The sequence below is a fragment of the Mytilus edulis genome, chromosome 4 (assembly GCF_963676685.1).
Source record: "Mytilus edulis chromosome 4, xbMytEdul2.2, whole genome shotgun sequence".
Lineage (NCBI taxonomy): Eukaryota > Metazoa > Mollusca > Bivalvia > Mytilida > Mytilidae > Mytilus > Mytilus edulis.
Genome location: NC_092347.1, coordinates 56,098,940 through 56,243,118, shown reverse-complemented (window position 1 = coordinate 56,243,118; position 144,179 = coordinate 56,098,940). Strand labels below are relative to the sequence as shown.

At 30.8% G+C, this 144,179-nt stretch overlaps 1 protein-coding gene across 31 annotated transcripts; it reads left to right on the top strand.

The window, feature by feature from the left end:
- The first annotated feature begins 55,683 nt into the window (after nucleotides 1-55,683).
- Nucleotides 55,684-140,696, top strand: LOC139519999 (leucine-rich repeat-containing protein 49-like). 31 transcript variants are annotated; one of them, XM_071312340.1, is made up of 23 exons: nucleotides 55,693-55,906; nucleotides 58,497-58,592; nucleotides 63,286-63,421; nucleotides 64,303-64,323; nucleotides 74,043-74,219; nucleotides 82,402-82,507; nucleotides 83,591-83,794; nucleotides 85,480-85,546; nucleotides 86,415-86,558; nucleotides 91,516-91,577; nucleotides 99,556-99,703; nucleotides 106,356-106,439; nucleotides 110,677-110,867; nucleotides 112,851-112,898; nucleotides 115,275-115,319; nucleotides 116,824-116,865; nucleotides 118,364-118,519; nucleotides 120,184-120,400; nucleotides 123,385-123,570; nucleotides 124,655-124,764; nucleotides 137,464-137,602; nucleotides 138,286-138,309; nucleotides 139,950-140,292. In XM_071312340.1, exons 1-23 carry the CDS (start codon nucleotides 55,865-55,867, stop codon nucleotides 140,148-140,150), a joined length of 2,646 nt encoding a protein of 881 aa, XP_071168441.1. In that variant the 5' UTR covers nucleotides 55,693-55,864; the 3' UTR covers nucleotides 140,151-140,292. The 31 variants fall into 31 exon arrangements, with proteins under 31 accessions (XP_071168452.1, XP_071168446.1, XP_071168462.1 ...); XM_071312335.1 differs by lacking the exon at nucleotides 112,851-112,898 and adding an exon at nucleotides 112,475-112,579; XM_071312341.1 differs by lacking the exons at nucleotides 58,497-58,592; nucleotides 112,851-112,898 and adding an exon at nucleotides 112,475-112,579 and having other exon boundaries at nucleotides 55,689-55,906.
- The last annotated feature ends 3,483 nt before the right edge of the window (nucleotides 140,697-144,179 follow it).

The following is a 144,179-nucleotide window of genomic DNA, read 5'->3' as shown; positions in this document are numbered from 1 at the left end:
AACACTGCAAAAAATTCTACATTAACAGTTAACTGAAGTACTTTCATTTTACTATTCAGAAATGAATTTGAATATGTATCATGACCGTTTACTTTTTTTGCTATTTTTAAAAACCTAAGGCCACTAGTACTTTTAGGTATTTTATGGTGCAGTGAATACAAAATTTAAAAAAATTCTCAAAAATTCATTTTCATCTGTATGTAAAATTATTTCATATTTTTCTACACCTGATTCATCCCTCAGTTTGGGAAATTATGTTCAGTTGATACTGTATTTTTTGTCCAATCACACTGTTTAGATACATTTACCTAAGTAGGGTACACAAAAGAGCAACCTAAATTCTGGTATGCAAATACTACCGTGCCACCTTAACCAAGACATAACAAACTTGAAACCAGTCATGACACCTATGATTCATAGACTTCTTACTTTGGAACATATTACAATAAAGAATACTAGTCTGCACTCATTTCTTACCAAAAAAAATGAAACATTACATCCCTACCCCATCTGGCAGATTTTCACTTTTTTTTCATTTTACCATTTTTACTTAAGGAGTGAACAAAACCCAAATATATTATGTTTCAAATCAACACAGAAGTCAAACATGGTGATTCAGGAGGAATTATTGGATTTCCAACTATGTTTATGGTTAATCTGACTAAAAGAAACAGTTTAAGCACCAAATCATGAAAACTGATATTAAAGTCCATTCCACATTTTACAGCATGCCTTATATTACTTTAAACATTTCCAGATTATGAGGGCAATACAACAAGAGTCTTTAGATTGCAGTTAACTATTATTCCAAAATCTGTTTGACAATACATGTACTAGAATACATCTCTAAGTTGACTGTTTGTTTATTTCTCATGTATGCATTAAGTTAAATTATGTCCCCTTACATAATCAATTTGCTTTTATTGTGCTTTTCACTGTCTGAAAATATTAACAACTAATGGTATTTGCATGGAAAATGAATAAACCATTTAATCTTACTGATATAGCATCATAAATACATTCTTTGTCAAAAATAATGTCTAGTTAATGTACAGAAACCCCTATTTCTATCTCTTTTTCAGACCAATATGAGAGATAAATGACTAAGTAAGAACCCCTTAACCACTTACTGGTTCCCCAAAAGCTCCTTCTGGTGTCATTTTACATTAGAACTACAAATTAAACCTCAAGAAAACTAGTATAGCTGTACTTGTGTTGAAAAAAATAAGAATTTATGCAATTTATTTATTTCGGTGAAAATAATAGGATGTACATGCAACCGAAGAATGTCGCGTCTCAAATTTCAGTGGTTGCACATGTGTCAGACACTGCGAAACGTTAAAGCGAGCATTTATAATTAAAAATATTTTGCAAGTTACATAAAAATAATGAAGTTCTACTTTCTAGGTAAATTTTTACATTATTACCTACACATCAGCCAAAATTTGCTGAATCAGCAATTTTTACTCTCAGGGGTGGAATTTAAGGCTTGTTTTTATCATAGTTGACCTTAATCAACTTTTTATTGATAAACTTACAAATTGCATGGGTAAAAAAAGTTCCTTCATTGATTTAGTGTAAAAATATATATCCCCCTTAACCAAGACATAACAAACTTGAAACCAGTCATGACACCTATGATTCATAGACTTCTTACTTTGGAACATATTACAATAAAGAATACTAGTCTGCACTCATTTCTTACCAAAAAAAATGAAACATTACATCCCTACCCCATCTGGCAGATTTTCACTTTTTTTTCATTTTACCATTTTTACTTAAGGAGTGAACAAAACCCAAATATATTATGTTTCAAATCAACACAGAAGTCAAACATGGTGATTCAGGAGGAATTATTGGATTTCCAACTATGTTTATGGTTAATCTGACTAAAAGAAACAGTTTAAGCACCAAATCATGAAAACTGATATTAAAGTCCATTCCACATTTTACAGCATGCCTTATATTACTTTAAACATTTCCAGATTATGAGGGCAATACAACAAGAGTCTTTAGATTGCAGTTAACTATTATTCCAAAATCTGTTTGACAATACATGTACTAGAATACATCTCTAAGTTGACTGTTTGTTTATTTCTCATGTATGCATTAAGTTAAATTATGTCCCCTTACATAATCAATTTGCTTTTATTGTGCTTTTCACTGTCTGAAAATATTAACAACTAATGGTATTTGCATGGAAAATGAATAAACCATTTAATCTTACTGATATAGCATCATAAATACATTCTTTGTCAAAAATAATGTCTAGTTAATGTACAGAAACCCCTATTTCTATCTCTTTTTCAGACCAATATGAGAGATAAATGACTAAGTAAGAACCCCTTAACCACTTACTGGTTCCCCAAAAGCTCCTTCTGGTGTCATTTTACATTAGAACTACAAATTAAACCTCAAGAAAACTAGTATAGCTGTACTTGTGTTGAAAAAAATAAGAATTTATGCAATTTATTTATTTCGGTGAAAATAATAGGATGTACATGCAACCGAAGAATGTCGCGTCTCAAATTTCAGTGGTTGCACATGTGTCAGACACTGCGAAACGTTAAAGCGAGCATTTATAATTAAAAATATTTTGCAAGTTACATAAAAATAATGAAGTTCTACTTTCTAGGTAAATTTTTACATTATTACCTACACATCAGCCAAAATTTGCTGAATCAGCAATTTTTACTCTCAGGGGTGGAATTTAAGGCTTGTTTTTATCATAGTTGACCTTAATCAACTTTTTATTGATAAACTTACAAATTGCATGGGTAAAAAAAGTTCCTTCATTGATTTAGTGTAAAAATATATATCCCCCTTAACCAAGACATAACAAACTTGAAACCAGTCATGACACCTATGATTCATAGACTTCTTACTTTGGAACATATTACAATAAAGAATACTAGTCTGCACTCATTTCTTACCAAAAAAAATGAAACATTACATCCCTACCCCATCTGGCAGATTTTCACTTTTTTTTCATTTTACCATTTTTACTTAAGGAGTGAACAAAACCCAAATATATTATGTTTCAAATCAACACAGAAGTCAAACATGGTGATTCAGGAGGAATTATTGGATTTCCAACTATGTTTATGGTTAATCTGACTAAAAGAAACAGTTTAAGCACCAAATCATGAAAACTGATATTAAAGTCCATTCCACATTTTACAGCATGCCTTATATTACTTTAAACATTTCCAGATTATGAGGGCAATACAACAAGAGTCTTTAGATTGCAGTTAACTATTATTCCAAAATCTGTTTGACAATACATGTACTAGAATACATCTCTAAGTTGACTGTTTGTTTATTTCTCATGTATGCATTAAGTTAAATTATGTCCCCTTACATAATCAATTTGCTTTTATTGTGCTTTTCACTGTCTGAAAATATTAACAACTAATGGTATTTGCATGGAAAATGAATAAACCATTTAATCTTACTGATATAGCATCATAAATACATTCTTTGTCAAAAATAATGTCTAGTTAATGTACAGAAACCCCTATTTCTATCTCTTTTTCAGACCAATATGAGAGATAAATGACTAAGTAAGAACCCCTTAACCACTTACTGGTTCCCCAAAAGCTCCTTCTGGTGTCATTTTACATTAGAACTACAAATTAAACCTCAAGAAAACTAGTATAGCTGTACTTGTGTTGAAAAAAATAAGAATTTATGCAATTTATTTATTTCGGTGAAAATAATAGGATGTACATGCAACCGAAGAATGTCGCGTCTCAAATTTCAGTGGTTGCACATGTGTCAGACACTGCGAAACGTTAAAGCGAGCATTTATAATTAAAAATATTTTGCAAGTTACATAAAAATAATGAAGTTCTACTTTCTAGGTAAATTTTTACATTATTACCTACACATCAGCCAAAATTTGCTGAATCAGCAATTTTTACTCTCAGGGGTGGAATTTAAGGCTTGTTTTTATCATAGTTGACCTTAATCAACTTTTTATTGATAAACTTACAAATTGCATGGGTAAAAAAAGTTCCTTCATTGATTTAGTGTAAAAATATATATCCCCCTTAAGGTGGCACGGTAGTATTTCCTGGCCCATAAGGGATAATGATAGCCTTTTTAGAATTTTCACCACTTTCTAACACTGCAAAAAATTCTACATTAACAGTTAACTGAAGTACTTTCATTTTACTATTCAGAAATGAATTTGAATATGTATCATGACCGTTTACTTTTTTTGCTATTTTTAAAAACCTAAGGCCACTAGTACTTTTAGGTATTTTATGGTGCAGTGAATACAAAATTTAAAAAAATTCTCAAAAATTCATTTTCATCTGTATGTAAAATTATTTCATATTTTTCTACACCTGATTCATCCCTCAGTTTGGGAAATTATGTTCAGTTGATACTGTATTTTTTGTCCAATCACACTGTTTAGATACATTTACCTAAGTAGGGTACACAAAAGAGCAACCTAAATTCTGGTATGCAAATACTACCGTGCCACCTTAACCAAGACATAACAAACTTGAAACCAGTCATGACACCTATGATTCATAGACTTCTTACTTTGGAACATATTACAATAAAGAATACTAGTCTGCACTCATTTCTTACCAAAAAAAATGAAACATTACATCCCTACCCCATCTGGCAGATTTTCACTTTTTTTTCATTTTACCATTTTTACTTAAGGAGTGAACAAAACCCAAATATATTATGTTTCAAATCAACACAGAAGTCAAACATGGTGATTCAGGAGGAATTATTGGATTTCCAACTATGTTTATGGTTAATCTGACTAAAAGAAACAGTTTAAGCACCAAATCATGAAAACTGATATTAAAGTCCATTCCACATTTTACAGCATGCCTTATATTACTTTAAACATTTCCAGATTATGAGGGCAATACAACAAGAGTCTTTAGATTGCAGTTAACTATTATTCCAAAATCTGTTTGACAATACATGTACTAGAATACATCTCTAAGTTGACTGTTTGTTTATTTCTCATGTATGCATTAAGTTAAATTATGTCCCCTTACATAATCAATTTGCTTTTATTGTGCTTTTCACTGTCTGAAAATATTAACAACTAATGGTATTTGCATGGAAAATGAATAAACCATTTAATCTTACTGATATAGCATCATAAATACATTCTTTGTCAAAAATAATGTCTAGTTAATGTACAGAAACCCCTATTTCTATCTCTTTTTCAGACCAATATGAGAGATAAATGACTAAGTAAGAACCCCTTAACCACTTACTGGTTCCCCAAAAGCTCCTTCTGGTGTCATTTTACATTAGAACTACAAATTAAACCTCAAGAAAACTAGTATAGCTGTACTTGTGTTGAAAAAAATAAGAATTTATGCAATTTATTTATTTCGGTGAAAATAATAGGATGTACATGCAACCGAAGAATGTCGCGTCTCAAATTTCAGTGGTTGCACATGTGTCAGACACTGCGAAACGTTAAAGCGAGCATTTATAATTAAAAATATTTTGCAAGTTACATAAAAATAATGAAGTTCTACTTTCTAGGTAAATTTTTACATTATTACCTACACATCAGCCAAAATTTGCTGAATCAGCAATTTTTACTCTCAGGGGTGGAATTTAAGGCTTGTTTTTATCATAGTTGACCTTAATCAACTTTTTATTGATAAACTTACAAATTGCATGGGTAAAAAAAGTTCCTTCATTGATTTAGTGTAAAAATATATATCCCCCTTAACCAAGACATAACAAACTTGAAACCAGTCATGACACCTATGATTCATAGACTTCTTACTTTGGAACATATTACAATAAAGAATACTAGTCTGCACTCATTTCTTACCAAAAAAAATGAAACATTACATCCCTACCCCATCTGGCAGATTTTCACTTTTTTTTCATTTTACCATTTTTACTTAAGGAGTGAACAAAACCCAAATATATTATGTTTCAAATCAACACAGAAGTCAAACATGGTGATTCAGGAGGAATTATTGGATTTCCAACTATGTTTATGGTTAATCTGACTAAAAGAAACAGTTTAAGCACCAAATCATGAAAACTGATATTAAAGTCCATTCCACATTTTACAGCATGCCTTATATTACTTTAAACATTTCCAGATTATGAGGGCAATACAACAAGAGTCTTTAGATTGCAGTTAACTATTATTCCAAAATCTGTTTGACAATACATGTACTAGAATACATCTCTAAGTTGACTGTTTGTTTATTTCTCATGTATGCATTAAGTTAAATTATGTCCCCTTACATAATCAATTTGCTTTTATTGTGCTTTTCACTGTCTGAAAATATTAACAACTAATGGTATTTGCATGGAAAATGAATAAACCATTTAATCTTACTGATATAGCATCATAAATACATTCTTTGTCAAAAATAATGTCTAGTTAATGTACAGAAACCCCTATTTCTATCTCTTTTTCAGACCAATATGAGAGATAAATGACTAAGTAAGAACCCCTTAACCACTTACTGGTTCCCCAAAAGCTCCTTCTGGTGTCATTTTACATTAGAACTACAAATTAAACCTCAAGAAAACTAGTATAGCTGTACTTGTGTTGAAAAAAATAAGAATTTATGCAATTTATTTATTTCGGTGAAAATAATAGGATGTACATGCAACCGAAGAATGTCGCGTCTCAAATTTCAGTGGTTGCACATGTGTCAGACACTGCGAAACGTTAAAGCGAGCATTTATAATTAAAAATATTTTGCAAGTTACATAAAAATAATGAAGTTCTACTTTCTAGGTAAATTTTTACATTATTACCTACACATCAGCCAAAATTTGCTGAATCAGCAATTTTTACTCTCAGGGGTGGAATTTAAGGCTTGTTTTTATCATAGTTGACCTTAATCAACTTTTTATTGATAAACTTACAAATTGCATGGGTAAAAAAAGTTCCTTCATTGATTTAGTGTAAAAATATATATCCCCCTTAACCAAGACATAACAAACTTGAAACCAGTCATGACACCTATGATTCATAGACTTCTTACTTTGGAACATATTACAATAAAGAATACTAGTCTGCACTCATTTCTTACCAAAAAAAATGAAACATTACATCCCTACCCCATCTGGCAGATTTTCACTTTTTTTTCATTTTACCATTTTTACTTAAGGAGTGAACAAAACCCAAATATATTATGTTTCAAATCAACACAGAAGTCAAACATGGTGATTCAGGAGGAATTATTGGATTTCCAACTATGTTTATGGTTAATCTGACTAAAAGAAACAGTTTAAGCACCAAATCATGAAAACTGATATTAAAGTCCATTCCACATTTTACAGCATGCCTTATATTACTTTAAACATTTCCAGATTATGAGGGCAATACAACAAGAGTCTTTAGATTGCAGTTAACTATTATTCCAAAATCTGTTTGACAATACATGTACTAGAATACATCTCTAAGTTGACTGTTTGTTTATTTCTCATGTATGCATTAAGTTAAATTATGTCCCCTTACATAATCAATTTGCTTTTATTGTGCTTTTCACTGTCTGAAAATATTAACAACTAATGGTATTTGCATGGAAAATGAATAAACCATTTAATCTTACTGATATAGCATCATAAATACATTCTTTGTCAAAAATAATGTCTAGTTAATGTACAGAAACCCCTATTTCTATCTCTTTTTCAGACCAATATGAGAGATAAATGACTAAGTAAGAACCCCTTAACCACTTACTGGTTCCCCAAAAGCTCCTTCTGGTGTCATTTTACATTAGAACTACAAATTAAACCTCAAGAAAACTAGTATAGCTGTACTTGTGTTGAAAAAAATAAGAATTTATGCAATTTATTTATTTCGGTGAAAATAATAGGATGTACATGCAACCGAAGAATGTCGCGTCTCAAATTTCAGTGGTTGCACATGTGTCAGACACTGCGAAACGTTAAAGCGAGCATTTATAATTAAAAATATTTTGCAAGTTACATAAAAATAATGAAGTTCTACTTTCTAGGTAAATTTTTACATTATTACCTACACATCAGCCAAAATTTGCTGAATCAGCAATTTTTACTCTCAGGGGTGGAATTTAAGGCTTGTTTTTATCATAGTTGACCTTAATCAACTTTTTATTGATAAACTTACAAATTGCATGGGTAAAAAAAGTTCCTTCATTGATTTAGTGTAAAAATATATATCCCCCTTAACCAAGACATAACAAACTTGAAACCAGTCATGACACCTATGATTCATAGACTTCTTACTTTGGAACATATTACAATAAAGAATACTAGTCTGCACTCATTTCTTACCAAAAAAAATGAAACATTACATCCCTACCCCATCTGGCAGATTTTCACTTTTTTTTCATTTTACCATTTTTACTTAAGGAGTGAACAAAACCCAAATATATTATGTTTCAAATCAACACAGAAGTCAAACATGGTGATTCAGGAGGAATTATTGGATTTCCAACTATGTTTATGGTTAATCTGACTAAAAGAAACAGTTTAAGCACCAAATCATGAAAACTGATATTAAAGTCCATTCCACATTTTACAGCATGCCTTATATTACTTTAAACATTTCCAGATTATGAGGGCAATACAACAAGAGTCTTTAGATTGCAGTTAACTATTATTCCAAAATCTGTTTGACAATACATGTACTAGAATACATCTCTAAGTTGACTGTTTGTTTATTTCTCATGTATGCATTAAGTTAAATTATGTCCCCTTACATAATCAATTTGCTTTTATTGTGCTTTTCACTGTCTGAAAATATTAACAACTAATGGTATTTGCATGGAAAATGAATAAACCATTTAATCTTACTGATATAGCATCATAAATACATTCTTTGTCAAAAATAATGTCTAGTTAATGTACAGAAACCCCTATTTCTATCTCTTTTTCAGACCAATATGAGAGATAAATGACTAAGTAAGAACCCCTTAACCACTTACTGGTTCCCCAAAAGCTCCTTCTGGTGTCATTTTACATTAGAACTACAAATTAAACCTCAAGAAAACTAGTATAGCTGTACTTGTGTTGAAAAAAATAAGAATTTATGCAATTTATTTATTTCGGTGAAAATAATAGGATGTACATGCAACCGAAGAATGTCGCGTCTCAAATTTCAGTGGTTGCACATGTGTCAGACACTGCGAAACGTTAAAGCGAGCATTTATAATTAAAAATATTTTGCAAGTTACATAAAAATAATGAAGTTCTACTTTCTAGGTAAATTTTTACATTATTACCTACACATCAGCCAAAATTTGCTGAATCAGCAATTTTTACTCTCAGGGGTGGAATTTAAGGCTTGTTTTTATCATAGTTGACCTTAATCAACTTTTTATTGATAAACTTACAAATTGCATGGGTAAAAAAAGTTCCTTCATTGATTTAGTGTAAAAATATATATCCCCCTTAACCAAGACATAACAAACTTGAAACCAGTCATGACACCTATGATTCATAGACTTCTTACTTTGGAACATATTACAATAAAGAATACTAGTCTGCACTCATTTCTTACCAAAAAAAATGAAACATTACATCCCTACCCCATCTGGCAGATTTTCACTTTTTTTTCATTTTACCATTTTTACTTAAGGAGTGAACAAAACCCAAATATATTATGTTTCAAATCAACACAGAAGTCAAACATGGTGATTCAGGAGGAATTATTGGATTTCCAACTATGTTTATGGTTAATCTGACTAAAAGAAACAGTTTAAGCACCAAATCATGAAAACTGATATTAAAGTCCATTCCACATTTTACAGCATGCCTTATATTACTTTAAACATTTCCAGATTATGAGGGCAATACAACAAGAGTCTTTAGATTGCAGTTAACTATTATTCCAAAATCTGTTTGACAATACATGTACTAGAATACATCTCTAAGTTGACTGTTTGTTTATTTCTCATGTATGCATTAAGTTAAATTATGTCCCCTTACATAATCAATTTGCTTTTATTGTGCTTTTCACTGTCTGAAAATATTAACAACTAATGGTATTTGCATGGAAAATGAATAAACCATTTAATCTTACTGATATAGCATCATAAATACATTCTTTGTCAAAAATAATGTCTAGTTAATGTACAGAAACCCCTATTTCTATCTCTTTTTCAGACCAATATGAGAGATAAATGACTAAGTAAGAACCCCTTAACCACTTACTGGTTCCCCAAAAGCTCCTTCTGGTGTCATTTTACATTAGAACTACAAATTAAACCTCAAGAAAACTAGTATAGCTGTACTTGTGTTGAAAAAAATAAGAATTTATGCAATTTATTTATTTCGGTGAAAATAATAGGATGTACATGCAACCGAAGAATGTCGCGTCTCAAATTTCAGTGGTTGCACATGTGTCAGACACTGCGAAACGTTAAAGCGAGCATTTATAATTAAAAATATTTTGCAAGTTACATAAAAATAATGAAGTTCTACTTTCTAGGTAAATTTTTACATTATTACCTACACATCAGCCAAAATTTGCTGAATCAGCAATTTTTACTCTCAGGGGTGGAATTTAAGGCTTGTTTTTATCATAGTTGACCTTAATCAACTTTTTATTGATAAACTTACAAATTGCATGGGTAAAAAAAGTTCCTTCATTGATTTAGTGTAAAAATATATATCCCCCTTAAGGTGGCACGGTAGTATTTCCTGGCCCATAAGGGATAATGATAGCCTTTTTAGAATTTTCACCACTTTCTAACACTGCAAAAAATTCTACATTAACAGTTAACTGAAGTACTTTCATTTTACTATTCAGAAATGAATTTGAATATGTATCATGACCGTTTACTTTTTTTGCTATTTTTAAAAACCTAAGGCCACTAGTACTTTTAGGTATTTTATGGTGCAGTGAATACAAAATTTAAAAAAATTCTCAAAAATTCATTTTCATCTGTATGTAAAATTATTTCATATTTTTCTACACCTGATTCATCCCTCAGTTTGGGAAATTATGTTCAGTTGATACTGTATTTTTTGTCCAATCACACTGTTTAGATACATTTACCTAAGTAGGGTACACAAAAGAGCAACCTAAATTCTGGTATGCAAATACTACCGTGCCACCTTAACCAAGACATAACAAACTTGAAACCAGTCATGACACCTATGATTCATAGACTTCTTACTTTGGAACATATTACAATAAAGAATACTAGTCTGCACTCATTTCTTACCAAAAAAAATGAAACATTACATCCCTACCCCATCTGGCAGATTTTCACTTTTTTTTCATTTTACCATTTTTACTTAAGGAGTGAACAAAACCCAAATATATTATGTTTCAAATCAACACAGAAGTCAAACATGGTGATTCAGGAGGAATTATTGGATTTCCAACTATGTTTATGGTTAATCTGACTAAAAGAAACAGTTTAAGCACCAAATCATGAAAACTGATATTAAAGTCCATTCCACATTTTACAGCATGCCTTATATTACTTTAAACATTTCCAGATTATGAGGGCAATACAACAAGAGTCTTTAGATTGCAGTTAACTATTATTCCAAAATCTGTTTGACAATACATGTACTAGAATACATCTCTAAGTTGACTGTTTGTTTATTTCTCATGTATGCATTAAGTTAAATTATGTCCCCTTACATAATCAATTTGCTTTTATTGTGCTTTTCACTGTCTGAAAATATTAACAACTAATGGTATTTGCATGGAAAATGAATAAACCATTTAATCTTACTGATATAGCATCATAAATACATTCTTTGTCAAAAATAATGTCTAGTTAATGTACAGAAACCCCTATTTCTATCTCTTTTTCAGACCAATATGAGAGATAAATGACTAAGTAAGAACCCCTTAACCACTTACTGGTTCCCCAAAAGCTCCTTCTGGTGTCATTTTACATTAGAACTACAAATTAAACCTCAAGAAAACTAGTATAGCTGTACTTGTGTTGAAAAAAATAAGAATTTATGCAATTTATTTATTTCGGTGAAAATAATAGGATGTACATGCAACCGAAGAATGTCGCGTCTCAAATTTCAGTGGTTGCACATGTGTCAGACACTGCGAAACGTTAAAGCGAGCATTTATAATTAAAAATATTTTGCAAGTTACATAAAAATAATGAAGTTCTACTTTCTAGGTAAATTTTTACATTATTACCTACACATCAGCCAAAATTTGCTGAATCAGCAATTTTTACTCTCAGGGGTGGAATTTAAGGCTTGTTTTTATCATAGTTGACCTTAATCAACTTTTTATTGATAAACTTACAAATTGCATGGGTAAAAAAAGTTCCTTCATTGATTTAGTGTAAAAATATATATCCCCCTTAACCAAGACATAACAAACTTGAAACCAGTCATGACACCTATGATTCATAGACTTCTTACTTTGGAACATATTACAATAAAGAATACTAGTCTGCACTCATTTCTTACCAAAAAAAATGAAACATTACATCCCTACCCCATCTGGCAGATTTTCACTTTTTTTTCATTTTACCATTTTTACTTAAGGAGTGAACAAAACCCAAATATATTATGTTTCAAATCAACACAGAAGTCAAACATGGTGATTCAGGAGGAATTATTGGATTTCCAACTATGTTTATGGTTAATCTGACTAAAAGAAACAGTTTAAGCACCAAATCATGAAAACTGATATTAAAGTCCATTCCACATTTTACAGCATGCCTTATATTACTTTAAACATTTCCAGATTATGAGGGCAATACAACAAGAGTCTTTAGATTGCAGTTAACTATTATTCCAAAATCTGTTTGACAATACATGTACTAGAATACATCTCTAAGTTGACTGTTTGTTTATTTCTCATGTATGCATTAAGTTAAATTATGTCCCCTTACATAATCAATTTGCTTTTATTGTGCTTTTCACTGTCTGAAAATATTAACAACTAATGGTATTTGCATGGAAAATGAATAAACCATTTAATCTTACTGATATAGCATCATAAATACATTCTTTGTCAAAAATAATGTCTAGTTAATGTACAGAAACCCCTATTTCTATCTCTTTTTCAGACCAATATGAGAGATAAATGACTAAGTAAGAACCCCTTAACCACTTACTGGTTCCCCAAAAGCTCCTTCTGGTGTCATTTTACATTAGAACTACAAATTAAACCTCAAGAAAACTAGTATAGCTGTACTTGTGTTGAAAAAAATAAGAATTTATGCAATTTATTTATTTCGGTGAAAATAATAGGATGTACATGCAACCGAAGAATGTCGCGTCTCAAATTTCAGTGGTTGCACATGTGTCAGACACTGCGAAACGTTAAAGCGAGCATTTATAATTAAAAATATTTTGCAAGTTACATAAAAATAATGAAGTTCTACTTTCTAGGTAAATTTTTACATTATTACCTACACATCAGCCAAAATTTGCTGAATCAGCAATTTTTACTCTCAGGGGTGGAATTTAAGGCTTGTTTTTATCATAGTTGACCTTAATCAACTTTTTATTGATAAACTTACAAATTGCATGGGTAAAAAAAGTTCCTTCATTGATTTAGTGTAAAAATATATATCCCCCTTAAGGTGGCACGGTAGTATTTCCTGGCCCATAAGGGATAATGATAGCCTTTTTAGAATTTTCACCACTTTCTAACACTGCAAAAAATTCTACATTAACAGTTAACTGAAGTACTTTCATTTTACTATTCAGAAATGAATTTGAATATGTATCATGACCGTTTACTTTTTTTGCTATTTTTAAAAACCTAAGGCCACTAGTACTTTTAGGTATTTTATGGTGCAGTGAATACAAAATTTAAAAAAATTCTCAAAAATTCATTTTCATCTGTATGTAAAATTATTTCATATTTTTCTACACCTGATTCATCCCTCAGTTTGGGAAATTATGTTCAGTTGATACTGTATTTTTTGTCCAATCACACTGTTTAGATACATTTACCTAAGTAGGGTACACAAAAGAGCAACCTAAATTCTGGTATGCAAATACTACCGTGCCACCTTAACCAAGACATAACAAACTTGAAACCAGTCATGACACCTATGATTCATAGACTTCTTACTTTGGAACATATTACAATAAAGAATACTAGTCTGCACTCATTTCTTACCAAAAAAAATGAAACATTACATCCCTACCCCATCTGGCAGATTTTCACTTTTTTTTCATTTTACCATTTTTACTTAAGGAGTGAACAAAACCCAAATATATTATGTTTCAAATCAACACAGAAGTCAAACATGGTGATTCAGGAGGAATTATTGGATTTCCAACTATGTTTATGGTTAATCTGACTAAAAGAAACAGTTTAAGCACCAAATCATGAAAACTGATATTAAAGTCCATTCCACATTTTACAGCATGCCTTATATTACTTTAAACATTTCCAGATTATGAGGGCAATACAACAAGAGTCTTTAGATTGCAGTTAACTATTATTCCAAAATCTGTTTGACAATACATGTACTAGAATACATCTCTAAGTTGACTGTTTGTTTATTTCTCATGTATGCATTAAGTTAAATTATGTCCCCTTACATAATCAATTTGCTTTTATTGTGCTTTTCACTGTCTGAAAATATTAACAACTAATGGTATTTGCATGGAAAATGAATAAACCATTTAATCTTACTGATATAGCATCATAAATACATTCTTTGTCAAAAATAATGTCTAGTTAATGTACAGAAACCCCTATTTCTATCTCTTTTTCAGACCAATATGAGAGATAAATGACTAAGTAAGAACCCCTTAACCACTTACTGGTTCCCCAAAAGCTCCTTCTGGTGTCATTTTACATTAGAACTACAAATTAAACCTCAAGAAAACTAGTATAGCTGTACTTGTGTTGAAAAAAATAAGAATTTATGCAATTTATTTATTTCGGTGAAAATAATAGGATGTACATGCAACCGAAGAATGTCGCGTCTCAAATTTCAGTGGTTGCACATGTGTCAGACACTGCGAAACGTTAAAGCGAGCATTTATAATTAAAAATATTTTGCAAGTTACATAAAAATAATGAAGTTCTACTTTCTAGGTAAATTTTTACATTATTACCTACACATCAGCCAAAATTTGCTGAATCAGCAATTTTTACTCTCAGGGGTGGAATTTAAGGCTTGTTTTTATCATAGTTGACCTTAATCAACTTTTTATTGATAAACTTACAAATTGCATGGGTAAAAAAAGTTCCTTCATTGATTTAGTGTAAAAATATATATCCCCCTTAACCAAGACATAACAAACTTGAAACCAGTCATGACACCTATGATTCATAGACTTCTTACTTTGGAACATATTACAATAAAGAATACTAGTCTGCACTCATTTCTTACCAAAAAAAATGAAACATTACATCCCTACCCCATCTGGCAGATTTTCACTTTTTTTTCATTTTACCATTTTTACTTAAGGAGTGAACAAAACCCAAATATATTATGTTTCAAATCAACACAGAAGTCAAACATGGTGATTCAGGAGGAATTATTGGATTTCCAACTATGTTTATGGTTAATCTGACTAAAAGAAACAGTTTAAGCACCAAATCATGAAAACTGATATTAAAGTCCATTCCACATTTTACAGCATGCCTTATATTACTTTAAACATTTCCAGATTATGAGGGCAATACAACAAGAGTCTTTAGATTGCAGTTAACTATTATTCCAAAATCTGTTTGACAATACATGTACTAGAATACATCTCTAAGTTGACTGTTTGTTTATTTCTCATGTATGCATTAAGTTAAATTATGTCCCCTTACATAATCAATTTGCTTTTATTGTGCTTTTCACTGTCTGAAAATATTAACAACTAATGGTATTTGCATGGAAAATGAATAAACCATTTAATCTTACTGATATAGCATCATAAATACATTCTTTGTCAAAAATAATGTCTAGTTAATGTACAGAAACCCCTATTTCTATCTCTTTTTCAGACCAATATGAGAGATAAATGACTAAGTAAGAACCCCTTAACCACTTACTGGTTCCCCAAAAGCTCCTTCTGGTGTCATTTTACATTAGAACTACAAATTAAACCTCAAGAAAACTAGTATAGCTGTACTTGTGTTGAAAAAAATAAGAATTTATGCAATTTATTTATTTCGGTGAAAATAATAGGATGTACATGCAACCGAAGAATGTCGCGTCTCAAATTTCAGTGGTTGCACATGTGTCAGACACTGCGAAACGTTAAAGCGAGCATTTATAATTAAAAATATTTTGCAAGTTACATAAAAATAATGAAGTTCTACTTTCTAGGTAAATTTTTACATTATTACCTACACATCAGCCAAAATTTGCTGAATCAGCAATTTTTACTCTCAGGGGTGGAATTTAAGGCTTGTTTTTATCATAGTTGACCTTAATCAACTTTTTATTGATAAACTTACAAATTGCATGGGTAAAAAAAGTTCCTTCATTGATTTAGTGTAAAAATATATATCCCCCTTAACCAAGACATAACAAACTTGAAACCAGTCATGACACCTATGATTCATAGACTTCTTACTTTGGAACATATTACAATAAAGAATACTAGTCTGCACTCATTTCTTACCAAAAAAAATGAAACATTACATCCCTACCCCATCTGGCAGATTTTCACTTTTTTTTCATTTTACCATTTTTACTTAAGGAGTGAACAAAACCCAAATATATTATGTTTCAAATCAACACAGAAGTCAAACATGGTGATTCAGGAGGAATTATTGGATTTCCAACTATGTTTATGGTTAATCTGACTAAAAGAAACAGTTTAAGCACCAAATCATGAAAACTGATATTAAAGTCCATTCCACATTTTACAGCATGCCTTATATTACTTTAAACATTTCCAGATTATGAGGGCAATACAACAAGAGTCTTTAGATTGCAGTTAACTATTATTCCAAAATCTGTTTGACAATACATGTACTAGAATACATCTCTAAGTTGACTGTTTGTTTATTTCTCATGTATGCATTAAGTTAAATTATGTCCCCTTACATAATCAATTTGCTTTTATTGTGCTTTTCACTGTCTGAAAATATTAACAACTAATGGTATTTGCATGGAAAATGAATAAACCATTTAATCTTACTGATATAGCATCATAAATACATTCTTTGTCAAAAATAATGTCTAGTTAATGTACAGAAACCCCTATTTCTATCTCTTTTTCAGACCAATATGAGAGATAAATGACTAAGTAAGAACCCCTTAACCACTTACTGGTTCCCCAAAAGCTCCTTCTGGTGTCATTTTACATTAGAACTACAAATTAAACCTCAAGAAAACTAGTATAGCTGTACTTGTGTTGAAAAAAATAAGAATTTATGCAATTTATTTATTTCGGTGAAAATAATAGGATGTACATGCAACCGAAGAATGTCGCGTCTCAAATTTCAGTGGTTGCACATGTGTCAGACACTGCGAAACGTTAAAGCGAGCATTTATAATTAAAAATATTTTGCAAGTTACATAAAAATAATGAAGTTCTACTTTCTAGGTAAATTTTTACATTATTACCTACACATCAGCCAAAATTTGCTGAATCAGCAATTTTTACTCTCAGGGGTGGAATTTAAGGCTTGTTTTTATCATAGTTGACCTTAATCAACTTTTTATTGATAAACTTACAAATTGCATGGGTAAAAAAAGTTCCTTCATTGATTTAGTGTAAAAATATATATCCCCCTTAACCAAGACATAACAAACTTGAAACCAGTCATGACACCTATGATTCATAGACTTCTTACTTTGGAACATATTACAATAAAGAATACTAGTCTGCACTCATTTCTTACCAAAAAAAATGAAACATTACATCCCTACCCCATCTGGCAGATTTTCACTTTTTTTTCATTTTACCATTTTTACTTAAGGAGTGAACAAAACCCAAATATATTATGTTTCAAATCAACACAGAAGTCAAACATGGTGATTCAGGAGGAATTATTGGATTTCCAACTATGTTTATGGTTAATCTGACTAAAAGAAACAGTTTAAGCACCAAATCATGAAAACTGATATTAAAGTCCATTCCACATTTTACAGCATGCCTTATATTACTTTAAACATTTCCAGATTATGAGGGCAATACAACAAGAGTCTTTAGATTGCAGTTAACTATTATTCCAAAATCTGTTTGACAATACATGTACTAGAATACATCTCTAAGTTGACTGTTTGTTTATTTCTCATGTATGCATTAAGTTAAATTATGTCCCCTTACATAATCAATTTGCTTTTATTGTGCTTTTCACTGTCTGAAAATATTAACAACTAATGGTATTTGCATGGAAAATGAATAAACCATTTAATCTTACTGATATAGCATCATAAATACATTCTTTGTCAAAAATAATGTCTAGTTAATGTACAGAAACCCCTATTTCTATCTCTTTTTCAGACCAATATGAGAGATAAATGACTAAGTAAGAACCCCTTAACCACTTACTGGTTCCCCAAAAGCTCCTTCTGGTGTCATTTTACATTAGAACTACAAATTAAACCTCAAGAAAACTAGTATAGCTGTACTTGTGTTGAAAAAAATAAGAATTTATGCAATTTATTTATTTCGGTGAAAATAATAGGATGTACATGCAACCGAAGAATGTCGCGTCTCAAATTTCAGTGGTTGCACATGTGTCAGACACTGCGAAACGTTAAAGCGAGCATTTATAATTAAAAATATTTTGCAAGTTACATAAAAATAATGAAGTTCTACTTTCTAGGTAAATTTTTACATTATTACCTACACATCAGCCAAAATTTGCTGAATCAGCAATTTTTACTCTCAGGGGTGGAATTTAAGGCTTGTTTTTATCATAGTTGACCTTAATCAACTTTTTATTGATAAACTTACAAATTGCATGGGTAAAAAAAGTTCCTTCATTGATTTAGTGTAAAAATATATATCCCCCTTAACCAAGACATAACAAACTTGAAACCAGTCATGACACCTATGATTCATAGACTTCTTACTTTGGAACATATTACAATAAAGAATACTAGTCTGCACTCATTTCTTACCAAAAAAAATGAAACATTACATCCCTACCCCATCTGGCAGATTTTCACTTTTTTTTCATTTTACCATTTTTACTTAAGGAGTGAACAAAACCCAAATATATTATGTTTCAAATCAACACAGAAGTCAAACATGGTGATTCAGGAGGAATTATTGGATTTCCAACTATGTTTATGGTTAATCTGACTAAAAGAAACAGTTTAAGCACCAAATCATGAAAACTGATATTAAAGTCCATTCCACATTTTACAGCATGCCTTATATTACTTTAAACATTTCCAGATTATGAGGGCAATACAACAAGAGTCTTTAGATTGCAGTTAACTATTATTCCAAAATCTGTTTGACAATACATGTACTAGAATACATCTCTAAGTTGACTGTTTGTTTATTTCTCATGTATGCATTAAGTTAAATTATGTCCCCTTACATAATCAATTTGCTTTTATTGTGCTTTTCACTGTCTGAAAATATTAACAACTAATGGTATTTGCATGGAAAATGAATAAACCATTTAATCTTACTGATATAGCATCATAAATACATTCTTTGTCAAAAATAATGTCTAGTTAATGTACAGAAACCCCTATTTCTATCTCTTTTTCAGACCAATATGAGAGATAAATGACTAAGTAAGAACCCCTTAACCACTTACTGGTTCCCCAAAAGCTCCTTCTGGTGTCATTTTACATTAGAACTACAAATTAAACCTCAAGAAAACTAGTATAGCTGTACTTGTGTTGAAAAAAATAAGAATTTATGCAATTTATTTATTTCGGTGAAAATAATAGGATGTACATGCAACCGAAGAATGTCGCGTCTCAAATTTCAGTGGTTGCACATGTGTCAGACACTGCGAAACGTTAAAGCGAGCATTTATAATTAAAAATATTTTGCAAGTTACATAAAAATAATGAAGTTCTACTTTCTAGGTAAATTTTTACATTATTACCTACACATCAGCCAAAATTTGCTGAATCAGCAATTTTTACTCTCAGGGGTGGAATTTAAGGCTTGTTTTTATCATAGTTGACCTTAATCAACTTTTTATTGATAAACTTACAAATTGCATGGGTAAAAAAAGTTCCTTCATTGATTTAGTGTAAAAATATATATCCCCCTTAACCAAGACATAACAAACTTGAAACCAGTCATGACACCTATGATTCATAGACTTCTTACTTTGGAACATATTACAATAAAGAATACTAGTCTGCACTCATTTCTTACCAAAAAAAATGAAACATTACATCCCTACCCCATCTGGCAGATTTTCACTTTTTTTTCATTTTACCATTTTTACTTAAGGAGTGAACAAAACCCAAATATATTATGTTTCAAATCAACACAGAAGTCAAACATGGTGATTCAGGAGGAATTATTGGATTTCCAACTATGTTTATGGTTAATCTGACTAAAAGAAACAGTTTAAGCACCAAATCATGAAAACTGATATTAAAGTCCATTCCACATTTTACAGCATGCCTTATATTACTTTAAACATTTCCAGATTATGAGGGCAATACAACAAGAGTCTTTAGATTGCAGTTAACTATTATTCCAAAATCTGTTTGACAATACATGTACTAGAATACATCTCTAAGTTGACTGTTTGTTTATTTCTCATGTATGCATTAAGTTAAATTATGTCCCCTTACATAATCAATTTGCTTTTATTGTGCTTTTCACTGTCTGAAAATATTAACAACTAATGGTATTTGCATGGAAAATGAATAAACCATTTAATCTTACTGATATAGCATCATAAATACATTCTTTGTCAAAAATAATGTCTAGTTAATGTACAGAAACCCCTATTTCTATCTCTTTTTCAGACCAATATGAGAGATAAATGACTAAGTAAGAACCCCTTAACCACTTACTGGTTCCCCAAAAGCTCCTTCTGGTGTCATTTTACATTAGAACTACAAATTAAACCTCAAGAAAACTAGTATAGCTGTACTTGTGTTGAAAAAAATAAGAATTTATGCAATTTATTTATTTCGGTGAAAATAATAGGATGTACATGCAACCGAAGAATGTCGCGTCTCAAATTTCAGTGGTTGCACATGTGTCAGACACTGCGAAACGTTAAAGCGAGCATTTATAATTAAAAATATTTTGCAAGTTACATAAAAATAATGAAGTTCTACTTTCTAGGTAAATTTTTACATTATTACCTACACATCAGCCAAAATTTGCTGAATCAGCAATTTTTACTCTCAGGGGTGGAATTTAAGGCTTGTTTTTATCATAGTTGACCTTAATCAACTTTTTATTGATAAACTTACAAATTGCATGGGTAAAAAAAGTTCCTTCATTGATTTAGTGTAAAAATATATATCCCCCTTAACCAAGACATAACAAACTTGAAACCAGTCATGACACCTATGATTCATAGACTTCTTACTTTGGAACATATTACAATAAAGAATACTAGTCTGCACTCATTTCTTACCAAAAAAAATGAAACATTACATCCCTACCCCATCTGGCAGATTTTCACTTTTTTTTCATTTTACCATTTTTACTTAAGGAGTGAACAAAACCCAAATATATTATGTTTCAAATCAACACAGAAGTCAAACATGGTGATTCAGGAGGAATTATTGGATTTCCAACTATGTTTATGGTTAATCTGACTAAAAGAAACAGTTTAAGCACCAAATCATGAAAACTGATATTAAAGTCCATTCCACATTTTACAGCATGCCTTATATTACTTTAAACATTTCCAGATTATGAGGGCAATACAACAAGAGTCTTTAGATTGCAGTTAACTATTATTCCAAAATCTGTTTGACAATACATGTACTAGAATACATCTCTAAGTTGACTGTTTGTTTATTTCTCATGTATGCATTAAGTTAAATTATGTCCCCTTACATAATCAATTTGCTTTTATTGTGCTTTTCACTGTCTGAAAATATTAACAACTAATGGTATTTGCATGGAAAATGAATAAACCATTTAATCTTACTGATATAGCATCATAAATACATTCTTTGTCAAAAATAATGTCTAGTTAATGTACAGAAACCCCTATTTCTATCTCTTTTTCAGACCAATATGAGAGATAAATGACTAAGTAAGAACCCCTTAACCACTTACTGGTTCCCCAAAAGCTCCTTCTGGTGTCATTTTACATTAGAACTACAAATTAAACCTCAAGAAAACTAGTATAGCTGTACTTGTGTTGAAAAAAATAAGAATTTATGCAATTTATTTATTTCGGTGAAAATAATAGGATGTACATGCAACCGAAGAATGTCGCGTCTCAAATTTCAGTGGTTGCACATGTGTCAGACACTGCGAAACGTTAAAGCGAGCATTTATAATTAAAAATATTTTGCAAGTTACATAAAAATAATGAAGTTCTACTTTCTAGGTAAATTTTTACATTATTACCTACACATCAGCCAAAATTTGCTGAATCAGCAATTTTTACTCTCAGGGGTGGAATTTAAGGCTTGTTTTTATCATAGTTGACCTTAATCAACTTTTTATTGATAAACTTACAAATTGCATGGGTAAAAAAAGTTCCTTCATTGATTTAGTGTAAAAATATATATCCCCCTTAACCAAGACATAACAAACTTGAAACCAGTCATGACACCTATGATTCATAGACTTCTTACTTTGGAACATATTACAATAAAGAATACTAGTCTGCACTCATTTCTTACCAAAAAAAATGAAACATTACATCCCTACCCCATCTGGCAGATTTTCACTTTTTTTTCATTTTACCATTTTTACTTAAGGAGTGAACAAAACCCAAATATATTATGTTTCAAATCAACACAGAAGTCAAACATGGTGATTCAGGAGGAATTATTGGATTTCCAACTATGTTTATGGTTAATCTGACTAAAAGAAACAGTTTAAGCACCAAATCATGAAAACTGATATTAAAGTCCATTCCACATTTTACAGCATGCCTTATATTACTTTAAACATTTCCAGATTATGAGGGCAATACAACAAGAGTCTTTAGATTGCAGTTAACTATTATTCCAAAATCTGTTTGACAATACATGTACTAGAATACATCTCTAAGTTGACTGTTTGTTTATTTCTCATGTATGCATTAAGTTAAATTATGTCCCCTTACATAATCAATTTGCTTTTATTGTGCTTTTCACTGTCTGAAAATATTAACAACTAATGGTATTTGCATGGAAAATGAATAAACCATTTAATCTTACTGATATAGCATCATAAATACATTCTTTGTCAAAAATAATGTCTAGTTAATGTACAGAAACCCCTATTTCTATCTCTTTTTCAGACCAATATGAGAGATAAATGACTAAGTAAGAACCCCTTAACCACTTACTGGTTCCCCAAAAGCTCCTTCTGGTGTCATTTTACATTAGAACTACAAATTAAACCTCAAGAAAACTAGTATAGCTGTACTTGTGTTGAAAAAAATAAGAATTTATGCAATTTATTTATTTCGGTGAAAATAATAGGATGTACATGCAACCGAAGAATGTCGCGTCTCAAATTTCAGTGGTTGCACATGTGTCAGACACTGCGAAACGTTAAAGCGAGCATTTATAATTAAAAATATTTTGCAAGTTACATAAAAATAATGAAGTTCTACTTTCTAGGTAAATTTTTACATTATTACCTACACATCAGCCAAAATTTGCTGAATCAGCAATTTTTACTCTCAGGGGTGGAATTTAAGGCTTGTTTTTATCATAGTTGACCTTAATCAACTTTTTATTGATAAACTTACAAATTGCATGGGTAAAAAAAGTTCCTTCATTGATTTAGTGTAAAAATATATATCCCCCTTAACCAAGACATAACAAACTTGAAACCAGTCATGACACCTATGATTCATAGACTTCTTACTTTGGAACATATTACAATAAAGAATACTAGTCTGCACTCATTTCTTACCAAAAAAAATGAAACATTACATCCCTACCCCATCTGGCAGATTTTCACTTTTTTTTCATTTTACCATTTTTACTTAAGGAGTGAACAAAACCCAAATATATTATGTTTCAAATCAACACAGAAGTCAAACATGGTGATTCAGGAGGAATTATTGGATTTCCAACTATGTTTATGGTTAATCTGACTAAAAGAAACAGTTTAAGCACCAAATCATGAAAACTGATATTAAAGTCCATTCCACATTTTACAGCATGCCTTATATTACTTTAAACATTTCCAGATTATGAGGGCAATACAACAAGAGTCTTTAGATTGCAGTTAACTATTATTCCAAAATCTGTTTGACAATACATGTACTAGAATACATCTCTAAGTTGACTGTTTGTTTATTTCTCATGTATGCATTAAGTTAAATTATGTCCCCTTACATAATCAATTTGCTTTTATTGTGCTTTTCACTGTCTGAAAATATTAACAACTAATGGTATTTGCATGGAAAATGAATAAACCATTTAATCTTACTGATATAGCATCATAAATACATTCTTTGTCAAAAATAATGTCTAGTTAATGTACAGAAACCCCTATTTCTATCTCTTTTTCAGACCAATATGAGAGATAAATGACTAAGTAAGAACCCCTTAACCACTTACTGGTTCCCCAAAAGCTCCTTCTGGTGTCATTTTACATTAGAACTACAAATTAAACCTCAAGAAAACTAGTATAGCTGTACTTGTGTTGAAAAAAATAAGAATTTATGCAATTTATTTATTTCGGTGAAAATAATAGGATGTACATGCAACCGAAGAATGTCGCGTCTCAAATTTCAGTGGTTGCACATGTGTCAGACACTGCGAAACGTTAAAGCGAGCATTTATAATTAAAAATATTTTGCAAGTTACATAAAAATAATGAAGTTCTACTTTCTAGGTAAATTTTTACATTATTACCTACACATCAGCCAAAATTTGCTGAATCAGCAATTTTTACTCTCAGGGGTGGAATTTAAGGCTTGTTTTTATCATAGTTGACCTTAATCAACTTTTTATTGATAAACTTACAAATTGCATGGGTAAAAAAAGTTCCTTCATTGATTTAGTGTAAAAATATATATCCCCCTTAACCAAGACATAACAAACTTGAAACCAGTCATGACACCTATGATTCATAGACTTCTTACTTTGGAACATATTACAATAAAGAATACTAGTCTGCACTCATTTCTTACCAAAAAAAATGAAACATTACATCCCTACCCCATCTGGCAGATTTTCACTTTTTTTTCATTTTACCATTTTTACTTAAGGAGTGAACAAAACCCAAATATATTATGTTTCAAATCAACACAGAAGTCAAACATGGTGATTCAGGAGGAATTATTGGATTTCCAACTATGTTTATGGTTAATCTGACTAAAAGAAACAGTTTAAGCACCAAATCATGAAAACTGATATTAAAGTCCATTCCACATTTTACAGCATGCCTTATATTACTTTAAACATTTCCAGATTATGAGGGCAATACAACAAGAGTCTTTAGATTGCAGTTAACTATTATTCCAAAATCTGTTTGACAATACATGTACTAGAATACATCTCTAAGTTGACTGTTTGTTTATTTCTCATGTATGCATTAAGTTAAATTATGTCCCCTTACATAATCAATTTGCTTTTATTGTGCTTTTCACTGTCTGAAAATATTAACAACTAATGGTATTTGCATGGAAAATGAATAAACCATTTAATCTTACTGATATAGCATCATAAATACATTCTTTGTCAAAAATAATGTCTAGTTAATGTACAGAAACCCCTATTTCTATCTCTTTTTCAGACCAATATGAGAGATAAATGACTAAGTAAGAACCCCTTAACCACTTACTGGTTCCCCAAAAGCTCCTTCTGGTGTCATTTTACATTAGAACTACAAATTAAACCTCAAGAAAACTAGTATAGCTGTACTTGTGTTGAAAAAAATAAGAATTTATGCAATTTATTTATTTCGGTGAAAATAATAGGATGTACATGCAACCGAAGAATGTCGCGTCTCAAATTTCAGTGGTTGCACATGTGTCAGACACTGCGAAACGTTAAAGCGAGCATTTATAATTAAAAATATTTTGCAAGTTACATAAAAATAATGAAGTTCTACTTTCTAGGTAAATTTTTACATTATTACCTACACATCAGCCAAAATTTGCTGAATCAGCAATTTTTACTCTCAGGGGTGGAATTTAAGGCTTGTTTTTATCATAGTTGACCTTAATCAACTTTTTATTGATAAACTTACAAATTGCATGGGTAAAAAAAGTTCCTTCATTGATTTAGTGTAAAAATATATATCCCCCTTAAGGTGGCACGGTAGTATTTCCTGGCCCATAAGGGATAATGATAGCCTTTTTAGAATTTTCACCACTTTCTAACACTGCAAAAAATTCTACATTAACAGTTAACTGAAGTACTTTCATTTTACTATTCAGAAATGAATTTGAATATGTATCATGACCGTTTACTTTTTTTGCTATTTTTAAAAACCTAAGGCCACTAGTACTTTTAGGTATTTTATGGTGCAGTGAATACAAAATTTAAAAAAATTCTCAAAAATTCATTTTCATCTGTATGTAAAATTATTTCATATTTTTCTACACCTGATTCATCCCTCAGTTTGGGAAATTATGTTCAGTTGATACTGTATTTTTTGTCCAATCACACTGTTTAGATACATTTACCTAAGTAGGGTACACAAAAGAGCAACCTAAATTCTGGTATGCAAATACTACCGTGCCACCTGTACCACTGGCAACGTCTGGAAAATCTTGAAATTTAAGTACTTAACTCAACTACTCATAATCGAAAAAAAAAATTAAGAAGATCCTATCCCAGTTTGATTTCTTTAAGACATTATGTGTTCAGATGATATATTTTATTTGCTAAATGCATGATTTTTACGCAAATATAGGAAGAATCAACTCCTTAGTCAGTCATTTTCCCATTGAAATATACATGTTCCTTTATCTGAACAAAAGTGTTTTCAACTGTATATTATACCCCAACACTGACGAAACCATGTTTTGTTACATTTATTTCAACTTTGCCAAAAATATTCAGGATATTTTAGTGACTTTTTTGTCTCTTTTACCATATACTACATCTTTAAGAAATGACTTCTGGATTTTAGCGCATTTCAAGTTTGCCGCGATTTCGCTGGTACCCTAAAACTTATATTCTTTATTAGTGTACATGTTATAACTATTAATTTGATACTATTCTTCAAAATCTCACTGCACAATTATTGGAAAAAGTCATTATTCCCCTAAAAAGCACAGTTTTCTAAGCCCTTTCTTTTTGAAAATATTCTTCAAAATTCAAAGAAAGATAAATGGTTTCAACAGAAAAGTCATTAGAGTCGACTTGACTCTAAACCGATAATGATAGAAGTTTGATGCACAGTAAATCACATTGCTGGTTATCTGAGGATTAATTTGAGCCCTTAACCACATCTGTACGTCAGCAGATGGCGATGAAACAAGTCTTTGAAATGCCCCCAAAATCTCTTAAAATTTGCTTCACTGGTTAAACAAAACTGTGTACTATAGTTCAGTGATAATGGATATCTCCGAAATAAAAGTTACATTTAATATAGGAGATGATTTTTGCAACCCCGGTAGCGAGATTCGAACACGCAACCTTTCTTCCGTGGGATAGTTCAGCATACCCCTGTACCACTGGCAACGTCTGGAAAATCTTGAAATTTAAGTACTAACGTCTACTACTCATAATCGAAAAAAAAAATTAAGAAGATCCTATCTCAGTTTGATTTCTTTAAGACATTATGTGTTCAGATGATATATTTTATTTGCTAAATGCATGATTTTTACGCAAATATAGGAAGAATCAACTCCTTAGTCTGTCATTTTCCCATTGAAATATACATGTTCCTTTATCTGAACAAAAGAGTTTTCAACTGTATTATACCCCAACACTGACGAAACCATGTTTTGTTACATCTATTTCAACTTTGCCAAAAATATTCAGGATATTTTAGTGACTTTTCACTTTTACCATACTACATCTTTAAGAAATGACTTCGGATTTTTAGCGCATTTCAAGTTTGCGATTGCGCTGGTACACTTAAAATTATATTTTTAACTAGTGTACATGTTATAACTATGAACGGAAATGAAAAAAATAGCAAATTTCGATTTGTAAAGGGGCATAACTCAAGAACGATAAAAGTGACACCATCAAAATTCAAACTTGATCTGTGATTTGTGGATGCATTATGTATAAGTTTCTTATCATTTTGTTGAGGAAAACTAAAGTTAGAGAAAGGAAACCAATTTGTGGACGTTCGGACGTACGTACAGACTGACAAGGGTTTACCAGTTTTTACTAGATTAGTTTATCAGTGCTCTAACTATTGATTAAGTGGTCCAGCAATTGTTAGCATTGGTTTGTGGTCAATGTCAGTTGTTTATCATTTGAATTTTGCCATTTGATTATGGACTTTCCGGTTCTAATTTTCCATAGAAATCAGTGTTTTTGTGATTTTAATTTTCATATTAGTCATAATCATTTACAAAAAAAATTGCAACAGATACATTAAAACTTGGTGGTTAATTGCTTGATGTACAGTCGCACATATATCATGCAAAAGCATTTTTTCCATTTGTAAAGGGGCATAACTCAATAACAGTAAGAGTGACACCACAAATTCAAACTTGATCTGTGTTTTGTGGTTATAAGCATTGTGTATAAGTTTCATAACATTTGGTTGAGGAAAACTAAAATTAGAGAACGGAAACCAATTCGGGGACGTACGGACGTACGTACAGACGGACAAGATTAAAACTTATGCTCCATCTGCCACGGTGGGGGCATAAAAAGTCGAGAAAAAAATCCATTTGAAAGGGAACATAACTCTATAACAGTAAAAGTAAGGTCACCAAAATTCAAACTTCATCTATGTTTCGTGTTAATAAGCATTGCATATAGGTTGAATAACATTTGTTTTATGCAAACTAAAGTTAGAGAAAGGAAACCAAAAAATCAGCATTTTCTATTTATACAGGAGCATAACTCTTACAATGGTAAAAGTCTCGCTGCTCAAATTAAAATTTTATTTCTGTTATGTATTAATAAGCTTTGTGTTTAAGTTTGATGACATTTGGTTTAAGGCAAAATAAAGTTATAGAACGGAAATCAATTTTGGGACATACGGAAGCACGTACGGGTGTACAGACGGCGGATAAGGGTACATTTTAATACCCCCTCCTATTCGACCCGGATCTTTTTTTTTTTATTTCTTTACTCAAATTTTACAATGTTTATTGATAGTAGTACTTTTTAACTCTCAACCAAACATCAGACAAACTACAAAAAATTAATTGAGTAAATTGATTGAAGATTTCAGCTTTATCTTTTTTATACGCCTGTGTTTTAAAACAGAACAAATTATAATATACCGTTGCGTGATCGTCTGTCTGTCATCAACATGACGTACAATAATTGCAACCTGCTGTCACTATTTCACAATGAAATTAAAAAAGAATTCTTCAATTAATGTAGTGACTTATTTTATCAATTAATTTGATGACGTAATACACTGACCCCTGTAATGGAAGGGGTGAACCTGGAATGATTCCAACTTTCCTCTCTCTTACATTTTTTTTGCCAGTGAAGCACACATTATCCCTGCCGCTTAATTCTTGTTTCCTACACTCCGCCTGATTCCCACACCGCCGCTGGTTTCATATCCTCTTCACCTGGTTCCCGCCCCCTGTAGTTGAGGGGATAAACATTGAGTAGTTCCCACATCCACTCCCTTTCTATTTTCATTTGTAAAGCATATCAATTTACTCAAATATTTGTAGTTTGTCTGATGTTTGGTTGAGAGTTAAAAAGTACAACTATCATTAAACAATGATAAATTGGGGTAAAGACATTAAAAAAATAATCCTTTAAATAATTTAGTGACTAATACACTGAACCCTGTAATTGAAGGGGTGAACATGTAAGGATTCCAACTTCTCTCTCTCTCTCTCCCTCTCTCTCTCTTACAATTTTTTTTGTCAGTGATATATAAATCATCCCCTCGCTTGTGTCCTATCCTGTCCACCTGGTTCCCTTACCTGTAATTGAGGGGGTGAACATGGGGTAGTTCCCACTTCCCCCACCCTTTCTTTTTTTTTATACAAAGAACAGAATACTTCTATTAAACTACCCTCGATAGTCACCTGGTTACCGCCCGGCTCCAAATTTCCTCCAACTTAACTCCCACTCATTCTATGTCTTCGATTCAAGAATCCTGTCCACCTCAGGGAAGGTCAGAGGGTTGGACCCCCCTTTTTCTCCTGGGTTGGGAACCCCCTTTAAAAATGGGTGAGTCTGCCCCTCCACCACCTCGAATTTGTAATCATAATTGTTATATGTACAATACACAAGGGTTCTAATTAGGGGGCGAAAAAATAGTTGAATACAGATTTTAGTTATTGAATCAAATAGGAACAACAGCTAAAGGAAATCTTCCGTATCAAAAACATTGTCTTCCGCAGCCAAGCCGTGTTGTCCCACTTTTATCCCCCTTTTTCGCAAAGCACATTATATTGTTTATTTTCATTGTTTTATATATGTAAACTGTATATCATGTATAATGTTTTAATCCATTGGCCCATATGGACGTAGACTGCTTTTCAATAAAGTGAAGTATATTTCTATTTTACTAGCCTCGATGGGCACCTGGTTACCGCCCGACTCCAAATTCCATCTAACCTAACTCCCAGTCATTCTCTGGCTTCGATTCAAGAATCCTTTCCACCTCAGAGAAGGTCAGAGGATTGGACCTCCCTTTTTCTCCTGGGTTGGGGACCCCCTTTAAAATATGGCTGGACCTGCCCCTGCACCCCTCGTATTTGTAATCATAATTGATATATGTGTAATACAATAGGATTATTATTATGAAAACAAATAATTGAATACAAATTTTAATGATTAAATCAAATAGGAACAACAGCTAAAGGAAAATTTCCGTATCAAAAACATTGTCTTCCGCAGCCAAGCCGTATTATCCAACTTGTATCCCCCTTACTGGTTTTTTTTTTCGTGAAGCACATTATATTTCTATTTTACTAGCCTCGATTGGCACCTGGTTACCGCCCGACTCCAAAATCCATCTAACCTAACTCCCCCTCATTTCCAGGCTTCGATTCAAGAATCCTGTCCACCACAGGGAAGGTCAGAGGATTGGACCCCCTTTTTTCTCCTGGATTGGGGACCCCCTTTAAAATATGACTGGACCTGCCCCTGCACCCCTTCGTATTTGTAATCATAATTGATATATGTACATTACAATAGGATTATTATTATGGAAACAAATAATTGAATACAAATTTTAACAATTAAATCAAATAGGAACAACAGCTAAAGGAACATTTCCGTATCAAAAACATTGTCTTCCGCAGCCAAGCCGTATTGTCCAACTTGTATCCCCCTTACTGTTGTTTTTCGTGAAGCACATTATGTTTCTATTTTACTAGCCTCGATTGGCACCTGGTTACCGCCCGACTCCAAAATCCATCTAACCTAACTCCCACTCATTCCCAGGCTTCGATTCAAGAATCCTGTCCACCACAGGGAAGGTCAGAGGGTTGGACTCCCTTTGTATGCCCCTCCTACGATAGTAGAGGGGCATTATGTTTTCTGGTCTGTGGCTCCGTCCGTCCGTCCGTCCGTCCGTCCGTTCGTTCGTCCCGCTTCAGGTTAAAGTTTTTGGTCAAGGTAGTTTTTGATGAAATTGAAGTCCAATTAACTTGAAACTTAGTACACATGTTCCCTATAGTATAATCTTTCTAATTTTAATGCCAAATTAGATATTTACCCAATTTCAAAGTCCATAAAACATGAAAAATGATAGTGCGAGTGGGGCATCCGTGTACTTTGGACACATTCTTGTTTCTCCTGGGTTGGGAACCCCATTGAAAAAATGGCTGGATCTGCTCTTGCACCCCTTCGTATTTGTGATCATAATTGATATATGTACAATACACTAGGGTTCTAATTAGGGGGCGAAAAAATAGTTGAATACAAATTTTAATAATTGAATCAAATAGGAACAACAGCTAAAGGAAAATTTCCGTATCAAAGACATTGTCTTCCGCGGCCAAGCTGTATGATGACCATAATTAATTAACTATTACAGCTAACAGTAACAATTATGTAGACTATTTAACAATAATATAAAGAAAAGAAATATTCGTTTGACCAATTTGTAATACACACTTTGCAACTAACCAGTCCCATTGGTACATGTATTTCATATTTCATCACACAGTGTGACCTCTTACACCTTCGGTCGGAAAGATTGTCGCATAATATGCCAAAAGGATATATTACATGTAATACACACCTTGCATTTTCCCTGTCCCATTGGTACATGCATTTTGTATATGACCTCAAATAAATAAAATTTGTAATGAAAAAACAAATGTTGATTTTTTTGCTGAAGTTTTTGTACCCTCGAGCCTCCTTAAGTGTTTTGATATGTTTTCCAGAAGGAAGTTTTTGTTTGTATACCGTACTACTACGAGTGTCTGGTAAAGGCAGTACTTTGAAAATACAGCTGTTTCTCAAACCAGGCCTCTTATGGGGATATATATGATTTTCATAGATAATTTGATTTGTTGACATACTGGTTCCCAAATATGATATCTATGTTTCATCTCACAGAGACTGTTACCATTATAAAAACATACTATTGTGGTGAAAAATTAATTCTCAAGTAAGAAAAAGGAAAAGACAGGGTAGTACAATATTTTAGTACAAGTTTAAACTCTAACAAGTTCAGGGCATATAAATGTTGAAAATATGCCGCACAGCCATATGTGTTCTGTTTACCTTTGAATAAAATAGTAGTGCATATCAACTTTCTATTCTAGGATATGATTTTTCACAAAACTTCATAGAAAAAATTGTCACAGTTTTATCCGCAAAGTGAGTTCCTATGGGAAAATGTGAAATGCAACCTGTAAAAGAATTAGGAATTAATGAGCATTCAGGTAACCTCACATACAAAGACATATCAAGGATGAGGTTCTGGCAAATTATATGTCCTTCGTGGCTTCAATGAACATGACACTGAACAGCACATCGCAGGCATTACGTTGTTTGTATTGTATACCTAAGCTTCACAAAATTCCGAACACAAAACGGTACATTTTCGGCTCATCTGCATGCAATTTTGATTTTTCAACCCTGTATACCACCATTCCCCATGTGAAATTGAAAAATCGTCTTAAATCCAAAATGCTTTTCAACAAGAAAACAGTAGCATACGCTATACATTTTTTATTTTGTGATACCAAACGGCATATTTTGTTAATAGTGAACATAAAGTAACACGCTATACAAAAGAACAAGTATTCACACAAGTATGCTTGAGTTTCTTATGTTTCATATTTGTTGAATTTGAAGGTCGAAATGTTAAACTACTTAGAAAATGTCTGTACCAAGTTAGCATATAGGACAGTTTTTATCCGTTCGTTTGATGTGTAAAAAGTAAAATCACAAAAATATTGAGCTCCGAGTAAAATTCAAAACGGAAAGTTCCTAATCAAAAGGCCAATCTAATTAAAATATTGATCTCTGATTACGTTATACTTCATATGTAGTATAACGTAAAAAGGCAAAATCATAAGCTCAAACACATCAAACAAATGGACAGCAACTGTCATATTCCTGACTTGATACAAGCATATTCCTATGTAGAAAATGGTGGATTAACCCTAGCTAAACCTCTCACTTGCATGACAGTCGAAAAATTCCTTTATATTGACAACGATGTGTGAATAAAAACCCAACATTATAGGTAAAAATGTCAAAAATAGGGATACAGCAGTCATCTTTGTGTTATTATCTTATTCACTATAAAAAAAAAACAATTAAAAATACGTAAAGACATTTTACCATGGCACAATAACACAATGACGGGATGTATGAGTACAGAGGCAAGTCATTTATAAAAAAAAAAGAAACACAAAATAGCATATTAGCAAAAATTTAAGACAAGAATACAAACATTATCACAGCACAATAACACAATGACGGGATGTATGAGTACAGAGGCAAGTCACTTGTAAAAAAAAAAGAAACACAAAATAGCATATTAGCAAAAATTTAAGAGGCAAGAATACAAACATTATCACAGCACAATAACACAATGACGGGATGTAGAAGTTTAGAGCCACGTCAAATAGATACCACCAAAACAGACTTTTAAAAAGTAAAAGTAATAGTTTAAAGACAAATACAAGAATACTTTAACACGTTATGAAGATGACAAACAACGTCAGTACCCAGAACTATACTTCAAAATCATCGTGTATTATCACGGTGTGAAATTGATACGGAATATTTATCAACAATGTCTTGGTACCTTCCGATAAAATTTTTGAAGATAAAAGACGAGACGAGAACTTTCTGCTCAGACACTGGTGACGTTTTACAAAGTCTGAGTATGCTCTTGAATGAGTATGGAAATGTATATCCCATATGCAGATGAAGTTGGGATAATTTCAAAATTAAAATGGTCTCGTTTGTTATAGATTCTAGCGATGAAATGACAATGTGTCAAATTCGAGGCATAAGTCTAAAATGAGACAGAGCACGCCGTGTCTGTTGTTTTTTTTAATTTCTAGTTCTGGGAGATATATAAACAGAATCCAATCAGAAAAGTTTGGATTGTTAATGGAAAGAACATCATCTGAATGTGAAATAAAATTACTTTGCTTCTTTGATCTTCTAGTTTTTGACAAGTCAGCTGATTCGGCTCTTGTTTTGATATTGAACCTTAGGCTGATAATACATCTGATATGAAAACAATATTATCCATCCTTAGGAGTTCGGCCCTTCTGGTTTAATTTTTTTTTACCTTTAACGACCAAAAAAGAGGGGTTCATGTCCCAATTTGCAAGCACTAAAGTATCTATAACATATCAATAGAAATGATATTACGGTCGACAAATATATTACTCATGTGGTTAGTAACTTTCCTCATCGGTAATTTGCGTGTTTGCGTTGCCTGTTTTTCCTTGATCAGCTTTGGTTTTACATACTGTGAATTTGTCTTTCAATTGATCTCGAAACTGTTTAGACATCGCAATATAAACCCAAATATTCATCATGTATGAAACGTTTAGAGAGATATTACAAAACCATATACCCATTGATGTCTTGATCCATGTTGGCTGTGTTGGCAGGAAACTGTAGTAAAACAACAACACATTCGAAGGTAGCTCACCCAGTACAAATATAAGCATAACCAGAACCAGCATAACGGTTGTTCTGGCTTTGATTTGTCGGTTAGACGATTGACTTGACACCTTCTGTCTTCTGTTGATAGTCAACAAGCAGATAGCCATGGATATAGTTATTAAACATGCTGGTATGAGACCTAAAGTAACAAATCGTACAATAAAAAACATCTTCAAATAATCTTTGAACCAAACTATGTTTTCAAAGCTACAGTACAAAGCTGATTCGTTGTTGGTCGACAACTTAACAAAACTCTGAACGTCTCGGATTAAAACCAAAGGTATACAGAAAGTCATCATTGCTGCAACGGAAACACCAACAAAAATGACTGTCGTCTTAGTGCCACATAACCGTGGGCCTGTAAATGGGAATGCGCAAACAACAGCTCTCTGAATAGCAAGGAAAGTTGTCGAAATAATGGATAAAGCATGAAAGAGTAAGGCTATTACAAATGATATTGTATCTACATAGCAAGCAGCAACATGGGGCCAATTTCCGAAAATGTAAGACGAAATCATTTGCACAAGCCCTGACATCATAGCAAGTGTGTCATAAATAGCTATATTGGAGAGTAAAACTGATATTGGTGTTCTGATGTTTCGGGATAGCCAAATAGTGACAACAAATACGTTTGTGATTAGAATTATACCGAACAATCCTGTCGTGGCAGCGATGCTTTCTAGATTCTGAACATATAATTTGAAATACATGCTACCAGCTTTATGTACGTTGGCTGAAAGAAATAAGATAAAGTTCGGCTGTAAATTCGAACTTACAAATTAAACCATCACAAACAATATTCAAGTTGTTATATTCTAGACCACGATAATGCAAATGTAATTCAGCTAATTGAACAATAAGGTAAACGATGCATAAATACCCCCCAAGAAACACCTCTAAAATAAAAGAAATGCATGGTTAAAACAGGGAATATTGCTATTTATAGTGAGTTGTAGTTTAAAAAATCTTCAGAATTGAATAATCAAATATCAGAATTGCAAATGATGTTTCCCCTAGAACTTGAAAAGGGGCGTATCAGAAATATTCCCGTTGAATAAAGAATATGCTAAATGTGTGACAGTGGCGAAGTAGAAGACGACCTCCACTTCATGAGTAACCGTGAATTGTATAGCGATATCCGTGATGCACTTCTTCAAGAGCTACAAACTTTACATCACAATGACTTCCCGGACCTTTCATCAATTGATAAACTAAAAGAACTTTTCAATAGTAATAAGAGTAAAACAGTGGCAAAATTCTAAAATTCTCAGTGTGTAATTTCAAATTATCAGTGTGTGTTTTCAGTTTATTTATTCTCAGTGTGTCTTTTTGAAATCTCAGTGTGTAATTTTCAATTCTCAGTGTGTAATTTTCAATTCTCAGTGTGCGTTTTTCATTTTTGTAATCTCAGTGCGTCTTTATGAAATCTCAGTGTGTAATTTTTAATTCTCAGTGTGTAATTTTCAATTCTCAGTGTGTAATCCTCAATTCTCAGTGTGCGTTTTGAAGTTTTTAAATCTCAGTGTGCTTTGTTGTAATTCTCAGTGTGTAAATTTTTCGAAAAATGGTTTAAACATAGTTTTGACGAGAACGGCTTGCCATAATAAATTTCCGTATTTCGAATTTTGGAATAACGTTTTACATTGAAATAATGACCATGGTAATCACATGTGAAAGATACATTCTATATGAGGACACACAGTAATTACAATTTACAACTACAACATAGACAAATCTTAAGAGAATTACTGACAAAATCCATCGATTATTAACTGATTACTTGGTGAATTTTGAGAATCGATAACTCGAATTTCGAATTATCGATTACAGTCGATAATTTATTGTAATCGAAACGGGAATCGGTAAGAGTTACATAATATTATTATTTTCAAAACTAAAAAACAATTATTAATAATGACACAAACCACAAAATGAAGTAATTAACTTTGAATTAGCTCTCAAAAAAAAATCAAACTTACCAATGAAAGTTCCGTGTAAAATGTCTTGGGTTTCCTCCGGAATGGTAATGTATTTTCCTGCTGCGATGGCGCATATGTTACGTTATATATACTAGTAACATGATTCTATAGTCGGGAAATAACACTATTGGTTGAGGATTAAAGCCAATGAATATTCCGTCCACGCTTTCTTTAATTGAAAAGCAGGTGATAGTTAGCAAATCTCGTTCCATATTTTGTTCGATTAATTATATTTCTACAAAGGAATGGAAAACTTTCAAAATTCAAAATTGTAGCAACACGAGCAAAGTGTTGAATGTTTTACTTTGTTTATTTTTATCCTTTTTCCTATTCATTACTCATTTATTTCATTAGTTGAGTCATATTAATGGGTATGTGCTCCTAATACAAAAACTCATGCAGGAGGTAGGGTACTGTCACCTTTTTAATCTTGGAATATCCTTGATCAATTATTTAAACAATAGTTGTTGTATCTTCCTTTTAGCAAGTTTACCTTAAAAACTTAAAAAACAAATTTGTACATTAAATTAGACCGTTAGTTTTCTCGTTTGAATTGATTTACATTGTCATATATAAGTCTATTATAGGTGACTGTGTGGTATGGCTTTGTTCATTGTTGAAGGCCGTACGGTGACCTATAGTTGTTAATTTCTGTGTCATTTGGTCACTTGTGGAGAGTTTTCTCAGTGGCAATCATATCACATCTTCTTTTTTTTTTTTTTGTAAGACCTGTATATGAGGTATTATTTTTTTTTCATTTTTCATGCTTTTTATAACAAATGTCCAAAAATGTGTTTTATTAGCGAGATTAGAAGACAATGTCAAATTTTAATTTAAATCTCTTTTTTTTTACAAATCAATCAAATGCTTATAGAAAAATATAAAATATGAATTACAAGGGTAAGGGTAAAAAGTGTGGAAGTTTCTCAGTAAATTAATGGTGAAACGATGTTTTCAAAGGAAAAAGATGTTGTACGTTTCTACATGAATACAAGGCCGTCGGAAAATTGACAAATATTCTTTCAGAGCACAAAATGAAAATATATAGAAGTTTTTAATATTGAAAACCATATTCTTGGCTATGAAAAAAGCTTCACATTTTATCAAAACATTTTCTAAATGCCCAAAATTTATTTGAACATGGTAGCAAGAGAGACCATATAATTATATCAATAATAATACCAAAACATGCCATCTTTAAATATCTGACAACAGTATCGTAACTATGTTCCTTTTTAATAAGTCTGTTTAATTTTTTAGATGAATGAAGACATTTTTGTGTTTTGTATAGAATATTACCATAACGGATTGGATGTGAAATATCTGGACGTTTAATAGTAATACATTATTCTATAACTTTGCCATTAATGGAATCAAGGAGTATATTATAATATGTAGATTTAGTAGGATTACATATGAGACAACTATCATTCAGAGACCAATGGACCAAGACATTATTTAAACAACTATTTTATCAGTCATTGTACAATGTATTATGTCTACAACTACATAGACATACTTTGGTAGGTCACATATAGGAAAATACATCATTTCCATAAAGTTTTAATGTTTAGAAATTTCAGATTTTCAACCATTTCTACTTTCATTACGACTGCTTGTGATTCACAGCACTAACTCAAAAAAGTATATACTTATGCAATGCACTTATTTGATATTTCAATGGTTAACAATTTTCTGATCTAGTTTTTGTCTCATCGATTGAACGAGTCGTCTAAAGATGCATCGTTTCCACACATATTCATCTAATTTTTGTAATATGTTCTATTTTTTAGTATCGACTTTAATTGTGTATCATACAGCGAACAGGATAATCAAGTATGAAACTAAACCGTTCATAGCAAATCTATCATTTTTCTAACGTATGTTTGAAAGAATTGTTTTTCAATTTTCGTCGTATACATCAAGGCATGGTAGTATATCGCTGTTCAAAACTCACAAATCGATGAAGCTAAAACAAATCCTTGTTACAACTATAACCGAGGGTACACATCAATTTTTAGAGGAAAGTAACGGAAGAACAGAAACACTGAACTGAAACAAAAACAAACGCCATTTGATTTCAACGAAAGAAATCTCTGTATTACTAAAAAATATTACACCAGGGTTTTCGATATCACAAACTAGTCAAAACATTTACTAAATTTTATCATCGGTATAAGGACATCGTTCGTAAATATAAATCCACATGCAGACATCTTGTACGTTCAGGTATTTCACATCTAATAGTTTATGGTAATATTCTTTACAAAGCATAAAAAATGTCGGCATTCACCTAAAAAGCTAACGAAACCTTTCAACAGACTTATTCAGGAAGGATATAGTTACTATACTGTTGTCAGGTCATTAAAGATTTCATATTTTGGCTTTAATATTGATTCACTTATAGGGTCTTTGCATCCTGACATAAACACTTGTATTCTAAAACAAGTTGTTGGCATGATACGGGTTATTTTCTTCTAATATATTTTATGATAGTATCATACAAAACCTCTAACGGGAGGGATTGTACTTGATTTTCTTAGAGTGAAGACTTAATCTTTAAACAGTTTAATTGAGATCTGCAGACGCCATGCCATGCAGTAACTGCTGACCAGTAGTCCTTTGTTAATGTATGTATCATTGTAATTTTTCTTCCTAGTAGTCTCTTTTGTTACCTTCTTTTCTGATATCGGAAGTCTTTTAAACTGAGTTTTACTGTGAGTATTGTTATGTGTTTCTTTATTCTACATTGGCTAGAAGTATAGGGGCGATTGAGATTTCACGAAACATGTTTAACCTCGCCGCTTCTGGTCTTTGCTAGTCTTGTATGTTTTTTAATTTTAGTCCATTTTTATGTTTTGAAGTTTAGTGTGACGTCCATTTTCACCGAACTAGTACAAAATTGTATTTAGGATCCACTACCGGGTGCGTGATTTTTTCGCGGCGTTGAAGACCCATTTGTGGCCTTCGGATGTTGTCTGCTCTTTGGCCAGGTTGTTGTCTCCTTGACATATTCCCAATTTCCATTTCCAATTTTATGTTAACATACATAAAAACGGACTTTATGATAACAACTGGCTATCATACCGTTATGTCATGATAGTTAAGTGTTTTTCGTCTACTTACATACGTTCTATGTTCTATCTGTTTGGTAAGTTCCCTGGTCGGGATTGAAAAGGGAGAACGTTTGGGATATGTACAGAAGTTGAACCTCGCAATATATATTATGTAAATGTTTCTGTTGTATTGAAAAATTAGTGTTGGTGACAAATGCCTGGTAGTCTGTGTTTAATCAGATGGTTCATACTATTTGTTCAATCAATTTATAGCTTTTTTTTGTCATATTGCTGTCTCATTTATGTCTAGTTGTATAGCCGAAATTTATTCATTTTATACTCGATATTTGAGATATTGTTAATCATTTAATAATTTTGAAGAAAAAAATATACCAGCTTTTAATGAAATATGATATTGGATAAAATAATTTTTTGACTATGCGATAAGTATTATAATCTGATATTTATATAATACTCATATATAGGTCGTACTATTCTTTCCCCAATAACAACAATGTTAGTTGCAACAAAATATACTAAGCCCATCTGACCCGTGCTATAAAACGTGAATTCGATTTTTCAAATGTTAAAGAACCTTGAAAAACCTATCCAACACATTTGTAGTTTCTAAAGCGTGAGACTGCATTTCTTGTTCTGGGCACCTGTTTTCGGAATAACCTTCATCCGGGAAACATGATAAAAAAAATGTGTAAAACCATAAATATAAAACATTTAAGAACACAAAAAAGACCCAAGTGGAAAATTAAACATAACTTTAAACCATTTTAGGTAAACTTGCTATAAGGGAGCTGCAAAAACTAATTTATTTACTATTTAGGGACATTTCAAGGGTAAAAAAAGGCAAGGATAATTTCTTTGTATTGTAGCATATCCCTGTAACAATGTCAATTTAAAAAATTACTACCAACACTTTACTCGTTTTGTTGCAATTTTTATTGTTCTTTTGATTATAAAAATAGAAAAAAATGAAAGTTATCCATTCATTTTGAAGAATATAATTAAGTGCACAAAAAAAAATCGAATTAGACTTTCTGAATAAAATATGCTTTCTAGTGAAAGAAACAATTGAAGCAATATTAATTGGCTTTATTTTCTTAACCAATAGTTTGTTTCCTGGCTATAGAAGCATATTATATAACTGGAACCATGAGCCATCACAAACGGAAAATATATTTCTATTACAGAAAAAAAGACCTTTCAAAAGGAATTTCCATTGGTAAGTTTGAATTATTTTCAGATTGAATTCAAAGTAAAATATTTCATATTTGATCTTTTCTTGATTAGTAATTGATTTCTCGTTTTGAAAACTTTCAAAGAATATGAAGTTGGCGATGATGTTTTTGTTGCACTTCAATGTATCTGTTGTTCCATTATTTTCTCTTATAGTTGATGTGTTTCCCTCGGTTTAAGCTTGTAACCCGGATTTGTTTTCACTCAAACTTAAATAAAGAAAAGAGTAGTATACCGCTGTTCAAAATTTTGAACAACGGTGTACTACTCTTTTCTTTATTTAAGTTTTCCAAAACAGATAAAATGTCATAGTATAATTTTCTTTTTTAAAAAGAGGAAAAGAAAATATTTAAAAATATATAAGTTAAAGTCTAAAGAGTAGAGCATGCAACGACATACTAGTATCGTATAACTTTTATACTTTAATGGGGTTTTCTGATCTGCCCATATCTTGATCTTTCCCTCAAGACTGTCACAGATTGACGACTTCAGACTAAAATCTATGACAAACAGGATGATTTCAACTTCCCAAAAATCAATATCCCATTGATCAGCAGTAACATACTGTCTGCTCCGTCGTATGGTATTTATTTATCTCAAATGATACGTTATGCTCGTGCATGTCCACACTATACTAACTTAGATACGCGATACTCAGAAACTGCTTCAACAGAGTTATGAGGAGGAAAGATTAAAAAATGAGATTCCGTAAATTTTATGGACACCACCACCAATTGGTTGATCTATACACTGTGTCTGTGTCTAAACTTACGGATGACGTTTTTACCACGTCTAAGATTGTGGTTTAATATCTATGAGGGGGGCAAGGGGTTTAGCTGTTATGCTATTATGGGGCATATCAATTCTTTGTTATCTGTTATTCTGAAAATATATTTGCTGTTAGCTGTTATTGTCTTATTCTTTGTTAGCTGTTATTGGGCTTTTAGTTTTTTTGTTATCTGTTATTGTAATAATGTATTTGCTGTTAACTGTTATTGAAAATTGAAATGTTAGCATTTTTGTTTGTATGAGGATAATGTTCCTTGTTTCCCGTACTGACATATTAAATTAAAAGAATTCTTAATATGACAAAAAGGAAAACATATGGCCAGGAATATCTGACAAGGATCTTAATTAAGGACTAAGTCCTTACAACCAGTTAACCTTTTATATTATATGGTACATAGACTCAGCTCTTTTCAAAGCAGAACCAAATACATTGTACAACGAAACTTCCCACCATGTACTGGGTTCAGAAGCTGCACATAACTCATTACAAACAAAGATTTATTTAGACTTCAAGCCATTGTTCCCCTACTAAACTATGTATTCTACTTACTAGTAGACTTGGTGCAATCAAAAACCTGATTAAAAATTGTTTAAATAAAGCCTTTGAAAATAGTGGAATAAATTACTTTTGGAGTGTCAAAATTGGTTCGAGGTACTTGATAAATTGCATGCTTATAATTGGTGCTTTGGATTTTTCTATCATATATACAACTTTGCCTCATAGTCTTATTCAGAAAAATTCACACACTTCATTAAATGGGCATTTAAAAAGTCAGAATGCGAATGTATATATTCAAACTCTTTTAGGTCATTTTTTAGTAGCAACAAACACAAGAACTATGTCAATTGGACCTACTTTGATGCCACAACTGCCCTTGAATTTGTACCAGATATCATTTTTGTCTCTTTGACATATTCCTCATTTCCATTCTCAATTTTGTACACACTTTTTAAATTACAAGCATGTGTGAATTTCTATAACTGTACAAAAATAAATGCTGAAAAAAGTGTTCTATAACAAATAAACAGCTACGCCATGACCGCATGATACGCCGTCACCTTTTTGAAATATTCGACAACTTCTCAAGGTCATATCAGATATTTATAAAAATCAGTCAATATATATCATGTATATAAACAATACATCAAAGTTTCACGAGAACAGCTGAAAACATTTTTGAGTTATTGTCAGAAAACTGGAAAATACCATCTTTATTAATGAATAAACCCCTTAACTGAATAACATAAAATCGAAAATTAATAAAAATCGAAAGGGCGCTTACAACAATAGATATAAACAATTCAGCAAAGTTTCATGAAAACTGCTGAAAATGTTTTTGTGTTAATGTCCGAAAACTAGAAAATCCCCCCTTTTTAATTATTAAAACCCCTCAACTCGGAAACGTAAAATCTAAAATTTATAAAAAAATTGAAAGGGAGCACATGTCAATAGATATAAACAATTCACCAAAATTCCTTGCAAATTTGTGAAAGGATTTTTGAGATATTATCAGAAAACTGAAAAAAAAACACCATTTTAGTGCATTTTTATTGAATAAAACCCCATTACTCAGAAATTTAAAATCTAAAATTTATAAAAAACGATAGGGAACTCACGTCAAAAGATATAAACAATTTCCCAAAGTTTTATGTAAATTTGTTAAAGAGTGTTTGAGTTAATATTCGACATGTTGACGACTGACGGACAAGAATATACCAAAAACATATCTAGATACATAATTCTAAAAACCATGTTCATAGAAAATGGAATTCATGACAAAGGATTATACCCGTAATAAGAAATACTGGATTTGTCAAGGACCCGACTTATTTTAATATTTTATTTACTGTTATCTGTTTTCGTCCATTTTAATTCCTTGTTATCTGTTATAAGCCAAATCAATTTGCTGTTTTGCTGTTATTGGGACCCCCTTGCCCCCCCCCCCCTAATCAATGACTTATGTCTGCCAAGTACCTTTTCGCGCCTGGCGTAATTACAAAATTGAATCCTAGTATATTTGATGAGTTTATTCCCAATATGACTGAGTGTGAATTGCATTGCTGTACGACGTGTCTCAATATTTTTTATAACCCACTTTGAGAAACATAAGCAACACGACGGGTGCCACATGTGGAACAAGATCTGCTTACCTTTCCGGTGCACATGAAATCACCCACAGTTTTGGAAGGGTTCGTAGGACTTAGTCTTTAGTATTCTATGTTGTGTCTTCTATGCTATTGTTTGTCTGTTTGTCTTTTCTTTTTTAGCCATGGCGATATGTATTTATTTTTCATGTTTCTGTTATGGTTTCGGTTGGATTATGTATGATGTCTGATCGTTTGTAGTCCAAATAATAATAAAATTATCACTTTCAGGAAAACTGTTTGAACTGGAATTGTGAAAATAGTTGTATAAAGCTCGAGATTGCATGTTCGTTACGTAATTAGATGCGTCACTGTTTGCTATATCCTGAGGTGTATGTCGTTGATGGAAGATGTTCGTTGTTGGTCTGCATCGTGCATGTTGTGTCGACAATTAATTTATTTGTTTGTGGGTTTCTCTGTGGCAAGTGTTCTTGCGTGGGTTTGTGCTGTATTTCTGTCACGTAGGATTGTCATTTTTGCATTTTAATATTGTCATATAAGCACGAGGTTTGGCTAGCCATAAAACAAGGTTCAATCCACCATATTTTGCCTAAAATGTCCTGTACAAAATCAGGAATATGGCAGATGTTATCAAATTTCTATGCATGTTAGTGTTTGTTTTTGTTGCACTTCAGTCATCCTGTTGTTCCTTTGTTTTCTCTTACTTTTGATGTGTTTCCTTCGGTCTTAGTTTGTAACCCGGATTTGTTTTCAGTCAATCAATTTATGACTTTTCAACACCGGTATACTGCTGTTTCCTTTATTTATTGCCTATTCTAGATATCCGGTACATATTAACTTGCTTTAAATATACTAACAAATTGGATGGATGGATAGATAGATAGATAGATAGATAGAAAGTAGTCTATAAAAAGACTTTCCAGCTGTAATATGTACCGGATCGTCTAGAATATAATATTAGACGATTCGGAAGCTCTTGTACATTGTACATACTCGCGTAATAATATGCATGAAAATGACATGTTTAAAACGTATATTAAAATTAGCAGATAAAATATGATCGCCAATAAGACTGCTATCCATACACCTAACTTGAAATGAAGTTGATGTTAGAATTATTGGCAACTGTACGGCTTTCAACAATGAGAAAAACACATACCGTACACCCGGTTAGAAAAGTCTTTGACATGATACAAAACAATTCAATTGAGAATAGTCCCTTTAAGTTCTACAAATCTTCAAAAACATAAAAAAAGAAGATACAAAGAATTATAAGCAAACAGATAATAAATCTTATTTTTGTTATTTTGCCGCGTATATTTATTCATGTGGTGAACAAACACTGTCAAATAATGTCACAATTTTTTTTAGGTAATTAAAAAGTTGCTAATTTTGTCTAATGTTTAAAAATGTGAAAAGGTAAATAAGGGCATAATGAAGGGAGTGAACTGACCAGGACAACAAATAGATCAAGACATCAATGGGTGTATGGTTTTGTAACATCACTCTAAACATTTCATACATGATAAATATATGGGTTTATATTGCGATGTCTAAACAGTTTCGAGATCAATTGAAAGATAAATTCACTTTATTTGCAATCAATTCTGGTCAAGTGAAAACAAGCAACAAAAACAGGCAAAATACCAATGAGGAAAGTAACTTAACCAACTGAGTGATATATTTGTCGAACTAAATAATATTACATTCGTAGATACTTTAGTGCGTTTTATCACAGGTGCTTGGGACATGAACCCCTCTTTTGTGATTGAACTTTTTTTTAGCAGTAGCATGAATAGAACTCAATTAATTATAAAATGCTTGCATTGTACTTTTCTTTCATTGTCAAGAATTTCCATATATTTTCTTTGTGTATATTTCATAATGATATCGTGATTATTTTATGAGCAGACATTTGTTTTATATAGGAAAATTCCTTGTCGACACCACAAACCCTTTACAGAATAGTCCGGTTTGAATTATTCATTCAGACACCAGTGTTGTTGCTTACAACCACATATTAAGACATTTTTGGTTCCCACACTCTACTTACATCTACCGTATCCCAATTTTACGTTGTAAATACTGTATAGTTCTGTAATTAAAATATCAAACTTTTACAGAGAGGATATATTTCTTTATTATCAGATTATTACATAGAATTTTTTTAATTACATTTATTATAAGCCCAAGGTTCAATATCAGCCGAAGAGCTAGCAGTTGATAATTTTTTCATATCGGTCTCTAAGCATCATTTCAGAAAATATGGAATTCATGTGTATTCAATGATTTTATCATGTTGTAAAATTTATATGTTATTTGCTCTAAGTATATGATAAATAAATACCTATTATAAACTGTTCAAACTTTAAAGGTTCACTAGTTACGAGACATATAATAAATAAAAATGGTTCAATCATAAATTAGAATAGTGAAATAATCATTCGTTTTTAGCAGCTAGTATGGTCCAATTTTGTCAAAATCAGCTAAGAAACATTAATGATGACATATGTGTTGGATTATTTAAAGGTAAAGAATGAAAGTGAAACTAATGTAAATCATTTAATTTTGTTTGACTGATTTGATCCTAAAAAAATCATTCTCATACAGGTAAAAATGATGATTAACATATATTTTTAATCTATAAATGAAATTAAATAGACATAGAAGAATCAAATTGCACGAGTTGTCTTGCTATTTATGTCTATATGCATGTTTATATCGTTTATATGGGCATCAGTTGTCTTCATGTGGTCAACTCGACAGTTAACTAAATGGCGTCTAGACTAAAATACAGACGAAACGAAACTACATATTATCGAGTACATGGTCTGTAAATTGTTTATTCTAGATTTTTATAATTTGGATAAATGTTTTACAATGTTATAAAACAAATATGAGAATTTGTGTCAAATCGGTGAACACGAATTTGACAGCTAGTGTCCCTTCCATTCATTATATAACACATTTGGAGATTTACTGCAGAAGTATGTTTCCACGTGCAAAAATTAAAGTCATATGTTTTATTTCACATCAATCTTTTTAAGGTAATGTAATTTATAAAGCTACCATGTTAAGCAATTGTCCTTTAAATAGTTCTTGTTTGCTTCACATATTTTCCTGTACTGTGTATGACTTTTATCTGAAGTGCAGCCACTGACATTAGAGAGTTTGACAACAAGATTTCATGTTACCTTGTTGTAGGTTACGTATGTTAAGCTTGCTTTCAGTATAGTTGCGAACATTTATTGGAAATTAATGATTGTTTGGTGCAATGTTATTCAAGTGCTTTTCATGTACTGATTTTTCTGGTATATTTTGTAGCTTCTCTAATCGAGACTAATTCAAAAAGGTGGGAGGTTGAGATTTATAAAAAGAGTATTTTAATTAGAAGGGAACACTCATTAGTACACTTTCAGTAGCTGTGTACAATTATTATAAAGGAATAGATTATTATTGTTAAGCTTGTACTTGCATTTCTGTTACACATTATAATTTTATTAAACAGTATAATTCTTTTCATGTACTGATTTTTCTTGTTCTAAATGTAAATTCAGTAATGGAGATTGAAATTAAGATTTCTTAAAAATTATTATAATTAGTGGGAAATAATAGAATGCGATTTTTTAAAGTTATAACAAGAATGTGTCCTAAGTACAGGAATGCCCCACTCGCACTTTCATTTTCTATGTTCAGTGGACCGTGACATTGGGATAAAAACTCTAATTTGGCATTAAAATTAGAAAGATCATATCATAGGGAACATGTGTACTAAGTTTGAAGTTGATTGGACTTCAACTTCATCAAAAACTACCTTGACCAAAAACTTTAACCTGAAGCGGGACAGACGGACGAACGGACGGGCGAACGGACGCACAGACCAGAAAACATAATGCGCATAAAAAGTATTTAGCAGAAATCAATACTTGCCTTCTGAAATACATACATTGAAGTGATTTATTAACATGGACAATAATCCCAAAAAATGGATCTGTGTCTATTACCGGGCTAAAAAGAGAGGCATCGTATTACTTTTCTTCATTAGAAAAATCGGACAATTGTGCAGTAAAATAAAAATAAGAGGATTTCATATAAGTGTATAAAATCATTTATGAAAAATCATAAAAACAAATGAAACAGAGCACCAATTTAAGAGTACTCGCAGTTACTGAAAGATAGCTCAAACCAATTAAAACTAAACAAAAAGTCACGTTTTCCAAGATTAACGTAGTAATCAGTGCACATCCTATGTGTAAAGGTGTCATATACACTCATTTTGAAAGTTTATAAAACAGGATCTCATTTTTATGAATCGTTCATAATACCGATATAACTATTTTCAAAAATGTCGACATACAATGGGTTTCAGGCGAAATTTGGCGTGTCAGACGTGACAAGCTATAAGCATAATAACCTCTACAGACACGTAAGTGCTCTTCATGAGAAATTTTACGTGGCAGACGCAATACGTTTCACATATAATAACCTTGCAAGTCATGTTAGCGCACTTAATGACAATTTTAGTGTTACAGGCGTAACATGCATGACTCATAATATTTTTAACAGGCGCGTTAGTGAACTTCATGAGACATGTTGCGTAACAGGCGAAACAAACTTAATAATCTTTACATGGCTGTTAGCGAACTTCAGGAATTATAGACGTTACAGAGGGACATTTACACTCATAGATCGAAAATAAAATTACAACGCCATGGCAAAAAAAAAAAAGACAAAGACAAACAGACATATAACCAGTACACAAGACACAACCAAGAAAACTAATTTAAAAGTCTAAGCAACACTAACCCCACCAACAACTGGGGTTGATCTTAGGTGCTCAAGAATGGTAAGCAGATCATAAATATTAGTAGATAATTTCAAAACCGATTTTTTTATAACTCTCACGCCACAAAAAAAACAAACAAAAAAACAAACAAAAAAACCGCAACAGTATTTAGAAAATATCTTGCAGAATGTCAAATTGAAATATTTGATTTCAAACATATAACAGTGAATTTCCGTAAATGTACTTTTACGCTTCAAATCGGTTACATAGTCATTGTCATTTTTCAAAAAATGTATTGTATTGCAAGTTTGTTCATTCAATGAAGGGATATTTTGTATTAAAGAAATAATTCTTTCCTACCATGCTTTTGTCACTCTGCTCATTTTGATATGTGTAATATCCATTTAACTTGCTCGGTACTTATACATCCCGTCATTGTGTTATTGTGCTATGGTAATTTTTTCCATTTTGCTGATGTGCTTTGTTTATATGCCTTTTTTTTTCTTTGTTGACATATTTGTTTGTTTTTATAGTGATGAGGTTAAAAAAAATGTTGTTTCTCTATTTTTGACATTTTTATCTATTACTTGTATGTCTGTTTGTTTTGTTCACACATCTTTGTCAATATAATTGAATTTGATGCGACTGCCATACAAGTGAAAGGTTTAACTAGCTATAAAACCAGTTTTAATCCACTATTTTAAATAACAACAGTGTCTGTACCAAGACAGGAATATGGCAGGTGTTATCCATTCGTTTGTTGTGTGTCATTTTCTTTGTGACTTTCCGTTTAAAAAATTTCTCGGATTTTTTTTTGTTATCTTACTTAATAAATATATCTTTCTGAAGAAAAAAAAATGGCAAGAAATAAGTAATATGATTATTTTTGAACTTACGCCAAATTATATCCCCAAACTCCGATACAATCTTCGACTCGTGTTTATACCACTGTGATAATAGTCTAAATGGTGAAATAAATATCCCTACGTAAATTTTACGGACGCCATCACGAGTTGGTTGGCCGTTATGGAATAACCGTTTCACAGATGATATCTATATGTTCCTTACGTCGTAACTACAATCTCCTTCCCTTTCATGAATGTGACCTACCGAATTTGACTATTTACCGGATTTGTTAAACTTATAATATGAGCAACACGACATCTGGAGAAGGATCTGCTTACCCTTCCGGAGCACCTGAGTTTTATATGTTGTGTCATATGTACTATTGGTTGTCTGTTTGTCTTTTTCATTTTTAGCCATGGCGTTGTCAGTTTATTTTCGATTTATGAGTTTGACTGCCCCTCTGGTATCTTTCGTCCCTCTTTTATTGGAAATTGAAAACGCTCCAAATTGTAAGCTACTTAAATTTTTAATTCAATGTATATTTGCGATATACAGAATGATCTTATCGCTGACGTCTTTGAAAAATCAGGGTGCTTTTCAATTCATGTATGCCCAGTAATCTCATTCACTCATGTAGAAGCTTCTACGTTAACCAACACAGAAATTTGATTAACAAAACTACGTTTTAATTAGTACCCTTTAAAAATGAATTTATTCAAAGAAATAAATGAGCTTATATGGATCGTATCTGAATTGGCCGACTATTTAAACAACATCACCGTAAAAATTAAGTTTTATAAAAAAAACATGATTGAGAATTTTCACTATGTTACTAAATTGACAATTTAAAAGTAGAGGTATCGTCTTATGATCTTTTAAGATGTTAAGCTATTTCCTCTGAATTTATTTCAGGGCTAAAATAAAAAAGTTGTTAATAGAATCTACTGGAATTGAGTATGTGTTAAATAGATAAAAAAATATTTGTTTCAAGAGGATAACCCCATTATGTCAATGCTCACACTTCTTAGGGTCATCAAAACGATTTCAGAACATCATTTACACAAATAATTACATATTCAAGTTATTTACAGCAAATGATGCTACTTTAAACTGAACTACCTTTCTGTTTAGGCTTATACAAATGTGTTACATGTTTCAGAAGCACGCCATAATGTTGTTCTCAGCGAACAAACGCATGAAGCTATGATTGTCAATATTAGGCCGAGATGGTTTTTTTTTTCGCGATGTGAAAAACATTCAAGAAGAAATTAGCTATATACCCATTTAAATTATTCTTGGAAAACAGTGTAAGAAGTTTATCCAAATAGATCAGCCATTTTAATCTTTAACCAGGAAGAATACACTTATTGTTATAATCAGATTATATCTGCAATGAAAAATAAGCATCAAAACAGGAGAAAACGTATGCAGCATAGATACAAGGGAAGTGAATAAGTATAAGAAGTATTTTCTTTGTGTAATCTTAAGTATAAGCCAGTAATTAATAAAGCAATAATGCGGATTAAATGAATGCGATACGGGGATTTTTGATAACACAAGCATCATGATGCATTATACATGTTATATTCGCTGCATTGTTGTTTAGATGAATACAGGTTATATTGAATTCACAAAGGATAAAGGGATTGTGGATTTCAAGCCTACATATATATACACACCCAAAGAAATTTCTAAAACAAGGATGTAACAGAAGAAAAAACATCAAACAAAAATGAAAATGCAAATTAAAAGCTAAGTAGGAAAGATTAGCCGATCAAATTTAATTAATAGTTGAGGAAACACTATCTAAACCAATAGATAAAAAATGTGTGTGTGGTGGTCTATACGTACTAACTTCATTTCGTTTGGTCTCTTTTCTCTTTTTGAAAACCTGTTTCATTGGCAATCATATCACATCTTCTTACAACATATCAAAATTCGTCATCTATCGAAGGTACGAAAAAGTTGAAATAAAATGAAAATCCATAGACAGTTCTTTTGATTTTAAAAGTCAAAAGCCTTTAGCATTGAGAATGCACACGAGACATGCAGAGGATTGTAATTGTATATCTTCATTTTTATTTTTCTATGTAATAGAATTGTTAACTTTAGTAACACTTTGCAATCATCGGTAGTTACCAAACATAAATGAACATGACTTTGTGTAATTAAAATAGAATTGATAGAAGATTCCGGTCAGGTCTGGTACTGAAAGGCAGGATGGACATGCATAATACCATGATTTCATGAATGTCTTACGAAAAGCACATAGAACAATGCAGAAAATAGTATGGACTATATAGTAATAAAAATCGCGACTAGGTGGATTCGTATACTCCGGAAGGGTTGGCACTTCCTACTTTAGACTTATATTCCAACAACTAACCCATGGTGTTGTTCTTTGGGAAAAAAACATCGGGGCCTATTATAGCTGACTATGCGGTATAGGCTTTGCTCATTGTTGAAGGCCGTACGGTGACCTATAGTTGTTAATGTCTGTGTCATTTTGGTTTTTTGTGGATAGTTGTCTCATTGGCAATCATACCACATCTTCTTTTTTTATAATATATGGTAAATCCAGGATGAAAAAAAAATGATTTCGACTTTTTGTATTTGATGGTTTTTTTTAAACAAATCTAATGTATCGAGTCTATTTCAAGGTTTATATTATTTGAACCTATATAAATATTTACAAATATGAAAAAAATTATGTGTCATGATTGCAAAAGACCAACTGACAGAGAAATTAACAACTATAAGTCACATTACGACCTTCAACAATGAGCAATAAAAGTCCCCGAAATGAAAAATGTAAAACAATACAAACAAGAAAAACAAAGCTAACGGCCTTATTTATGTTCAAAATATTGTACGAAAACAAATATGTAGCACAGACCTGCAGACTATAACACAAAACAAATTTACTGTGTTGTGTTTTCTCAGCACAGACTTGTTTTTAATTTTAATACTAGTATCTGAAGTCCATTACTAGTCTAGTCTAGTAATGGACTTCTGCTATAGATTGGAATTCAGATAAGAACTTATTAATATCAGTGACAAATCAGAATTCCAATATTCTCACTATGAGCAAATATATTGCTCTTACGTATATAAAACGGACGTGTCATCGTATATGAATCGTATATGAAACATCAAATGAGGTGACGTTACTAAGTTAAAAAAAACTTGTGTCTAATTCATTCGTCCTAAGGGCTTATGAACTATATATATATATATATAGACTATATGTTTTAAATAACTGAAATCAAATAAGAAAAGCGATACACGTACGCGTGGCCCTTATTTTTAATTGCTTCTACCATATGGCACCTTTAACTTTGTACACGCGTTAGACAATACAATTTTACGCGCCAGAATAAACAAGCACTGTACTAGTAAATGATCAAAAATAGTGCGTTGAACACCTGCTGAAAACTCAACACTGTCTTTTATAATTACCTTTAATCTTATTCTTCAATCAACATTAAACTATGCATAAATAGGATAAATTTCGTTTAATGCGGCAATAAAATTATGTTAAAACAATCACGTTTTTATTACGTTTTCCCTGAGACTACTATAACGTACAGTAGTCTCAGGTTTTCCTCTTGTTTGATTTCAATGAGTTCAGTTCATTCAAGGATTTTACTATACAAAGCCTGGGTTCATTCAGAGACTTGTATAGACATGTTATGTTTCTGGGTCATTGTATCTTAAAAATTCTGTTTGTATGATTTTCTGGACTGTGATGCACTAATAATACATTTTGCATGCAGTCAGTTTATTATATTATATGAGGGGGTCCAGGGGCGTAGCTAAAAAGAAACGATGTGGAAGCAACTACCGCCTAGTGGAGCGAGGCGAAAAAAATTTGGGACCCTATTATGCAGAAAAATGTTTTTTTTCGGTTTTCGGTCATAGGACGGTTAAAAGAGGAGCTTTATGTAGATAAAAAATTATGAATGAAAACTATTAATAAATCTTCTGAATAGAGTAATACATAAACAACACATATTTGTGATACAGAATTTACTCAAAATTGTCCAAAATCTGCTCTTTGGGTCTGGGCAGAAACAAACTTCTCTATTACTTTGTCAATATTCACACTGAAATCCCGATAAATATGCAGTAATGATATGTAACTGTCTTTGTTCATTGTTGATCGTACATTTGTTTTCAATAACATACGTAGTACCGTGACTGATAGATCTCCATCATGACATGGTAGCACTCGCGAGATGTTATATTAAGCCAGCGTACGTGTTGGCATCGAGCGACCTCCCAATTGAATTCGTCAAAATTACATGCCAGGTCAGTTTCGTATGTTTCCAAACAATATTGAGATTTGTTCGTTTATGATATTTCGTATAACACGATGAAGCAGATACAGCGCAAAGAAGCGATTTTCTGATAATACTTGATGCGACTCCACTCACCAGTTCCCTTATCATATGGTCTATGAACGCAAGAAATAATGAGACTTTCCAATACTGTTTTGGCGTGGTTGCAGGTTGATTGGCCCCTGTAGTCTGTCGACCACATTGCCTCAGTATATTTTTAACGATATCGAAGGGATCTGATAATTCTAATGCCGATTGGTACATCTCATTCCAAACTGATGAACTGTACACTGTAAAATGTGCTTCAAAACTACATGTCTTAGACTGAATATTACAAATTCAAATCTTGTAAAAGATACAAGTTACCTTCCGATTTTGTCATAATCTCCACACAAAAAAATATGTTGAAACCAATTTAATGTCGTTATTTAATGATATTTCATCCATTAAAAAAGTGACAAAAAACATAGGTTTTTCCTTTAACATTCAATTGATAAATTTTCATTTTGCCATTTCTTTCTTGCATGCCGAATCAATGTGCACATAAGTGCGTGTTAGCGAATAGGGAGCTACGATCTTTTTCTGCATGACTCGAACACTTGTAACTAGGTTGTCAAACTAATATCCGGGATAGATGAAAAGTCACAAATATGCTCCGAACGTAAAACAAATATCCTAATCATAACAGTCTTAGATAATACATGCACCACTATGTCCGATTCCGATTGACCAACTCATCTCTCTCTCTCCTCTCGTGCTTTTTTTTTTTTTTAATTGAAAACGACGTGGATGCACGTGCTGTCGTGCTTCCGGGTAGCTACGCCCCTGGGGTCTTATATGTATCAGTAGACAAAGAGAGTGCTAAAAAGAAAAAAGATAAATATATAATTATTGATTTATTCTATTAAAATACAAGTAAAAATTATTATTATAATATGACAGGCAAAAAATGTAATATAATATTTGCTGTAATACATATCAGAAATAACAAATACATGTAGCATTTTTTGCTGCATTAAATCTATGTTTCAAAAATGTGTAATATGAGTCGGGTTGTTGTCTTTTTGGCACACATTCCCCATTGCCATTCTCAATTTTATTTATGCTATAAATATTTTTTTTTTGTAATGAATCTTAAAATTTACATGAAAAATAAAAATAAACCAAAACATTAAACACAACAAATGACCTCAAGTGCCCCTGTCCTCAGTTCCACAGACTGTTTAATTAACGATCATTAATGTCCATTATTAATGAGACCCTTTGGTGCGGTGCTCTTTTATTAGGAGAAATCAAAACAAGTACCTGTTTCCTTTTACCCATGCGTACGTCGATGGCTTCCTATGATTCAAGATGGCGGCATTAAATTGGTGTCTAAGGACACAAACATTTAAACTTAACTCATTTTAAACTTTTTCAATCCAGTGTAAAGTCAAAATGTATAATGGCTTATTTGAGAAAGTGACCACGCTACCGACACTCATTTTATTTGTTGACAGTAATGTACAACAAACCTAGAAGTCGATTGACTCTAACAAGAGAGGTACGAGTACTACGACAGTCGAAACATAATTTCACACAAGCAATAAAATATGTAATAAATAACACAAATTTTTCAACATTTGTCAACTAAGGACTTTCACTACCGTTTAAAAGTTTGGTGATTCTCTTAGCTCTCAAATTGTGGCATTATTATAGAAAATCTTTGAAAGGTGCTATAGTCTATAGACTACATGTAGATAATTTTAATGCAGTTTATAGTTCGGCAGTGTCTGCATGTACTTGCATGTGGGTACGAAAAGTCAAATTGCTATTCGTAGGCTACATGTTCCCACATCCGGTTTAATAAATTGCCAACGGATTGGGAATGAAACATGAAATATAAACAGAAATTATTGATAATATGGTGATTTCGTGATTTCGGGGAATTCGATTTTAAAAATACATTTAAAACAATTACCTTGTATTAAGCCATTTTCCAGTCGAATTTTTTTGAAATTGTTTGCTTCCGTGAATACAGGAATACAGTTAAACTTTAACATGTTTAATTCTGTTTTAATTTTTGTGTTTCCAGTTCTTTTCTCTGCAGCTGCAGCCTCTGAGTTTGTTTTATACAATTGTATTAAATTAAGCAACTGATAGTTTTGAACAAATTGTTGAAAGTTCACTCTTTATTCATGATAACTTGGAAATGTCTTCTCCACATGTTTATCACTCTCTTTTTAATTTTTTTAAGAATATTTATAATATTAATTTAGAAAAACTGTTCACCTACCTATATACATGTATAAATATTTATAAAACTTTTGAGTGTAATCAATTTATTCACTAATTGCGACAAATTCCCTATATATTTCACGTTTCATTCCCGATCTGATGCCATTTTATTATAAAACTGGATGTGGGTACGCGTACAATGTAGTCTATGAACGGCAATTTGACTATTCATACCCACATGCTGGTACGCCCAGACACTTCCAATCCTTAATGGATTGGAATGTACTTTCAATTCTGGTATTTTCGATTATCCATTAAGTCCCTTCATGTCAGAGGGGGGATAGGACCTTTATCGGGACTCCAGGATCAGGTGTTTTTAAGCTCGGGATTTCGGGATCCAGGAATCGTTTTTTTCGGATTTCGGGACATCAGGATTTACTTTATTTAAATTCGGGACATCGGGAATTCGTTTTTTTAAATCCGGGATTTCAGGATCAGGACCCCTCCTATCCCCTCTCATGTCATTAACAACAGCATATGAGCAGATTTATCATCCAACATTATGCTTAGTTATAGTACTATTTAGGAGCATCATATGCACTTTTGTGTTAAATGCCCATCAAAATACCCAAAAGATTTTATATTTCTGAACGCTTAATGCATTAAAATTTTATATAGCTAGTGGATGCCAGTCTTTAAATTATTAGCTTAAAACTGTTCCAACCTAACTTGTCATGCTGGTTATAGTCAGTACTCCTGAGGGGTAATAATCTCGGGCACTGTGCAAAGTGTTTGCGGGATCATACACATTCAGTATGAATTCAGTTCCTTACTTGGAAGAAGAAGAAGAGTAAATACGGCCATTTTTGTCCATTTGTTATGATGAACATTAAATCTGCAACATATTCCAATTAAGGAAAACCACCCATTAGCTCTCCGTCATGTCACAGCCAAAAGAAATAACCTCCTACTCATATTATGTCAGTAAAAACCTATCCAAAGTACATTTTTTGTAGCAACGATAAGTAAAAAATCCTAATTCTATAAGATTTTGATTTGTTTTTCTGATAGTGCCAATGAAGATTTTTTTTCTTTCTCAGATTATTATATTTTATATGCTAAATTAAAGCAATATGTATATAAATGAGACACAAGCGAATTGCACTTGTTATTATTAGTAATTAGAAGTATAAGATTATTATGATAGGACATAAGATTATGAGTATTGATAATTTTACTTAAACTAAACAATGAGGGGGGGCAGGAAGTCGAGGTTGTGGGATTTTTAAGCTCGTGATTTCAGGATTGATCCTTTCCAGATCTGGGAATTCTTTTTTCGAATTTTGGGATGTCGGGATTTAAATTTCTTTAAATTCGGAACCTCAGGATTTCATGTTTCTAAGCCTGGGATTTCGGGATCTGCTGAGGACCCCTCCTACCCTCCCTCAACAATTCTAACAGCCTATATTATGCGAAAAATGGTCCTTGAACAACAAGCTGGACAAGCTTAAAAAAAAAAGAATAAAGAATTTCTAAGAAAAGATGTTTTTGTATAAAGAACGTGTTGTTTTACAAAATGTAAGCTTAATTCATTCATTTTGTCATACTTGATGTAGATTGTTCCAAATATAAAGACCTGCAGAATTCCAAAACTATTCACATCTGCAGTCAACCTTGTGTTTTTGTCAATCATGTCCGTCATTAACTCAAGTCAATACATTGTATCAAATTTCTAAAACATGAAAACAAAAACAGCCATTAACATATGGTTAAGACTTAAGAGGACTATAGGTTTGGATGAGACTACAAAAAAAAAATACTCACACACTCTTTTGTCATTTTTTGTTGGTTGTGTTGCTGCTTATATTAATTTGAAGTGTTTTTAATGATTAACAAAAAGTTTTATTTTATTGCAGACTAACATACATACAACTAACTCATTAGCCTCCTTACAAATAGTTCCTACAGTTAGTAGTGGTAACTCACAAAGTTCGCTTTTCTCAAGACACACAGTAAGTTTTATATCTCAATAAAAAAGAAGTTTACTACATGTAAGTCAGGTGTTTTTAGGACTTACATTCAAAATGTATGTACTGATTTTATGTGTATGTACATTTAGCAGCTCTTGGCTGTCATTGATCTCTGTAAAGAGACGGGGACAACACTCGACTGTAAAAAAGTGTAGTACTGGAAATTCAAAAAAATATTGTACATGTGTGCCCATTTATTATTGTGATTTTTAAGAATAGAAAAATGTGAGGTTTAATAATTGTGATCTCAGGTTAAATCTGCATTGAGATATTATATGTACCATATATATATATATATATAAGAATGTTAGTTATTGTTAATGTGATCATCACCAAGTCAAATTATTCACATGAATAACACAGAAATGTCACTTTTGTTTTTAAAACTCATCTACAAATTTGGGTTAAAACCAAATTGATACCATGGTAAAATATTATACCAATGACCATGAAATACTCAGAGTAAAAACAAAGCTTCTTTCCTGTAAATTCCAAACTGCAGGATTTGATATTTTCATCTCAATTGCTACTAAATATAACTTTTAAGAAAAGTGTTTTGCCTCTCCATAAGATGGAAGATCTGTAAATTGTTACTTTAGTCCATCTATTATTTATTTATATTATGTTTCTCTTTTTGTTTGAATTTATTAACAATGACTTAAAATAATCTTCTAAAATTCGAAACAATTACACTTTTAATTTGAATACAGAATTAGGTTGACTAATTATATTAAGCTTAAGCTTGTAGTTATTGATTTATGGCCCTTTGGATTTTGAAATACAAATGTAACAACAACACATGATTAATAATTTTCTCCTGAACAATAAATTGAAGATGATTCAGATGGAGGTGTAAAAAGTTAATTCCCAACTTTTACCTGAAAAAGATAAAATTCTCAAAAAATGCTTGGCTCTCACCAGTAATTTGATGTTTCAATTTAGGCAACAAACGCACGGGTTAAACAATAGTTACTAGTACTGCTTTTAAAAGAGCTTGTTGTAACTACTAGCTAGATAATTTAAACTTCTGCTGCTATCCAGTCATGCCTTCTTGCGAGTGCCTTTCAAAACACTGATATTGGCTTCTGTTCATTTAGGCAAAATTCATGCAGCAATAACAAAAACATAAAATTTACAGGACAACACTGTCTTGTTTAACTGTAAGGTGGTACAGATTTGTTCTGTGGTTGGTGGCCATGATATCTACAAAAAATGTAAAACTAAATTTTTAAGCTGTATATATAGTGAGAACATCTTTCATGGACACTTGGTCCTTATACATATATTACACAATGACTGAATGTATACAAATCTCATCTGAGTCAGTAGGTTGACAAATTACCCTTTCATTTACATAATGTAAGTTCATTGCAATTTATGAAAAAAAGACCTATCCTTATTCTCAAGTGTAATCGAATGACAGTCATGCTTAATCCAGGTATGAATCCTATTTGCTGATATTTCTGTTTTTATATAATTAATTAAATAATTTATATTTATATAAATGCAGTTATGCAAAGTAAACAAACAAACAGATGCGAAATAAAGAAGATATTAAAATCTCAAAAAAACTTAAATGTTTTTATACATGCATGAATTAAGTATAGAAATAGCTAGATTCAATACATGTAGATTAAATAAATGCTTAATAAATCATTCTATATGAGTAAGTAAACTAAAGAGTATTTCCATTTAAATTATTAATGTATTTTTAATGTTGATTCAAACTCTTTTATTTTTTAGGTCAGATAAACTATCAAATCATACAAGTAAAACATAAAGTTAGCTATAGTTTAATAATATTTTATTTATGCATTGTCATTTTGAGCTTCCAACATAAAATGTACAACTTTGTAATACTTTGGTCGATGGTAATAAAATACATGTAGGTTTGTTTGAATGACATAAAGTATTTAAAGTTAACATGAGAAGAACATATATACAATGGGAGTTTTAAATTAGATTTTTTTCTTACAGCTGCAAAGTTTGATTTAATTATTCAGCTAAAAACAATTAAGATTATTAGTTCATGTAAGAAATTCATTACAAATGAAAAATTGGACAAAATTATGCTGTAACTTTGAAGTTTTGACATTTTGTTAGAGGTGAATCTGTTTGTGATTTGAACTGTAAAATAAGACAATGAGAAATAAGGTAAGAACAGACTCATAGAAATATTCCTCTGTTTCAATCAAGTGTACTTCAGAATTTTTTTCAATATCAACTTTTAAAATAATCATTTAATTATACCCCCGCTTTAAAATACCCCCGCTTTAAAAAAGGGGGGGTATACTGTTTTACCTCTGTCTGTCAGTCCGTCCGTCCATCAGTCCGTCCGTCAGTCAGTCAGTCCGTCCCATGAAACTTTCGTCACATTTTTCTCAGGAACTACACATCCACCCTTTCTGTAATTTGGTATCAACATTTATATATGTCAGCCACACCTTGTGATGCGTTTTCAGATTCATCACTTGACAACTTCCTGTTTACCGAACACTTGTCTGATTTTACACATGATAGCCAAGTTGAAAATTTTCGTCACATTTTTCTCAGGAACTACAATACAAGGATTTTTGAAATTTGGTTTCAGGATTTATATAAGTCAGCTATACCGTGTGATGCGTTTTCAGATTCATCACTCGACAACTTCCTGTTTACCGAACACTTGTATGATTTTACACTTGATAGCCAAGTTGAAAACTTTCGTCACATTTTTCTCAGGAACTACAATACAAGGATTTCTGAAATTTGGTTTCAGGATTTATATAAGTCAGCTATACCGTGTGATGCGTTTTCAGATTCATCACTCGACTACTTCCTGTTTACCGAACACTTGTATGATTTTACACATGATAACCAAGTTAAAAATTTTCGTCACATTTTTCTCAGGAACTACAATACAAGGATTTCTGAAATTTGGTTTCAGGATTTTTATAAGTCAGCTATACCGTGTGATGCGTTTTCAGATTCATCACTCGACAACTTCCTGTTTACCGAACACTTGCATATTTTTACACTATTAATATTATCCACTTGCGGCGGGGGTATCATCAGTGAGCAGTAGCTCGCAGTTTCACTTGTTTGACATGCTAACACACTTAAAAGACATATGATAAGAGCTATAGCATAACAGATGTTGTACATTTATTTAAGATAAACCATATCACATTACAATTGAAATGATATATAAAATATTCAGTTTGGTTACTCTATTAAGAATTTTGTATCAGATATTATTTCATCTGTTTAATTTATTGACAACTTGAAGTCTGTAAATTGACCATTTTAATATCTATTTTTTTTTCATCTGCTGTACATGTACATTTGTAGCTGGTAGCTGTCATACATGCATGTATTAATGTTTATCTCTAATGTCCTTTAACTCAATTTAAACCATTTACTTTTATTTTATTCTTTAAATCATAAGATTTAGTAGCTGAATGAACTTTTAACATTTCACTGTAAAGGCACTTGATGGAACTTATATGATTTACTTTTAATTTGATAATGATTGCTTTTTGCAATAATTTCAAATTAAAAGAAATTAAAAAAATGCATATATGTAGATCCGTAGGTAGTGGTACTGTAAAAGACTAGTTTTAATCTTTTTGAAGTTAAAATTTTAATATGCAGTTGGTATGTTAAATAGTTAAATAAGTGTACTAAAGCAACATAATATTCAATTATAAGTTTTTTTCCTCTCTCCCTTTATAATATATATATATATATATATATATATATGTATATACAATGTACATTTACCCAATGTATATGTTTTAGGAATGGAGAGTAATTATTCAAATATGAGGGTGAAAATAAACCGAATTTCTGTTAATCAGAAAGACATGAGGACTGAGGTATCTCCTGGTTGACCCTGTCTCCCCATCAAATCCATTTACACACTTTAAAATTATAGTGGATTTTTCAATACCTATTTTTCCTACCTTTTTTTCCCTCCTTTTTTATATCAAGATACTAAACTGTTTTTTTTTTAATCTTGTATTAATTCGGGTCATTGTCTTAACTTTAAAATAATTTTATACGAATTGACTAAATATATACTTTTCCCTTGCAGTGAAATATCTAGAACAATTTTTTATATTTTTACATTAGAAGTTGCAGATATTTTATATATACAAATTAATTGGTAGTGGATTCATAGTTTTTATCTGAGTTACTTCCCTTATAGCACTGTTGACTCAATTTATAGCAGCACAATGTTTAAAAAATATATACATCTATGCATGGCCAATGTAGTCATATCAATATGTTGTTCAGCTGTTTTAGGGAAATATCTGTAATTTGATCATCTGTTATTTTAAATATCATGACATTTTTATATTTCTGACAGTCTACCATTATTTTATCTGTAGTTCTGTATAAGAAATGCATAAAATAAGGATATTTAAGAGGTAAAAGAACATGTCATAAACTGAAAATTCAATGAATTACAAGAAAATGAAATGATAAGTTACATGTACCTAAAAATACAAGTGACTCCTTAAGAAGAACTAAAAATAAACACACAAATTATTTTTAGTTTTTTAATTTTCAGACAGTACAATATACATGTATGTATATATGCATATCAAATAACAAACAGAAACTTAGAATACAAGTTTGTACAGCATGATATTTTGATCACATTTGACCTTTTAACCTTGATCTTTTTTAGCAACAGTTTGATAAGAGCACTGTTCAGCCTCAAGACCAAGTGATATTTCGTCCAACTCAGATACTACCCAGTGATGTAAACATGAAGCGCTACACTCACCAAGGTACACCGGATTTCGCGTTGAATCAATTTGCAGGTAAAAAGAAATGATCAACAGAATTGAGAAAAAAAGAATTTAGAAGAAACAAGTAGTTACTAGTATTGATAGTTTCATTTAGAACAATTTTATTAGTGAATAATTTTGTAGAATTTTATGTTTATTTGTGGTGGTAGACATGTACACCTTTCATTTTACTGCACTTCTTATTTAGGTACAAGTCATTAGCATTCCTCAGTATAAACCATATCATATTCTGCAAAGGCAAACTATTGTATTTATATAAATTATAAGATCACTGAGTAAACAATATTTTTTGGACTTTATGTCAGTTTTAGGTATTGCATGACCTTGACCTCTACTAGTGTGTGATAATCTTAAGTTCATCATTGGGATTATACTGTCATTACTGACTATACATTTGTTTATAATAGACAAATATCCCTGAAATGTTGTTTTATATTGCGGAATGTAATTGTCATCTACAAAAGATTGGAAATATTGGATATGAATTGAACATACATGTATGGATCTGTTTTAGTTTGACCTTGACATTGGTTGAGGGTCCATTGTTTTTTTAAATTTTGTTAGTGACCTCTTGAAGCTCAGTGTACACCCGTCAATGAAGCTAGATTTAAAGGGAAATTGAAATGTGTAATCTTATCTCTTAAATGACACAATACTAGCCGAAAACTACCAAAAAAACCAGTAAAATACAAAAAAAACGATTGCTGAAACTAAAGTAAGGTTTTCAAATGAGGAAATTTTCAAACAGGAGTTGAATCTAACATGATTTAAATTTATGTATAAAATAGCTGTGAATAACTTTTTATGGATGTAATTTCTCATGTCCCTAATATCCATGAATGAAAATGAAACTACAATCATTTAGGCTATAATGATACTTATTTAAACTACAGGTTCAGATCAAAAACCAACTGGTAAGATTTGATTTCTTTTGTTGTAGTTTGCACTAATTTTTTAGATGGTGAAGTGTAGCATGACAATAAACTTGGGTTATCTCCCTTAAGATGGCACGAATTCTTTAACAATAAAATTGAGCTATCTCCCTTTACATTGCACTAATTTTCTAGATGAAGTGTAGTATGGTAACTAATACGGGTTATTTCCCTTACATTGTACTAATTTTCTTGATGAAGTGTAGCATGGTAACAAATATGGGTTATTTCCCTTGACATTGTACTAATTTTCTAGATGAAGTGTAGCATGGTAACAAATATGGGTTATTTCCCTTGACATTGTACTAATTTTCTAGATGAAGTGTAGCATGGTAACAAATATGGGTTATTTCCCTTGACATTGTGCTAATTTTCTAGATGAAGTGTAGCATGGTAACAAATATGGATTATTTCACTTGACATTTCACTTGACATTTCACTAATTTTCTAGATGAGGTGTAGCATGGTAACACATATGGGTTATTTCCCTTGACATTGCTTTAATTTTCTAGATGAGGTGTAGCATGGTAACAAATATGAGTTATTTCCCTTGACATTCCACTAATTTTCTTGATGGTACAGTGTAGCATGACAATAGACTTGGGTTATCTCCCTTGACATGACAATACATTTGGGTTATATCCCTTGAAATCTCACAAATTTTCTGAAGGGTGAAAAAGTTTGCATGACATTGAACTTGGGTTATCTCCATTGACATGAAAATCCTCTTAACAAAATTAATGAAGTAGATTTATTTTATAACTCTCTGTAACAGCATGTTGCTATCTACACTTGGTATACTTGCATATTTTTCAAACTTTTTTATCTTGCAGTGTTCACCACTTTTTGTGCCTTAAAGTTCTTAATTTTATGCATTGATTTATACTTTAACCCCATAACATAAATTGGAAAAAAAAATGATATGTGTATAAATGATTACATTTGATATATTTGGGATTGATACAAGTTTCATTTTTAAGGCCTTCGATCATTACATATCTACTGTGAGTTCTTTCTGATAAACTGTAAATTCAGAAAGTAATGAATACACTTACTATTGTGAAACACTCATTACTGGTAAAAATGCAAGATCTAATTAATTTGATCACAAAAAAATAATTTTATCACAAATTTTTTTAAAGGAAAATCACTACTGAAATTATGAATGATAGTTTTATGATTGTTAACTTGATACTGTCACATTTTTGCCTTGATGAATAAATCACAATAGTTTTCAGAATAAACATGTACAGTACAGTGTGATATCTAAGATCATTGAAAAAGAAATGATCGTAAAAAAGGAGGGCGATGGATTTTTAAAGTAAGGGTTAATTTCTAAAGGTTAGGATACCCTTTTAGGTTTGAGTTAAGAAAAGTTTGTTTGGTATTTTGTAAAGAAAAGGGATAGATTTATCACATTTCAAAATATTCTCTTCATATGAGGACTGTGGTGTTCAAAGCATAATGTCAATGTTAAATATATATCTTACAGAGTGTTTTATTAGTATTTGTTGGCACTATGCTTAAATTCTGCACTGCTGAATGTGTAACAGGAAACTGCAGATTTTTTTATTTTGTATTTTATTACTTTAAAATTTGAAAATTTAAACTAAAAGAAGCATTTAAAGGGCAATTTGCCAAAATATATGCTTGTTTAGAATTAAAAATGGTGGTTGAATCTCTTGCAAAAAAATGATTTCTATTTGCTTATAGTAAAGGATTTGTTATGAAAGTTTCCTATGTTTGAAATGTGGGACAGTCATCACTTAAACATCTTTTAATCTTTATCAAAACTGGATTAAACTTGCTATTGTACATAGTTAACTCCAAACTTTGATTGACTGATGTTGTGTGTTTTTTTGTCCAGTGGCAAATATTTCTTGTAAATTCAGAACAACTGGCCACTTCAAAAGCTGACTACTATCTCATTGACAATTTAACCATTTGAACATTTTGTGCAGTAAATTGGTATTGCATTATAAATCTTTTTCTAAACTTTCATTTTTATCTCAACTGACCCAAGGGATCACAAGCTTTTCTTAAACTTGATGTAAGTCATTGTCGTCATTTTCTTGTATAAAAATCTTCTCCTCTGAAACTACTGGGTTAAGTTTAACCAAACTTCTAGCAATCTGGGGTTATTATTTTAAAAATTTGTATGATGACCCTGCCAGCTAACTAGCATGGCACTCAGACATGGTGAAAAACAGAATATTGTGGTAAAATGAAAGTTATGTATTATACCTGTAAAACCTGAAAAAATTATGAATAGAGAAAATTACTGGGGCCGAAATGTTGAGAATGTTGAATTCTTCCTGCTGGCCATTTACATCAAAACTGTCAGTCATCTAGTGCTCCTTATTGGAGTTATTGTCCTTAAATATTGCTTTATTGTCCAATAATTCACAGTGACCAGTGGGGATGACAAAACAAATCTCTTATAAAAATTGCAGATGTTGAACATTAGTTTCCACAAACATGCCTGGAAAAATAGGGTAGGTAGGTAATATCAATTTTACAAACTTTTTTTTAGCTGTTTACTACTACAGAATCTGTCTGACTTTAACAGTGTTTGTTCAAAAATGGCATAAAAAGTGTTAATAAGGTAGGCACTAAAAATTAGGGTAGGTACGGTTAGCGTAAACGCATGTATATTTTTTTTCCCGCCTCCTGTAATTTCCACAAATAGTTAGTTGTCACTTGTGAGTCTTGATTTTAGTCCAATAATAAACCAATTACAACAATGTGTTGGTTCTGAATTAAGTGGTTGAGATTAAGCAATGATGTTTGTTTGTCATGTTCATTTAAATTTGGTGGGTTTTTTTAGAACCAAAATATAATTATGAAAAATTTCAATTTAGTTTTATACAAAATTTCACCCCTACCTTTCAGAAAATATTATCCTTTGTTAATAAGTCAGAAGAAAACATATGTGTCAAGTGTATTATTTAGAAACTATATTTCAAAACCTTTACAATGTATAATGGATCTATTCAATTTTAAGACACCTTTTAATTGTAAATCTCTTGTAATGTTGTATGAAATATATCATCTAATAATAAAAACAGATTTAAAAACGAGTATAATCCTATTAAGTCATTCCTGTCAATTTATTAGTCAAAAGACTGTGATTATTTTCTATAGAAAAGTCTCAGACATAATAAAAATAGTAAACTATTAAAGTGTTTTAAACTAGGCCATGGATGATAATATTTAAAACTTTAAAAATATGTATTATAAACAAAACAAAGAGACCATACAATTTTATAATGGCGTAACAAATTTATGATACTGTTGGGCCTTCGGGATGGAGGAAAGTAGCCCAGGACGCATTTATGGATTCAGAAAATATTGTCTGATGCCTGGTAAATGGTTTAAGCTATTTAGATTTGTTTTTTAAACTAAAATTTGTTGGGAATTAAATTCAAAGTATAATTTTGTGGGATAATGATCCATAAACTCATTATAATCACTAGTAGATTATATTTTCAGCAGTTATGATTTTGAGTCATTATTATAAGTTGAAGCGGTGACTTCTTTTTGAAGTTTGTTATTTAAATGATTTTGCTTGTTTTTAAAAATGTTGAGTATAATTGAATCTTGACTATCAGGTGTTCGAAATAACAAAATGACTTAAAAACACATTATCTTGTCTGCTTTCTTTTTATATGTAAATGAAAATAATTCATTCAGACCAATATCTTGATTCTTTGACTAAAAGTTTATAAAATGTTTATTCTAGATTGAATGACCCATTTAAAGTAAATGTGCTATATATTGATTTGATTGTATCTAAAGAAAAGTTTGTTGTGAAAATATTGATATTATTATCAGTTTATTTAAGTTTGGAATAGTAAAATTGGTTATCAGTTCAAAAAATTAAGGTAGAAATGAAATGAAAATTGGATCTTTTGTATACTGTGGATTCATTAATATTCGTTGGATACCAATTTTTGTGGATTTCATGGGAACAAGGGTTCAACAAATTACAAATTTACTAAATGAACGTATGCAGACTTTGCCAACACCACGAAATTTAATATCCACACAATGCAAGTTTTCCTCATTCCATGAAAATTGTTACCCACGAAAATAAATTAATATCCACAGTAATGTAATATACTAGATCCCAGATTAAGATTCATGAATGGTTTCCATCCATGATTCCATATAATCAATATCCATATTTTTGAAAAGTTGCAAATAATACGATCAACTTGTCTATTCTAAACTCACTTGCCTAAATCCAAAGGGGCAAAATCTTAAATTGACTTTTACTGTCCTTGCCCATTGGTACAATAATAAAATCATGTAAAACTTTGCACTTCTAACTTACCTGATGAAAATAAATCCAGGAGAGCGCCATTTATGCAATTCAATTATTATTGTTTTCAATTTTCTAATATGTCTTTTTTTGATATAACTCATGGTGTTCTATTAGGCGTGTACATGCATGATTTTCTGTAATATCAAAAAACCAGTGCCTTCGCAGGACATATCCTAGTAGCACTAGTCCTATCGTCATCAAGATTTTTCTTTAATAGCTGTAAAAAATATCCAAATTGTGCTTCCTGTCTTTACATTTTAATACCATTTACTTTAGTTATACATGTCTTTTAAGGTAAAGAATTAAATATTTAGGAAAATTATTAGACAAATATATCTTATAGGTTATACAAAAAGAAATGGTTTATAAGTCTACAAGTGCTATTTCTCTGTTATTTGACTGACAATTAAACATCATATAATCTTTTATAGGTGAAGAAAATACCTTAATCCCTAATCCAGAATTATAAGATATGAATGCCGTATAATATTTTTAAAACATGTATTATTTATAACAAGTAATACTCAAATATGACATATTCACCTCAAGCTCTGAATTGCATGATTAGTAAACATGATAATCTTAGTAAAATATAGATTTGTTTTTACTGTACCGGTAAACACAATCATATGAAATTATTACCAATGAAATAGACATAATTTTTATTTGATGATATTTACATCATTGTCTTTTCTGGTCTTTAATGGATAGTTAGTTGTCTCATTGACAATAGAACACATCTCTTTTTATCATATATTCACCAGCTTTAAAACATTGGTTTTGTAAAAAAAATTATACAATACATCATTCTGTATGAAATGATTATTGGCTAGTCAAGCATTTACTCATGTCTTGAGATTTAAAAGATTACAATATATATTGAAAAAAGTTATACATGTAGATAATATTTATCTATACATGCATTTATTTGGAAAATAATACCATCCTAATACAGTTTTGACAGAATATTCAATATCTTTTATTGAATAAGATGAATTTGATCTTTAGAGAAACATACTATGTTAAGAATTGATGATAAAACAACACATACTGATTTGAGGTGTCAATCATTGTACTGTTACATTGATTGAAAGTATTTAATTTTATGACCAAATTTATTTCAGAATGTCTAGTTAGCCATTTCAAACTTATGATGGGTCAAAAGGGAGGGTTGAGTGCTGAAAAGAAACTATTGTACGGTCAAGCTTGTCTATTTTAATTTTTGCTCTTCAAGTCTGTTATATGAAAAGAAGAAGATGTGGTATGATTTGCAATGAGACACTATCCATCAAAGTTCAAAGAAGTGGATGTAAGCAACTTTACACAACCATACAGCCTTCAACAATGAGAAAAAAAAAACACACCTTATAGTCGGCTATAAAGGCCCTGACATGAAAATATTAAACAATTCAAATGAGAAAACTAATAAAATACAACAAATAAGACAGTCGTGAACCAAAGACGGAATGAGACAGGGTTAAACATCATACATGTTTGAAGGCTTATTCAAATATGTTTTACTTCTCAATAACCACTAACATACATTCAAATATGAATTTCAATACATTGTACCCACAAACACACATACAAATATGACCTACTTCTTATTTCCCACTGACTTTACTACCAAATAAGACCTTCTTCCAAATATCCACTGACACGCATTCAAATATGACCTACTTCTCATGTCCCACTGACTTTACTGCCAAATATGACCTACTTCCAAAACCCACTGACACACATTCAAATATTACCTACTTTTAAACTTGCACAAACATATAATTTCTGGTGTAATATACCTGAAGTGATTGACAGATCTAGACCAGTGCAAAACAGTGTAACTAATCTAATAATATCTTATAACTGTTGGCTGCATATAATTTTTCTTATTGAAGAAATTGAAGAATGTCCCTTTTATAGTGCTTAATTTTCCTCAAAATCAGAAATCTAATTTTGACTTATTTTGCCAAATATTTAGGAAAGATGGTCTGAAGAAAAATTGAATTTTATGATGACAAATTCCAAAAAAGTTCTGTCTTACTTTAAAGTATGTTACTCTTTTCTTTGACACAAAATTAAAAATTCACTTATTTTCATTAAACATTTAAGAGCTGTAACTAGAAAGACATCATTAGAAAAAACAAGTCTTGAAGACACAAAATGAATATTTTATGATGAATTGAACCAATAGAAAGTTTTGAGAGTGACCTGTAAGACAAAGTAGTTATGGTTAACAATTTGTTTTTTGAAAAAGATATCAAACTCAAAGTAGCAAAATTTTAAACATTAAATTTAAACAAACCCTTTAAGGTAAGTAAACTTTAAACTTTTAAAGATTTTTTAAAATCCTTGACTCAAAATTTTAAATTTGAATTGTAAGTATAATGTGTCTTTTAAATTTAAATTCTTTTTGAAGTCAATTATGAATATTTAATCTTGCAGTTCCGATGGATTAACTTGGAGAGTGTCTGTATTAGGCTAGTCTATAAAAAAGTTTTTGAGTAATAATGTACACTTTTATTAAGGACATGATTTGCATGAAATCACACATGCATAGTTGATACTTTTAATGATACTATGGATTAATAAACTATTGATGTATCAAATGAAAATTCTAGTGACTTAAAAACAAATTGAACACAAATATTATCTTGTGGAATTAAGTTTTTAACATAAAAAAAGTTAACATATTTGAAGTTGATTGATTTCATTTGAAATTCGATGAAGATCAGGATTATGATTGATTTCATTTGAAATTGGATGAAGATCAGGATTACGTTGTATCAAGTCCTTCTTTTGATACTAAATTGCTTAAATCCGTAGATACTTGGAATATTTCAAATAGATGACTTTGCATCACAGCATGATGTGATCGAAGTAATAGTACTGAATTACTACTGATGTTATTATAGTACTGATGTTACGGTTAGAGAAGCCATTCAAAATACCTTTTTTTTTGTAGCTTGATCAAATCTGAACTGACAGTTTTTTTGTTGAAAATGAAATTACAGGTGTATGCAATTTTCAATGAAAGGAAGTGCAAAATTACACATTGATTAACTTTTATATTAAAAAAAAGTGAAATTTGCTTTGAGAAATACTCAATAGGTTCAGTCAGTTTAAAAAGAAAATTTATGCTCCAATGATTGCATGAAACCAATGTAGTAGCTACTTAATTTGTTGATTCATATTGATATGGAATAATTCTTGTAATATATGTAAATTTGAAGACCTTGGTATCAAATATTTCGTTTTAATTAAATGGATAATGAATATTAACTCTGGACATAGTGTTAATTGTGAATTATAATATTGATTTGAAGTTTTATAAGCACCATCAAGTCGCAGAATAATTTCAGATACTAAGTGCATACCGATATTGTTCCTATGAAATGCTTATTGAAAATCAAACTTTTACGAGTTTTAAGGAGAGATTGTTGTACGGTTGATAATTTAAAGAGACAGTACATGTCATACAAGTGATAAAAGCTATCTATTGGAATTCATAAAGGTTTGATTGCATAGATCAATAGATCGTGTAAAGATTGGTGGGAATGAGAAATATGGATCGGTTTATTGTTGTCAAAACTTAAGTAATGGAAGTGAGAAAAAATTGGAAGTTTGGAATTTAGAATTGCATTTCAGTGATGATAAAAGTGCATGTTTTACATGAAATAAGTGGAATATTAGTAACTTGTACTTGGCATATTGTAAACTGTGTCATATGGAAGTCTTAGAGTGATGTGATTAAATTAGGAAGTAAATTTGATACTTTGTATAAATGACAATACTATTACTGTGGAGTATAATAATTATACATAAAGCCGTGTCAGCATTATATGTAACAATGACAGAAGTTATATAAGATCTTAGGTCATCATTTCAGCATCGCTTAAAGTAGACCAAGGAAGTGTGCTTTGTCTTCTTGTATAAGAATGTGTGATATATACATCTGTTGAGTCCACATTCAAATTTACCTTCGGATAATAGAAGTATTGATGAAATTTGTACTGGGAATTGCAGTTTTTTGTTCATATTAATACACAATGTAAACATATTGGATTTAAAAACAAAACCTGAGGAGATTTTTTCAAGACCGATTACAATGGAATGTAAATAAAAGTTGATCTTGTTAATTAAAATGAATTTACGTCGGGAGAGACGTGATTCTGTGATTCCTATGTCCTATTTTGTGGTCTGGATGAAACATCCCGCCAGTTTGAGTGGAGGTAATGTTTACTTTGACTCAGGTGCATCTATAATTGAAACTTTAGGTATTTTCTGACGAGGAAATTTCTGTATAATATTAAATGTATAAAAGGCTTAAATTACAGCCAATGATTTTGCATCTATGTAAAACTTCCTAATATAAGTTGACTACATTTTCACAATTTGTAAAGGGTCTGCAGTATTTATCGATGAGACAGCATAAAAATAAACCAAAAAAATCCAAACAAGTCTGTTTATTATTTAAAAAATGCACTAATAAAGCATAATAAGAATAATTTAGTGTACTTTTGAAAGATAGCTATGAGAAATTTTTTGACTGGCAGTTATTAATTATGTGTCATCACTATCTTTAAAAAAAAAAGTTTTTTCTAATAAAGTACTATACATACTTAACTTTAATAACTTTAAAGGGCTTGAAAAATGCAGTATAATTGTCAATTTCTCAGCTTTGAAGTCAGTTTAAGGAGAAAACATTTTCTTCTGTTTTTGTGTGTTTGTAGTGCAGTAAACAAAAATTATTTTATGTGCAGATTAAATAATGTTTGCTTATCCTTTAGGATTACGGCACATTATTTTGTCTATATAAGTTCAGAAAAGGTTGAACAATTAGAATATATAATCTAATTCTCTTTGAAGGATTAAAAGAATTTAAACTGACCACTTAATTCACTTTAGTATGAATTGAAACCTATCACTTCTAGCACTGTGCAGTAACATTAATACCACTGAAATCAATTTTTAGAAGAACATGGGTTCATTTTATTGTTGGGTACCAATATTCATAATAGTATAAATATAGAATGGTATGGTGTCAATCAATTATATGTATTTCAAAGAGAGATTATGGACAATTTAGTTATATCCCTAAAATTACATTTTGCATATTACCAGTATTACTTTCTAATTAGCTGACCTGATCAAAGGATCAAGCTACTGTAATCAGATGTCGTTTTTTAACTTTTACACAAACTTCTCTTATATTCTGAATACCCTGGTAAAGAATATTGGTTTCAATAAAAATAATAAAATATTTAACTACACTTATGATTTTATGCAGGGCAAGTGTTTTGAATTTAGATTTCAGGGCTATGGTAACATTTTATGCACTAGTGTGATTTTGATGGTGATGGTTGCTTTATTTCAGAAAAAGTTCCTATTCACTACAGAAGTAACAAGAAACAAATAGTTCCAGCAGCCGCCTTAGCACATGATCTAAATGCACCCCCAGATATAGTTCAAGATGTGGAGGACAGTGGGAGAACATCACGCTCTAGTTCACATTTGTCACCCAATACACAAAAAGCACCTGCCTTTTTACCAGGTTTGTAGCAGTATCATGGTTTTGTCTTAAATAGACCAGGTTTAAATCTTTTTTTAAAGGCGATTTAATCTAAATTTTTAACCAATGATAGTCGCTTACAGATTATCTATGGTTTTGAAATCAAAAAGATCAAAGCAAAATTTAAGAAAATAGCAATACATTTGTAAAAACATGCAATATATTAAAATATCACTAATTTAAAATTAGTTCAAAATATAAACTTTTATGATTTGGGTAAAAATGTATATTTCCAAATTATAATAAAAAAAAACAAATGTATATTCTTGCGTAATTTTTTGGGATAGTTAACTGCTTAAATCCGGTTTGTTTATTGTTTTTCATTGCACATTGCCAAATTCACCAAAAGGGCTGGTCAGTACAATGTGAAAGGGTGCACTGTACATAATTAACTTCAAGCAGGGGTGATTCTTTTTAACCTGTGAACAACTGGTGTATTATGGTAAACTGTTGTCTCTCTTTTTATTTTTCCTATTGTTTGTGGTAACTGAAGTTTGGGTTGATCTTCACAAAATATTCATTGTGTCAAATTTATGTATGAAGACAAGCTAGCTCTTTTTATATTTTACAGATTCTTGAAATTTATTGTTCAAGAGTTATGGGACTTAAATTGTTAAAATTTTAAAACTTTAAAGCAAGTTTCCTGATAAATCCATTTTGATTTATTTTGATATTCTAGATGATCAGAATGTTTAATTAAATTTTTACATAATTTATGGTCCAATTTAATTAAATTATGTTTAAATTTGTCATTCCATAGTTTGGGGATTTTATCTGCTTTATTCAGAATATTGACATTGTATGTGACATGCATAGTTTTCTCTCTCTTTAATCCTCTGCAACATTGTTTTAAGTTATACAACCTGTAAATGTAAGCTCCTTTTGATTTTTCAATATTTTCAGATTGATAATGTTCCTTCATCCAAGCATATCTTGGATGTGCAGGATGAAGGTCATTCTTAGAATATGAGCCTGAGGCTCGAAAGTAATGAATTAGCTTTACTTCTCTATGAGGGGTGAAGCTTACATATAATATCTCTGTTTAAAGAAACAAACTATATAACCACCTATAGCTGGCCAGTGACCTTGACCCTAGTATATAAGCACCTGTTCCATAATAACTTGTCATAATTTAAAGCAAGTTTGTGTCGACCAAATATAAAACCCAGTGGAAAAGGGTGGGTCTGACTGATAATCCCTAGGGTGGGAATTAATTACTTTCGAGCCTCAGGCTCATATTCTAAGAATGACCTTCATCCTGCACATCCAAGATATGCTTGGATGAAGGAACATTCTTATTCATATTTCGCCTTCGGTCTCAAGTAATGAATTAGCTTGTTTAAAGTGTAGACACAAACTAAAAACAATTTTTATATAAATGCCAACATTTAATAAAGGATAAAAATCACAAGATCATCCAGTAACTACAACTGAAGAAAAGTGTTTTAGTACTGATATTATTTACTTTCCTGTTATAGAACTTGTAAAAAGTTTTACCATATGTCCAGACAAAACTGTTGCCATAATGTCCTTAATAGAACATCCTGAAGCTAAATGCACTTATGAAGAGGTTCCTCCAAATGAGTTAACCTTAAAACCTCGGATAAAATTAGAACTCTCTCTAACTATCTAAACTTTACGAAAAGACTTAGATGAATTCTCTCACCTATTTTGTACACAAAACATGATAAATCATTGTCTTAATCAACACAAAGTTTTGGTTTATCAAAACCTTTGATCACCTCATTAGGTAAACTAACTAACAGATCTAGTATTTTTCAAAAACTCATGTATATGAAAAAATAAAGTGCCATGTCTCTGAATGAAAGACATAGAATGTAAATCTACAGCTGATAAAGATAGTACTTCAAGGCAGATGTAGTCAAGGCAAATAAAGACACAAGTATAAAAGACAGTTTCAATGTTAAATACTCCAATGAATATTAAGAACTTAAAAAAGATAGCGCTAAATTCATCTCCCAAGTGAAAGAGTATCTAACTCTTCAATTGCAGATTCAGGTTTAAGCAACCTTCCACAAATACATGTAGTAAACAAACAAATTCAGTAAAATCTATTTCTTAAAGGATAAAGTCTGTTTCATCATAGACCAAGAAAAATTCACATTAAACATGCTGAATATGAAAAGCTTGTGTTTTACAAAAATTTCAATAATCCGTGACTAACATCCGTTTTAGATGGTGATAAGGAATTGGTTCTCTAATTGAACACACCAAATAATGAAATTTAAAAAAAAAAAAAAAAAAAAAATATTGATAATGCTTGATTATAGATGCATGGTCTCCAAGATGAAGTGTAAATATATTTTACAAATGATTCTGAAATCTCCTGTTTATATTAAAGTGATTTCTGAGTATAATACACACGTTTTTACCCTACTGCACAATCAACCCTTCAGGTGTTGGTTCACTTTAATTTTTTACAATATACAGTTAAATTAAGTCTCTTCCTGACGGAAAGACATTATCTTCAGTATGTAACATTGTTACTAATTTTTATGCTTAACAGTTTAACTGGCAAATAAATTAAAATTGGTCTTAGCAAAGAAAACCAACTCTGAGCAAGCCAAAAAGGATAATCAAAAGAGCCTTCTGAACTTTATCACTAATAATTTTCTTTATAAATATCCCCAACAATGAAAAAGATGGGAAAATATAAGGTCATAATTCTGATCATGAAAATAAAAACATCTCTGAAAGGAGCTTGTTGGTCAAAAGACAACGAAGTAATTATCTACAGATTGAAAATGAAAACGTAATAACAACAAAACAAATATATCTTCTTTCAATTGACATCCTTTTGAATCTGTAAATTTTTTAGACATATGATAAGCATCAAAAATTTTCTTACCAGGAATATAAAGAGCTGTGATAAAAATGTTCTTTCTTGAACGCCAAGCCCAAATAATGAAATATTTGTAGTAAGCATGTTAAGTGACAAAGAGGTTACACCTCCTATTGCATAATAAAAGCTACTGAAATTGTATCTTCTGATTGTATAACTCTCTGTGACTAAAACTTTTTCTCCAGAAGAATATTATAGCCAACAATACTATGAAATCTATATGAAATGAGTGCATACTCTTAAAGAAGCTCCGTCTACCAACAGAAACATTTTCTTCAAATTTGGATCCCAAATCCTTATGTCAGAGGAATCTGGTACAACCCAAAAACTTATTTGGATGGGTCTATAAATCAAATTTTTAATTTCTGATTTTAAATTGTTAAAAAATTTCACCTATTGATGATAATAAACACTGTAACAACTATACAGTGTTTCAACATTATTTCTCGCCATGTTTCTGCAATGTAACATTCCCATGCATGCCACAGATACTGCATTAAAAGCATTCATCACAAGACCAATAAATGATGTAAAACATCTATAATACCGTTACACAATTCTATTTAAAAAGAATTTCCCAAGGGAGATAATTTTACCATTTCTCATCTGTCAGAAAAAACTTAAATAGCTCAGTATCAATAATGAGACAAAGGAAAACAATGTGCTTCCAAGGAATGAGTACCAACTTCTCAAAATTTTTCTGAAGCACAGCTTATCAAGCATTTGCACCACTTCTTCTGTATTCACAATACAATCATCTAAACTCTGATCCATAATAAAATAATCATCAATGTATAAACTATAGCATGTATATACTTCAAGTGACATTATTTCATAAATACATAGACACTAGACAGGTTTTAAAACCTTAGTAAAAACTCTTGATGCAGAAGCCAATCCAAAACAAAAAAACATAAATATCATATCAATGTCTTTTCCACATAAATCAGGAAATTGTGATATAAACATAAATGATACTTAAATATGCATCTGTGAGATCTATAGATGTTAGCTCTATCTATATATATATATAGATAATTATTCTAAAGAATTACATCTAAACAAAAGATAAATGGTCCTGCTCCAAATGCTGATAAGCCACAAACTTAGTTTGCTTTAATTTTTCAAATAGATACAGGCCTTGAAGACCAATCTTTCTTAGGAACCAAGAAAATATAGGAAATAAACTGATTTTCCATTGATCGATCAACCTTTTAAATAGCTCTCTTAGCTATCAATTTTTGGACTTCTGAAATTAATTCATCCTTATGAAAGGTGAAATGTATTTAATTCAAAAAGGATAAACCTTGTGGTACATCATTAAAAATAATTTTATAACCATTTCTTAATAAATCTAATATCAATAGATCATTAGTAACATTTTCCAAATCATAATATTTAAGTTATCTACTGTATATATAGCAACTGGTTGAGAAATGTGACCTCTTTGAGATTCTCTGTTCCCTTTTTGGAAACGTCTCCCTCTCAATGAAGGGAATTGCCTACTACATGTAGTATAGTCGCCCTGTTGACCAACAGAGCCTCTGCAGTTAAAAAACTGATATTGCCTTTCCCATAACAGCTGGTAGTAAATTAATTGCTAGACCTGGAACCTCTTCCAAGGAATCTATAATTTGCTAAGAATCTTTGTATAAACACTAAGTTTGCTTTTTGCAATCATAACTAGAAATGTGATAAAGCAACTATCACAACAGAATTACAAATAAGTTTTATCATCTAAATATTTCTGAGCATCTCCTATGGGTTTAACCAGAAAACCATGGTAAAACAAACAAATATAATTTTACAATAAAATCCTTGTATTATCAAGATCCAATGGCTCATTCCTACAACAAGAAATAGCAAACTCAACAATAGGGGTGATGATCAACCCCTTAATAAAGTATCTCTGGGTTTCCTGCATCTTTGAAACCACAGAGTGGGCCTGTCTAGGCATTGCCATTTCGATTTTTTAATTATCCTAGACACACTAGGATTGTCACAGTTCTCAGTGTGATAGTATTTCCTCTATGAACTTTATATATTCTTGATTTTATCAAAATCATGATTAAACTGTTCAACAAACAGGATGAGATAATGCACCATTAATCTCACTAAAAGAAGCCTTAAAGGCTTCTGAAAACCTTAATGCAGGATCAAAAGACCTTAATGCAGGATCAAAAGACGTATCAAATTCAACTCCGGCTGGACTATCATCAGCCATGGCACATACTCCAAAAGGAGGTACATACACCGTATCAATTCAGTAGATAAGATCAAAATTTAGAACTAAATCTTCATTAAAGTAAGCCTCTAATGGCAAAAATTCAAATATAGCAGCAGGTTTCTCTACAAACTCTGCTAGAGTTGAAGGCAGTGAAACTGTCTCAAACCTCATGATTCATACAGGTTCTTTAATACATTAATAATAAATAGTAAATGTATCAATATACATGCCTATCTAAATCTCAACAGCACTTTCGTTAGAAACAATCACAAATCAAGTAGATTTTGAAGTTATACAAGTAACACTAGATTTTAAAACTTACTTTTTACAGGTTCTGTTGCTTTGTCAATTATTTCCAATTGCCATGCCATTATGATCTATTATAAAACTACTAGGTTTTATAACTGTTTAAGAAGAGGATTTATTCAAAATACCTCTTGTATTCCTATTAAATTTATCATCTTTAATTTCTAAAACATTCCAGAGGTGATGAAAATCATAACCATCACCCTTGTAAGTGTAAACATCATTCTAAACATCTTGCAAAAACAATACATTTGCATAAACAAATTCAGCCATTGTAATACAAAAATGTGTACCTGTGCAGGTAAAACACGTGTAAATTGTGAAAAGTACTCACGACCTTCAGATGAATAGAAATACTTTTAAATATCTACCTGTTTAACAAACAGGAGTATGAATTAAGTAACAAATGTGCTATTAGGCAAAAACTTAATGAATATATAAAATTGTCATACATCGTAGACAATAAAATATTTAATTAATTTCCATGAACACTTGTCATACATCGTAGACAAGAAATTTTTAAATTCATTTCCATCAACAATTGTCATACATCGTAGACAATTGAGGAATTATTATTTGTAAATAACAAAATAACATTAGAACTTGTCGTACATCGTAGACAAGTTAATGTAACTTTAATAACTTTCTGCCAAATTTAAGATAAAAATAAAATAACTAAAAAGAACTTATGTGAAGTGTTCACTTCAACCCTCTAGAAAAATAATGACAAGTTATTATGGAACAGGTGCTTATATACTAGGGTCAAGGTCACTGGCCAGCTATAGGTGGTTATATAGTTTGTTTCTTTAAACAGAGATATTATATGTAAGCTTCACCCCTCATAGAGAAGTAAAGCTAATTCATTACTTGAGACCGAAGGCGAAATATGAATAAGAATTCTAGAGTTTAGCCTTAATAGACAGGTCAGAATTGGGGGATGCTATTTTTGTTTTGTTTATTATTCAGCATACACTCCCAGAGATGAGAATAACCGTGTTTACATCATGCACCCATTGTGCTGTTAATTTAAAAGAATTTCTGCCCTCTTCTTGTGAAAAAAGATCCACTCATTACAGTAAAAATGAAAACATGCCTTCTGGAATACTTGAGACCTTCTTTTTAATAGATTTACAATGTTTATACAAAGACTAAAAAAGAATGAAAATAAATTTACATTTTATGCACATTATGTAAGGAAGAATTGAAACACCTCAAATTGAATGCAAATTACATGGTAGATTTTAAAGTATTTCAGTTTTTCATACCCAATAGACAAATTTCTCTTTTCAACTTCATATCTTTTGATATATGATTTAGATATTGCCTTTGTATGAATTTTGTCAAGTGATAAGATTAATCATGTTCATTTAAATTGTGGAATATTATTTGATTTTATCTATTAAAATACTTTCACATTAAGACACGTATGGAGCTGTTTACTTCATATAGACTTTTCTATTTGTTTGCTTTTCATTTGTTTTATTTGCTGAACAATTGATTTTATTTTAAAAGTTAGAATAACACCTTATATATTATACTTATTGAACAAGGGGAATGTCAGTGCACTTGTATTAATTATATTAGTTCTTGAGAATACAATCGAATGACTAAAAGCATAGTATGCCACAACAGAGGATGATTCAATTAATTCTATGTCTGTAAATATAGTCAGATTGGCAAGTTTGTGTCTGCAAATAATTTGTTAAAAGGTTGATTGGCGATCAAAAGATTTAAGTAATCAGATGTCTAGAAGAAGTTCCTTAGTCTAATAATAATTGGTCGGTGCTCAAGAACTGAACTTACTTTGAAATGAACACTAGAAAATTATTTTTTTTTAAAATGAGGGTCATGCTTAATTTGTTTGAAATTTTCACTTGCCTTTTAACAAGGGCACTGTATTAATTATATTAGTTCTTGAGAATACAATCGAATGACTAAAAGCATAGTATGCCACAACAGAGGATGATTCAATTAATTCTATGTCTGTAAATATAGTCAGATTGGCAAGTTTGTGTCTGCAAATAATTTGTTAAAAGGTTGATTGGCGATCAAAAGATTTAAGTAATCAGATGTCTAGAAGAAGTTCCTTAGTCTAATAATAATTGGTCGGTGCTCAAGAACTGAACTTACTTTGAAATGAACACTAGAAAATTATTTTTTTTTTAAATGAGGGTCATGCTTAATTTGTTTGAAATTTTCACTTGCCTTTTAACAAGGGCACTGTTTTCTGTAAGGAAAACTAAGAGAATTTTAGAAAAATCTGTGTTGACAAACTTAAGCTTGATATTATGATGGCAATTTTAACTCATGCATAGTTTGAATTCAAAGAATGAGAAAAAGGTCTAGAGAACTTTTCGGCTTAAATACTTAGGTCTCAAATACTGGTATTGATTCACTAATAACTTGATGAGAAAATGTTTTCAGTCATGGGCAAACAATTTTCAGAAATGTTATCCTGGTTTGTTTATTTTCAAGAATATGCACTAAATCACTTTTTTGAGAAAAATTAGAATCTACAAAATACAACTTTTTTTCACAGCATCTTAAAGTGGGTAAAACAATTCCTTAAATATATGCCAAACAACAGTTAAATCTTTAGGAAGATAAAATCCTAACAGTGGACACCTCAGGTTAAAGGGTTGTTTTGATAAAAAAAAAAAATGTGAAAGCAGTCATAAAAACTGCATTTTAAGGATTGCTGCAGTAATTTATTGAGATCTACATGTTTTTGTGCCTTTTTATGTATTTTTAAATTTTTAAATTAACAGGTGATAGAGTAATATTTGCTGAAAGTCCATCAGCTCCAGGAATACCTGTAGTTTATAGAACACCTGAAGAAAGATCTTCAAATCCAGACAGACTTAATCTAGACAGGTATTTTATTTAAATGGTGAATTATGAACTTTTACATTACATAATATAAGGAAACAGGAGTAAACTTAATTATTAAGTGCTTAGGTAAAGAATAAAGCACAATATGCATTAAATAATGAAGCTTTCGTACACCTTCTTAAATTTTTAGAGTGCAGTCCTAGAGGGAAATCATGGTCTAAATATATCTGTAGTTTTACCAGTATAAATAATGAACTCTGTGTCATTGAATTCTTACACTGATTTACTTATCACATCTATTCACTTCAAGACAATATGCCTCTCCTTAGGCTTAAATGATCAAATTTTACAAATGATGACTTGGATGGAGAGTTGTCTCATTGGCACTCATACCACCTCTACCCCTAGCCAATGTAGAAAAAACAAACACACATCAATATGCATAGTAAAACTCAGTTCCAAAGAAGTCAGAGTCTGATGTCAGAATAGGTAACAAAAGAAACTAAACAAGAATGACAATGATACATGAAATAACTTTCTCCCTGCATTCAAGACCAATTGGTGGCCTTCGGCTGTTGTCTGTTTGGTCGGGTTGTTGTCTCTTCGACACGTTCCCCATTTCCATTCTCAATTTTATTAAATTTATTCCTTTCGTTTTAAAATTTTTGAATTTAAATCCTTGAAAAAGCCACAGGGCACAGCTTTTCATTGTTTTTAATAGTTATATATTTTGAAAAACCAAGGTGTTATATCTGTATATCTTTGTTATCTAATTACTATAATCTTTGCGCATGCACATGTGCATGTAGTACATGACAATTCCTCACAATTTGGGTCACCATTACTTATATTTTTTGCTAGAGTTACTATTGTTCTGTTTCACATTAAAGACTTATTGACATTTGGTATGATATTTTGAGGAATTTTAGAAATTGTCAGTCTTTTATTCTTTTGTATTATAAAAACATGAGAATTAATACAGCATGATAATTACTTTAATATTTACTACTCTGTTTAGAAAGTCTATGTTACTTATACTATTTGTTTATATTATTGATTAATTAAATAATGAATTATTAATGTAAACTTTGCCTGCAAAATATTAACATTATCTAATATTTTCAGACGGAAACTAACAGTATGTCCAATTTTGGAGGGAGAAGAACAGCTGCGTCTGCTCAATTATCAACACAATATGATCTGCAAAATCCAGCATCTGAGTTCATTAAAACGTTTAATATTCTTAGATTTGTATGACAATCAAATAGAAGAAATAGCGGGATTGAATGCACTGAAATCATTACGGGTTCTTATGTTAGGTAAAAACAGGTTAGTATACTAGGAGAGTTGGACCTAATCTGAATTTTTATGGCGGTTTACCCTTGTCTGTCTGTATGTACATCCCACAGTTGGTTTCCGTTCTCTAACTTTAGTTTGCCTCAACTAAATGTTAAGAAACTTATACACAATGATTATTACCACAAAGCACAGATCATGTATGAATTTTGATTGCCTCACTTTAACCGTTTCAGAGTTATGCCCCTATACAAATGAAAAATTGCTGATTTTTTTAGTTTTCATTCTCTAACTTTAGTTTGCCTCAATTAAATGTTATGAAACTAATATACAATGCTTATTACCACAAATCACAGATCAAGATTGAATTTTGGTGTGCGTCACTTTTACTGTTTTAGAGTTATGCCCCTTAATAAATGAAAAATTGCTGATTTGTTTTGTTCCCGTTCTTTAAGTAAGCCGATCGCCCCAATATAGCCTTTTTGTGCTAATGCGGCGTAAAACAACCAACAATCAATCAATTTAAGTATGCCGCAACCAAATGTTATGAAACTTGTGCATCTGCTATTAACACTTCACACATTTTGAGGTACAGTCAAACCTGAGTAAACCGGACCCTGAATAAACGGGATTCCTGTCTATTTCGGCCAAAAATTAAAGTCCCATTTTTTTCCCTTCAAAGTCTTTGTTAAAATACCCTTTGTAAACCGGACCCTGTGTATTCCGAATTCCGGTCTTATGATGCAGTCCCAATACTCTTAATTAAATCAATTATTACCTGTCAAAAGCGGTTTGTCTAATTAATTTCAAATGATCGATATGCAATCAAAACATGTTTATTTATACAATATGCCATTTCAAGGTAATCAATTAGGTGTTAATCTGTGAACTTAAATTACAATCGTACAGTAGTGAACTGTATTATTTATTAAAACATTATAAAGGTGTCAATTAAACGAAAAGACACGCCCAATATATCTCGAATTGAACTGAAATTAATTGTAACTTGCATATAAAAAATAAAATCTTGGAGTAAGATATTTACATCGTGTTTTCGAAATTCTGGGTTCCCTGTTGTGAACCCCTTAACCAATGACCCTGATAATGTAGAACACCCAGATGACAACAAACAATATGTATTGAACACTGTACGACAATGTTTTGACAGTGATGAAATTTTGTTTGAAAATATTCTGGCTTTTTAATCGGCCATATCAACGTTTCGAATTAACGATCATGGAAGTAAATCAAAACTCTCGTCTCACAATCCAAACAACTCAAATATTATCATGCAAATGAAAACAATGAAAAACGAAGTGAAAGTGAAATTGTCAAGTTGGAGACTGATGCTACCGAGGTATATTTGATATAAGAGGACATACGAGGATATGTAAAACGCGGTGATTTTTTTTTTTAATTCGAGGAACAACCAGTATAGCCAATGAATATGAAGATTCAAAACAACGAGTATACGTAATTTCGTTGTTGCATTCTGTATTTTAATTTATCAGTTAATAATTTACAATCAAACAGAACTTTTACATACAATATATTGGATGTCACAAGTCATTTACTTCTGGTCAAAACAGAAACCTGAATAAACCGGCTCACTGTCCAAACTGGCTCTTTTTCATAGTCCCGTAGCCGGCCGGTTTATACAGGTTTTACTGTATATATATCTTCTTTATTCTAGTTAAATGTTTGGGTTTTTTTTTTAGGATAAGGAGGATAGAAAACTTAGATACTTTGTTCAAGTTAGATGTTTTAGATTTACATGGAAATCAGGTAAGTACAATGAAATATGTCTGATAGGTCACCCTGTTCACCACTAAATATGTCTACCAGACAGGTGGATTTATTAAGAATTGGGACAGAAAACAGTCATTCTAAAGAGGATAGTCACACAAGAAATCTTCTTTATTTATAAATAATAGTTGATGACTATATACTGCAAAATAACTGTTTTTCAAATATTGTTTAACACAAAATACTATCTTGCTTACCACAACCTACTCATTTGATTTTTTAAATGATTGATTGATTTCAATTTTAAGATTAAATACGGTCTGAACCAAAAAAACACAATAACCTGAAACACATGGGGAAAAAAATAATAGTTGTTAAAGCAGCACTGAAAAGTTATTTTTTCTAAATAGATCTCTATTAATTGCATAAAGATCTTTAGCCTGCCTGGTATGAAATGCAAATTAAATATTTACTTGATTAAAAGACTAACAGAAATCTAAACAGACTTAATATTTAGATATTCTACAAAACAATGTAAAGAATAAAGGGCTTTAAAAATATTAATCAATAGTTAGATTTAAAACCAAACGTTTTCATTAATAATTGGTCAGTTTCTAACATCCCTTTATAATTAGCAATCAAGTGCAATTCTTGAGTGCTTCAACAAACAATTCATAATTTAACATTAATCTTTAAGTAATTGGTGTTAAGCAACAAGAACCAATTATGATATAAATGAGAGGCTCTTGGCTTTTCAGAAATTACTCTGATTTTAGAGTATGATCATTTAAATATGTAAATCCTTTCTGTTTTAAGATTTCTGTTTGAATAACATTTACCCTATTTATTGTATAAAGGAATTTATCTATATAAGAAATCCCAAAATGTTTTTTTTATATTATTTCAGATTTCCAATATAGAAAATTTAAATCATCTGACAGAGTTACGAGTGCTTAATTTAGCAGGAAATCACATTGTACATGTAGATAACTTATCGGGTATGGATTCCTTAGCTGAGCTAAACCTTCGACGGAACAAAATCAAAACTGTGGTATGTATAATGTTAAAATGTAATGTAGGATCGTAAATTTTAACAATAATAATTCAAATTATTTAGATATTTAAAATCTTCTGATCTTCAAGGGAAGGGAATTTACAATGTATCTCTATTTAATTTAATTTTGTTTATTTACGATAAAAAGTGTTGCTTTTAACTTAAAAAAAATAACCAAAAGCATTTTGTTAATGACAAATCCTATTGCAAGTTGAAATTATGCATTGTTTATTTTAATGGCCTTTTATGGAAATCAGACAACTACAGTTGTTTTCTTCAGATTTTTAGAAGTTATGCAAAAACAGTAAATACACTATTTTTTGGACTTAATACATTTTATATGGTGTTTCACGTTATCACCATTATGTTCTATTTACTTGCAAGACTTTACAACATTCTTATATTCCACTCTACATCATGAAAAGTTTATCTCTGGGTCAAGTGGAAGTAATTTACTGTCATTATGTGATCTGTTGTATATTTGAACTATCTGCTTCAGTTTAAAATTAAAAATCATTAATGGAATTACAATTAAAATTCTTTAAAATCACATTTGAATGAAATGTGTCAACTCATAAACTAAAACTTTCTATTCATGAAAATTGAACATGAACAAAAAAATCCTTTTAACTTGGGCAGATAGACATACCATTAATTTATTCACCTTTTGAAAAATTGTACTGTTTTTCTTCTTTAATAAATTTTTTGGATGTTCCCTTGGTGGGCTGTCCTGACTTTTGTCTCTGATAATTTCTCCTAGATATAAATCTAGAAATGTGTAAAGAATGCATCAAACTGGGTTCAATTACTTCAACTTGACCATAGGCTATTAGAGGGTAACACTTATATACAATAATTTAGTTGATTCATAAATGACTTTTTCAACAGAGTAGAAAGGTAAATATTATTGAACTAAAACTCTATATAGTGCATTAATTGTTGTGTCTGCTAAAAATCTGTCTGCTCTCTTAGTCCAGTTATTTCAGCTTTTATGGAATTTTAAGAACTATTAATCAGCAGGAGTTATCTTTCTTTGAATGGATACTGTCTTATGGAAATCAATTTTTTGATGTACAAAATGTTATTTGGAGTTTGAGTGAAAAAAATGTTTAGGTATGTAGGTAAAGATAATATCATCAATTGCTTGTTAGCTAAATTGTGAAATCATTATAAGGTTAGGTATACTTGCAGAGTACCTTCAGAGTAGTCTACACACAGATAGGTTGATTATCTGTCAGACTAGTCTTCTCTTAAAGGAGGGGAGTATACCTAACCTAATAATGACTTTACAGTTCAAGTAGCAAGAAAGCTTACCAAAGATATTACCGCTACCTACACACTCAAGTCATTTGGCTGTAACAAATGAAAATTATTAAAATACAGTTGTTTATATCCTAAGGGGTTGTTGAGTAATCTAAATGTATATTATATCAGTCTATCCATATAGTATATGAAATGTTGTGTAGTTTTATTAGATAAACAGTTAATACATATTACGAATAAAGCGATTTAATTGTACACGGAACAGCATTATCTGTCTACCTCTCAGTCAGAAATTACATTGACCAAAAATTTTAAAAACGTGGTCTGTTGGTTAATTTTTGACAATTTTCATTTTTTTGTAACCCAGAGTTATAGGACTGTAAAGCGTGAAAAATACCGGGTAAGCAATTTTTCACACGAAGCACTCTAACTCAAGTTTGCCACAAGTGGTTTACTTAAAACATCATCAAATTATTTTTTAAAGTCTGTAGACTTTTAAACAATATTCACTCTAGTCTTTTCAGTTTTTAGAGTAATGGGAATTTGAATATAAAAAGAAGCAATATCTAACGTACCACACTCTTATCCAAGTATGCCTTGAGGGATTTTATTCCAAAATTTGACAAATTATAAAGAGTGGTGGTTTGAGGATCAAGGCACTTTTTGACAATTTTCACTTTGTCTTTCTACAGTTAAGGGAGTTTAATCTTCAAAGTAGTAAGGAATTCAAAATTAAATCAGTTAAATAAACATGTTTAGTCATTGGAAAGAAGCATAGGACTTTGTAAAATAAAGTCGAAACTTTTTTTAAGAATTGTTGGGGAATGGAGTGTTTATGGTGCAGCAGTTTATTAATATATATTTAGTTAATTCTTGGTCTGAGAAAAAAGGGAAAAAAATTCAGAAAAAAGAAATTGTTCATTTTTTTTTACGCGTATCATTTTGAGTGTGTACATATATTTATAAGGTTTAAGTTTTCTTGTTTGCTAGTCATTCAATGTTTCATTTAAATTTGAAAATATGTCAAAGAGAAAATAACCCCACCAAAGAGCAGACCACAGCCAGTTTGCTACATTTTGAAAGAGTATAAATTATTAATGTACCCTTATCAAATAATGGAGCATGTAACAAAAGTATGGGCGATAAACCTATTTGACCATTTTGTTTCTATAGAGAATAGAGTGAGTGGTGTTTCTATACTTGATGAATATCTGGTTCACTTAGCAACCAAGCAAACTTTGAACTAAGTACACACTTAAATGATGTACCTGTAATTACCAATTTTTTTTTTATCATTAAATTAAAATCATGAACAATGTCACAAAAATTACACAAACATTGAGTTATTATTGCAGCAACAATTGTTAACAAAATGTCAGAATTTTAAAATGTAGTGGAGAATGGTATAATGTGAAACAGATTTATGATAGATTGCTCAGTTTTGGAAACAGAATAGATTTTATATGCTTTATTATATGTAATAGCAGACACTTAGGAATTAAACCAAGGTTAGGTCACTTCATATGGAAAACTTGTTCTTTGGGCGAAAAGCTAAATTTGTATTTTTTGGGGGGTTACTTTTCTAAATTGAATATTTAAGCAAGCGTTACTTGAAGTAAGAGGAACGGTAGTTCAAATTTCAATTTGTAAAAATTTTGTCTTCAGAAGCAGGAAATAATTGCACACTCCAAACAACTATAATTTGCTGTGAATTGAGGAACAAGCAATGACATTTTAAAAAGACTTGGTTAATTTAATTTAAAAAGAGAGATAATTCATGTTGTGTACAGAGAATGTCTGTATATTTTTTTTTAGGTTTCTAAAATATTGAAACAAGTAAATCTGAAGAACTATGAATCAATGTGGAATGGCCTTTACTGGGAAATGCAGAATTTCCAAAATTTCCAAAATTTAGAAAAAGAGGGTAGATGAAGAAAATAAATAATATTATGAAATGTTTTTAATGTCAAATTAGTGTACCTGTTATAGGAAACAAGGAATTGATAAGTTATTTAACCTGTTAGTATGTTTCAGTATATGTGTAGTAAGTATCAGGTCATTTTTGTCATGTGTATGCCTCAATCAAATGTCTTTATACTATGGATTAATACATAGCTCAAGTCCAAGAGGGTATTATCAGATCAGTAGTAAGTTCATCAGTAATGACATTTATTTATCACATAAATACCTTTCTAAATAATTCATAACAAATCAAATTGCAAAATCAAAAAGCTCAAACACATCAAACAAATGGATAACAACGGTCATATTTAATCTATGTCCTGTGGTCGTATACCTTAAGTTTAAAAAAATATATAAATTGACCACATTTACATCAACTCTCATTTAACTTTGTACCAATCTGTTGAGATAAGCTGTTTCCATCTGATTTTTATAAAATTTGATTTTGATACTTTCCTGTACTACCACTCTTCCTGATAAGGGAAAGGGTTGAGTGCTCAAATACATATTTTAACCTTGAAACTTTCTGTATTTTAGTTCCCAGTCAGGAGCCTGTTCTTCAATGGTTCAATGGTTGTCATTGATTGCTGTCTCTCATATATTGTGTTTGTTAATCAGTTTTGTCATAAATCTGGTCGTTTGATTTCTTGTTTAAAATATGTTGCATTTTGTCACGTCTGGGTATTTTCTTTTTTTAGCTTTGAAATATTTAATGGGTTTCACTTGACATGCTTGATACATGTCAAACAGAAACAATGAATATTCTTGAACAATTTTATCTTTTTTAACCTGTGTAATCCAAACAAAATACCTATAAGAGGTCAGTTAAGACAGGTTTTATTATATATGAGAGAGTCATACTATTTTTACTCATTGATTTATATATTCAAATTTGTTGGAATATTGGATGGTGTGAAATAAGCAACAGCCTTACATAAACTAATAGTGATTTGAGTAGATTATACTATAGTCATGTATTGTTTTGTTAACCTTCAAACTAAAAGTATACTGTAAATAAAATCTATTGCATATAAACCAAGTTTCATTTAAACCTTTTTTTTAAACATTGGCTTTAAACGTTTTTTTTTTTTTTTTTTCTTTTCTTTTCAATTTATGCTATTTCTATGTTTTCATACTTTCACATGTAAATTTATTTTCATTTAATTTTTGACAATATAAACTACATTTCATAATAACTATCTTCACATTCTGTTAATTGAGCAAAAATGATCTCAATCATCTAATTTATTTACAATTGATTCATTTCCTTTTATCCTATTTAGTATTGAATGATAGATGTGAAATAGGCTTTCTTTATTTAGTTGTCTTTCCATGTTTTTTTACCTTTTGATAGTACATATGCACATTTCAAACCCGTTTCCAAATCTAGGATGCATTCGTATATCAATTTGTGTTGTTTATTTTCAATAGTGTGGATTCTGTTATTTTTTGTTGGTATCAATTTCACGTTTCTGGAAGAAATTGCTACTCTGAAAGATTCAAATTTGATTGCATCATAAACTATATACTCCAGTCAAAGTATCTAAGACTTTGTATTTTGTCCAGTTTTCAATTTTTTCAATGTTTTATTTTCCTCTATCCTCAAATTTCATGGAAGATGATATTCCATGAATCTCAGTATCCTGAACATTTTTTGTCAAAAAGTCATGATAGAGTTGTCTTTCTTTGTTCTATAATTGAATGTTTAATCAAATAGATGATTTTTCAGGTTGATGTGGACAATTTACCAAGCTTACAGAGGCTGTTTCTGAGTTTTAATGAAATTTCGAGGTAAGTTATACAGAGTATGTATAATAAAAGGGTATTCGTTGATTTAATGGCATGTGGTGATGTATTGAATGTATAATTCTCAAAGCTTGATACATTTTTGAGAAAGTTTCTCTTGATTCACAGAGTTTCACATTGGTGACAATGTTGCTGAAAAAACCATTATGATAGATATAAAAAAAGAAGATGTGGTATGATTGCCAATGAGACACTATCCACAAGAGACCAAAATGACACATACATTAACAACTATAGGTCACCGTATGGCCTTCAACAATGAGCAAAGCCCATACCGCTAGGTTACATTTCATTGCTGCAGTCATCTTACATAGTTAAGCAGCATAGTGACTGACACAAAAGAAGAATTTATATCAAAATTATATGTATACAGTTTCTGTTTTACTTTTATTTATTTTTATGAAGGTGTTCTTCATATGCTGACTCAGAATAAATTTGGAGTAAAACCGTATTCTTCTTAGATTTGTCCTTTATTCAATAGTCCAATTCTTACTGTGACACCTTGTTTGCAATTGTAACTTGTCATTATTGAATCTGAATTGAAGTGCATATCAACTTTAATGCTAGTTTATGGTGGATCACTTGTGGTAAGTCAAAGATATTTGGTATGAAGTTGTATAAGCATTGGCATATCTCATTTCCATGGAGGTTATTTGGCCCTGCCCCCTCAGTCATGGTCTTTTGACTTTGAAACTTTTGCTTAGTTTTCATGTATTAGTTTGTGATTAGGTCGGTTTATGGGGAACCACTAGGGGTAGGTCAATGATATTTGGTATGTAGTTGTATTAGCATTAGCACATCTCATTACCATGGAAATTATTTGACCCTGTCCCCTCAGTCATGGTTTATTGACTTTGAAATTTTGCTTAGTTTACATGTACTAGTTTGTATTTAGGTTTGATTAAAGGGAACTATGTATGATAAGTTAATGGTATTTGGTATGCAGTTGTATCAGCATTGGCACATCTCATTTCCATGGAGATTGTTTAGACATGGTTCATTGACTTTGAATATTTGCAAACTTACATGTTCTTAGTGTTGCTATTTTAATATTTTGCATTATTGAAATTATAAAAAAGCAAGACATATCTCTGTGATAACAGTTTATTAATATTAGTTTTTATGCCCCATTTATAGGCATTATGTTTTCTGGTCTGTGCGTCTGTTCGTTCGTTCATCCGTCCATCTGTTCGTTCATCCCTCTGTCCCGCTTCAGGTTAAAGTATTTGGTCGAGGTTGTTTTTGATGAAGTTGAAGTCCAATCAACTTGAAACTTAGTACACATGTTCTTTATGATATGATCTTTCTAATTTTAATGCCAAATTAGAGATTTTACCCCATTTTCACGGTCAACTGAACATAGAAAATGATAGTGCGGATGGGGCATCCGTGTACTGGGGACACATTCTTGTTTAAAGTATTTTTACAGTTTCATAACAATGTTAATCATTACAAAATATCAGAAGAGACATTAAAATAATGTAAAGAGGGTGAAGTATCTACAAATAGGGATCAGATTTAAAATGAAAACCAACAAGCACTTTGAAGTTAAATTTTCATAGAACATCTTATAGAATTAGGATGTTATGAAAAAAGTGGATTGAAGTATTCTTTGAGATGTTCTGTTTTAAAATTTAATGTAAGGCGGTTGATATAAATAGAAGATTTCTGCCCCATTGCTTCTAATATATTGTATCATGATGACTACACATTAAAGGAAATGGCATATAAAATAACCTGTTTATTTAAATGCATCAGTTGAAATTTCTGATCAGTTGAATATGTGTAATCATGCGATATATTAATTTTATTAAACAGGTTCTAATAAAAAAAAATCAGATATCAAGTTACTTTTAATGATTTGTATGTGTTATTTATAACAGAAATAAGTTTAGAAATTAAATTTATAGAGAGTACTAGTTCATTACCATGTATAGGAAAGTTGTAATGAATACCTCGGTTTATAAAAAGCGAGTCGTCTTGTTGACAATTACAGAAGTTTTTTAATTAACTCATTCATCTCTATACAAAGATTTTCAATCTTTTGCTTTCTTCAATCTTTTTGTGTGTCCCACTTTTAACAAAGAAAATCAGAAAGTTAAATTGAAAAAATGAATAGTTTTTTAACTTGTAAATGCATTTAGAGTGAGAATTTTAAAAATTTGTTTTGTTTACTTGCGTGTGTGTGTTACAAGGCAATATTGATCAGAAACACCAGTTTGGTAATTTGGTTTATTTGAATGTGTCTTTATTCTGCCAAATATGATTTATATGGTTTCAGTATGATATTTGACATGTTTGACTAAGATATATTATAGCTATGTGAAGTGGTATTATAGTTTGTTCTCTTTTGAAAGTATAATGAGCTATTTGATATACTGTATCAATTTAAAATGGTCAAAATTTGTTGAAAAAAAGTTGATAAATTGTGGTATAGATGTGCATTTCCCTGTTGGATACAATTTTACACAGAATTTGCAGTAAATGCACTAGCATGTGATCTGATTCACTGCAACTATTACGTAACATTTACCGTTTTATACTGAGTTAGCATGGATTTCAAGAAATAAAAGAATAGCTTAGAAGTAGAATGAATTCTTGACTGGATTTCAAATCTTCATATTTTTAAAAGTTAAATATAATGAGCAAAAACAAAGGTCTTAAAAGTTTGTTGACTTTGACTCGAATGGACAGTAAATAACTTATTGAGGGATTAAAGTTTTGGAGTGGACCATTAATAATGTCTCGTAGAGAGATGATGGATTTTGAGAGATTTAAACAGCAGTTACTTCACTGTCTGTGTGAAAGACATAGGAAAATGGACAAGTTAGGTGTTAAGGGAATTTCATTTTCAATCAAAAATGCCAAAAAGGTAGACAATCAATCTCTGGAGCAGGATGTGACTCCACGGCTTACTTGGAGGAGAAATAGGTAAATGTTTTCTTTATAGATTAAGAAAGTACTTTTTTTTTCATAGGATTTATGGATTTTGATTTGGGCAATTTAGGGGCCAGCTGAAGGACGCCTCTTGGTGCGGGAATTTCTCGCTGCATTGAAGATCTATTGGTGACCTTCTGCTGTTGTCTGATCTATGGTCGGGTTGTTGTCTCTTTGACACATTCCTAATCTCCATTCTCAATTTTATAATTATTTTGTTTTTTCAAATCTAGTTGATCATGATTTTTGTTTGTCATCTGTATTATACCTCCTTGTTCTTCTGTAAGTTACTCCAACAAATATTTCCGTCACATTTTTATCAGAAATTACTACTACTATGGGGTGTTTAACGACCTTGACTACCTATAAGGGTCTTGCAAGGTGAAAATCAGAAACTATTTTAAAACAGAACTTTATATATGGTCAGCAGCTTGGCAGTGAAGAATTGTAACACTCATAGTCAACAGCAGTAGTACATCTACAGTTATAGTAAAATTGTGTGATATAAATCGTATCTTTTCCAATCTTTCCTTGATAATACAAATGGGGGGAAAAGAACCCTTTTAAATTTTGGTCAAAGGTTAAAGTTAAAGCATCACTTAAAACACTGAGATGTGGGCAATTTTTTTTTAATTTCCACATTTGACATAAATTGTCAACATACTGTAAGGTCTTCTGTGTACTTGACGCAAACATTTATTTGTTTCTTTTTGCTACAGATCCATAAAGATATCAACTCTGCTTTTGCATCAATGATCCTTTTATAATTTTCTTTTGAAAAACAGGATTAAAAAATCTGGCATTCGTAATTTGTTTGGACAGGGTGTCAAGTTTTAGAAATGATATCTGATATCATATGTATGACCAACCACAATAGCCAATATTGCTAATATATTTAATAGAAAATAAGGATAGAACTTCAATGAGTTTGCACACTTCAGTTTCGGAATTTACTATTAATACAAGAGGTTAGAATAATTTTGTTCCACTTGCACTGGATATGAACAGGAACATAAATCTTTGAATTCTCTTTTTTTCTGAGAATTGATATCAAGGATATCAAAATGTTTTAAATTGAGCTGCAGTTCCAATATCTGAGCAATGAAAATCTATTCAATAAGGTTTGAACATTTTTCACCTCCATCACATATGCTAAGATTAGTTTGCTCATGGAGCACACTGTATTTATATGTTAATGTTTTGAATATATACATAGATCTTTCCCAGTTATTGAAGACTATGTATGATGACTTGTTGATGTACCATACTTTCTTGCTGTTGATGTACCATGCTTTCTTGCTGTTGATGTACCATATTTTCTTGCTTTGCTCTATGATGTAAAGTGATCTTTTTGTTATCAAACCGCTTTTTCTTATACAAAAACAAAACTTTATACAAAACAAATCAGTTATGGAGTTAATGACATTTTTATAGGTGTTCAACAAATTAAATTCCTTTATATCAGAACAGAAATTATGGTGCCATTTAAGAAATTTCGCTGAAATTAAAATGTAAATTGTTGTTTCAACGAAAGAAACATTTTCAGTATTCAAACAAAACTAATTATCTTTGTTATAAACTATTTAATCAGACAAGAGAGTAAATTTGTTGAAAGAGACAAGGATATTTTAGTTAAACATGAAACACACTAAAAGGAATCAATACTAGAACAGGTTTAAATCGATATTAGAGCTGTCCTACCTACCCATTAAAAGCTGTCTTTTATATATACTGTAAATATTATGCATGCAACCTTCAAACGATACCTCTTTTTATACTTTCAATAAGAATTGACCTATTGTTGATGTTTGTATATCTAAAATATAATGTGTAGTTTAACCCATTCAGTTGCAGTTTAATAAACTTGTCATGTGGTTATTTAAAAAATAAGTCTTTTGGATAATATACATCATGTACATGCTGGAATTCGTTTTTTTACTAATTGACAGTTTGTCTTTTTAAGAAGATTTGAAAGTAATCTTTGAGATTAGATTCAGTATTATCAGTGAAACAGACATTTGTTTATTTCACCCAAATTATTAAATCTTTATATGGAAGGAGTTTATTTACATTTGTTTTTCACAGTTTTCTTGTTTTGGTTTATGAAATTCATGTACCAGTAATATCATAAAAAGATCTTAGTGATAAAAATGTACGAGTAAAGAACAATGGAAATTGGGATAATTTATTTTAATTTTGCAACTTTATTGGAATTCTTGATATGTGATTTCAATTTAGATTTGTATTTAATGGAAATGTACAACTGAGATTTCTTATTAATTTGGTAAATTTGAAGGAAACTGAAATAATTTGAGATTGGAAATTTGATAAGCAACAAGTATACATGGATATATATTGAGCAAATAGTTGCATTTGAAATGGAATTATATATACGTTGTCCTTATAATGTAAAGACAGTTTAATGCATCAAGGACTGAGAGGAAAAACAATTTTATCATGTGGCATTACAGAAATTATCGAGAAAAAGTGAAGAATTGTCGTAATGGCAGAAAGTAAGTGTTTTCTATTGTGGAAAAGAAATTGGTATTTTTTTTTATTTTCTGGTGTTTTTTTTTTGTAAAAATGAAAGTATTATAATCCATAATTGATCATTTTTTTATCATTTGTAAGCACAAGTTGAAATATAGGTTTTTTTCTTTGCAATAATTTCCTTTTCTTAAATGCATCTTATGAATAGTAATGTCATATAGATAGTAAGAACTTCAAATCAGAGAAATATTGCACATGCTAGTTTAATAGAATATTGATGAGGTTTTCTTTGTTCAAATACATGTACGAAAAATGTAAAAAGGACCATATGAGTTAAAAAGGTGGAAAAAGAATGAAGTATAATGCTGTATTCATTGTATTATTAATGATTTTAAACAGTTTTTTTACTTTTTTAATTGGATTTTTTTTTACAATTTTTACATATTTGTACAGGAATCTGATGTTCACTATTTGTCTTTGTGTTTATTTATGGTAAATTAGTGTTTCTCATTTCTTGTTTTTTATATAGATTAGACAGTTGGTTTTCCTGTTTGAATGGTTTTACATTAGTCATTTTTGGGGCCCTTTATAGCTTGCTGTTTGGTGTGAGCCAAGGCTCCATGTTTAAGACCGTACTTTGACTCATAATTGTTTGCTTTTGTGGATTGTGGATGGAGAGTTGTCTCGTTTGAACTCATACCACATGTTTTTATATCTATTGAAACCTAATCATCAGTTTGAAAATACCAGAAAGTGTAAATGTATAGACAACTCTATACTCTATATTGTATGGAACCTACCATCGTAATGTTGTCTGTCCACTTGACTTTAAACTTGAAGCAAACAAGAATCAATATTATGACTATACCTTGTGTCTCTTAATTTTTTAAACCTACAATATACATAATCTCTAACTCTTACTGAACTTTGTACAAAACGAATACCTTAAATTGAGTTTTCACCATGTTAGCTCCTAATTCAAAATTTTACAAGGAAAACATGTCTCTCTACTTCAACACATTATTCAGAACATTCTTGTTAAGGAAGCTACAAATACCAATTTTCAAGTTTCTTGGTTAACCCAGCATGGGATTTTTAATAGATGCACATATTTCTAGAATGGAATTCATATTGTTTACATTTGATTAGATCTATAGTATACACCCTAAAAGATTTAGAAGGCCAAATTTCCATAAATAATTGCAAATATACAAACCAGACAATTCTAAAGAGATTTGCAGAGGCCAACTACCCAAATTATATAAACATCAACTATGTAAAAAGTATGAAAATGGTTAGGAATAGGTTGATAACCTATCATATTCAATATAGAAATAAATTAAGTGTATATCAGAAGAAGTCAAGTAACAGTTTAAAATTGGTGCTTCAGATCCATATCAGTTATAAAGTCATTTAAAACGTTTTGAAATAAATTTAAACGTGATACACCTTATTGAGTAAGATTTGAATATGATATAAAGTCGGGAAAAAGTATGGTTTTCAAAGTTTTAAACAGTCATCATATTTTAGTTGTCAAAATCTCAAGTTTCTGTTGATTATTCTCTATTGATTCTGTCAGAGATTTTAGAGACAGTTAAAGACGGCCAAAAGGAATATGAACCTTAAACGTCTCCATTTATGTTGTTATTCATGTGACAAATGTAATCTTGCTTTGCATGTTAAGATTCCTTTTGTGGTTACATTTCATAAGTTTTTCAGAGGATGATTGCTAGGAACAGATTTTGAGAATAAGATACAATAAAGATATTTTAGAAGAATGACAGTAGTTTCATAGCATTTGACATCCATCATGTCCATCTTTACTGGTGCCATGTGTTATCAGTGATAGTCTATAAATCTAAAACTAAGCTCAATACATAACAATAGAGATATTTTTTCTTTGGTAAATAATTACATTGGCGCCAAAATGACAGACAGAAGATTTCAGCAGTATCTGTATTTCAAAAGTCTCAAAAATTAAGAAAATACATAATTACTTGTATGAATTTATATGAAATGAAATACAGGTTTGGCTCTTTTGTTTACCTGAGTAATGGCCCTTGACTAACAAAAGAACATGTAATATAGAATTGAGAATGGAAATGGGGAATGTGTCAAAGAGACAACAACCCGACCATAGAAGAACAGACAGCAGCAGAATATACTTGTTTCTGAATGAAAGAGATCATAATAATGCTTCAATCATATGATTTGATATGGACAACCAATATGTATTGGGTTTGATTTTTGTCAGTTCCACTATTAGTTTTACTTTGAATTCCCTTGATTCAAAAACAAAACACAGTGTATTGTTTTCTGGATAATAAAACCTATTTTAATGAAGCCACAACTACATGTTTGGTGACTGCAAATATAGTAAAGAAGAATGTTGAAATATAGGTGTATACCATTTAGATGGAATGATTAGTTTTATGCTAAGCAAGTTGAAAAACTAACAGCTTTTCGATTTAATTTTTTTGAAAATTAAACTCAAAATATTTATAATATTTTCAAAGATCATCTTTCTTTATTTCAGTTTTGAAGACATTGCTTGCCTTGGAGAATCTACTAGTCTGTCAGAAATCTCTCTCGATGGAAACCCTATCGCTCAGGAACAGTACTATAAACAGATTGTACTCAGACATATGCAACAGCTTAAACAGTTGGACATGAAAAGAGTTACGGTGAGTAAGCAGTAAATATATTTATACCCCCGCTTTAAAAAAGGGGGGGTATACTGTTTTACCTCTGTCTGTCCGTCCCATGAATATTTTTCGTCGCATTTTTCCCAGGAACTACAATACAAGGATTTCTGAAATTTGGTTTCAGGGTTTATCTAAGTCAGCTATACCGTGTGATGCGTTTTCAGATTGATCACTTGACAACTTCCTGTTTACCGAACACTTGTATGATTTTACACATGATAGCCAAGTTGAAAATTTTCGTCACATTTTTCTCAGGAACTACAATACAAGGATTTCTGAAATTTGGTTTCAGGATTTATATAAGTCAGCTATACCTTGTGATGCGTTTTCAGATTCATCACTCGACAACTTCCTGTTTACCGAACACTTGCATATTTTTACACTATTAATATTATCCACTTGCGGCAGGGGTATCATCAGTGAGCAGTAGCTCGCAGTTTCACTTGTTAAGATTTATGATCAATATAGTTCCATATTTTGAACAGAGAAAGTGAGGTATAGGGGTATAAATTATAATTTTATGGGTCAATATTTGTGTATATAAAGTCAACTGACTGGAAATTAGTGAGTTTGAGTATTTGGATATGATCGATCAATTAGTTCAAATGGTTATAATTGTATGATATGTTCTTGAAAATAAAAAAATGTTTGTATAAAAATATGAACTATACTTCCTGCAGAATGTTTATAAAAGTAATTGTGCAATTTCCCCATTGCATTGCATTAAATGCAATGTGAAAACAGATACGTTAAACATTGAGTTCTTGTCATTTAAAAAAAAATTTTGTCTTGTTATATATGTGGACACAAATTTATATGTTTTATTCAGGTTGGTACGAGTACAATAAAACCATATCACATGTTTTGTCCTTGCACTTCAGAAAATATCGACATGTTTAAACCTGGCACTTTTATTTAGAAAATATTAGCATGTTTATACCTTGCACTTTTAGTTAGAAAATATTGACATGTTTATGCCTTGCACTTTTATTTAGAAAATATTGGCATGTTTTTTCCTTGCACTTTTATTTAGAACATATTGGCATGTTTTGTCTGTAGGATTCTGGTACCTCTGTTTCTAGTCGTAGGCCTGGACTATACAATCCACTATACCATTTAATGTCATTGCCTGGATTCAAATCAAATTTGGCTAGTTCTGGTTCAGTCATTCCTGCTGAGAACATCTTAGATGGTTCAAGTACTGATAACAAGAATATAACTGGTAATTTGATAACACAAAAATCTTCCAGCAGCCATTTCACTCCAGCTTTTCAAAGAACACATGTAACGTCTTCAGCAGGTGATATGAGTAAAATTGGTTTAGTTGATGACAGTGACAACAAAGGAAGAAATTCTCTTGGAAAACCAAGATTTATGACAGTGAAGGCAACAAATTGGGCGGTCAACACCACTGTGTCATCTAAAGCTAGTTCTGTATCTAATACAGTGGTCCACACCACACCACAGAGACAGAATTTCTTACCAAATAAAACTGGCATGGCTACTAAACCTCAAACACCTTACACACTATACAGGTCTTATACTTCAGTGGAGCAGTTAAATGATAAAAGCCCTAAACCATCCATGAAGAGACATACTTTGAGCTTAATGGACCCCTTGAGTACCTCACCAATGTTTACTCTGTCTCCAGTAGAGAGTAATGATGACAGAGTTTGGAAATTTGGATCTGAACCCTCTGTTCATCAAACTTCTGTCAGTGCAGATAGACCTTTTTTGGAAAAGAACTTTAGAAATGGATCTGAAACTTCAGTTGATCAAAAATCTGTAAATAGTTCTATAGATAGTATTCAAAATGTTGAAAAAATGCCAAGAAAAGCATCAAGACCTTACTCAGAATATTCTGAATGTTCTGAATCTACTCAAAGCACTAAAACTTTGACCGAAACAGATTTTATAAATAATGGGTCAAGACCTATCTCTGAATATTCTGTAAAAAGTGATAAAACTTTACAACCAAAAGATGAAGATATTTCAGAGGCCACAGGTACTCTTTCCAGACCACTCTCAGAATATTCTGAAAATAGTGAGAAACAATTGTCTGAGAATGTTCTTCAAGGCAAAAATGTTTTCAAATTTTATTCTGATTCTGATTTGTCAAGGACAACTGAATCTAAGACAGCACAAGAACAAAATATTAGTTCTCTGATAAGCGATTCGAAAAATATTCTTGAAAAAACTTACGATAGAGAAAAACAAGAAAAATTTATGCCATTTTGGAAAGTAATTGATAATAAAATTGTTAGAGTTACTTGTAATGAAGAAGAATTTGAAAAAATGAAATTAGACAGGTCAATTGCAAGGAACAAGGAAGTAAAAAGGTCAACTGTGAAACCAGAGTTTAACTTTAATGGGACAAATGGAGATACCAAATTAGAAAACATTCTCAAAACGTCCTTAGATGCGAAAATAGAAGTTTCCAATGAAATGGCCAATCTTTTGAATGATGGTGGGCCGAAATCTTTAGATAAGGAAGTACAGTTAAACCAAAAAGTTGAAAAATCTGAAAAAGACATTGTCCTTGAGAAAGAAACAACTTCTCTGTCTACAGACAAATATGACATTTCTATAACAAGAAATTTCTATCAGAAAAGTTATGGAATTGACCAGGTTACCATGATCATCCCAAAATCAGCCGAAGCAGTTGAAAATCCTAAATCCAATGACACTGTTAAAATCCCCAAGTCTGCAGCTGAAGAAACAAAGAAAAGTAAAGAGTTTGAAAACATGCATCAGTCCTTAGGCACTCAGAAAAATAAAGGTCAGAGAATTGACACTAATCAGGAAGAAAATGTAGCTAGTGGTGAACTACATTCTGTCAAAATAAATAATTTACAGAGCTCAGCAGACAGCAGGCAGTCTCAAAAGGCACCACCATTGAAGCCTTTAAAGACTTCAGAATCATTTCCAAATTTAAGGACAGCAGATTTAGGTTCATCAGGAAATATGAATGAAAAAACCTTGCCTGAACACAGTACAAAATCTGTAAGAAAATTGAAGGAGGACCAAAGCAAACATTTATTAGTTAAGGAACCACTAATTGCAGAGAGCCTGGCAAAAAAGCCAGACAAACTGACTATCTTTAAAGAACCACCATTACAAATCCAGAGTAAAACAACCATGGCTACTATACATGAAACTGAGAATGCAACCTCCAAAACAATGTCTGTACAAGGCGTTCAGCAAAAAACTGGATTGTCGAAATCAGTTTCTGCACCGTCTCTATCTGCTGTAGCTTTGTCCGATAATACAGCTGAAAGCACCAGTACTTCTTCAACATCTTTAGACTTAAGTTTAGGTATGTCTTCATTGGGATCACCAATAACACTCGGGAGTACAGAATCTATTCCCTCAACACCTTCACAACCAACTCGTAAAAATTCTGGTACAACTATGGGCCTATCAGTAGTGAAACAGTCTTTTAAGGCTACACCATTAATGTTGACATGTTCGGCTGTGTTTCCAGTAGTTGTATCTCCTGTGAGGGTAATATATATGCATGCGTGTGCTGCATGGACAAATTGAAACTAACAATAAAATTACAAGTTTCCAATTCTTTTAATTTGATAGTTTAAAAAGAACTTGTTTACAAACAAATAAATGTCTAAAATTCTTAATGCATGTAGTTAGAAAAAAAAAAGAAAAAAATATTTTAAAAGTTTGTGGTTTTTGTAAATGTCTTATTTTTAGTGGCTTTAGCAATGGTCCAAAAGACAGTACCCTCTAAAAACTAAAAAATTGTAATATAATACTTCATGTATAACCTTGAATATTTGTTCTCACAAAGCTTTTTAATTAGACATCAAAATTGAATACCAGGAAAATAAAAGTTTGATTAAGTCCTGTTTTTCTCATCAGCTGATTTGTCAAAGTGATGTTCAGTTTTAAAGATAATTTCTTAAATAATCAGATATTTTAATATTGGTTTGGACCCTTAGATAAATATAATGTTATAGTAGGTAACAGCACTAGAAACAGGGAAGTTATGCAACTAATATTTAAGAATATATTCATATTCTGTAGCCTTCAATGGATCTGAAACTTTGCACTGACTCTAAGCCTAATAAACCGATTTGGAATTATAAAATATACTTAATTAATAAAAGGCTTGACATATGATGATTTGATTAATGTGTAAAAAGCTTATTGATTATCTGTAGTTAACATGCATGCATGTATATCATCCTTACATTTATGACACCATGCTTCATTGGCTTTATAATGAAATATTCATCAGTGTTATTTGATGGGCACTGAAAGCATTTCTAACTCTATTAGATATTTGTTGCATTTTTCATGTATTTCTTTGCATGGGTAATGTTATTAAAATTGGACCTCAGACACAAGAGACTGTTTTCAAGGGAGATAAGCTGTTTGAATGTTTAATTCCCTTTTGTCAAGTTTCAGATATATGGTCCTTCGAAAACACATTTATAAACTGTTTGTTGTCTCCCTATAAAGATTTTAGGACAAAGTACATATTTTGAAGGATTTTTTTCAAAAGGGTAATTGTGTCATTTACTTTGATATGTCATTATGTGTCACATATATTGATTGATTGTTGTGTTTATTTAACATACAGTGTCAAATATTTCATGCTTGTTCAGGACAAATGTTTTGCCTAGAAACTGTGGAGGTTATTGGTATGAACCTTATAAGAGGTTAGCTTTGTTTATATCAGTTTTTAGTGGGGTTTGTGTTGCTCAGCCTTTAGTTTTCTATGTTGTGTTTGTAAACTGTTTGTCTTATATGATTGTTTATCGTTTATCGCCATATCTTAATCCTCCATATAAGTAAAAGATCTTTGACTCTCTGAAACCTATGTACAACTTATTTCAATTAATGGAGGATCTGTTGTTGTCTAAATGAAATTACATCCCATTTCTTCTTTTTATCATAGGAAATTCTGTTGTAAAACAAATCCTAGTAGTTATTACATCTTCATAGTATTTCTTCCTTAATCAGAGATTAGAAGATGTGGTATGAGACAACTCTCCATCCAAGTCCCAATTAGTAAAAGTAAACCATTATAGGTCAAAGTACGGTCTTTAACAAGGAGCCTTAGCTCACACCTATCAGCAAGCTAAAAAGAACCCCAAAATGACTAGTGTAAAACCATTCAAAAGTCACATTCAGTCTTAAAGAATAGACCATTTAAAGTTTAGTTGCTGCAGACATGCAATGAGATGATTCTTATTTGGTCAGTTCTTTTCAATAAATGGCTATCAATAGTAACTGAAAATGTTTACTTTGGTAAACTTGATAAATGGGGTTGCTGTCTAATTGATGTTTGACCCATATGTATCTTTATATATATGTAAATATTTTATGTCTTATAATAACATTCAAAGAGAATTCAAAAATACATTGTACTAGATGCTATTATGTAAATGAAAGTGTGAATAATAGCCAGTCCTTGAAGAAATACAAACTTATAATTAAATGTTTGTATATTTAAACACTGTAAAAAAGGTTATTGTATGATGTACAAGGTCTCAAACTAAGGATGTTTGATGTCATTCTGAAGAGAGATATTTAACTTTATGAATGGATGTTTGAAACCCATAAATTCATATTTGAAAAGTTTTTGTATCAATAATGGTGTTGCTTTAATAAGATTTTACATATTAAAACTGCATGCAATTTTCTCATAGATAATTGGTGTGATCAATAAATGACTACTTATAGTGTTTTTCATAGTTACAAAGTTTATAACATTAGTTATTTGCTTCTTATTGTTTGGGGTTGAACATTCAAGTAAATTGTTTTGTCAGAGTTATGTCCCTTCCTTTTGTGAAGAAACAGATTATCCTTCGTTTTCAGTGTAATTTTAAAAGCAATGTAGTTATATACTAGAGTGTGTTTCCATAAGATCCATTCTACTTGAAAAAGGGTACCTTCTGTTCATTTTGCTTCAATTTCATACCCTGTAACTTGTAAAGAAAGCATTCTTAAATCTGTCAACCATGAAACAGGAACTATTGAGTAGGCCAATATGAAGAATACTTGTTAGTTTTTTTTTTAATCAATACACTTATTAAGCCTCAAAACACCTTCCCAAATGTTTTATTTTGCACTTTTGATGGTGATTTATGCAGAAATTGCAGGTTTCCCCATATACCAGAGTTAAAAACAAGTCAAAAACAATGTTGTCTTCCTAAAATTCAACTTCCTTATCCTATTTTCTTATGGAGGAAACCCCTAAAAATACCTACTTTTCTTATTTAGATGTCAGAAACCATAGGGAGAAAAAACTTGACTTATAACATTCTTGACAATGTATTTCAAATAATTTTCTTCATAGTTTTACCTTGTGAAAATTGAAATGAAACTGTTCATATTGTTTGAAAAACTTCAATTTAAATATAGAATAACACCTATAAAACAAATATATTTTTAAATATTGACCCTAGAAGAGTAAGAATGCATTGAATTGTAATGTTAGGTCTGTAGAAAGAATGTATTCTTATTTCATGACCTGCAAACATAGACATTTTCAATGAAATGCAAATATAATATTAAAAAATCTCCAAAAGTGGTGCGATTAGCTATTCCCTTGCTGGTACAATATTGATCATATTTTATTCTCATATACCTTTTTATTTATTCTCAGGAAGAAGAAAGAAGGATAGCGTTAGTGATGGCAAGGAAAGATGATGAAAAGAAAAAGGATATAAACAAAACACAGGTTTTAAAGGTAACAGTGTTAAAGAATTTTTTCCAATTTCTTCTGTAACTTTTCTGTTCTTAAAAATCCTTGGCATTCAAATATTAAGCTTCGAGTATTCCTGATCAAGGTAAATGGAAAAAAAATATGGTATGCATAAAATTTTGAGATGTTGTTTTCATGTTTTTACAGTCATTGTCAAATTACTATGTACCTACGATGAGTGTGTTTAAGGTAGACCGGATGTACATTGAAGCCTATATTAAACATTTTTGTTAGTTCATAAAAGCATCCATAGTCTTTGATTTTGGTTATGTTCTTGAAAGCTAGTTGAAATCATGCACATTAGTTTATCAAAATTATTTTTTTTTGAAAGAAATTTATTACATTTTTACCTGTTATGTCTGTTTCTTTCGTTCACTCATCGTTGTCAATATAATGGAATTTTATGTGACTGTCATTCAAGTGAGAGGTTTAGCTAGCTATAAAACATGGTTTAAATCACCATGTTCTGCATAAGGAGATGTCTGTGTCAAGTCAGGAATATGACAGTTGTTATCCATTAGTTTGATATTTTTTAGATTTTGATTTTGCCTTTTGACTTTCCATTTTGATTTTTTCTCAGAGTTAGGTATTTTTGTTATTTTTTTTTTATGCCATAAAAAAATTCCAAAATTTACATTAATATAGGAGGATGTGGTGTGAGTGCCAACGTTATCTTGATATATTGTGGGTCACAGTGGTTGTAGTATAAGTGCTTCTGTTCATACTTTTGACAAAGTTATGGCCCTTGAACTATTTGTACAGGTGATTGTAGCTCATGGTCCATTGCTGTATGAAAAACATTTTCACAAACAGTGAGCATAAACAAGTTCAAAACATTCAGATGTCAAAATTTTTAATCTAGGTTCAGGGGAGATTATCCAAACTTTAAAAATATTTTTTTCCCTTTTGAATGAATTTACTGAAGAAAAAAAAATCAAAGAAAGCATTTTTTTTAAATTTCAAATTCACGTATCAAGTTTAGCAATTCAGATACTCTATCAGAATATTGTGGAGTAAAATGAGAGAAATTGCATACTTCAAACATTCTGAGATGTCCCCTCTGAAGTAAGATTATCTTTCCTTTCCATGGTCACACATTCAAATGATTTATGAAAAACAGACATAAATCCATTAGAAACAGTCTGCTACATGAAACATTTTTGTTAGACAAAATTAAATAACAATTGCTTCAACTGTAACTGTTATAAATCCTCATATAAAAGTCTTTGTTATTGACTAATTCTGTGATACATGTCTGGGTCTACAGTGAATGGATTTTATTGGGATCAATTGATAATTAATCTACTATTTGTTATAATGGGCGAATAACAAATTGTTTCCTGTCAGAATGGAAACATGGTCCTGATTTTTAATTATCTGTGTATTGAATATGGAGTCTTTATTTGAAATTAAGTTGAAGGATGGGTTAAATAAAAGAAGTCAAAATGACTAAGACTCATCTTAGATCTGGTCAGTTAAAGAAAATACTGCATGGATTAGAAAACCTTAATAATGTTCATTATTGTTGACACTCATAATACATAAGACTGGAATTTGTATAAAACCAGAAAATTAGATGGAAGGTGTTTTTAGTAAAATATCAAGTTCTTTTTATCCACCACCTAGTAGCATTATGTTTTTTTGGTCTGTGTGTCCATTCCTGTTTTTGTCCGTCTGTCCCACTTTAGGTTACAGTTTATGTTCAAGTCAGGGTGAATTTTTTGTTACCAAGATTTTTGCTGAAGTTGAAGTCCAATCAAATTGAAAATTAGTACACATGTTTCCTATGATATGATCTTTCTAATTTTAATGTCAATTTTAGAGTTTTCACAGTCCACTGAACAAAGAAAATGATTGTGTGTGTTAGCCATCCTTGTACAATATGGACACATTCTTGCTCATCATCTTTTAAATAGGTTTTGGAGTTTCAAATGTTTTGGTCTGAGCATTACTGAATATATATCTACCTCTTTTGAACTATCATAATTTGTCATAAAAATTTAGACAACAAGAATAAATACATAAAGATTGTTAAATACATGTAACAAACTTTTATTTGTTTGCATATATATTGTATACAAGACAAACCTATAAAAATTTAAGTTCTCTGAGAATATTTACATAGATTATAGAAACTATTGCAAATGATATCATAACATTTAATGAGCTGGCATTTAGTAAAAGATTAGAATACTTTTATCCATGTCCCGTTTTATATTAGTATCAAACGTTTTATTATATTATTTCTGTATGAATTACTCCTGATTCAGAATAAAAGGTCCAATGAACCATAATTTAGTTTCATGCAGAGTGAATTTTTTCTCTAATTACAATAAGTATGATTAATAACAAAAGGAAACTGTTTGAATAATTTATACTGTAAAATATCAGCTAGCTGTAACAGTAAACGAAAAAATGTGCTCTGACGTTTCATATCTACTGTTGACATGAAATAAACATCGTAATGATGAGCGCTATAAACAAAACAATAAAGATATTGAATTGTGTTTAATGTGAGTGGAATATATTATGTTTTAAACCGTGTTCAAATTATCCTTTATCAGAAATGGGATAGTGAAAGTTTAGACTTAGATTTTAAGTTGCATTTTGTCTTTAATTGGAAATTTGTTTCACACGTTGTTTATTGGAGAGATATGACAAAATCTTATGAATTTTCTGCAATGAAAATGTCGTCGGAAGTCCTAGTACTAAATAGAATTGCAGTAAGTTGTGTAAATTTAGACTTTTTAGTTTTTGATACCTATTGAATTACAACTTGAATGTGTAACTTGAGTCATTGTAGTGTTAATTCAATTGTTTTAAAGTACTTAAAAAGAAATGTAATATTTCATTTTGTATAAGTTTTCATTTTGAATAAATAAACAGATAATACACAAGTGCTATTTAGAATGTGATTTAAATATTGACTTAGTTGGTATGATGATAAGCAATGGTCATTTTTTTTGGCTGTATAAACTAAAGGTAAGCTAAATTGGAATTTTAGCTACTTACTTTTTCTCTATAAGTCATTAAACAAATTTATGGGTATTCACACTTAGAATACACTACTTTCAGTTTATTTCATTGAAAAACTGTTACATTCAGTGGGTGGTGGTGAACTTGTAATCCAACGTCTAGATGTTACATGCTTGGTTGATATACATACACTCTGCACTTTTATTCATATAAAAGAAGAAATTTTGTTGATGTTAGTCTACAAATTTGCCACACAAATTAGAACAATGGTAAAGCTGTCTAGAGTTCTACTTGAAATCCTATAGATAATTGTGACTGTTAAGGTTCATGTATGTTCATAAGTATAAATGAAATATAAAAGGTTCTGTCAATGTAAATTTTGGTAAGTGAAATTGATTGATATACTGCCAGTAACTTTCAGAAGAAATTTTTCTGGTGAAATCAACACAGGTAATATAAACCGATTAGTCTAATTGATTTAATTTGGCTAAAGCTGTTTGAAATTATGAAAAAAAGAAATGAAAAAACTAGCCAAAAGAGAATTTCTAAAAAAAAAAGTGTTGTCTGAATCAACAAGTCAGACTGAGATGGACAGAAGTTTCGTCAATTATATGTCATTTTGCTGAAGTCAATAACCTATAAACATTCAGGTTGTGAGTTTGAACTCAACAGGTGGCAGGTGTGCTCAACTCTAATCTTAATTGACTAGGATTTCTATGGCGGTTCTTTCTGGGGATTTTGGTTTTTGCTACCAGTAGAATCTGGCTGCTGTGAACTAGCAAATAGTGCAGAAAGGTCAATCTTTAACTTGCAGTGAGTCAATACACCATCTAATATATAAAATGTATATCCAATCAAAATTTGAATTAGAGTTTCCTTAACACTTTTAATGGAAAATATTGCATTTACCTGGCTAATATGTTATACTCCACATCTTTTATAGGACCCAGATGAGCTTATATAAGGGTTAGTTGTTGTCGTTAGAATAATATGTATAGATGACTAAATAAATATTAAATTGAATTAATTTGCATTTTCAGAATCTAAAGGACTATGGGTAATCTCATTGTTGTACACCAAAATGAAAATAACATATTTGGTTGTATTTCCACATTTTAAACCAATCACAACAATTTGGTGTACGCTGTTGAAAATGTTACCAAGAATGCTTTAGTTTCTGAAACAGCGAAATCCAAAGTGGCTGTTACTTCTCTTTTACTCAAAAGTTTTACTCTTTTTATTCTAGGAAAAGAAGAGATTAGCAATCAACAATGCCAGACGACAGTGGGAGGTTATGCAGGGTAATATGATTAACAAATCTGGTAAATTGTCACGGACACCAGACTTGTATGCAAATCATGTTGGCAGCATACCTAATGCAGAACTTGTTTCACCAGATGGCGCTGATGAAAACATGGAGGTGGAGTCTATAAATAGGTGGGTACATGGAACAAAATCCCACTCTTGCTGTATTTTATTTGATAATATTTGCACCACACATATCTTTTTATATCTTTTTATGTTGATTGATTATTTGCGGGGTGCTTATTTTTGCTGATTTGATGGGTTAAGGTTTACCACAAATTTTAGTGTTCAATATCTGACCTTTCCTTTAAGCTTTTTTTTTTTTAACTCAATCCATGAAAATAAAGGCATCCACAATAATTTAAAGTAGTGAAATGCAAATGAATTGATGATTTATCCTTGATTATTGAATATTTACTGCTAAGAAATCATAAGGTGTTTTTTTTTAAAGTAAATTATTTTTAGTTTACTTTTCTATTTCTCTACGAATTATTGATATATTTTCATTTATTATCTATCATTTGAACAGTACTGATTATAGAAAAACCTGAATTTGCATGAAACATTTGCCACTGGACATTAACCAACACCAATCTTACTTGTTCAAATTCTAGACAAGTACTGAATACATTTAAGAGAGCCTATCAACAGCAAATTTCATATGTAACACAAAAATATCATAATTTAACTAAACACAATAACTGATACAGTTTCTGTCTGGGTCAGGCACACAAGTTTTGAGTTTTCTAACTGAAGGTCAGTATTCTCTCCGAGCTTTCTGGCTTCATCCACCATTAAAAACTGGGTGCCCTGATATAAACAAGTATGCTGGAAGTGTCGTTAAACAACAGCAACCAATCTAACAATCAAAGCCACTAAAATTGGCTCTTTACCTTGACTGCAATTCATCGTTTTTGTTTTATCCAGTTTGATACCGCAACACCTTGTATAGAACAAACAAACAAACAAGTTATTGTTAATTTCATTACTAAGGCAGTTCTTGTACTTCTCTTATCATGATAACCCTACTCATAAAATCTCTATAAATATAATTGACATAAAATCCTTTGTTTATACAAACTCTTAAATCTACATTAATCTTCAAACAAGACCATTCGATATAATGAAACTAAGCAAAATTTAATATGTAAAGAATATGTTTAAACTGAACAATATTTTAACATGGTATTATATGTTTGTCCACTGTAAAGAGATCAAGGTTGAAATGTTTAAAGATTTATAATTTGTGTCATGAAGTTCATTTGGGTTATGTTGACAAACTCGATGATCACTTTAAACCAAGAGTTCTCAAAGATGGTTAATATTTTGTGTTTTGTTCCCAAAATATTTATTAATTTGCCAGCCTTAATGTTGATTCTGTTTACAAAGTTCACTGGTTGTCATAACATTTTGAAGACATTGCATGTCGTCAACATTGGTTCAGATCTTTGCTACAATTAATAGTTGTTACTACTTATAAAAACAAAACAATCTAAAAAAAAAAAAGGTTAACAGTGTCCCTTCGTTACAATTTCCCATCATAAAAAGTGGTTCCCCATTTTTGATATGCATTTAAAAGGGTACACATTTCCAAAATTGTTTAATTTCTATTTAAAACACTGCCAAATTATTCAAAACTAAATGTAGCAGTTAAGCTCACATCTTTTATTTTATATTAATCAGAATTAGAATTCTTGAAATGACCTTTTCAAGCTTTTAATTGATCTGTTTTCTTTTAGAACAATAATGCATGGACCTGCACATTTTTGCAAAAAGGTTGCCTTGGTAACCTCTGTATATGCTGTAGACAATGTTTTCCCTACCCCCTGTGTTGACTCAGCAAGGTACAGGGGATTGGTTATAGTTAGCTTATGTTATATTACATAAAAAGGTTTTATTTATTTCAAATATTTTTTTTATATCTCAATTCAATGTGTTGTACTTTTTCATGTGCAAGTTTTACTAAACATGGTGCTTGTATTAATTACATATAGTCAGGATATACTAGCAACAATCTAAGCTTTACTTATATTTGCACAAAATCTTTTATTAGAAAACAGATAGACTAGAGTATTCAATGTTACTTCTTTTAGTAATCTATTTTTCATTGGTCAGGTGTAAACATTGGGTGCAATGTGAGAGTTTCACAGAAATGTACAAGAAGTAGGTCACGGTGATTGCATGTCTGATTAGTTTGTTTGTGTTTAGCCTTCTCCCTTTTTGGTATGCAGTTGCAGCTGCTATCATACACAAGTCTAGTCAAACCTCTCCCTGTTAGTTTGTAGTGCAGAAATATTGTACTGAATATATATGACTACTAAATTTAATAAATATTTTTTTGTTTTTTTTTACTTTACAACAAAAATTTAGTATTAAGGCATAGGTTTTAAATAGAAAATTATCCACAAGTATTAAGAGTTTTACAAGCAAACTATAAAGACAACATTTGAGCTAACACCACAGTTGATGTGGAGAAATGCTTTTCCAAATAATATTTGGTGTAATCTACTGGTACTTTTATGTATTGATTTGATGGCAGAACTGCTTGTAACATTTAATGTACATAAAAATAGGTCATTGCTACCTATGTTATAGAAAAATATTTATTGAAATGATTTAAATTATTTTGATTTTGAAGTTCTGATTACATCTTTTTAAATCACAATTAAAGAATTTGTGAAATTTCTGCTTCTAGACAAGCTTACAGCTATTCCTAGTCCCTTGTTGAATTTGTTTGATGCAGTTTGAAATTAATTCTACTGGATTAGGTATTATTTTAAATGGGTCAAAGTGATCCAATTATTTAATCCTGTCTGACTTGATACAAAGGTTTAAATATCTAAATAAGACAGTCTTAATATGAAACTAGTTTGCCTTGTATACCTACATGTCTGCTTGTAAAAGACTGTTACCGGTTATTATATTATGGGCAGGGCTGTCACATTTGTACAAAGATCTACACGCCTGTTTAACAGTTAAAAATTGGGAAAACATGTATAATGAAGAGTTGGGTAATAACTTTGACATACATGTACAAAAACAAAGTGATATTAAGTTTCTCTGAACTGTAGCATTTTCTTTGACTTTATAGCTGTTATGAAGATTTTTATATTGAAACCTTACTATTTACTGTAGCAAAAAATAGATATTCTTTATTTTATCCTAAATGATACAAACGTTTTTCAAATCTGTAAAGTCAACCCAATAAATGTTTTTGGCTAATGAGTCAGTTCCATTGATATATCTTCAATATAACATACTTATGGGATGAAGAAAGTGACTGATCAGCATGTATAATGTGTAATAATGTAGCCAAAACATTTATTTGCTTGTGCTGCTTCTTCATTAAAGGTTTGATATAGAATTGATATTAGCTGTTACATAGGTTCTAGGGCTTCAATGTAACACATTAAAAACATATGTATTTGTTTAATAATTTTTTTTTATTTAATATTTCTACAATCGTACATATTTGTGGTTATAAAATTTTGAATTACCATCATCTTTGTGGTTGAAAATGTTATTGTTTATATAGACAGTTGTTTTACATTGCTGTGACCTTTTATTTTGTTGATCAGGCTCCCAAAAATTTTGCAAACAGAATGATCTTACGCTTTCAAAAAGGATTGTATTGAACATTTGGGTTTTCGAACATACTTTGTAAATCATTACTTTCCAAAAGATTTTATTTATTTTTTTGGGTTTTTTTGGATGAGACTTTTTGTTTATGTTTTTTCTTTTTGATTGGTCAAACTATAGCATATTCAGTAAATAACTGTTTCTGGCATATAACTTTGTCCATACTCAGTTTAAGTTTACACTTATGCAGAAGTTAAAAGCTGCATCTAGTATAGCGCTTTTTATAATCGGTCTACAAAAAAAAAGAAGACCTTATTATGTTTCTAGTCTGTTCATCAGATCAGCTATCGTTCTTTCTTAGTCATTTGTCCTGTATCAGTTTGAAGTTGAAACTTTTATACTTTAAAGAATTTGCTAAATGAGGGGGTCACCAAATGAGGATATGTCCTAGATGTTATGGTTAAATGAGCAGGTGATAGTACTACTACTAGCAGGACATGGATTAAATGGAATCATTTTATTGTTATTAGATGTAATAGAATTATATTCAGATTGCATGATATTATAGTATCATAATTGGAAAAAAAAGTGATTTCTCAAACTCTTTCGAAAGTCCATAATATATAGTTTGAAACCAATTAAAATTAATATCTGTTCAAGGCTGACTTAAAGACATGCACAATACATGAATCACCTAGTATAAAATTGATATTTATAATCATTGTAACTAAAGTTTTATTTAAGTGTATCATGAAATTGAAAAAGGAAAGAAGAAATGTCATAAATTTACTACATTTATGTGTGATACTAGAAAAAAAAATTTGGAAAATATTTCAGATATAAAATGAAAAAAGTATATTGAGATGAGGATAAATAAATTATTAAAAAAATATATAGAACTACAATGAATTGTAAAAGTATCTGCTTGGATTTTTTTTGTATTCTATGATTACATTGTAGAAGAATACCAGGTCCTTTAATGTCAATTTTTGGTGAACTTGAAAGGTAATTATAATTTTGTTTTTGGATTTTTAGATGAATAGATTTTTTTTTACAAATTGGACATGGTGTACATTGTACAAATTAGAATATTTCAAATATACACATCATCATGTAGAGCATTTTGTAATTTTTGGGAAAGAAGTATTATGAATGTATGTGTATGTAGTTTTCATTTAGAAATATCTTTTTGTATAATTAAAAAATGTAGTAATAAACATTTTCCCTATTTTATTTTCCCATATCCTCTTTACTCCATTATTTTTTGCCATATTTTTTTTTATAGATGTAAACATTTTTTTTTTATAATATAAGCATTGTTGTATATATTATCATTTGATTTTCTCCACTGCTCAGTTGTTTGCTTGTTCAGTGTTTAGTGGAAAATCCAGAGAAATACAAAGAGGTGGAAAGCTTTCTTTTTTTATACATATGAATTAAGTCAGCTTTTTTTATTTTGGGGTGTTGAGGTATTGTGCTTCCAAAAGTTTGCTCTGAAGCTTGCCTGTCAGATAAAGATTTTTTTTCTGAAACATGCGTCATCAGTATTAAAGTCATTATCTTATTGGTTAATTGCAACTGTAAGTTATTGCAAATTGTGACATTTTACTGCTACTAGAGTTGCAGCAGCATTAAGCAAAATTTCCAAAGATGGTTTTGGTTGTTTTATATGTTGTTTCTTGTTTTTGTGCTCCAAAGAAGGGTATGTGTTTGAGCTTTTGATTTTGCCATTTGACTTTGAGGGACTTTCCTATTTTAATTTTTCTTGGAGTTTGTATTTTTGTAATTTTACTTTCTACTATTGGTTTCTATGGTACGAGTTGAGATATTGATATTTACAGAAGTCAGAATATTGCTGTGTTAAACCTATCTTACTGTATAGCAGGAATATATTTTCAACTGGAATTTATTTGATAAATTCTAGTCTACAAAGTTGCGACATACTTTCAGTTGTCTTGGTTATACAATATATATAGCACTTTCTGTCCAAAAAATTCACCATATTTTGTTCTTTCACTAAATTATATACACAGTAGATTTCATCAATCAACTTTTACAAAATTATATTTACAGGAGATGTACTGTCATTTTACTGTTACAAAATTATATAAAATGTTTTTAAAGTTGAAACCATGCATGACAAAAATGTAATCTGGAGCCCAACATACAGTCATCGACTATAGTTGTTTGTCTTTACAATATCAAGTTCTAAATTGTACATAGTCTACAAAAGTAGTGACGAATTACACAGAACCACTCTAGGATAGGTCATTGAAAGAATAATATACTGTATGAAATTAAAAGATGTGGTATGATTGAGACAACTATCCATTAGAGATCAAACAATGTTAACGTAAGCAATAATCATCACATTATATTGAACAGCAGATCTATTTCCACCACATTATATGTTTTTTTTTTATACAAAATGATATTGTAGAATTGTATAATATAGGAAAATTAATTTGTAATTTTAAAATTTACATTTTATTTTAATATAATTTTCTAGAAAGTCCCGACTGAGACAATCTCAGTCCGATGAAGACCTGAGGTAAAATTTGTTAGCATGTTCTAAAAACGACTAACAAATGATACAGTATATATTACATTGGAAATGTTAATATTAGAAAAAATAACCACATAGTTCAAATATACTTTATCAAAACCAATACCACTGCATGCTCTAGTTTACCCTCTGTCTGTTTGTCCCTGCTTTGAACCTTTCTGCATGATATAGCTTATGAGCAGTTTTGATTAGTCCCCTTTTCCCTCCATTATATTTTACAGCATTACAACAGTGGTCCATATTTAATTGTTATTGTGTGCTCAGATTAAAGGTGTTTTATAGAGTCTTAGATCACTTTTAACTTGTGACAGTATTTTTTTTATGAAAGTATCATAGAAAAATGAATATTTAAAGAAGAATCCATGCATGTGTTAACTGATTTTCTTGGAATGGGTTATTTGAATTTAAATTTTATCATTTTGTTTTTATAAAAAGAGTATTGATGAGGCGGAGCAGATTGATATTATTCATGTTATTGATCCATACATTTTCCAGAGTGTCATCTTTCGAAATTATGGGTTCAAAATTTAATAAATTTTATGGTAATATTGTGATAGAATTGACTTTTTCTCAAAATTTGGTAAACTTACTTAAAGTTTTGGGTAATTATTCTATTGTTTTACTGATCAACTGATTATTTGCCCAATTACATCAGCTGTAAATTTGTTATCTATCACCTCTAAAAAATAATGTCATTTTGTTTTTTGCTCAATATTTTACAAAGAAATTATTTTGCTGATGTACCTCCTTGCAACTAAATATGCCAAGATAATTTCAAACTGAATATATGTTTCAGCTGAGTGCCTCAGATCTCAAACCAAACCACATTTGTTATGGAAGTTATAGCATGTTATTGAATATATAAATAATCTTAATAAAAAATATATAGAACTAATAGATCAGATGTTATTAATGAAATATTTTTCAAATACGTCAGCCCTTATTATTTGGAACCTGTAGATTATTAAAGGTTCATTAGGATTTTATTCTTTTAGATTTTATTTTTTTGTGATTTAATGGAAACTGGTGTACACACTTTTCACTTTTAGTAGAGTTTTGGTTAGACAACTGTAGTTTAGTATAAAATTGTCAATTTAAAACCAACTTAAACAGAAAAAAATAAACCAAAAGCTCCTGCACCCTGTTTGGGAAAATCCATAAAATGTTACTTGATTAATCTTTACAACGCCTTAATACTTGTACATTTCAGACATTTGTTTTCATGTATTTTTATGCAATTTTTTCATTCAGTTCATGATAAAAAATGTATTTTGAAGAGAAAATAACCACAGTGAAAGGGAAATAACTCCAGTAACACTGCCATTTTAAATTTATCATACAGATGTACCAACAAATAGTTTAAGTTGCCATTTAAAATATAGTTTTGCCAGTAAAAATATATAAACAGAATAGTTTTACTTACCAATCATACAGTTTACATATTTTAATACTTATATATATCCAAATTAATTGTCAATTTCAGTGAAAAACAAAGTAGTAGAGGAAACAGTAGACCAAGCAGCTCACACAGTAGTAACAATTTTGATTTACCTGATATCCCTAAAGAGCGACCAAGGACTAGTAGTAATACACGCAAAGTCGAAGGGACTAAAAACCTTAAAGAAACTATTATATTTGGGTACGTTAATGAACCTCATTTACTCATTTTTATGCCCCACCTACGATAGTAGAGGGGCATTATGTTTTCTGGTCTGTGCCTCCGTTAGTTTGTCCGTCTGTGCGTCCGTCTGTGCGTCCGTTCGCTTCAGGTTAAAGTTTTTGGTCAAGGTAGTTTTTGAAGAAGTTGAAGTCCAATCAACTTGAAACTTAGTACACATGTTCCCCATGATATGATCTTTCTAATTTTAATGCCAAATTATAGTTTTGACCCCAATTTCATGGTCCACTGAACATAGAAAATGATAGTGCAAAGTTCAGGTTAAAGTTTTTGGTCAAGGTAGTTTTTGATAAAGTTAAAGTTACATCAACTTGAAACTTAGTACACATGTTCCCTATGATATGATCTTTGTAATTATAATTCCAAATTATAAGTTTGACCCCAATTTCACAGTCCACTGAACATAGAAAATGATAGTTTGAGTGGGGCATCCGTGTACTATGGACACATTCTTGTATATATATAAAATTGAGAATGGAAATGGGGAATATGTCAAAGAGACAACAACTCAACCATAGAGCAGACAACAGCTGAAGGCCACCAATTGGTCTTCAATGCATTGAGAAACTCCCACACCCGGAAAAGGCCTTCAGCTGGCTCCTAAACAGATATTTTACTAGTTCAGTGATAATATACGTATATGTAAAGATGTATAGTTGTAACAAGTAGTGATATATAAAAATTAAATGATGAAAAAATGTCAAATTGTAAAGATTAAGTCTTAATTTTCAATATCTTATACATGTTTATTTTGTAAGGCTATGAAGATGATAGTTTTCTATCATCTGAAGATGTCTTATACTGTGAAAGTACTTTTATTCGTGGGGTACCAATTTTCGTGGTTTTCGTGGATGACTTTATCCACGAATTTAAGTGTCCAACGAAATAAAACAACCATTGTCAATATCAAGACATGGGATGATCCCCATGTAGGTTCAACTACTGATATGATCTACAGAATATATTGAATAACTCCAAATCTGAGAATACTCTAGCAGTCACAGAACTACAACTGCATGCAGGATTATACCCATTTAATCTTTAATAACCTAAACTGCACAACTTATGATCTTTTAATTTTCATAAAAAATATTTTTTATCGATGAAAGCCAGATTTCTGGTATTAACATGATTAATATGCTAGTATGTAAAGTGTTCATTTTATATCCTTATAGTTCTCGTACATATGGGAAATAATAGTTTCATGCTGGGCTGGATTTTGATAAGAATTATTTGACAATTCAAGATACGTTTATAGAATTTGTTTATGTTACTGATATCTTTAGGTGACATGTTTATGGCCTAATTAACACCTTTGATGGTCTCTTGGGTTAATTAGTGTTGTCACTATGATTTACACCGGTCAATGTTTACTTTGCAAGTTTCTTCAATCCAGACTATTAGTATTTGCAACCTTCGTTCCTAAAGGCTTTAATTTGTCAAGTATTTTTTTTTTAGAAAACTTATAAAATCCACGAATTTAAAAACCCACGAACTTGTAAATATTGCTCAAACCACGAAAATTGATACCCACGAATTAAAGTACTTTCACAGTATTTCTTTTTTAATTTGTGAGAGAGAAGAAAACAGTTTAATTACCTCAATTTACATCTTTTATTTTGTAGTCAAGGAGACAATAGAACAGCAACTGATCTCAGTAACTTGGCTGACCTTGAAGGTGACACTTTGACCTTGTATGGTACCCAATCTCTAGAAGCTTTAGACAGGAATTGGGGAATGCAGGCAGCAGGGGCAGTAACTCATATTATATTCAAATTCATAGACTTTGAAGATATTGCTAAACAGCTGTATAAAGTGAGAACAAAGTTTCCTGGTGTTCAGGTTAGTATCCAGGGGCAGTAACTATGTCATATGTATGTTCCCCCACTACAATGAACAGCACATTTTAATCAAACTCCCACTCTTAAAAAAGGGGCTATTTTATATATAGCCTCTCAGCTATTGTTAAATTGACATGCTCTTACCTCCCCTACATGTTCATTGGTTTCCATTTTATTTTTCACTATCATTTATTGTTCTACTGTACTACATATTAACCACTAAAAAATAAATCATTTATCTTTTTTTTAATCAAATTGGCAGCATATGCATTTGCATAGTAGATACAAATCATTGAATGATATTCCCCCCAAAATTTTTTATATGTAAAATGTGATGTCATTATTATACATTCAGGTATGATACATAAAATATATGAGTAACACAGGCTCATTGGGGCCTCTGTTTTGAATAGTCTCAAGTAGTTCAAAGATTTAAATTCAAATTTGAAATCTCTAGTTTGACATAAAATATATTTTGTTAATCCAAAAACAAACAGTTTACCTATGTAACAAATTTAATGCATAGAGTATCAAAACTTAGAACAAATATTTAAAAGTTTGGACTAAATGGTAGTTTCTTGTATTGAAGTGAAGGATTTGACAATTTTAAGCCATAAAGAATTTAAGTATATAGATTTTACTGTACAATTGAAATGAAACACATGTACAGTAAAATGAAGTTTGGGAATTTCGTGACCTTTCTCAGGACTGATTGAGTATTATATCAACAAGACTGTCCAATATTGATTGACATAGATAATCTTTTGTGAAAGGATTTTTAACATCGATTGTAAGTTTCTTAGTTTGAAAAATATTATTGTGGATTACATAAGTGTTTGCATTTTTCTATATTAATCCATAAATTTATTAAGAACTTTTCCATTGATTATTCAAATTTGATAGAAATAAGTTTGTACTGTTACTAATAAGAAAATATTTGAGTATTTTTATTGATTTAAATAGATTTAATAGTCCAAGATTAAATGATGTGTCCACCTTAGATGCCTATTCTTCTATGATTTAGATTATGGTTTATGGAATTTCTTGATTTGTGAAATATAATTCAGGTGAATACTTTTCTATGTGCTGGATTTAAGTGTACCTGGTAAGACAACTTTTTTTTTTAAATCAAGTTGAATTTTTCTGTTAATTTTAATCTCTTTTTTTTAAAAATTGAAATTAATTGTCATTATGACAGTCCTCATGCCTTTTTAACCGATACAGAATTTTTATCAAATTATATTAAGGAACAATATCCATCTTCAGTAGTCACTGATTTTGAGTAAATTTTAAAAGTAAACTAATAAGATAATAGCAATACCCTTTTAATGCACAGTTGTTAACTATTTTAAATCTTTACATGATTATAATGAGAAGTGTGTATTTCAAGGTTATGTTTCTTCATTTAAATTCATAAGTTTCAAAACTTTGTAAATTTATTTTTTATAATTTGAATAGGAAGATAATTATATAAACATTTATTTAACTTCAAAAACCTTCAATTACTGAAATTGTAGACGTTCAGCACAAGCATTCTTTCTTAAATACGTACAACAATTTAGAAAAAAAATCACAGCAGTGATTTTATGTCCACAAAGTTCTTTGAATATATACTTATGCTTCATTATAGGTATAACAAGTGTATATATATTTAAAAATATGTTTTTGACGGGTTTAAATAAATAAGTTAATGTTCGGCCTTAGTAAATAATTCCATGTAAATGAGATATTATAGGTCGTATGGAAGACATCACAGTTAATCTGTAAAATTAATCTGGAGATAATACCGCGGATAAAAGATTTAAAATCGGTGTATTGATAGGGAGTTCTCATACATACAGTGAAGTATATATTTACTGAATAAAATACTTACTAAATTGTGCTCTGGATTGTATATTCATTGGGATGTCGAAACACAGAATTCTGCTTTTTCAAAATGGATAATAATTTTCAAGAATAATTCTATAATTAATCTAGTGGCTATTTGAATATCAATGTTATTTTAAATGTGTGACTGATATAGAAGGGGAATGTAAGTATTATAAACTACAATTGATTATCTATTAACAATTATGGTAAATTGGTTGAAAACAGACCAATCAATGCAGTTGAAGTTTCGGATAACTTGATTCAAAGTAATTATCTCATATGGGTCTTTTTAATTTCAAGTAGGATCCTCCTGGAAAAAAGTAATTATCTCATTTGAAAATAGTAATTATCTTATGTGGATCTTTGCAATTCCAAATAAAATTCTCCATGCAAATCTAGACTGTGAGTATCACTGTGCATTATCATAGTTCTTCATTGGCCTTCCTTAATATCACATATGCCAATTGAGAGTAGCCCAAAATAGAGACAACCATTCACTTATTAGCAAAGACCAGGGGTTGAAGTCATAAAACTTTGCTCAGTGCTTGGAGCACAAAAATCATACTTGAAACATGAAATCCAACATTTTGATTGGTTGATTTTGGAGTATGGTTAAAAAAAACTGCCTCGAAAGTTTTATGACCGCAAGGCCAGGATGTGAACCACTTGAGTCACAGTACTGCTTTCAATGATAAACAAAAACTGTACTGTTGTCTGTATTGTACCAAAGGCTCCTGGTTTTGAACAAGCACAAAAAGAATGTAGGGGAGTAAAACATGTTTTTGAGCCTTCAAACTACTCTCCCCAAACCTTGGATGGTGGTTCAACAATAGAATGTAGTGTAAAAATTGAATGAAAAGGGGCTTGACTCATCAGATTGATACTACTAGATAAATAAAAAATACAACAAAAATCAAAATTTCATGTTCATGGAGAGTAATTGAAGTACAGTGTACCAGTATGTAATTGACTGCCAGATTTTGACATCATACCAGGTCACCAATTACAGTTTTGAATTTCCTATTCCTAATACAGATCAACTTGTATTTAATCATTATTTTTGTCAACTATTGTGTTGTCTAACCTCTTTTAACAATAGTTTCTTTTATTTTTTAGACGTTAACATTCAGTGCTACAAATATTCGAAGTTATCAGCAGATAAATGCATTATCTAGTGTGAGGAGATTCGATAATTTAATAGTAGAAAATGAGGGAAATCCTATCACCAAATTCACATTGTGGAGGTCTTATGTTGTCTTCAGACTTGCTCACTTTGCCTTGAAGAAAATCAATGATATGGAGGTAAGTTATCTCCCTTTCACTTCAAATTTTGATAAAATCTTATAAAATGTGTAAAGTTAAACTTATAAAATTTATAAGACAAGTTAAAGACAAATTCAATTTAGTGTTTATAATTAAGTATGACTTCTTTTTAGATTTGTTTTTGGACGTCAGAGCCAAAATTCAATAGAAAACAGGAATTATGGACCTACACATGAGTATAGCACTCTTTTGTCTATAAATCATAATAGATCTTTTGTAAATCATATTTAATGGCATATTCAAATAAGATCTGAATACACTCTTATTCATTGGTGTTAACGTTGTCATTTGTCATTTATCCCCATGACATGCTCTGCAAGGGATATGGTAATGGTTATCTGTCAAAAACACTTCAATACTTTTTGAAAGATAGCTTTCATACTTGGTAGGATTATTTGGGATATTTTCTTAAACCTGCAATATAATCAATTTGATTTGATGCTGTTTATACCCCACGGAACACAGTTGTGGAGGTTACAATGTTTTTGACCTGTTCGTCTGTCCATCAGTTCTGTTCTTGTCATCGCAACTCCACTGAAACCACACAACAGAATTACATGAAACTTTGTAGATAATAAGGACATACTATGTAGATGTGCTTATTAACAGGAAATAATGATTCAACTGTTTATATTGGTGTTAAGCTCCTTTAAGCCTAGAATTTTGGCATTTGCTACTGCAATAGTTTGCCATCACAACTCCTCTAAAAATTCAATACAGAATTTCATGAAACTTTGTAGTTAATGTGGACATAAAATGTGGATGGCATATCTACAAGAAATTTGAATCAGTCTAAATTTTTAGAATTTATGAGTCTTTAAACTGAGGAATTTGGTTAGAATTTGTTTTCTCAGGAGCAATGTGGGTAGTTCAGCATGCTCACAAGAGTTCTTTAATTATTGGAGCTATTGGACTTTTACCTTTCTTTAAGTATTGTTACCATGACACAGTGTGTGCAACTTCTCTGAGTTCATATTACAGAAAGCTTTCATTCTTGAAAAGATTATTTACTATCATGTGTACATATCTATATTTTACTACCTTTTTGATTTTGATTATACAGGTAACAGCAGGAGATATAGTAAATGCTGAGAAGTTGTATGGTCCTGTTTCACATATAACAACATCACAACTTCCTCAGTCTAGACTTCTGTCATTAGTAGGAGAGGCAAGGTATGTAATAGTAACATTACAGGTGCTAGAGATATCAACTTCACAGAGATACTGTATATTCATCAAGATATCTGCCTATTGTAGGCTCTGATTGTAAATTAACCAGTCTGTTTTTGTCTTTATAAGAAGAGGGGAGGTTGGGTAAAACATTTATGAAGACTCCATGACTTAAATCCTTACAGCATATTTTTACCTGGTAAACACGCTAGCTTTTAAACCTAACCTCCCATTATTTATCATTACAGTAAGTAACTATTAGCAAACATAGGAATTTAAGGTCCTTTTTGTAACGAATTACCATTAGGGGATATAGAGAGACTCTTTGTAACCAGTGTAAGTGTAATGGCATAGACACTGATATTATAAATTGTCAGAAAAATAAGTTTGAGTTATCTTCCTTTATACTGAGACGGACATTCACAAAAGTTATGACACATATCATCATATTCTTTTAGAGTTATCTCCCTTTATACTGACACAGACATTCACAAAAGTTATGGCACATATCATCATATTCTTTTAAAAATTCCAGCAGAATAACAAATAGAAGTATCTAATATTTTTAGGACAAACACTTTTAAAAGAAATTTTTGGTTCTTTAAGTTCTCCATTATTTTATGTGCTGATCTGAAGCATTTCTTTCATACTGTACCTTCTTTTACTGACTTAACAATGTAAAACAGATTAGACCTTTTGAACATTGAACATTTGCATTAAGATTTCTTCTCATATTTATCACAAAATACTTAATGATCTCTTAATATTTTTGTTTAACTCTTTGATTTTGACCTCTGCATTGCAATTAAATAAATGTTTAACAACTCCTGATCTATTGACTTGTTGAAATACAGAGGGGTGGTTGTTTTAAAAAGGTTTAAATCCTGGTAGACTGTTTTGTTTGTACAGTATCTGTTCACAGTATTATAATTAGCAATCTAAAAAAAAAAGTATATAAATGGTGTTAAATTTTAGTACTATATAATAATATTACCGGTATATATATTTTCTAATATTTAATCTAGATTGATAATTAGTACCATTTGATATTTGTTTTACTGAAGTGAGGCCAATTATACATTTTTATTCATGGAAAATACTGCATGCTTACAAGTTTAATGATTTCAGTGAAATTCTTTTGAACAATTTGTATTACCAGTGACTCAGTATTTTTCCAAATTATAATTTGGAAGTCTGTTTTGCTTCTCTTTTAAGGGCATATCCAACAGTTTATTTTTGACGGTGAGAATTTTTTCCCGAAAAGATATTTCATTCTTCAATAGACAGAGAATAGAATTTTGCCAAAAAAAATATTTGTTGTCGATTTCGTTTTTGCTAAAAATACTGCTGAAAATTGAACATTTTTGCAATTTTGAAGAAACAAACGTTTTTTATTTAAAAAAATTAAATATGATTTTTTAATCAACATATACTTATATAATGGGGCTCAAATTGAAGCAAAATAGTTCAAGATGGTTAGAAAAATCTAACTTTACCATGTAAAGAATTAATTCTTACTCAAATAAAGCCAACAACGTTATGGTTACCCCCAAAAACGGCAAGAAATGAACATTTGAAATGCACATTTTTGATTTTTCAAAATATTTCTAACGGTGTCGATTTGACCAAAGTAAGATATATTATTCTTTGAAAAATATCGAACGTCATAACGTTTTGAAAAATATTTGTCACCATACTCGTTTTTGAGAAAAATCGAGTTATATAATATTGTTTACTCAATCCCTTCCGTAAGCCTCACAAATTGCGCCAAAAATTAAGACGTTTCGGGACGTAACGTTATATTTCCCCGCTAATTTTTCAAAGGCAGTGCGACGGTGTTGCAGACAAATGTATTTTTACACTGTGAGTTTGTTGGATAGTTGTCTCGATAGCACTCATATCGCATCTTCTTATTTATAATGGACCAGTATCTGTACGAGATAATAATTCAGTTAGCTTTACTATTGTGTTCGTCAAAATTGTGAAACCCGGGTGTGAAACATGCAAACCATTAACCCGAATAATTCAGTCGTTATATTCCGCTGATCTCCGATTACTACCTCGCAAGTAGGAGAGGTCGATTACGGGGAGGAACTGAATTATTCGGGTTAGCAAACCATGGAATTACAAACTATTAAAATAGTCCCCGGCTCTGGTATACGGTATTTCATCCCTCTTTTAAAACAAACGAATTACACGTTAGAAATCCGTTTCTGTGTGTTGGTCTAAAGTACAAAGCAGGGTTAATTTTCATATTATATTTACATTTGATGTTTTTGATCTGATTATTCATTTAATATGCCACTTGACGTCCGTCGTCCATAATCATTATTTATTTTACCGTTACTTTACAAAGAAGTGGTTTTCTTACACTGATTTATATTACACTGTCTATATAATTTTACATAACGAAATCAATAAAGAGCACGAGACATTTTGCAACCAAACACTTGTCTTAAATCTCACCGACTCCGTATTATATATTCATGTTGCAGTTTGTTTTTTTCTTTCTTTACAGGCTTCTAGCTATAACAAAAATCTGTATGTTGACTCTTAGTGTTTTGAATCATATGTGTCGTTGGGTTGCTGTCGTATTAATGTATACCTTTAAAATCTTTTTCATAAAAAAAGTATTGATTGGGTATAGAAATATTCACATTCTGGACTGCTCCAGTCCGACAGTTACGTGTATATATTTGCTAAAATTGGGTGCGGCCGTTTAGCTGCTCGGATGTATAAATTTGCAGCCTTGTTTAGTCGAAATAAAAATTTCGTTATATCAGATGCATAGAGTAAGGAGAGTTTCGCGCTATCTATACGTTAAAATACCATCTAAATAAATGGTTGAAGGGATATACGAACTTCGAATAAAATCTATAAACAACAACAAAGGTCACATTAATCTTCAAATAAGTTGCATCTGTTGCGCCTTTTGCAGTTGTAGATGAACAATAATAATTTGATTAACATAACAGATCAGTAAGACATTAACTTGAGAATAAACGAAACAGCCGAAAAATGTTGAATGTTATTATACATTGTGGCCATTTTTTTCGTGTGTTTTTGCTTTTATGACATATTTAAAATATATAAGTATATGAAATTGACACAGTAATTTTTCCACCTAAACGAGCCGTGGTTTTACGCTTCAATATATGAGTTATTGCATATATACACAATGAAGATGGTTTTCTGTTCTACTGCCCTCTACATAGTTTGGCTGCATACAAAGTAACCATTGATGTAGACTACTATATTATTATTGATTATTCAAACAAATGAATTCAAAGAGAAAGATGCGGAAAGAAATTCTAAAATTTTCGTTTAGAAATAAGATATAAAATAAAAATAAAATACCAAAACTGGAATACTGTTTGAGACAATTATCAGTTGAGAACTAATGATTATGCATCACTATATGAAACTGATGAATTGATTGCTCCCGTTCTCCAGTGGCAAATATATCACGCATATCTACGACGAGGTGAGAGTGGATCTGAAGTAAATGATTGATACATTATCAAGATATAAAGAGTGTACTAGTGGTAAAACGTATGACGTACTAAATAAAGTTGAATAATGATCAAAATCTCGAGTTAAGCTATTAGCAACCCCCCCCCCCCAATTTTGAATTATGGTATTTCGATGGCTGTTTTTTTTTCCTATCCTGTTATGGACCCGCTGACTTAAGAGGGCGTGTCTAATTAGTCAAGACCTACACTGTTTTTTTTTTTGTTAAATTATATTTGTTTCCTCATACATAAGTAAATACTAACATCGTCAGATATTTTTACTTGTATGTCAGTGTATATATTACAATGTTTTCCTATTTCAATACTTTTTTATTACTGTGTCATCTTTTGTTTTACATTGTTTACCGGTTAAAGGTCGTATTCATTTAAAGAGCTACTGTATACATATAAGCACTTCAACGCAAAGCTAGATGCATGATAAATGTTAATTTACGCCGTATTTTATTTTTCTCAAGAAACCATTTTTTTCATCTTTCTCTAGAAAAACCAAACTTTGAGTTTTCTATCCTGAATGACAATGATCTCGGAAAAGTTTGGTTAAGAACTATACTGACAATTTGTGTTGCATTCTACTGCAATAATAAATCATTACGCATTTGCTGTCGTTGTTTTCTACTGTATTGAAGATAATTTTAAGAAAACAGAAACTTAAGTGAGTATGGTCTAGTAATTATGATTAAGATAATTGCAGGTCTTTTATATAAACAGACCAAAAGGACAAAGATATCTTTTAAGTGTTGAGTTCTAGTTCTGGTAATATTCTGTATGAGTTTTTTGCCGATTCCCGCCGTGCCCTTTCCTTTTAGGAAAGAAACCGCCCTTTCCAGACGGCCATTATGACGTCGTTAAAACACCGTGAAATTACGGGAAACTATAGACGACGGTTACGTTTGTTATTACCTCCCCTGAAACTGTTGGATATGCCCTTAAACGCACTCTAAATTGAAAATAGTTTTGCTATATTCCATTATTAAATCTGTTACCGATTATAAAATTCCATTGAAACTATAGATTATCTATTACTTATACCACAGTTGATTCAAAAGTAAGTGCTGCAAGGAAAAGGCTGTGAAATGGAATTTGTAAAATAGATTTATTTCATGTGCATTTTATAGTACAGTTAAAAATTAGTAATATTTAGTATTTTCTGGAACAGCCCTAAGATAGTCCCCTGCATTATATTTTCCAGGTATGAAAAAACTGATAAATATCCATAGAGTTATAAACTTGTTATCTTGGAAACTTTCTTTTTGAGGTCACTCAATGAGAGCTATTAGATTGAATTTTTTCATGGCAACGTTTGGAGACATTTCTTTATAACAATACATGTACATTAAATATAAGTGTTACTGTTGAACAAACATTATAAATTGTCAACAATGAGAAATTGTTAAAACAATTTACCTGATTAAAGCAGATATTTTCACTACATGACATTCTTGTATCATTATTATATAAGTGAAAAATGATAATTTTAGTTCAATTAATACGATTTCCCTTCTTTTCCATCAATCACAAGTTAGGGTGAGATGAACTAATCTAAGTAACATTGTTTTCTGTTTACTAATAGTGAGTCTTTCTTGGAGATTTTCTTCCATCAAGGAGAGTTTTACCAACCAAGATGGAGACATATTTAATGGTAGAATCTCCTTTCCTTTTTTCCTATACCCCAAACATAGACATTTTAACAGATATGATGTCAACATAGTATGGGAAACTTGCAGGGGTTATCCTTGCAATTTGACGTAGCTAAGCACTTTTATATATTAATTTTTGTACCTGAGATTTAAATTGAATTAGTTGAAATAGTTCAAGTTTATTATCGACTTTGTTTTAAAGTACAATGAATTTGCAACTTATGAATGATTTCATGGACCCTGATTTATCAATTGAGAAAAAAATGTCTTTATTAACTTTAAGAAATGTATGCTTTTCAAAACTTTAGACTTTTGTGTATCTGATTTATCATATAAATTATGTCCAAGATAAACTTATGTATTTTTGATAACCAAATCTTGGGAAGGTGTATTTTTCCTAATGAATATTTTTTTTTTATATATCTAAGGTTTGTGTAAATGTATATTATACTGGTATATATTTTAATTCTTGTTTTGCAATGAACTTCAAAGTAAAAAAAATACAGTCTAAAACAAATAAAGAGGTTTTAGAATTTTAATTTATAGTTTAAATCACAGAAAGTCATTGATTTTACATATTGTCAGATCCATGTATACAAAAACCCACTTGAAAGTGCTTTTCCTCCATATCAAACCACTCATCATGGTGTTTGAAAACTTCAAGATCTTTTGACACAAATATTTCACTTTTGATAAGCGTGTAGCTTTCTCTCTTGCGAAATAATATAAAAATGTTTTATAAAAATTGTAACAAATTCTCTAAATAATATTTTTTGTCAATATCAATACACGTATTTAGATATTTTGAATGATGTTAATACCTATGACAAATAATGTTATAAAGATGTAATGTGTATTTGACAAAGGATTTAAAAGGCGGGAACACATAGCGACAAATGACCTGTAACAATTGATCACAAATCAGTTTGTACTGTGAAATACTGAAAAATCATATTCATATTTATCTAACGTTTTGCTTCTTTAACATAAAGTTAAATTTATTGTCAGTGAATAGTATTTTGTTGAAACACAGCCCAATTTGAAATTTATTTAATCAATGTAATCATGGCTTGGTTTTGACTTTATGGACCAGACAAATTATTTGCTAGATATTATTGATATCAGTTATGAACTGTAGCGGGGGATCTAATCATCTCCTAGTAGTTTGAATCGGCTATTACGAAGCATTTTGTACCGATTTACGAACCTAGGCATTGTTTAAACGTGTGACTTAATTGATTATATTGTTCTTTGAGAAATAATTTGTTGTTTAGATCTGTTACGGGGATGTGATTTATTGACGCTTGGATTTTTAAAGTGCTTCTAAGACTAACTACATGGAAACATTCTGATATTTATGGAACTTCAATAGTGTATTGGGTTTTATATAAGCTGACCATAAACTTTGTGAAATGGAAAGTTTTAAATGTGTGTTTGTCACGTACTTAAGATAAAAAAATCATTCTGGATAAGACAAGAGGAATTATATACCTGGTTTCTATGGGAACAAATTATATCATTTCACGTAGAATGGTCTTCTTAATTGGAATTATTTGCATGAAAACTTAACACAATTAGATCGGTGAATTGATCGCTATTTACAATTTTTGGTTTTTTATCAACACTTTATCTAAGAAGTAAACAATGCCTGTTTTAAAGCAGGTATAAGTTACCAATTTTATTGAGGATTTTACGAGGTATCACCATTAAATGGATTTCATAATGATAGGATTTTGTCACCAAATATTCTTTCAATGGATGTGAAAGAAAGATAATATCAGGTAGAAAAATGGAAAAATATGTTACAATTTAAAATGAACAGGAAAATATCATCTTAATTTCATGTTAATATTTTGGAATTTTAAGTGTTCATTGGATTCATTTAAATGAATTTGCTGTATTTTGGAAAAATTGAACATTTTGCTTTGTTTTTCATAATACTTTAAAAGGAGTTAATTTTCATTCATCTGACTCGATTAAAACTTGGCATACATGGCCTTGACATAATGTGTTTTGACATAGAATATACTAAATTGATGAATGATCAGAATTTTATAAAGATGAACCTTGCTTACTCTCCGAAAAAACAACAAACCATGTTAACACCAAGGGAGTCGTCAATGGCAAGAAATCATCTGGGAGAATTAACTAAAGCATTTGCAGCCATTAATACAAGTAAAATTGAAATCAAAACTAAACCTCCTCTGAAGAGAAGTTATTCTGTTACACCTACAGGAACATCACAGGGTTTGGCATACCCTAATGGAGGACGACCCAAGTTGCACAAAAGTCACTGGCATAGTACTAACGATTTGTCTATGAGAAGACAGAATGACCTCACTCCTCCTCCTCGCTTTACCTCTAATGATTATATCTCAAGAAGAGCGATTCAAAATGACCTGCTCCCGTCACCTCGTTTAAGAAATGAGGTTATTGCAGCTGCAAAAAAAATCCAAAGTGAGGTTCTAGCGACAACACATTATATAAAACCAGATATTGAACAAAAAGCTGCTCAGTACACACAAGCAGAACTGCTTAAGCAAAATTATGCTGAACATGTGTACAAAAAGTTGACTGCCTCGGAGGAAAACATGCTTCAAAAATCTGCTTACTTTCAAAATTCTATTACTACCAAACTGAACAGTAGTTCTCAGACTATGAATAGTATGTTACAAAAACAAGCTTATAGTGCCTCACAGCAACCTGTTCAGAACTCTGTCATGCAAAAATCGTATATTCAGCAGGAAGTTAAACAATCAGTTACACTCAAACTGATATCTGTTCAATCAGCTGAAGAGGTATCAGAAAATAATGAGTAAGTCATGTTAAATGAGCAGTGTTTTGATCAAAAATCCATACTAGTAGAAAATAATGAGTAAGTCATGTAAAATGAGCAGTGTTCTAATCAAAAATCCATACTAGTAGAAAATAATGAGTAAGTCATGTTAAATGAGCAGTGTTTTGATCAAAAATCCATACTAGTAGAAAATAATGAGTAAGTCATGTTAAATGAGCAGTGTTTTAATCAAAAATCCATACTAGTAGAAAATAATGAGTAATTCATGTAAAATGAGCAGTGTTTTGATAAAGAATTCATACTAGTAGTAAATAATGAGTAAGTCATGTTAAATGAGCAGTGTTTTGATCAAAAATCCATACTAGTAGAAAATAATGAGTAAGTCATGTAAAATGAGCAGTGTTTTGATAAAGAATTCATACTAGTAGAAAATAATGAGTAAGTCATGTAAAATGAGCAGTGTTCTGATCAAGAATCCATACTAGTAGAAATTATATTGATATTAAGAGAACATCAGTACTCTTGGATATCACTGGTATAAAACTAGAAATGCATAGAACAAAGTCATGTCTTGGTACTCTGTTAGTATTTCGTTGAAATACAGTCATTACATCTGTATAAAAAGCAGCTAATTAGTTTGTGTTACGCTGGATTGTGCATGCCTTAACTTATATGATTGTCATTAAGTTGCCCACAGATAGTTTGTCCCAAACTGAACCAGCTTTACCCAAGGTCACATAAAAATTAAACCTTTTGACAAAATGACAAGTCAGCCAGTCTCAGGCAGCAACAGAAAAAAATCAGCAGCTATTCAGTTATGTGTACTTGGAAATAATAAAGAATCTGGTATTTTTTCACTATAATAATCTTTATCAATGATTTTGTAATTACATGAAATTGAAGGAAGGAAAGATTCTGAAGATAGAAATAATTTTTTTATGTCCTTCTTTTGATGAGAAATATGTTAATTTGCTAGAATATCAATAGAGTTTCAGATACTATGTTAATCCATATTTTGTGCTTTTGGTTTAATCGTCTATTTTTAGCTCACCTGGCCCAATGTCAAAAATTTTCTCCTGAAACTTCTGAGTCATCATTAGGGTATCTAGTTTTAAAAATTTGTTAAATGACCCCACCTGCCAACCAAGATGGCTGACATGGCTAAAAATAGTACATAGGGGTAAAATGCATTTTCTGGCTTATATCTCTAAAACCAAAGCATTTAGAGAAACTCTGTCAGGGAGTAAAATTGTTCAATAGGTCAAAATCTATCTGCCCTGAAATTTTCAGACAAATAAGGCAACCAAATTGGTAATTTTAAGAAAATAACAACAAGAATGTTTAGAAAACACATCACCATCACCAAAACACAATTTTATCATGAATTCTATTCCTGTCCTTTGTTTAATATGCACATAGACCAAGGTGAGCGACGCAGGCTCTAAAAGAGCCTCTAGTTTTATGATAACATGAAACTAATTCTCAATGCTAAGAACCAAAAACTGGCTGACAGATTTCAAATTTGGACAGTAAGTAACTTTCCTCTAAGAGTCATGTCCCTTTCTAACTCGAACATATTCTTCTTTGATTTTGTGATTGATTTTTATATGACTGCAAAAATTTAAAAAATTTTGGTCGTATATTGGTATCATGTCATCGTCAGCATCATCTGAAGACGGATTGTTTCCGGATAATAACTTTTGAATCAGTAAAAATAAATTAAAATTTTTTTTTTTAACACAATGTTTATACAATGTAACCACAAAAGGAAGGATTGATTTTGGGGTTATGGTTCCGAAGGTTTAGGAATTAGGGGCCCAAAGGGGCCAAAATCAGCATTTATCCAGTTTCAGGACACAAAGTTGTGTATTAGTATTTCAATTGTTCTGAAATTGTACCGCAATGTTTAATACCATAAGTAGAAGGTTGGGATTTATTTTAAGGGGTTATTGGGCAAACAGTCTAGGAATTAAGGTCCAAAAAGTTGCCAAAAACAAACATTTTTCTAGTTTCAAGACAATAACTTGTGAGTAACTGTATGGATCTCTCTGATATTGTACCACAAGTTTTCATATAACACAGGGAAGATTGGTATTCAGTTTGGGGTTAATTTCCCCGAATATGTAGGAATAAGGGGCCAAAAAAGGGCCAAAAAGAAGCACTTTTCTAGTTTACAGACAATAACTTGTGTTTAAGTGTATGGATCTCTATAAATTTTTACAAAAAGGTTCAATACCACTAAAGTTATGGCTCAAAATGGTTTGGAATTAGGGGCAAATAAGGGGAAGAACTAGGTATTTCTGATCAATGGACAATTAAGACAATTTAAAAGCAGTGTAAGAGAGGTAACTCTAAAACAATTAACATACAATGTTGGGCATGTTCGGATTTAACTCCCATACACTACTTGCATATTATGTATAAAGAAATGTCAGGTTTTGGACTAATTGCAAAAAAAGGGGGGTGGTAGTTGTTTTCAATTTTTTTTCTTTCAAATTTCTCAAATTTCAAATTTTTGACAAGTTAAAAGAAGAAATCTTTAATTGTACAATATTGTGCAATAAAATTGTAAGATCTTGACATTTGTTTTGTGTCAGAAACTCATATCATGTCAAAAATTCAATAGCAATCCAAATTCAGAGCTGTATCAAGCTTGAATGTTGTGTCCATACTTGCCCCAACTGTTCAGGGTTGGACTTCAGCGGCCGTATAAAGCTGCACCCTGCAGAGCACCTGGTTATGTTTTATATAAAGATAAAACAAATAAAAGATGTCTTGTTGAATAAAGAGGAGGCAGGGGGGGGGGGGGGGGGGGGGGGGGGGGGTCTGAGGGGTCTGAGGGGTCTGAGGGGTCCTGATCCTAAAATTCCCAGCTTTAAAACATGAAATCCAGATTTTAAAGAAATTTAAATCCAGACATTCTGAATTTCGAAAAAAAAAAGGATTCCCAGATCCGAAAAGGGATCAAACCCCGAAATCCTGAGCTAAAAAAAACATCCCATCCCGGACTCCCAATAAAGGTCCATCCCCCCTCAATAAAGATGCAGTAAAAATGTATTGATTTACACTGTAGAACTGTTATATCTGAAAAACTTCAAATTCACAAGCCACTTCTGTTATCAGAAATATCTCTGTATGCTTGGAAACCTCTAATTCTTGAACGATTGCCCATAATTGAACCAGTATACATTTTACCTTTTACCCTTGTAAGTGGAATTTTACACGTGATAAATATATGTCTTGAATTACATAATGTAGTTGACTGCAACTTAGAAAGTACCAATTATATATAGTGTTACTTTAAAGTACAAACTTCACTTAAAACTTTAAAATATATTCCCTTTCAATTTTACATCAAAGGGTTATATTAACTGTAAAAATGTGAGATCTATTTAACACCTGTTTTAGGGACGACATCAAAAGATCAATGTAAGATAAAAAACTTAATTCAAATAGTTTGGGGGTGGGGGGGTTGAACTGCTGCAAGATTTGGTTATCCGACATTGATTTTTACATATATCCATATGGGTCAATCAATTTTTCCCAAATTAAGTTAATAGGGGGGTAGGGGGGTCAGTGAAAAAACTATTTGAATTAAGTTTTTTATCCTTCATTGAACTTTTGATGTCGTCCCTTACAGTATGGCAACTTGGGATGCGATTTACTGTAAAAATGTGAGATCTATTTGAAACAATATTGTTTTACCATATGGCAATTTTAACTTGGGATGCGATAACTATTTGAGATTTTTGCAAATATATAGATGTGAATAAAAATTGTCAAGAATATGCAGACAAACTTTGATCTTGTCTTATATGGATATATCATCAGAAATATTATAACTTGTCAAGAAGTTGGTTAGAAAGGGCAAATGCAAAAAAAGAAGTCATGTAAAAAGTGACTGGTTTACAATCCTAGATAAAACTGGTTCCTCTCTGAGTTTGTTATTTGACCAATGTTATGAATGAAACAGTTCCACGTCCTGTTTTATGGACCAGACCATTTTTACAGAAGATACTGTATAGTGGGTAATTTTCGCGGGGTGTACATTTTCGCTTAATTTCGCAGATAGAACAAAATCACTAAAATATATTCTGCCAATTTTAAAGTTCACATGCAAAGGTATTAATAAAAATTTTGAATCCGCCCAAAATATTTTGTATGCCTTATTCAATGGAAATTGCAAAATTTTACACCCACAAAAATTACCCAATATACAGTATGTTATAAGAACTAATATAGGTTTGAATCTTCACTGAACTGTCCATTTTTCTCAAAAAAATGGGGAAGAATTTATGTATATAAGAATGACATATCAAGTGTTACCAAATTTCACCAGTTTTGCAATTCTCTATTTTCATGTTTTGGGTATTTATTCCTCCTATAACGAAGTGTCTGTATAGGTACAATGTTTAATGATATAAAATGTTCAATGATGTCATTTAAAATAAATCACAAATCAATAACAGAGATTACCTTGTCATTGCTTTTAGATATATAATGTTGTAATCTTGATTTTCAATTTATAAAAAATGTGTAATAAACTTTCCTGTGTGATAATTTTAGTCACTTAACCAAGATTTTCAATACCGTTGCACATAACTAATGCTTTCAACAATGAATAATACAGCTGATTGTTTACACCCATGTACGATTTATTGTCATTATAAAAGTGTTCAGAAGAGTTATTACTTTTAATGGCTAGAGTAATCCGTAATGATCTTATATTTTACAGAAGGAAGCAAGTTTTGTCAATAACAGAAGATAAATCGAAGAAATTATTAGAAGGAAAGTTAGATAAATCACAGAATGAGTTTGTGGGTAGAGCTGGTCTGACACACCAGCCTGTAGAAGCCGTTAACACTAAACAACAGGTTAGTTCACAAATCTTTGACAAGAAATAAGCTGGTTTAAAAAGGCTCTTACATCAATCAATTCAAAATCCTTACAGTAATATTGATAACTTGTTAAATAAAGAAGATATAACGTGTCAAAGAGACAGAGATCTAGCAACACAAAAAAACAAGCATCAAGAGGTCTGAAAGTTAAACAATCAAGCAATCATTGGTGTATACATCTCTGCTTCTCTCCTTTTTTGTAAAAATGTTTTATATCTTGTCAACAGATTGTTTTATTCATTCTGCTATTAAAATTATAGACCATATTTGCTTAGTTTTTGCCATTTGAAAATCTAAAGGACTATTGGTAATGAAAATAAATTGATAATAATGTCGCTTGGGACATCTTTAACCAATAACAACATTTTAGTGTACACTTTAAATATACCATGAATGCCTCTGATTCTTAAAAGGAGACTTTGCTTGGTTAAAATTCCTTTAAATAGATTGGATTTAAAAACTTCTTTATGGGAATAATGTCCCTTTCTATTTTACCTCAAAAAGTTCTTGGTCCTACCAAGGAGGATATATAGATAGGTTCTTGTAGAAATCAACTGTATTTAATTTCTCAATAATAATAAACACTTCCGATATTGTTGTAAGGAGTACATGTTGAAATGAAATATACTTTTTGAACGATTTCTGTATTATTTTCTCAGTGTCAATGGACAATATACTCAGTTGTAAGTAAAACGGCAATTGTGTTATGTTTTAAACAAATACATGTACACTGCATTAATCTTTGAAAACGATCAGGGGAAAAGACACCAACATAAAAATCTGTATGACACAGACACACTGATATTGGTTCACATCTTCCTTGGTTACTATGGAAATCATTTATGTTTATTTTCCAAATTCTTCAAAAATATTTCAATTTGTTCATGACCATATCAAGATTTTTTTTATTAGGTTTTGAAATCCCAATTGTTCTAATGCAAAATGTATCTTAGTTTTACTTTAGTTCATAAGGAGCAATTTTGATATCAACAACCAGTAACATTTTTGAATCAAATATTCAGATATTTTATTAACATGTAAAATATTTCTAGTGTAAATGTTTAAAAATGCAGCAATGTAAAATTCTGTCACTTCTTAAAACAAAGCATGAAGGAAGTGAATAATGAAAATATATATATATATATATTCAGATATGCACACTTGGTTATATAAATAAAACTAAAAGCAATTTTTATTATGTTTTTGTGTCGTGTAGGTGGTGGTTAAATAGATTTGTTTATAATAAGAGCTAAATTTGTATTGTACATTATGTTTTGGTTAACCATATGCAGTTTGTTTTGTTTATAAAGTATTTTGTTGTATTAATTTTTTTTTTTTTATTGTTGTTTGTGTGGGTAATTTATTCGAAAGAAGATACTAGTTGCACATTACATTAAACTGCATTCAATGTTTCTCAATTGTAAATGAAGTGTAAATTTTTGAAATTTATTTCTGTTTTTTATAAACATATCAATCAAGCCATTTTCCTAAATATATATAAATGAAATTATTGTCACTATGTGTTAATCAAACAACAATCAATCAATCATTCAATCAATCAAGCTAGTAAAAATAGAACCCTTGTTAAATCCATCAGCTACCATTGCCAAAAAGGCAACAAATGAACTCACAATAAATTCAAAGAGCACAAGAAAAAGCATGACATGAACTTTTAAGATTCCATTTTATAACTAATCACATGATTGTTGAACAGACATTGATGGAGAAGCATCATATAACAAAAGCCTCTTTGGAAGACTTAGGTTTTTCTTATGAAACTTCAGAGATAAGAATTCAATTAGTAAAATTGTGTAAATGTGTATGATAAATGCAAATGTATATGTCTGATATTCTCCATGTTTGGTAATATAACTAGATTTTTTTCATAATTATGAATGATTTTATTATTCAAGGAGCACCTTTTTGAGGGAGAGGCAATTGAGAAACCCAATGAAAATTAAACACTTTTACCAACAACTACCGGTAATAGGCCAAGCAATTATATATCCTTAAAATAGAAGTTTTTGCTCAGTCTATGAAATAACAAGACTCCTATTGGTTAAGAAGTTTGTATAATCTGGATGGATGCCTGTTTAACTGTAAAATTGGTGCCATAACCTTTAAATGTCTGCCTTTGAATACTTCTTTTGTTGGGTTGCTGGTTCATTTATCAATATATTTACCATACATCTTCGTTAATCAATGTCAATGTTCATGGGTATATAGACTTTAGTTCTGACTGGTGACTAATCCATGTGTTTTTATATATATATATATATCTTTATCTACATAATATTATAATAATTTGTCATTTTTTTTTCAGGAACAGAATGCAAGAAGAAATTTTGCTAGGAGTTATGTAAATGAAATTACAAAAGAAGCGATATTCACGGACAGAAAAAAAAATGAATTATTAAAACAGTGGCCAATGATTTTTCATGAAATGGTCTATTCATCTATGAGTGACATGTCGGACATGCAAAGTTATATGAAAAAATGTTTAGAAGAGTTAGAGAAAAGCTAGCAGTGGTATAACAATAGTTTTATTGCCTTTTAATGGGCCGTTGCTAAGTGCCATGAGAAAGTCTTTCAATAGTTCTTCTGAAAAGTCGTCCAATGACAGAAATATTTCACATCTGTGACTGTGATGTATAATGGCAGCAAGAAGTCAAAAGATGGTTTATTATAATGTGATCACATGATATTCAAGGGTACTTCAGAGATGGGAAAAGAAGTTAGATGCACCTTCCGAATCAAAGATGATGAATGAACTGTGCAAATGGACTGACTTACAAAAATTGTTTATTATGAATGATTTGTTACAAAAAAAGATTTCACTTATGATGAGACAAATTAATTTCTCATATTTTGATGCAGTTTATATAGGTGCTTTTATATCAAATTTTGATGTGTAAAAGGAAAAACAGATTTTATTCAAAAACTTCTGCCAGCCCATATATGTTTTTAACACACATACTATTATATGTTCATAAAGGATAGAGTAATAAGAAAAACATGTTCATTATATCAAACTGTTGTGATTGGTCAAACATATTTAAAAAGAAAAAAACAATGTAAATTTTGAATGGTTACTTTTTCTGAAAGTTGTCAGAGATTGGTTTTATGGCCTGTTTTAGGGTCTTGGGACCAAGTCCAACATGCCCAAAAACAGACCATCAGATGTCAGAGTAATAATCAAGGGCTTCTTCACATACTGATGTGTTATCATTTTACATGTTTCTTCAAGATCAATGCACACATTTTTTTTATCATTTTACATGTTTCTTCAAGATCAATGCACACATTTTTTTTTTTATGTAATTGTATCTTGCCATTTATATTTGTTTATCAATGGAAGTCATTTATTTAATGTTGCTAAATTTAGTAGATATGTTTCAATCAAACTATGATTTCATATTTGAAAAAAAGCAGCTAAGTTAATCTCCAAGATGCCTAAAATTTTTGAAATTCATGAAAATTCAGCTCTGTTAAGTTGTTACCTAATATTTGATTTCAATTAAACATGTGAAAAATTTATGACAGTTTTCATTGTGCCTTCTAAAGGACAGTAACCAAGTAGAATAGAAAATAACAAACCACATTCAAAATTGAAACCTTATTCAGAATTAATTTTGTTTCTATTATGCATGGTTGCTGTCTTATTTTCTGGTCTTTAATTTTGTTTGACTTGTTAAATCTCATACACATAATTTATGCTAGTGCTTGAAATATTTATACATTTACAAACAGCAATAACATTTACCTTGTGTGGGCTTATAACTCCCTATAAAGAGAAAATAGTGCTAATATAAATTCAATCACGGTTAGTAAAGCAGGCTTATAATTTGTAAACTATGAGCCTTTTCAGATATTTTTGAGTGTGATGAGATATATTATTTAACATTATCACTTGGGTCACTTTATCAATTGGTCAATTTCAATGTTATAGTATTCATGAGAAGACTACATTCATTAAAGAAAAGGATTGATTTTAGTATTTAGGAATAAGATGTTTACTAGTGTAGAAACCATCATTTTCCTTTGACTTGACATTGTTTGTAACTGCAATAGCATTTAACTGCAAAAGATAAAATATGTAAAACAGGTACATTTGTGAAATCCACAAAATAGTTTGTTGCATTTATTTATATAAAAATTAAGTATGAATGGCTGTAAGGTGAAGAAAGATATTAAAAAAATTGGCGATTGTGTAAGTGTGTTTAAGTATGAGAGAGAGAAAAGATATTGCAAAGGTAGACTGTGTATCATTGCTATGAAGAAAAATGTATGATTAATGTATGTCTTTTTTGCCTTCTAAAAGAGTAATGTATGTTGTTTTTGTGTGATTGGAATACTGGGTACATGATATGGAAGTATGTATGTAGTAGTATATCCTTTAACCTCGGTTGTTATGGCTTACTAGTATACTCAAATTGTATAAAGGGAAATTTTTACTCTTGTCTTTCATGTTTTCACAAAATTTATAATGTTCACTGTTATATTAATTGCCATTTTCTCAATTTTCAATTATTTGTTTCAAAATTTCCTCATTCAAATCTGTTTTTGGCCTAAAATTATATGGTCAGTTTAGTTTTAAAATGTATTCAATGTTTTAATTAAAAGTTAAGACAAGTTAGAAGTCAATTTCTTGTCCGACAGAAGAGTGTATCATACATGTCCAGTTAATTTGCATCCTTTCCCATAATTTTTGCTAATTTCTTATGAAAAAAGGAAATGAAATTTTACATGACTTTCTTCCATTTTCAATCATTTAAACAATGATACAGGGGACATGATAGCATGCATATGTTATGATGCTTTATTTGGTGAACATAATTATATGTAAAAGAATTCTATGAATACTTGCTCAAAAACTTGAATGCAGCCTTTAGATCATTTTCAAATTTTAACTGAAAACAAAATTCAAGTAATTAGACAAAGGGAGGTAATCCGTGCATTTCTTCAATCAAATGAGGATAGTTTGTATGTAACATAAGTTAAATGCAGTTCGCATGTTTTGTGTAACCATTCATTAATTGTAATATTTCCTATTTTGTGCTCAATATTTTATTTATTACTTGTTTGTTAATGTTATAAACAGTTAATTGCCAGACTGTTTTATTAAGAGGCTAGGTATTTATTATTTATTATTCACCTAATTCACACGTTGACAAGGAAATGTGATTAATATGAAAATGTCACTTTAAAATAAAGGTGATTGAAGTTCTGTTATCTTTTTATGTATGAATATAGTGCTTTTAATGATATAATGCAGACAATATAAAGATAAGAAGATGTGGTATAATTGCCAATGAGACAACTCTCCAGTGGAGACCAAATGACACAATAGTTAACACCTATAGGTCACTGTTCAGCCGTTAACAATGAACAAAACCCAAAAACCATATTGTATAAGCATAGATACTGTAGATTGAAATAATCAACTGTTTTGCTCAAGTGGGAACAACAGACACATTTTTGCAAAAATGAAATACATTAAAATATAAAGTTTTACAAATAAACAAACTTATGCATATTACTTCAACAATATTCAAAAGTCAAGTGAACAGGGGGTTACTCTTGACAGGTTTCATGAATAAAAGTCAAACAGGAGGACACAAAAGCAAATTACCATGTGTGTACAACATTTGATGTTTTTTTTAATGTCTGAGGGAAATGCAATGCCGTCTTCAATAATGATTTTAACTCGGTAATGAACATTAATACATAATAAATTGGTTTTGAACATAACTTTTTTCATCTTTAGAAGTTTGTACTAAGAAAAACAGACCAACGAAAGCTGAGACAGCATGACAAACAGGAATATCTCCATCACCAGAAACAAATAGAGTTATTCACCTTTTTATACCCCTGCTTTAAAAAAGTAGGGGTATACTGTTTTACCACTGTGTGTTCATCTGTCAGTCCATCATCATCCCTCAGTCCGTCCATCCGTTCCCTGAATATTTTTCGTCCCATCTTTCTCAGGAACTACATTATAAGGATTTCTGAAATTTGATTTCGGGTTTTATATAAGTTACTTATACCGTGTGATGCGTTTTCAGATTCATCACTCAACAAATTCCTGTTTACAAAACACTTACCGGTACATATTTTTACATCTTTTAGATTATCTACTTGTGGCAGGGTTATCATTAGTAAGCAGTAGCTGGTAGTTTCTCTTGTTCTTTTTGCAAGCAATAACTAAAATGCTATAACAGGGAGGATGGTAACTAAACACAACCACATGACTACTTGTTGGTTCAGGGAGGTACATTTAAAATGTTTTTGAATGTTGGCTCGTGCCCTTACCTTGGAATAGTGTTTTATTTGTCATATTTTTTCTGCTGAAAAGCATAATGAATATGTCTTCAACAAATGAATATTGCCCTATAAAAATGTGTTTATGATGGAACTATAACTGTGTAGTTAACAACAAGGTTGGAAGAGATCAATGTCCTGAACTTTGACATTATAGTTAGAAAAATTGAGGTTCACAGGACAAAAATATCTTGAAATTAAAAAAAATATCAAAAACAAAAAGAACAACACT

Bases quoted from the DNA above. Each gene is read 5' to 3' on its own strand.
- LOC139519999 (XM_071312335.1), top strand. From the start codon at position 55,865: ATGTACAACAAACCTAGAAGTCGATTGACTCTAACAAGAGAG. The intron at 85,547-86,414 runs GTAAGTACAATG...ATATTATTTCAG, and splicing joins TAGATTTACATGGAAATCAG to ATTTCCAATATAGAAAATTT. The intron at 110,868-112,474 runs GTGGGTACATGG...GTTTTCTTTTAG, and splicing joins GAGGTGGAGTCTATAAATAG to AACAATAATGCATGGACCTG.